Raw genomic sequence first — 121,896 nt, 5'->3', positions numbered from 1 at the left:
GCAGGGGCCTGGCCACTCTACCACACCATCCATCCTGCTACACAGGAGAAAAACCAGAGAACAGCCCAAATCCCCACGTTCCTGTTCTCAGAGCAGCTCGTTTCCTTTCTCCAAATTCCCTTTGAACATGGGAGGTTTTGATAAGCTAGAAATTCACCTGAGGCAACGACTACACTATCAGACTCTAAGATGAGGCAGGAGGAAGAACCACAAACATTTTTTTAACTTGTAAAAACATGGGGGCAAATCATTCCGCACCACTCAGGCACATCCGGTGTTATTCAGACAAACACTTATGAAAGGCTGGGGATGGAAGGATCGAGGTCTGGGAGAGCAGGACGGTGAGCCTTCAAAAATAGTGACAATGGCTGTCATTTTTCTAGTGCAGACCAACTGTCAGCCCAAGCGCTGCTCTTACCGGAAACAGCAGAGCCGGAGTGCCTGGGGTCGAGGCCCAGCTCTGCCACTTAGGAGTTGTGTAGCTTCAGACGAGTTCTGTAATGCCTCTCTGCCTCAGTTTCCTCATCTGTAAAATGCAGATCAGTAACAGCAGCCTCTCTCAAGATTGCTGTGTTAACACAGGTTAAACGCTGAGAATGGTGGTAAGCACTCCGTAAGTGTTAACGTATTACAAATGGTCGCAACTCTCTGGGGTAGGAATTATTACCCCAAATGTGCAGATGAACGAGTGTGGCTTGGGTGGGTCTGTAGTTTGCTGGGGAGCAGCAAAGCCAGGATCCCAAACCAGCCCGGCTCTAAAGCTCATGGTCTCTCTATTAAACCATGCTGACCTCTGGCTGAGAAAACGGCTTCACTTGGAGAAGAGAAATGGAAGGCAGTTCTTTGAAAGGCTTCCATAGAGACTCCAGCGGCTGGAACAAAAGTGCAGACTGGAGAGAAAGATTTTTACTGTGTCAATGAGATGAGCTGTTTCAAAAGTAGCAAATCCTCCAGCATGAGATGTTCAAGCAGACTTGTCAGGGATATTATAAATTAGCATGAATTATGAACGAGTTAAATATGAATTAAAGATGACTGAATTAATATCTTTAAATAAATCATTGGCAATATTTTGAGTTACAGTGAATTTGACGAAAAATATTATTCCCCCCCGCCAACTATACATGGACAGCAGGTTTTAAAAAAAATCACATCACAGCATAAATCCCAGCATCACAGGGACGTGCTAGTCTGCTTCTCAGGTTTCGTCAAGGCCTGAAATGCCCTGTGGAAAACAGACCCTGCCTCTCCATTCCGCTGCACTGAGATGGACGGAGAAAGGCCCGGGGAGGTGCCGTCACCCACACTTGCCCTTTGCCCCCAGTGAATGGAGGCGTAGCCCAGTCTCTCCTAAGACAAATGATGCCTGAAATAGGGAAACGGATGTGCAGAGGGCTGGCTGAGAGTGAGGAGTGGGCAGATCACCGCAGCTGAAGTCGTAACACGCGGCATCCAATGGGCAGATACAAACAGTGCAGAGCTAAAGAAAAGATCGATCTCCTGCCATGTGCTCCACTGTGTCTGGGATTAGGAACGATGTCTCTTTATTGACCTAATCCATATATCTAACAAAGAGAGCCACAAAACAACAGCCCATCAGTGACACCGCAGAGGCTGTGATCACCACGACGACGACGCTCCCGGCCATGTTGACCAGAAGGCCCAGGCCGCCTCCAACCAGGATCTGAGCCAGCTGCACCATGCAGGTGAGGGCGGCGCAGTCCACGCCCTGCCCTCTCACGCTGCCGTCCGGGCCCCCGCACCGGGCCTGCTGTCTCTGCAAGGGAAGCACAGGAACAGCGTTTGATCTGCACCAACTGTCCTTCAGGGCAGAAGGCAGCAAGCAAACTTCTATAAAAAGCCAGGTAATAAATACTTGCAGCTTGTTGATCTCAGCTGCAACTACACCACTCTGCAGCTGCAGTGCAAAAGCAGCCGCAGAACGTAAACCAGGTGGCCTTCCAACAGAATTCTAAGACACGGGTATTTGAATTTCATGTAAGTTTCCCCTGTCGCAAATATTATCCTTCTGCTGATGTTTTAAAACTCATTTTAAAATTGTCAGAGAATTCCTAGAATTCCTGTCGTGTCTGTACACGACAGACTGTACAGAAAAGCAGGTGTCAGACCACGTTCGGCCAAGAAGACAGTTTATCAACTCCTGATTCAAGCTCCACCCCCCTGCCTGCACCTTTCTTCCCCACCTGCCACAAAGTCTGAAATTCCACCGTTCACACCTATGGGAGTTCAATGGTTAAGAACGCAAAATTATCTCTTCAATAAATCAGTAAGTCAATAAATACCATGCGGTAGAAGCTCAGTACATCTCCCATTCCTTCTCTTCCCTAGTGGTTACAGTTCAAACATTTTCAGAAGGATGTTGAATCACAGATATGTGTAGGGGGAGCAACATAAAAAGCAATTCCACCTTTCAAAGTATGGTTGCTTCTTGCTTAGTAGATTCATATTTGATTAGTTTGATATTTGGTCGGAATTGGTTGACAACATTGCCATTTATTGGGTATCATATATGTGCTAGGCCTTGTGCAAGGCTCTTTCACATACCTTCCTTCATCTCACTCTTACCACCTCCCTCGATGCACATATCGTAATCATTAGTCCCGTGATAACAATACTACTACTACCTACCATTTTTTGAGTCTTTGCCAGGTGTCAGGTAGGCATTATGCTAAGCAGATTACCTACACTATCTGCTTTCATTTAATTTTCCGACAACTCTCTAAGGTGGGTGTATCATTCCCACTTCATTGATTAGAAAACTAAGGCTCTGAGAGTTTGAATGATAATTCCTATACTATTAAATGAGAAAAAAAATCATTGTGCAGGAACACGCACATTATCCTTTGAATAAGAAAGGGAAAGTAAGAAAACGGATCCATAATCGCTGGATTTTCATTAAAAGATACTGCAAAAATAGACAAAGACCTGATGAGAGTGGTTACATGTAGGAGCCCAGAGTGGGGAGGCGAGGGAGGGGATGCACACGTACATGTATATCACTGTGGCTGTTGAACGACATGATTGTATTACCCCATCTAAACATGAACTCATTTTGAGTGATATTTAATAAATAAATGAATAAGATCCCCAGTGTCACATAGCTGTCAAAAGGGGGGGGCAGGATTTGAATCCAGGGTTCTCTGAGTCCAAAGCCTCTGTGTTTGGGCCTAGTACCATCCAACTCCCTCTTGGAGGGATAGTTCTTTATGGTAGCTGTCTCTTTAGCAGCAAAGCACCTGCCATGCATTGAAACATTAGTGACCATGTCTGCTAGGGAAGAGGACAGCTACAACTCTTGTTTAAAAGGTTTTAACACCTGGTGCAACTCTCTCCTGCTGTGTTTACCAGATCAAATGATGAAAAAGAAGACCAGCGTTGCGGTCACATGGACGCGTGTTCAGCGTTTTTGCAGTTTCCTACTGTGATGGATTAAGCTAATAGCCACCTCTTTAACTTTTACAGTTAAAGAAATGTAAGCCTATTTTCAGGGGGAAAAGTTGCATATCTGGACAAGAAAACGTGGTAATCTTAAGAGCAGAAATACCAAACCTAGTGCTTTTTTAGGGCAGCATAGGGTCTTGCCCTCTGGCTTGAGCTCCTAGATGGAGATGGGGCGGGCCTCCCTTGAGGCAGCTGGTGAGATGACCACCTGCGACCAGCTTTCCTCCCTGCACACAGGGCATGACTTACCAAAACCCGGACTTCCAAGGAAAACGTCGCTCAACCAGTAACTCCCGGAAATTGCACCAGGCACCTCTGCAGTGGTTGAGGGCCTGGGCCCTCGTTGTGGCATCCAGAAACACTGCAGGTATGCTGGACATGTCATGAGCCCAGAGTTCCCCTTGCTTTGTCTCTGTGTGATTGTGGGCTGGTTTCTCAGCATTACCAACCTCACCTTTCCTAATCTGACTAATGGGAGTAATGGTACCTGCCCGACTGCTCCCAGGTGCACAGGGCTTCAGAGTAAGGAGGGGGTGGGCTGGGAAAGTGGTCAGGCCTTGGCTAGACCATCGTTACATCTGGCTGGACATCTTAGTGCTGCTGTTTCAAGAAGCCCTGTTCTCCAGCTCTGCTCTACACTTTCCTAGCAAGCTCCCCCAGCCTCGAGGTGAGTCCGGACGTCACTCGGTGCAGAGGTTCAACAACACACCTGCTCTTCCTGCTGCTCACGGTGGTATGCGGTGAGGAGGTTAAAAGGCACGGTGTACAGGGTGCTGGACATCACGCCAAACAAGGTGCACATGACCAGGCTGGAGTAGACATTCGGGAAGAGCCCGATGACGCCCGTCCCCAGGCCAAACAGCAAATACCCCATGAAGTAAAGACCCTTTAATCCGATGTAGGGAACCAAAGCTTTCTGAAAGTCTGTGTGTGGGGAGAAGAGAGGGAGAAATTACAGCTGGCAGTGCCTCACATCATCTCATAATTTCAGACAACCTTTCCTTTTGAAGATTCACTTTTTCTAGCCTTCCTTTAACACTGAGTCAGGAACAGAAGAACCTCCTTATCTGTGCTTGAAAACAGCTGGCTTTTGGAATAAGTTTTGAATCCTTTGTTTAAAGAAGAGCTGGAGATTGCCTTGCTGGGTTGATTTTCTTTTCTGCAGGGAAGGACCAGGCACTGTGTACTGGGGAGCTGAATAGCAACGGGATGCAAAAGAGGCGATTGAAAAGCCCGCCTTGGTTATGGGACCCTGGGGCAGCAAGCCATGGAAGAAAAGCGGGTATCTTTCCGATTCACAGAGATCTAGCCTAACAAGACCAAAATGACAATCCAGGTCTCTATTAGCCCCACAGCCCAAAGTCAGGTTGGAGGAAATTAACACAACCAGATTGCACAGAATGATCCAACTCATTCAGTTTCTTTGCCCCACCTAAATGTCATCTGCACAACCTGAGAAGGAAGTAAAGAACATACATCACCTGTAGATGCTCTCCCTGCCTTGCCAGCCCTTCCCAGGCTGGTCAGGGGGTCCTCCCCCTCGCTGGTGCCTTCACCCTCTATGGGCAAGTTCCACAACTTCTCAAAACCTCAGCTTCCTCATCAGAAAATGGAACTAATAAAACCCTTCTTGGTGGTTGTTATCAGGATCAAATGAAGTAAAATGTCTAGGAAATCACCCAGCCCGGTGCCAAGCACACAGAAGACATCCAGTTAATGGTGGCTATCATTACGTCAATAAATACAGAGTTGCTGAATATGGTTGACTCTTAACTGGGGTCCCCTCCCAGCGGGTAAACTTGGCTTGCTCATAAAGAACTCATGGTAGAGCTCATTTTTTAAAATTGGAAATTCAGCTTTAAAACATTTTACTATGTTTTCCACCACAGTAGGGAAAAATCCCTAAAAAAAACCTTTATCTTCCTCTTTTAATTGGTTTTTTTTTATTTTATATTGGAGTATAGTTGATTAACAATGTTGTGATAGTTTCAGGTGTACAGCATAGTGATTCAGTTATACATATACATGTATCCATTCTTTTTCAAATTATTTTCCCATTTAGGTTGTTACATAATACATGTCAATCCCAAACTCCCTAACTATCTCTCCCCCCTCCCCCTTCCCCCCCTGGCAACCATAAGTTCTTTCTCTAAGTCTGTGAGTCTGTTTCCCTTTTGTAAATAAGTTCATTTGTATCATTTTTTTTTTAGATTCCACATATAAGTGATATCATACGATATTTCTCTTTGTCTGACTTACTTCACTCAGTATGACAATCTCTAGGTACACCCATGTTGCTGCAAATGGCTTTTAATCCGTACTTTCCTTGTCTTTCCTCTGCCCCATTCTACTGGAACACATGGACCCAGGGTATACACAAATGATAGATACTAGAAATGTGCCTATTCAAGAGTGAAATTTTCCATATCTGTTCAAAAAATTATTGGATTTACATTGCATAGACAAGAAACCTAATATTTATTACATTTGTATCAATTATGGAATTCTGAAAATGTTAAATGGGCAACAGTGCTTCCTCTATTAAATTCATGCCATGCTTGGAGGGCTGTTGTCAAGGTTGAGAATAAAAGCAGCATAAATTTAGGTCAGTTTCTGTTTGCTTAATGATTACATTTATGCGGAAAACGTAATCTAAGTTGTCTCAGTACCTAAAAGATAACCACAGTATTCATTAGGGAAATGCTCTCACTACGTGTACAGGCCAGCCAGGAAGGAGGCAAAAGAGGATAGAGATATTTGGAAACATAACTAACTTCACTACAAAGATGGAAAGTCTAGCAAAGAATGCTTTATTCATAAAGAGAAAGCAATAAGTTTAAGGGCCAAGTTGACTTGTCCTCTGCTGGGTCTGACGCCAACTCATACTGTGCCTCTCCTTAGGATTGTACGGAAATGACTGATTTAAGCCCCAGCTATGGATAGTAGTGTATGATATGAACAATTGGCTATATTTCAGTACTCAGCGTGGCTATACTCATTGATCTAAGTGTGCCTGCTGTGCAAAGGAGCTTAAAAACAAGTCCCTTATCACCATTCCCCACGCCCCGCCCAGCAGCCAGATAACCCTGCTAAGCTCTGTCTGGAGAGAAATTCTGGGTCTGCACCTCATGTTATGTGATGAGTCCAGAACACAGGGTTATCTGGTGTGCTCTGGAATTGAGGGAAATGATTGATTCTGCCCAGAGTGGGTTGGAGTGCAGAGGGAAAGACTTGAAAGATTGCACAGAGAGAGACATATTGGAGTTGGGTCTGGGTGGGGAGGTAGAAACAGCAGTTCGGGTGGAAGAAACCAAAAGCAAATACACAGAGGTGAGAACGTCCGTGCAGTGGGTCACTGGAGGAGTTCCTGTGTGGGAGTGGCAAAGGTCCAAGTGTGAGCCCGGCCAAACTGTGAATCCCGGAGTGCCCAGATCAGGACTTTTACTCTATCTTATGGGCACGAGAGCCCCTGAAGATCCTTGGGTAGGGCTGGTTGGTATTTTATAAAGAAAATTTTAGTTCTAATTCACAGTGATAGGGATCCCATAGATTTATGCATTAATATAACTTTGGAAAATTATTCAAATAGTAGGTATTCTTTATACACAGGGATTTTAACTGGAAAGGCTCTAAAAAATAACATGCTTTTGAATTTTCAAATGCCATGAAATTCATACAGGAACTCAGACTAGATTAATGGAAGGGTCCCTAGAAGGGAATTTTTTGAGGAAAACAAGTTAAACTTGACACAAAATTCAAATACTAATGACTTTTAGAAAAATGTTTTCCTCTTACAAGAATGAGAATAGTGGTAAATATTCCCCCCACCTCTTGAAAGCACAAAGGGATTGAGATGGATAATTTATTAAATCCTTTCAGTCTAACACTCCCTGATTCTAGGTAGTTGAAATCGTCCTCCTGGAGTTTTCTTTTCTTTTCTTTCCTTTTAGTATATGTGCTGCCGAAGCAAGCGCCCTGGAGTTTCCTTAATTCGTACACTCTAAGCGGGGAAAAATGGGTTTGCTGAGGAAACGTAAGCTTTAAGCCACCACTACTTGGTTACCATAAATTTGAAAGTAATGAATTTTATGGTTTTATGATGACTGGGCTCATGAATACGCTTATATTAGGTCCCCTTTTCCCAACTGTGCTACACTTTGAAGAGATTTTTCTTGATCTCGAAGCAGGTTTCCCACTGTGCTATGGCTTAGCAAAGGGCTAAATGCCAGACTAGGGGTCATTACATATATTCAGCCTCCATCCCCACAAGAAGCACGGTTCAGTGACAGAATGATGCCCCTGAGAATGGTAACAGGGATTGTCCCCAATGCCTCCCCCCCAACCTCGGCCATACCCCTGTTGTCCCCTGGGCCTGTCCAAAGCCTGGAGCTCTGCCCTGGGGACCAGCTATTCTCCCCACAATGCCAGAGAAGCTCTCGGATTTCCACTCCAAAAGGGGGACCTGCATACGTTTTATAGGCCAGAGTTTTTACTTAATTCAATGTGTACAGCACTTGGAGACTCCCAAACAAATTAGCCAGCACAAAGCAAGCCTGTGTGATGCCCTAGAGTCGGAGTACATCCGTTTGGACTTATTTAAAACCAATCCCAGAAATCCCTTTGTTTACAGTGTCCTCACAGGTAATCTTAGCCAAGGGGGGTTAATAGACTCCAGACCCCATGGAAAGCTGGGGTCTGAGAAGGTAAGCTGTTGTTCTCAATCTGGAAGAGTGGCCCTGTTACATACCCGCCCATCTGAGCTTAAGTTATTTTATACGTTCATTTTGTCACCTAGCATATTAACCATCCCTCATTTTCTGTCAAGACTGATAAGCACATCTATGAAATGCTACCAGTGCCCTTATTCCAGCAGAACACAGACCTAGCGTTAATCAGTAATCTTGGCTGTGACTACCCCTCATCCATCCAATACTTCACCATATTGTTTACAAGATCTCCTGTTGCTTTCCAAAGGATTTTGATTAGGATCCCACTGACTGCAAGTACAAAGTAATCACTGAGGAAAATGATACCCAGAATTCACTAGGGAAAAGGCTACTTGATGCGGTCCTTTCTAAGGAAATAGTTTTTCCTGACCTCCATATATATTTATCAAGAATCTGGCATCTTAGAGAGCAAAAAAATATAGAAATACAGATGTATAAAATCCAAGATTCCGCCAGCCCGCAGAAGACATCCTTAGGAGGAGGAGACTCACAAGAATAAAGTGAGGAAAACACAGAGTTGATGCACAAACCCCAGCATCCAACCTCGACCCCTCTTTGGTAGATGAGGAACTCCGTGGAGTTGTGTGCGCTGTAGGGGTCCCCGTGGTACACGATCTGCAAGAGAGATTTGGGGCCACTGAGTTACCAGTGCAGGCTGGTAAGGACCCCTTCTCAAACGTTCTGCTTCTTCACCCCTTCCTGGGGCTCAGACCTCATTCTCCCATGAGCACGTCACCCTTTCATCCTTTCACACCTCCATTCGAGGACCCTCAGGAGGTCTTAATGCATAAAGTCTAAACAACATCCCCCTGGATTTTTAACACCCCTCCTTCTGCCTAACAGCTGGCTCTACCCGCCATAGGCAACCCGGCCACCCATATTCTGGTACAACCAACAGGCTTCTGACTCATCTCTACACATGCCATTCCTATGCCTGCCTAGAATGTTTTCTCCTTCACCCCTCCCTCTCCAACTCCTTCTCACCTTTCAAGATCCAAATCACACTGCACCTCCTTTATTAAGCCTGCTGTGACCGCTACAGTTCACCTTGATTTTTCTTCCTTATTTGTTGTATTTGATCAAGTACTGGTCCCATCGCATAGTGTCCTCTAGTTGTGTAGGGTGTAGTAACTTCCCTCTGGAATCTGTCTGTAAGCCAGCTCCTTGAAGGTACTCTTTCCTACACTCTTACTGTGCCCATCTTAGAGGCTGGCTCAGAAGCTCCACAGGTGCTGATGGAGGGACAGGTGTGTGAGATAATGAGCGTGTGCACAGACATGCCCCTTACCCGGCCCATGAAGTCTGTGAAGAAGAGCATGTTGGACAGGAAGGCGGTCCATCCGATGAGGTGGCTGATGCAAAGGCAGCGGTAGTGGGGAGGCATGCTCAACAGCACCCTCAGCAGTGACTTCATGGTCACTGCCCTCCGAGTCTGGAATAAAACAGCAAACAGGTGTGACGTTCAGTGTAGACACACAGCCAGCTGTGGGAGCAAAGCATACAGCCATGTTACATATCTGTCGGTAGACTATCACACAAGGTCGCACTTCCTGGGCATGGTGCCAAGGTTTCCACTGAGTGTTCTCATAAGAGGTGTTCTGTTAAGTACGTGCAGATACTTAGCAGTTTCAGGTCAGGAACAGGGCTTTGGGGATATGAGGGTGAAGGGACTGGAAATAAAGCTTGCGTTGAGCCAAGATGTAAGGCATATCTAGCTTCCTATCTTTGAACAACAGAACCACTGCTGAGGATGAAGCTCATAGATCTCAGCCAGCCCCTAGTATAATTCTTAGATTTCTTGACTTTTTTTTTTTTTTTTTTTTTTTTGGCTGCGTTGGGTCTTTGTTGCTGTGCGTGGGCTTTCTCTAGTTGCAGCGAGAGGGGGCTACTCTTCGTTGAGATGCGCAGGCTTCTCATTGCGGTGGCTTCTCTTGTTGCGAGCACGGGCTCTAGGCGCGCAGGCTTCAGTAGTTGTGGCTCATGGGCTCTAGAGAGCAGGCTCAGTAGTTGTGGCGCACGGGCTTAGTTGCTCTGTGGCATGTGGGATCTTCCCAGACCAGGGATCGAACCCATGTCCCCTGCATTGGCAGGTGGATTCTTAACCACTGTACCACCAGGGAAGCCTCTTTCTTGACTCTTAAAATGTAGTAGTCTGAATTCCAAGATGGCCTCTATGATCTCCATCCTCATGATTCTGTTCCGTTACATGGCAAAAGGATTTTGCAGATATAACTAAGGTTACTAATCAGTTGGCTTTGAGTTAATTAATAGGGAGATTACCTGGGTGACCCTTATCAAGTCACATCAGCCCTTTAAAAAACATAGAGTTTTCTCTATATTTCTCCCAGTTGGCTGGGAGCAGAAGGGGAAGCCAGAAAGTCTCAAAGCTCAAGAATTGCTGGCTTTGAAGGTGAAGGGGGCCACATGGAAAGGACCTGGGTGTGGCCTCTAGGAAATGAGAGTGATCCCTGGCCATCATCAGTTAACAAGAAAACGAGAACATCTGCAACCACAAGAAGCTGGATTCTACCTGCATGAGCTCAAAGCTGATTCTTCCCCATTGGAGCCTCCAGATGAGAAGGCAGCTTCACCAACACCTTGGTTTCTGCCTTTTGAGACCCTGAGCAGAGAATGCAGCTGAGCCCACCCAGACTTCTGACCTACAGAACTGTGAGATAATAAATGGGTACGGTTTTAAGCTGCTAAATTTGTGGTAGTTTGTTATGTAGCAACAGAAAACTACCACATAGAGCCAATCAGCTCCCTGCTCTGGGCCAGGTACCTCCTCCTAGTTTATTTCTCTGGATCCTGCCATCAGCCAACAGGTGTAGACGAGCCCTATGTCAAGTCAGAAGTGAGAACATTGTAGAACACACACACACACACACACACACACACACACACAATGACGACATATGCCCACAATTCTTTAATCTAGACTTAAATTACGTTAAAACCAGAGGCTATAATTTATGGGTATCAGTAGCCTTGAGAGAATGAAAAATTTTGAACCATTGACACAACTGTTTTGAAATACAAAAAAAGGAAAGAGCCTTTAATAGCTTGACATATGAGAGAAGAAAGAAACCTCAGGAATATGAAGCAATCACCTGCCCTGAAGACCCTGAGACAATAAACATTAACCATGATGGGGTAATGGGTGTTTCTTGTCAGATTTTTATTTATTCTGAGTCTTGACATAATGATATTGGGTCCTGGCTCGTTTATTTATAAGACAGTCTCCTGAGATTTTCTCTTTTAACTATAATAGCAAATTGTTTCATAGCTCTTAACCTTATATGATAATGCTTTTTATTCTTTGATGCAGAAAATTATATTTACTCATCGTAGGTTCGTTGTACAAGTTGATTTTTTTAATTCATCAGTTTTGTAGTATTTATGACTATGCCTCAACTGATTTTTTTTATACTTAATCAGTATTAAAAAGTATAGACATTACCTTGGAGTTAGGAAAAATAAACATTCTCTGCATGTAGAATATGGTATTTGTCAAAATAAATGGTGACCATAACAGAAATCCAATGAAGAACTATTACTTTTTTCCTTGACCACAGGAAGAAGCAATTAAAGGTATAGACTGGGAAACAACAGCCTGATTTTCACGCCTCAAAGTGATTTATCTTCACTTTCTTTCCTTTCTTTCCAAAAATTCAAAATTTTAAAAAGTGAATCTGACCAGCAAGTATTCAGTCTCATTCCAAACATTAATTTATGCTTCTGCCTTATACATAATTTTCAGCCTGCTTTCATTGTTAACCTAATTTTTTTTCTTCCAAAAATAAATATGAGCTTCAAAATCGTGCCTAGTCTTTCTGTAAAAGCTGTGAATGTAAATACTTAAAGTCCCTTTGGGTATTTTAACTCAGAATGAAAATGCAGCTGGCTTCTTATTCACTGACGCGTCAATTCCCTTTGTGAAGCCCTTGCAATGGTTCTGAGCCGCTGGGAAATGTTTTACTGCATACGTTATGCACCTTTGTCAACTGGACATTGGGTGGTGATGGATTTATAAGTGAAAAAGGCACAGAGCCATCAGGGGGAGAGAGAGAGCTGTACAAAAGTGCCACCAGAAGGAGACTAAATATTGAAGGGAGTAACTGATGGCATGGAGGAACTAGAGATGGATTTTATGGTATCCAGCTCGAACAATAAATGAAATAATTCAGGCCTCTTGCCATTAAAAAAAAAAATCCCAGTTCTCAAATTGCACAGCCACCCTCGTTTTGGAAAGTAATGACTTTGACAAACAAGATGGCCAGGGCCTTGGCCCTGACACCTTGGAGACACCCATTGCTCAGCTGGAAGCTCCCAAGATGCACTTTTGGAATAGAGGTGTCAGATGCTTGGCTTTGAGCCTAAGATATGTTTCTCTTTTTTTTTTTTTCTTATGTTGTTTTGCTTTTATTTTTTAAGTCACATAATAGAACCATTCAGAGCCTACAGTGTTGTGCGTGTGACACATACTAATACAAGTTAATTACATTTGATGCATGTCTTAATGGTGTGGAGGGTTTTATGCCTTTCAAAAGACTTCTACTCACTTGATTTCATTTGATCATCACAACAGCCTCGGGGTAGAATAAGACAGCCTCTGCTGGGTGACCCTTTGAGGGCAAGTCATAATCTATCAATAGGGCAAAGAGGCAGGCATAATCTATAATAGCTACTTATCTTTAGTAAACCCTGTCTTGTTTTGTTCCTTAAACCCTGACATTATTTTTCTTTATTTTCAAAGTAATACTTGTCTATTATAGAAATGTTGAATAGACTGAAGGGTTTAGAAAAGAAAATGAAAACCACCTGTTAGCCCATCACCCAGCGACAATAACTTCAATTAACATTTTGGGTATATATCCTTTCTATTTTTTCTCTGGATCTGCGTAGCTTTTCCCACAGTGGAGATCATTTTGTATATGTATGTGTGTTTTATCTGATATATTATGTCTTAAATAAATCTTCAAAAACACACAGATCCTTTAATGATCGAATGGGTTCCATCGTATGGCTCTTCCATGATTCCCGTGCTGCCTTGCAGAACTGCACAGCGAGGGGCTCCATCCTAACTGAGATCAGCAGGGAGTGTGAGTGTCCTCCTCCAGGTAGCCTGGAGCCGCAAAGGTTTAAGCAGGTCTCCGGAAACCTACATTCTCATCTTTTCTCTATTTACTGTGTGATCAAGATAAAATGAAGGCTTCATCCCAATAACCTCTTAGTTCCTCCAGTTCCCTACCCAGGGATGCTGCTGTCTGGAATACAAATTTATAATCCTAATCTAAGAAGTGAAGATACTTCTTGTGTCCTGAGGATGAGTCAAGGCTTCTCTTATGGCCTTACATTTTCAACTGGCTTCATCTTCCCTGGTTTGACGGTCTGAAAAGAGTAAGAGACAGGAGGACTAGAAGAAAATGCACACATTTTTCTATTAGGTGCAAAGTTTTAATTCCAAGGGATAATAGCTACTGGGGATTTGAGGATTCACAAGACTTTTCGCATCAAATAAGCAAACGAAACACAGACAAAGAATAATTTTTAAAAATCTGAACAAAAGACCAGAACAAGAATATTTTTCCTAAGGTAATAAAAAAGAAGTTGCATCTTTACCTGTTCAGCAGGATTTTTGTTTTTTTCTCCCTGCAGCGCCAGCTCTGGGTGTACATAACCATTTTTAACTTTCTCAATAGACCCATACTCATACGTTCTGTCTGATGACAATGCAAGGTCCTGAGGGGCTTGCTGTGGAGGAATGTCCTTGGCAACATCTCTAAGTGGGGCTTCAGGGATACTGAACAGATGGATAATAAAACACAAAGTGAGCACCGACGAGGAGAAGAAGAACATGACCTGGAATTCTGTGCCCAGCAGTCTTCCCAGTTCCAGGTGGGCCCAGTCGATGGCACCCAAAAGGTAACCCAGGGCACCTCCCAAACCTGCAAAGCAAGCAAGCAAGAGCTGTATTAGCATTATTTAGAAGCATCGTCTCTTTCCATTTCCTTCCGTGGGAAAGCTCCCTGAGGACAGCGTAGGCAGCCTGGTTATGATGGGAGGAGCTAAGACACCTTGGCCCGGAAGCATGGGTTCAAGGCCTGGCTCTAGCATGCACTTGCTGTGACCTTGGACTTCCTCACTTGTCATACGGGGATGATAATAAAAAAGCAACCTACTGGTAGGGTCACGACTGGAAAATGGACTAGTGCCAGACACGTAGTAAGCGCTTAGTAAATAGTACCACCATCTGAAGTCCTACAGCTTTCTAAACTGCACTCTCAACACTGCTTAAGAACTAAAAGTCCTGGCCCTAAAGGGCTCCAAAGAAAACCAGTTTCTGACTGCAATAAAATATAATTATGTATTGTTGTTGATCTATTAATAAGCTTCTTAGGGTGACACAAGTCTGCAGAGACCTAACAGCCTTAGAATCTGTCTTCTTTCATCTATGAAAAGCTAAAGGTGCGGGTGGAGGGATAAATTAGGAGTTTGGGATTAACAGATACACACTACCGTATATAAAACAGATAACAAAGACCTACTGTACAGCACAGGGAACTATATTCAATATCTTGCAATAACTTATAATGAAAAAGAATCTGAAAAAGTATATATACATATATGTATAACTGAATCACTTTGCTGTGCACCTGAAACATTGTAAATCAACTATACTTCAGTAAAATAAAATAAAAAACAAAAAAAAAGCTAAAGGTACTTGCTCCCAGTTGACAGCCGCAGAAAAATAAAAACAAAAGCTTAAATATGAATCTTTTTAAATCTTATCCTCTCACAGGACCTGGACCTGAAGTCTTTCTGGCGCCTTCTTTACCTGCTTACACTTAAAGACAGTGTGACCTGAGGGAGGAAGGACTTCTCAAAATCGATCCTGCCCTTATGGTCTAATATTTGAAATTCTACCATTAGTGATTCATTCTTTTGGGTTCCTGTTTTAAAAAGCAAGTGCTCCTGGTACGGACAAGACATTGCATGTCTCAGTGCCCAAATACTAAGTGCTCCTCAGATGGTCCTTCTGGCAGCAGGCACCAGTGACGTCTGAGAACACCGGGCTGCAGCGGGGGTGTACCATGGGGTGGGAGGTTGTCCAGGGAAGTGAGCAGATGAATGCTAAACACACCTTCTACCTGCATCACAAGCTTTCGTAGGGCTGATCCTCTGGCAAATACCTTTACATATCAACCTCCCATCATGCCTTACCAAAGACAAATATCTACCTAGTCAGATCAGCTTTCTGTTTGTTTGTTTTTATTTTTCTTGTGTGAGTGAAGGCTCCATTTTATTTCCCAGATAAAGACAACATCCCCACGAATCAGAGAATCAAGGAAGAAAACAGAGCTTAAGGAATTCTCTATCTCTAACCCTAAACATTTAAACTTACATGAACTCTGACCCCAGGAACACAGATCTGAACGCCAAATAATATGAATCCCAATTTATCCAGAATGGTGGAAGGATGGATGATTCTGGTGACTACACATTCTGTCTAGTTGCAATTTATCATAGAGGATATTTACAGATAAACAACTGTTTAACAATTGAATTCCAAAAAGACGGCATCATTATCATGCCCTGAGTGACAAAGCATTTTAAGGTGGAATTATGGGAAATGGTGGCCAATGGGGTGCAGTGAAAAAACATGTTCTCTGCCAGCAAGGAGTATGTGGCCTAGTTATGGGTGATGTGCATATATATAAACAGATCAGTGGCACATACAGTGACCTGTTTGGACGGTGGGCACCCTGGTAGGCTCCGAGAACGGAAGGCCCTTGAGGGGGTCACACTGTTGCTGATTCAGAGGGCAGCTCTGGCACATACAGTGCGTCTGGATCGCCATTAGACAATGATGCTCTTTATTCAATCATGGAGGTGCCGTGGATGTCAGAGGTCGTGTGCTGAGTCAAGCACTCAACCGAAAAGAACGTACTAAAAGCCCAGCACTATTTGAGGGTCTATCTAAACCAGGGTTTCTCAATCTCAGCACGAATGACATTTGGGGTTGGATAATTCTTTCTTGGAGGCTGTTCTGTGCATTGTAGGATATTTCGCAACATGTCTGGCCTCTCCCACTAGATGCCAGTACAACTTCTCCACTGGTTTTGACGACCACAAATGTCTCCTGACATTGCCCAATGTCCCTCACGGGGCTAAATGGGCCCCAGCTGAGAACCCCTGATCTTAATTAACCCTATAAAAAACTTACACATTCCGTTTTCAAAACTATCATTTGTAACTAGATCAATGGTTGTCATACTGCCATTAAGTTCTCCTATCATGTATGCCTCTTTCTTTCAAACTTATTGTTCCACTGAGCAGAGAAAATATAGAACAGAAGACCCCTACCCATTTGAAAGAATTGATGTGTGAAATAAATCCTCCACCGTGCAACAGAATGGTGGCTTTATTTTATGAATACAAACATGTGGATATAAACATAATGGATTTATATTAAATATTGACTCGAACACTTGGGTCCTACAATTGAAGGGTTTCCTAGTCTAGTTTTGCATCCACTAGTGTCGTGTACTTCAATAAATATTTATTGAGTACTAAATATATATAAAAAAACGCTACTAACTTCTGGGGATATAAACATAAATAAGCCACAGCAGCCCAATCGTCTCCTCCTCAGAAGACAGTTACAAACAGAAGAAGCAGATAAGTAAAGAGCTGCTTTAAAAAAAACTGTAATAAATGATGTGAGAACTGTTGGCTGGGTACTCAAACAGTAGAGAAGAGCTCTGAAGAGTATATTTATTATTACAGAATTCCTCTTAATCAGCAGTGAAGCTCATAAGAGTTCAATATATCAAGGAATCCAAAGATTTTAGAGGTAGAAGGATGTGTGTAGCTCGTCTTGAATTAGATAAGAAAACCGCAGGCTACAGTGGGTAAGTGACAGGAGACCACATAGAAGGAAGGGTTTGTAATCATGCTGATTTCAATTCCCACCTGTGTGTTTTCTAATCATGTGACCTTGGGCACTTCTCTGAAAATGGGGACAGTGATGCCTCCTTGTATGAGTCTTGTGAGGGTTAACATGATAATACGTGTAAAGCACCAGCACATACAGTGGCAGAACGAGGTCCCAAACCAAGTGCCCTGCTGACTTCCTACAGAAACCCTAATCCCAAAGCCTCATCCAGAAGCAGGAGAAGCTGACTGCTGCACAGAGGGTGACGATCTGCCTGGAGCTGGCCGAAAGGACTTTGTCATTCTAGGCCCAGTGACTAGAATCGGGGGCTCATTTGAGGGCTGAGACCTGGGCTAACCACTGACCTAGTGTGGCCTGTAGCAAGTATGGTGGAAAAAATATGTATCTCAAACCTGGAAAGAGAACTGTTTAAGAGCCTGATCTTTAAAAATATCGTTATAAAGCAGCACTTCTGAGACTTCAATGTGCACATGAGTCACACTGATGTCTTGTTAAACTACAGGTTGTCTTAGTCCGTTCGGGCTGCTGTAACAAACATACCATAAACTTGGCGGCTTATAAACACCAGACATGTCTTTCTCACAGTTCTGGAGGCTGGCAAGTCCAAGATCAAGGTGCCAGCAGATTTGGTGTCTGGTGAGGACCCACTTCCTCATTGACAGCCATCTTCTCACTGTAATCTCACTTGGCAGACATGGCAAGGGAACGTTCTTGGGCTACTTTTATGAGGGCACTAATTCCGTTCACGAGCCTTCATGACCTAATCACCTTCTAAAGGGCCCATCTCCTGCGAGCATCACATTAGGCATGAGGTTTTCAACATATGGACTCTGGGGGGCACAAACATTCAGTCTATAGCACAGGTTCTGATTTTAAACATGCAGGCATGGGCTGAGGCTCTGCATTCCTTTCACACTCCCCAGTGATACCACGGCTGCTAGTCCAAATATCACTGAGTACTCAGGTGACAGAGCAGTTTGCAAGCCACCTGCTCCACCCTCACCTGATATTCTGGGGAATGAGATTTTATTGTCATAGGATATTTGACCAACAAGCCACACTTGGTAAAGCACAGTGATGTGCAGTCCTGTAAAACTAAGGATAATTTGCAGATATTAATAGGTTTCTATGATTTGTAACCTGGTAGAACTACTACAGAGGAGTTATAGTTATATTGCCTTGTAGAAGGTTAATCAGATTTGCATCTAACCTAGTATTTTTTTTCTTTTGCTAAACACACACACATATACATTTATCCTGCAAGAACTTGGGGAAACTGTTCTTTATGTCTTCCCTGTCGGTTCCCTCACTAATCAGTTAAGTAAAACATGCCACAAGTATCTGAAAGTATTCCAATCCTCTCTTCTCTCGGGGAAGGGGGGAAAAAATAAGCAAAATGATTTTGTTTGTCCCAAAGCTACTGTGAGACCTAACTAAAAGTTAGAACATGCCTTGAAGGAATAGTAGGCCATTGGGGATATTATTTTAGTAGGCACCATATTAAAACTCTGTATGGAAACATTTAACTTTATCTATTCACACCTTCAGGTACGATGAGGGCCAGTGGAGGGCTGTGGGAACTTACTGAATGCTTTACTTTTTACTTCCTCTGCTTAAACTAAGAATTTTATCTTCAAAATAGTCTCCTGAACAAAGCCTAGTCGTCGCAGCTGCAACAGAGGTCAGCATCAACTCCCACGTCTACATCCAGGTTACATTTATCTCTGCTGCCAACACCAGCCTCCCTGGGGCTCCTGGAGTCAATCCCCAGGCTACTGGCCAAATCATAAGCTGGAGCTTCCAAAGGGCACCTGCTGCCATGTTAGATAACCAGCCTTTACGAGGAAGGGCCCACAAGTGGTCCAGCCTTCTTTATAAAGAAGGCTCCTCCTTCACAGAGCCAGGCCGTGATGTCAAACTCACACCAGAGCCAACTCCATGAGAGTGAATGGCTCGGCAGACAGATATTGTATTTCATAACTAATGATACAGGTTGAACAACGGTTCCTCCTGGAAGAAGTCCAAGCGTATAGAAATATGTATTATTTTTTCTTTTGTTCACAACTATAATAGGTAAAATAGGAAACTGGGAGAGTTTCAGCGCCAAGGAATCTAAAGAGAGTCTGTCTGAGTCAAACGCGGCACATACCACATGCCTGTAACTGCTTCCCTGCTTCAGGGGTGTGACTGAAAAACCTCCACGCTGATGGAGAAAGAGCTCGAGGTGAGAGAGCTAGCGGTGTGCTGCCAGCTTCCATACCCCAGAAGGTGACAGACGAAAGACCTCCACGTTCCCGGGAGGCCCATGAGAGAGTCGTTCTGATTCTTTTCTACGTGCTCAGAAAATAGCAATGAAAGTGTCAGACTAGGTTCCTACCTACACCAAACACATACACAGTAAATCCCAGAGCTAACATAAGTACCAGTTACTAGGTGTGTATGAGTGTGTGTGTGAGAGAGAGAAAGAGAGACCTTGACCCCATTTGTTTATCAATAGAAATTGATGGAGGAGTACTCTCACCAAGAACTGTGCTGGGCACTGGAGATACACAATGAACAACACAGACATGACCTGCCCTCCTGGAGGCTGAGTGTACAAGGAAAATCAACCAAAAAGAGGGAAGACACAAGCAGACCTGACACTCCTTTAGATGTACAAGGCAACTCGTCTCTTAAGAGATGTGAGATAATATATTTAAAGTACTGACAATGGTTTCTGTCCACCCACAACTACCCCGGTATTTCCCTGGGCCCTTCCTTCACATTCAAGCTGAGCCAGGATGCCTCATTGCTTGGGGGAAGGACATGAACGCAGAAAGCTGAGAAACAAGAATGTATCTCCTTGCTTCTGAGTTTCAAAGGCCCTTAGGCTCCAAAGGCATAGATGGTAGATTCAGTAGAAAATGTGACTTAAGAACAAGGCTTCCGCTAGGAAGCCGAGGCAGCACAGGCTTAGGAGTGAGAGTGAGTCCTTCCTTCATGATGGCGGGTCTGAATGTGCATCATGGCGTCCACCGCAGCCTAACCGCTGAGCCGCTCACGTGGGCCTCTTGGAGGAGGTTCTGTGAGCAGCCCCTCCAGGACCCCAGGAAGCTTCTCACGCTGGAATCCATCCTACATTCTGCTCAGCCTCAGCTACCAGCTCTGCTAGGCCCGGTGGATTGCTGTGTGATGTGGCCCCTTCTCCGAGAAACCTAGGCCTTGGTCACCGAGACCGTCTGGGGGCAAGAGCGCTGCACATGGCCATTTACCATCAAAATTGGGCAAGAGGGGACTTTGCTCCCCCATGTGGAGCAGCCCTCCCTCCTCCTGCGGACCAGAGTCAAGTGGCCCTGTCTGTGACCCAGGCATGAGAAACAAAGGGGCATCCAGAGATCTTAGGTCAATGGCACTTTTTGTTTGTTTGTTTGTTTGTTTTGCGGTACGCGGGCCTCTCACTGTTGTGGCCTCTCCCGTTGTGGAGCACAGGCTCCGGACGCGCAGGCTCAGTGGCCATGGCTCACGGGCCCAGCCACTCTGCGGCATGTGGGATCTTCCCGGACTGGGGCACGAACCCGCGTCCCCTGCATCGGCAGGCGGACTCTCAACCACTGCGCCACCAGGGAAGCCCAACGGCACCTTTTTGTGTCACCTGAAGGAAGCTTCGGGAAACAGAACTTCTGAACCCACAGAGCCCAGAGCACCAGGGCTGGAGAGGATGAAGTCACCAGTGGTCCAGGAAACGACAAGAGGCAGAGCTGCCCAGTTCTGTCCTGTGGTCCTGGACCCATGTATTCTACCTACAGCCACACAGCACCTCATAAAGGCCTTTGACCTGAGGGCTAACTGGAGCCAGGAGGGGTGCCCACCCTCTGCTTGTTCCAGTGGGGTGGTAAGGTGTGGGACGTGACTGGCAGACCCAAGCTTGTGTTCCCATCACTGGGGATGACATATGACGTGGACTCCTGTGCAGGGTCAGCGCTCCGAGTTCCTGAGGGGTGCAACTGAGGTCTGGGAGTACTGGCAACCACACCCAGGTACACGCTTCTCCTCTGGGGACAAGGGTCCAATGAAAGTAAGTTGCTTGCCGCTCTGCCCCTCACCCTGGTGTTCGGGCCACCCCTGAGTGGGCTGGAGTGCAGGCCCCATCTCCCTCACACTGAGCTGACCGATGGAGAACCGGGCTGGGAATTCTTCCTTCCCCATCACCTGGTCCCAAGGGGATGCCCCTGCAGCTCCAGGTGTGAGCCTGGGGACAGGCCTTGGGAAGCAGTGGTGGATGACACAGGGTCAGGACAAGCTGCTTGTCTGACCTGGAATGCTCCACGTCCATCCTTGAATGCACTGTTGCTGGACTAAACTGTCAACTGAAAGACAAACGCACAATGCAAGAGCTGTGAGATCTGTAGGAGCCTTGTGATCCGGCCTGCTGAGCAAGCAGAAGAACGAAGAAATGCTATGCTTCCTTGAAGGCCAGGTGGCTCCCAGAAGTCTGCAATCTGCCTTCACCCTCTAATCCCAAATCTTCCCGCTTCCCCTTTTCCCTTCGCACAAAAGAAGCTCAAATTCTACCCCGAATTAAGATGGTTCTCTAGGAACCATCTTCTTGGGTTGCTGGCTTCTGAATAAAGTCACTATTCCTTCCCCATCAAAAAATAAATAATTTTAAAAAATTAAAAAAAAACCCACAAGGCTTCCCAGGGCAGGCAGGGCATTCATGATGGGTGTGCCTATATTGGCAAATCCCTAAGGCAGTGGAGGCTGTGCTCCTTCCTCCTTGGGCTTAGTTGGGGTGGGAGGATGGGAGGTGGGGAACCTCCTCAGAACCTCCTTCCTCCAGGTAGCTTGGGGGATCCAAGAGCAGAAGGGACCAATACTTTATTTCCTGGGAAGACCCCAGGGGGATATTAAGACCTCAAGAAAGAAATGGCTACGCGGTGGATGGAGATAGATGAGCTCTGTTCTAGGTGCTTGGCATTTACGACTCATACAGTCCTCAGAACCCTCTGAGGAAGGTACTACCACTGATTCCTATTATTAGTGGTAGTTACGTTCTAGAAAGTCTCCACAAGCCCTGAATTCATGAATAGTAAACTACTGCTCTGAGGGGAAATACCGTGTTAAGTTCCATGTGAGCCTCTAGTCTCGTTTTCATCAACTGATCAACCTTGTTTTACGTGTGTTTCTGCTTAAAGATATCTTATTTAATATACAGTTGTTTCATTAACATGGAACCCATGGCTAACAGCACTATAACCTACACCTGAACAAAACTTATTAAACATATTTTCTCCATAAGACACATCACAACGTTCTTGTACTTATGAATCCGAGACAGTGCTTTCAGCACCGCATTTAGGGCCACTGTAAATAGTGAAATCACCAAAAAAAATGCAAAGAAAAAAATTGGCACTAAATATTCCAGTAAAGGGACATCTGTTTACAATGTGAGAATCAAAACAAGAAGTCAGAGTGTCACCTTGATCAACCACAGCTGGGAACAGGCACACTGGATGACTCAAAATTTTTCTCCTCCACTCTGCAGATGCCTGCAGTGATCTCAAACAAGCTACAAGTATTGATTGTGACGGCAAAAATAAATTTTAGTGAGCAGATGACTTCACAAATACAGAATCCATGAATAAGGAGGATCAACTGTATTTTTATCTCTATTTTAGAGACAAGGAAATCAGAGCACGGAGAGTTTGAAGGTCACAGAGCTCCCCTCATATGGGCAGGCGTGGGAAGAGCAGAATGGCATTGGGGGTGGAGAGAGCTGAGAATCCCCGGGTTCTGAAAGGGCCCTGCAGACAAGGATGAGAGCAAATGCAACTGTGACCAGTTGAGCCTGACCACTGAGACACCGGGGGACCAGGGACAGCCCAGTAAATGCCAGTGTGAACACATGATGCTAAAACCCAGATCCTCCCTGCCCTGAAACCTTTCTACTCTAAGCTCTCAGAATTTAGATGCAACCCTTGGGGAAAGGGGTGGGAGAATATTCCAAAGGGACTGACACTAAGTTTTCTCCATCCTGTGCCAATGGGGCTTAACACAGATGCAATTAAATTAAGTTTGGGGTTTGGGATTCACACCCATTTCAGACATGAAGATTCACCCAACATTTTCCATTACCGAGCATCGGTTATGCTGTAGGCTAAAAAATTTGCAGCAAGGCAATGCCAGAATCATATACTTCTTAATCAAACACACGCATGCAGAGAACTGGGGGAGTGTTTGCCGCAGAGGGTAAGAGCACTGAGACCGCATTTTGTGCTCCTGTGAAAGCTGCTGACATGTCTAATGCAATAATGGTTCCCATAAAAGCGTTCACCTTATCTCAACATTTTCTAAAGGCAAGTTTCTTGATTTGAGTCTATGACTACTGCTACCCTAATTCAGAGAAGGTTCTTGAAACTTCTCATTTTCTGACGTGACATGTAAAATCTGACTCCTGTTCTTGCTTAAAGATTAGAAATAGTCAAGTCACTGATGGGCCCGATTCTGGAGCCATTTGTGGCTTCCATGAGTTTTCTTTAAGTCTGCAGAACTAATATTTCAGTTCTGAGTTGCAGCAGCTCGGTTTACTGTAAGGTAAATTGTTGAGCACTTTGCAAAATGCTTTAACTCCTACTAATGGTGACCAAGCAGCATGGAGCACCTACGCTAGAGTGGAAAAGCTCAGGACTAGGTCATGAGCTGAATCAGGCAGCCCTTGTGGACACGGCAGGTCCTCTCGGTACCCCCATCCCAGCCCTTTCTCCAGCAGCCGCTGCAGCGACCAGTTCTAAGCTAGCCTTGGCCCTCTTTGCTCAGGTACCTTGCCTGAGGGAACCCACACTCAGGTGGGGCAGCACCCACACAAGGGAGGTTAAAACCCACGGGAGCACCCTTGGCCGGTGGAGACCGGAGCCAATGCATTCACCTCCCCAACTTGATCCTCCCAGCTGGAGAGTTCTGAGATGCACTTCATAAGGCTCCCTGGAGGGTCCTGGTGAGATAGAGGCAGCCACTGAGAACAAAGGCCAACTCTGTAATGCTTCCTGTATTGGCCTGTTCCACTCCCCCCCAGTTCTCTCACTCTCAATCTCTGGAATCCTTTCCCCAATAAACTATGTGCATACAGACCTTCCCTGGGGCTCAGCTTTGAGGTGAATCCAAACAAAAGCATGACCCAGGTCTCTGGTTGGCTGGCTGGCTGGCTGGTTGGCTTCTGCCCCTGGTCTAGTCTGCCACTACTCAGCTCTGTGACCTTGGGTTAGTCACTTACCTCTTGGCAACACAGCTTCCTCATAGGTAAAATGAGGATGTTAAAATAGAATATTGGTCTCATCAATATTTCTTCAGCCTATTCCCAGAACTATTCTAAGCACTGGTGATACAGTAACAAACAGGAAAGATAATATTCCTGTCTTCAGAGAGCTTATATGTTGGCTATAGAGGCAGACAATAAACAACAAACAAATGAACAAATAATATATTATCAGGTAATCAGGAACACATCACTGAGGAGCGGCTATGCCACCAGACTGTAACAAAGAGTGAAAGCAAACCAAGCTGGCCAATTGGTATCTGGGGAAAGATTTCTGGCAGACAACGCAGTCAGCGAAAAATGCCCTCAGGGGCTCCCGTCTCTAACCTGCCTTTGAGATTCTTTGAGAGGTAGGTGCTGAAATGGGAAAAGAAATGGCAGTTTGGAGACATTAACCGTTTTGCCCTAAGTTATTCACGTCACCCTCAAAGCTGAAGTTCCTGTATCCTGGCTTCTGCTCTGCCCACATCCTTTCCAAGCTGCCTGAGTGAGGCGATATGAAAGTTCACCAGGGGCAGAAACTTCAAAGGGAACCCAGCTGATGAAAGAAATCCACTCATGTAGCAATGAGGCCTAAAGGAGAAGTTAAAACTGACTCTAACATGAAACGTGGCTTCTTGCCACCTGTATAGCTTTGGTCAAAGGGGCCCATATCTGAAATTTATTTTTAGGACTCGTTTTGTTAGTTCTTAATTATTTCTAATCTGAGCATTTGTTTCACTAGCATTTTCATGCACACTTTGGAGTATTAAAGAAACAGAAAAATCAAAAGAGGCTAAGCCTAAGAAGTTACCTATTCTTCTTCCAAAGATGTACATGGGGCAAGTTTCTCACTGAGTCATTATATACAAATAAAACTTTCACAGGTCCGGCGGGAATGGAGGAAATCTAATACACATAAACATTTGGTGTTGAATCCTTTTAAATGGTTCCTTGCTCTGGACCCGGGACCACTTGCCAGGATATTAATAACTAGCATTGTGTAGAGATTCACACCGCTGTGAAGAAACAAAAGTTCAGAAATACTATGGCGACTCAGCAGAGGAGGAGCCAGGATGTGACCTGGGACGGCCTTCACCAGCATGTCTGGTCCCAGCCTCCTCTGGTGGGATGGAGCCCACTGCTAAGGAGAGCAAGGCCTTGGGTTAATCTAGCAACACAGGCTTGGTTAGAGGCATTCTGACACAAGGGAGGAATCTCCTTCTGGTGAGTGTGGGTTCCACAGCCTCAGAAGCACCCAAAGGTGAAGGCATGGGGTGAAGGCATGAGGGTGGATCCACTAAACACAGCATATCTACCACATTCGCCAGGGATGGAGGGCAGATAGAGTTACCCTTAAACATAAGAGACAGAGAAGCTGGAGGACTAAAATGTCCTTCTGGAAGCCAGCAGGGTCTTTTCTTAAAAAAAAAAATCAGAAATATGCTGGAAAATATTTTGGCAGTGAACCCTTTGACACTCACAAAGCATTTGGAATTGTTGGGCCTGGACTACAGCTCTGAAATAAATAAAAAAGAATTTCAATTTACTCGAGTGATTGGATTCCTCAATGATATCTTGCTGATGATGAAAATCAAAATGGGCCCTAAAACTGAACATGACTTTATTATAAAATGCTTGTTTCAAGCAGAATGTTATAGACATCTCTTTGCCAAGTTCATGTAAATTCGGGAGGTCTGGCAACGTATGCAAAGACTAAGCAAAGTGATAACGCACTGCTCATTATTTTTCTCTCCATTTTTTAACGTGGTCTACCATTCAGAGCAAGGACACCACAGTGGGGTCACACATCCATGTTTAACTCAACAGAATTCAACTACTCACACTTTAAAAAGAGGGAGAGAGGGCTTCCCTGGTGGCGCAGTGGTTCAGAGTCTGCCTGCCAATGCAGGGGACACGGGTTCGAGCCCCTGTCCAGGAAGATCCCACATGCCGCGGAGCAACTAGGCCCGTGAGCCACAACTACTGAGCCTGCGCGTCTGGAGCCTGTGCTCCGCAACAAGAGAGGCCGCGACAGTGAGAGGGCCGTGCACCGCGATGAAGAGTGGCCCCCGCTTGCCACAACTAGAGAAAGCCCTCGCACAGAAACGAAGACCCAACACAGCAAAAATAAATAAATAAATAAACCAGCTCCTTGTATGGTCCAGCCCTGCCTCAAAAAAAAAAAAATTAACTCAACTTCTAAAAGGTTCTGTCATCTTAAAAAAAAAAAAAAAAAAAGGGAGAGAAAGAGCAAGAAAGATAAAAAGAACATTTTAAATAATATGGGTTGTCCTATCTGCTATTCTGTTAATCGAGTCCATGTCCAGAAGTAAACACTAAAGAGGAGATGAATCTGCAGATATATTTATCTGTATCCATCACTATGCAGATCTATATACATAAAACAAGGTATACTGTATTTTATAAATGATCTGAGAGGTGTTTACAAATAATGTGGACTCTCTGTGATTATCACTTAAGCAGGGACTTTAGAATCTAAATTTTAAATAAGGTGAGACTTTCTGTTTTATAGGAGGAAGGTATTTTGTTTTTTTCTAGTAGAGGAAAGAACTTGCTTTGAGCCATCCGCACACCCTCGGGGGTCCCCCTATAGCCAGAGACAGTTGACTGAGGTCCAGAGTTCATGTTGGTCAAGAGACAAAGCAAGGTAACTAAATGAGCATATTCATCTGATCGCTGCGATTTGTAAAACTGCCCGAAATACAAGCAGTGTTATAAAACCTAGAGTCTCTTTTTAAATAGCTAACACTTCTGAGTGTCTGCTAATGGCAAGGCAATGAGTTGGAAGCCATGGGAGTTTGCAGGTGAATCTTCATGTTTTTACAAATCTTGTGGTTTACAAATCTTGTAGAAGAGATGGATAAATCCACAGTGAGTTATAATTCAGGAGAGAATGTGAATGTAACAAATGTGATCAGGTGAAACTGTGAATATGAGTATAACTTTAAAATGCAATTACCTCTTCATTATTCACTAAGAGGTTGGGATTTGGAAGCTCTGGCTGTCACTTTCTTACAATACTCTTGGTCTCTAATTGTTCTCATGAGGCTAATACTCAATTGTGTTTGTATTCTCTGTGGTAGCTACTAGTTTGGGCCTATTCAGTATTAATAATTAACCCTTCCTCCTGGCTAACAGAACCCCAATTTGATTCAGGGATATGCTCCCCACCCCCCAAAATACCCTCTCTTTTTTCCAACCTCCCAGGCCCCTCGGTGCTCATGTGACCTAATTCTGCCCCATGAGAAACAAGCAGAAGTCTGTGGGGTTCTAGGAAAGCTTTTGTTTTCTTCATTAAAAGACATATGTTGAAGCCCTAACCCCCAAAGTGACCATATTTGGAGACAGGGCCTTTAAGGAGATAATTAAGGTAAAATGAGGTCATAAGAGTGGGGCCTTAATCCATAGGACTGGGGTCCTGATAAGAGGAAGAAGAGGTGCCAGGAGTGCATGCACAGAGGAAAGGCCGTGTGAGACCACAGCGAGCAGATGGCCGGGAGCGAGCCAAGAAGAGAGATCTCACCAGAAACCAACCCTCCTGGCACCTTGATCTTGGCCTTCCAGCCTCTAGAACTGCGAGAACATAATTTCTGTACTTTAAGCCCCCCAGTCTGTGGTATTCAGTTATGGCAGCCCAAGCAGACCACACAGACCACAAGGGAAGTAAAATTCAGGATATGTGTATGGTGAACTGTAACCTCCACTGTCTCTTCCTGCTGGAATTATCCATTTCATTGATACCTGATGAACTTTTGTGCTTTGATTAGGCTGTGGGTGGAGCCTCTGACCAAATTAGAAATTAAGTTTGCCTGCAGTTTGGAAGAGAATGGAGGGGCCTTCTCTCTAGGAAGTGGGTAGAAGAAAGTTTCTAAGCAGCTTTGATTTCCAAAGGGAGAAGAGGGGGAAGGGAATTTCGGGGTGAGTAAAGCCCCAGAAGCTGGAAAGGGAAGGGCAGCCTCCTTGGTTTGTTCCATTAATACTCACTTTGAGTACCTACAATATGCCAGGCAGTGGTGGCGGCACAGGGATACAGCGAGTAAAACAGCCCTGGATTCTGCCCCTGGGAACACGCTGGGAAACTGCTCAGAGCGCAGAGCATGTGGCGGGAGTAATGGGACACAAAGCTTGACGGGTAGGGCGGGAACAGATTGTGGGGAGTTTGAACCCTGTCCAGGAATTTGATCTTGATTCAGTAGACAAATGGGGAGTGATGAAATAAAATTCATATTTTATGGCAAGACGAGAAAAATTTAAACATAAAATGTTCTCTCTGCCCGTTTGGGCCTCCATCCTGCCCTTCAGTGTGCATCGTGCATCTGTATTATACATTAACCAGACCGCTGTACGAGACACAGGAATACTTGCTCGATAAGGAGCAATTTTCTCCTGGCACCAGCAAGGTAACCCCTTAGGAAATAACATTCCTTTCTTAATCTTGTAAGTGGTCACGATGACCCACTACTCACCTTGTATGTGCAGATCTGGACTATGTAAACTGTCAATATGTCATCTGATGTATAATCCTTTGTCTCAAATCTAACTGTGTTTTGACCTCTAACGGGAGGAACAGTTTTCGAGCTCTCTGAGAGACTGTCTCCTGGTTTATAACCTTCAGGTTTGGCTTGACTAAAATTCTCTATTTCTTTCTTCGATTGACTGTCGATTAATTCATAATTTGTCAACAGGAGCCACTGCAGGTCACTGAACAGGAAAGTGCCCTGGTCACAGCTGTCTTTTAGGAATATGAAGTGGAAGCTACGTGTTGTTTCAGTTGGAATAGGAAGAAATTAGAGACTGGAAAATCAGGTAAAGGATAAGTACGAAAGATACAGTGAAAGCCTAAACCCAGGTCACGTTTGCTTGAGACCACTATACGCTAATATCAGTAGAAAACTTCAAGACATTTTATCGAACTCAATAGAAATACTACCATGCGTTAACCTTGGAAAAGTTCCCAAAATACAGGGCTCAGTCTTCTAACACAGAGGCAGCAAAGCAGAGATTGTTTGGCCAAGACTAACACTGATGTAAGCCGGGAAGAAGTGGCCATATTGCCCAAAGTACTTAGAGCAATAAGACTGTCAATGTGTCAGGTTCAAAAGCCAACAAGTCTCCCATGATGTTGCTGTAATTAATTTGCAGATTATGATAAAGCAGCAGGAACTGTGGGATTTCAGTCAGGAAGATGCAGTTTGAATCTCTATTCTGGGACCTTCTAGCTGTAGACAGGGGGCTCGGGGGCCCCACAGACGGGCTGGACTCTTGCTCTCTGTCTGCCCTGGAGCACGGAGGAAATACCCTCTGCTGGGCAGCCCCATCCTTCCAGGGCCCACCAACCAAATATTTGCTCTAACAACAAATTACTGAGCCAACGGCTTCCGTGCAGGTGCCACTCTGGGCTGCAGAGACACAAACTGGACAAAACTCAAGATTTTGCTTCTCATGGGACCTACCTGGCCATGGGAGGAGACAGAATATGTCAAAACATAAAATATATTGGCTGGGAGATGAAGACAATCAAATAGAGTCCCCACGAGTAGACACAGAAATGCTCCCAGGCCAGGATCATGCTGTCATCTTGTGCATGACACCCCAGTCCTAGAAAAGTCCTAACTGGAGCTCTATAAATTCATGCTGAACATCAGTAGCATTGCTCTAAATCAAGGACCCAACAGCAACAAAAGGAAACCGGCAATGGCCCCAAGAAATGGAGAGAGCCCCCCATATCCTCCTGGCATGGCCTTTTCCAAACCAGGAGGCTGAGGAAATGCCAACTCTTTATACAACTAAGAAACCTCTAAGACTTGGGGCTTTTTATTTGCTTGGTTTGTTTCTATTTTTGTTTTTAAATGTGATTCTTGGGATACTTGCCACAGAATCATCTGGGGTAGTCAGCAATAATGCAAATTTCTAGGCCTCACCTCAAACCTACTGAATCAAAATAACTGGAGGAGGGGCCCAAGAAGTTGCATTTTTAACAAGCTCCTAAGTAATGCTGATGCTACAAATTACTGATTCAAAAATAAAACAAAACAAAAAATAAAGTCAAGTCTACAAGGCCTCTTTTCATTTTAGTTGTAAAGGTCTCCACAAATGGCTCTTCAGAAAGCTCTTGTATAAACTTCCTTTGCAAAAACTCCACAGCCTGGTCACAAGAGAAACGCACTGGAAGACAGAGCCCGCGTGATGGGAGCAGTCCATCAACGGATCCATTCATTGAAAAAGTCTGAGTGCTGAGACACTGGATGGCTTCAGTGGAAGGGCCTCCCTATCTGGGGAGCTGAAGGATAGACTTTCTGGAATATTTCCCTACCTGTGAAGAGGGCATGGTAGTGGAGGCCCCTTTCCTTATCTCGATGGGTGCAGACATCAAATAAGTAGGCTTTGATAGGCCCATCAATGAAGTCAGCAGCAAAATCAAAGAGAACCACACCTATCATGGTGACGCTGATGGCCCAAATCAGCTTCTTCCTTGGGTCAGCAATCAAAGCTAAAAGAGAAACAAACATTGGTCTCCTAAATCCTGGTTTAGAATGATCCGCGTTTCTATTTCCACCCAGACTTCCTGTCATCGAATTATTTCCCTTTACTTTCATTTTGCTTTGCTTTTCCAAATAAGAAATAGCTCCATTATTTTCTCAAGTTTTAAAAATGATGCAGTCAATGTCCAGAAAAGGCAGCTCTCTAGAGACAGAAAGTAGACTGAGCAGTTGCCTAGGACTGTCAGGGAGAAGGAAATGGGGAGTGACTGCTAACGGTTACCAGGTTTCTTTCTGGTCGGGGGGACAAAAGTGTTGTGTAATTAGATAGTGATGGTGGTTATGCAACCTTGAGAACATATGAAAAAGCACTGAGTTGTACACTTTTAGATGGTGACTTTTATGGTATGTGAATCATCTCTTTAAATAAAGCTGTTTAAAAAATTATACATGCTGATTGTAAACCATTCCAACCATATAGAAAAGCTGGGGAGATGCTTCTAGATCCCAGCCCCTAGATCTGGTCATCCTTCAGACATCCCTTTACACACTACTGTAGAGAGGTGTGCACCTGTGCCCTTATGCAGTGCTTCTCAAACGTCAGTGTGCTTAACCACCACCTGGACGACTTGTTAAAACAGATTGTTGGGCTCCACCTTCTGTGAATCTCCTGTGAGTCATCAGTAGGTGGGAGGTGGGGCCTCTAACAGCCCCCCACTGAGGCTAATGCTGCAGGTTGGCCCCAGGGGCCGGTTCCATGGATGACAATTTTTCCACGACTGGGAGTGGGGGGTGGAGACAGTTCAGGCGGTAATGCCAGTGATGGGGAGGGATGGTTCGGGGGGTCACGGGAGCCACGGGGAGCGGCAGATGAAACTTCACTCACTGGCCCCCCTGCTCACCTCCTGCTGTGCGGCCCGGTTCTTGACAGGCCATGGACCAGTACCGGTCCATGGCCCGGGAGTTGGGGACGGGATCGTGTTGTACATGAGCATTTCAGGTGATGAAGAGCAACTTCACAGTGTTAACAGCTAAATAATATTCATCCTATGGCTATGCCACAGTTCACTGACTCACTCACAACTATTTCCCTTGCTTTCAGTTTATTTTTTAAACCTAGTATGTAATATATGCACCTGTTATTTTTAACATCTTTATGGGAGTATAACTGCTTTACAGTGTTGTGTTAGTTTCTGCTGTATAACAAAGTGAATCAGCTATATGCATATGTATAACCCCACATCCCCTCCCTCTTGTGTCTCCCTCCTACCCTCCCTATCCCACCCCTCTAGCTGGTCACAAAGCACCGAGCTGATCTCCCTGTATGTACCTGTTTTTAAAAATACAGTAAAAAAATAAGTGAAAAATAAGCCTACCCTCCCCCTCTCGCCCCAGCCCTTTAGTACTCCTTCCCTATTGGCAACAATTCTTTTCAGGTTTTTTGTAACTTCTTCCAGAAATACCCTACATTTATAGATTTATGCCCTCTTTTAAATATACACAAATGATAACTGATTATCCTGTCTCATTATCATCCTTTCTGCTAGCCTGAGAGTTAATGCTCAAAATATGTGTGCTATTTTTAAGTTTAACGATTCTTTTCTCAATGCAATATGTACTACCACCAATTACTGACTAATTGGTGGTGGCTGATTAATGGCTAGAAAAAGTGCTCACCGTCAGGTTTATGTCCACAATTTGCAGTGCAAAAATGTCCCCTTGAGCTACCAGGCTGATGCCCTGTACCTATTAAAAGACTCCACAGAAAGCTGTGAACATAATTAACTCTCATCTGGACACAAAGTTACATTTATTGTAAAAATTTATGGAGCCATTTGGCAGCTGGTTAATTTGAGAAAGTACTAAATAAGGTATAATGGGCACCAAAAAAAACCCATAATTGATAAACATGTAAAAATATGTAATTTAATAAAATAGGTAAAAATATAATCCTATTTTCAAATTCTCACAATTGAAAAATAATGTATCCTGATGTTTCTAAAAGTAAAGGTGCCTAACCACAGAATTTGGGTCACTCAAAGGTGAAAACTCAGTGTAACTTAGGAGAGAGAATCAGTTTTAACCGATTTCTGACTGTGGCGTAAAGAAATCTGCATTCTCCTTTCAGCGAGCTGTATAACAGGACCCTTCTCCCAGCCTGCCCACCTTGTGCTGCCCACTGACCTGATACGATAGCGTCCCCGTTAAGGTACATAGCCATGCCCAGGAGCATCACGATGCCCAGCGTGAGGATGTAGGGTCTCCGTCGTCCCCAACGGGCCCGGCAGTGGTCGCTGGCCAGTCCCACCACGGGCTGCAGCAGGAATCCCAGGACAGGGCTCAGGAGCCACACCATGCTGTAGAGACTCCTGGGCAGGCCCACGCTGAGCAGGACTGGGGTCACGTAGGCCGCCTCCACCGCGTAGCAAAACTCCCGGCCAAACATGGCCATGCTGTGCATGACCAGGCTCCCTGTGGGTCTTTTGGGCGGCTCCAGAGAGCCAAAGGGGCCCTCCTCAGCGAGGGATTTGTAGGTGTGGATGCCAGGCTGCCCACTGCTGTCGCCCATGGCCACTGGGTGAGGAACCTGCCTGCAAGCCCACCACCTCTTGCGTGGCCCTGGGGTTTGCGCTCCCAGCTGGATTTGAGGTGCAGCCTGGCTGAGCGGCCAACAGAGATGGTCAGGCTGGGGGAGGGGCTCAAATTCTTTCATGCCTCTAAGATCACAAGTTATGATGAGAAGGAAGGGGGGTGGGGCCTGGGAAGCGTGATGGAGATTAGCTGCTGTGAGCCCTCTGGCTCCTTAGAATATTTTTCTAAGAGTCTTCCTTTGTACTGTTCTCTCTGCCTCTCTCTCTCTCTTTCTCTCTCTCTCACACACACACACACACACACACAATCTGTGACACACAATCACCCACAGCTTTGAGACAATAAAGCCCTATAATCCAGATGTTAAGTATGAATGAGTCGATATCTTTTTTCTAAACTTTTTCTAGGTATAAATATTCTGTCCTCTCCTGAACACAAGTTTTCTACACACATACGTATAGTCAATTAACTAGACTTAAAACAGTGGGAGGTTGCCCCTTCCCCTAAATCGCTAGCTCTCTCACAGCACTGTGATAGTTTCCTTCATTGCACTTAACACACTTCAGATAGTTCGTGTTTATTCTCCTTCTCCTATGTTGGTCTTTGAGCCCCTTATGAGCAGTGATCTGGTCTGTTTTGCTCATTATGGCATCTAGCATGATACCTGGCACATAGTAGGTCCTCAATAAACATTTGCTACAGGAATTATAGAATGAATAAAGTGTATACACAACATTTTGTAATGCCAGTCAATTGCCTGTTTGCTCAGATCCATTCTCTCCCCCTCATACTATGCTCCATACCATAAGGGACTACATTTCCCAGGTTCCCTTGCTCTCTGGCTTCTAGGTAGATGTGTCCAATCAGAGGCACTGGTGGGAAGACTCGGGGCAGGAGGAAGTGATACTTCCTCCCCTCTCTTTCTCCATCCTGAGATGTCTCTGGCAGTGGCTGCATCTCCATTGCGGGTCCAGCTGCCAACCTTAGCTTCTGGGTCCCTATAACACTATCTTTCCCATCGATCCTGCAGCTATGGGAGTGAGCTTGGCTTCCTGTGGTTGCTCGTATCTGAGTTGCCTCACTGTCCCCTGGGCTTCTCATCTCTTCTATCACCAATGTAATTCTCCATAATAAATTTCCTCTGTTTTAAAGACTTCGAGTGGGTCATATTTTCCTTGTTGAACCTTGAATTCAAATGAAAATTTGAGTGGCAAGGGAAACATGATCTCATAGGAAAGGCCCTAAAAATGGTTTAACAGCAAGACTTGGAGTCAAAATATTAAAGTTTAAATTCTGGCTCTGCCTCCTTCTACCTGTGTTTTTCCCTGAGCAAATCACTTAAAGTGGTAATTCCCAAACTGTGTGCCAAGGTGCCCCAGGGCACCACAGTGAACTCAAAGGGGTATCTCAGGAGATTTAAAAATTTAAAGAGAGTAAACTCAGAGAAACTCAACATCTTTCAGATACTACATGAAGTAAGAATGAAATAGTTCATACTCACAACATAAGACTGTACTACAATCCTTTCAATGACTTTAGATTTTTGTGAGGCTGGGTTTTCCACAGCCATGATAAAAAGCAAGTATTGTGGGACTTCCCTGGTGGCACTGTGGTTAAGAATCCGCCTGTAGGGCTTCCCTGGTGGCGCAGTGGTTGAGGGTCCGCCTGCCAATGCAGGGGACATGGGTTCGTGCCCCAGTCTGGGAGGATCCCACATGCCGCGGAGCGGCTGGGCCCATGAGCCATGGCCACTGAGCCTGCGCGTCCAGAGCCTGTGCTCCACAACAGGAGAGGGCCACAACAGTGAGAGGCCCACGTACCTCAAAAAAAAAAAAAAAAAGAATCCGCCTGCCAATGCAGGAGGCAAGGGTTCGATACGATCCCTGGTCCGGGAAGATCCCGCATGCCGCGGAGCAACTAAGCCTGTGCACCACAACTCCTGAGCCTGTGCTCTAGAGCCCGCAAGCCACAACTACTGAAGCCCACGTGCCTAGAACCCATGCTCCATAACAAGAGAAACCACCTCAATGAGAAGCCCGCGCACCACAACAAAGAGTATTTCCTACTCACCACAGCTAAAGAAAGCCCGCACACAGCAATGAAGACCCAACGCAGCCAAAAGAAAAAAAAAAGCAAGTACTGTATGAATATCAATGTGGAACAGAAAACGAGGGTAGTGACATCCAATCTGATTCCAAGGCATGAGAAGCTGCAGTGTCCAACAGGTGCCTATGACCCATTAGTGACTAAAAATGAAATAAGGAGGGAGATCAAGATGGTGGAGTAGGAGGATGTGGAGCTTAACTCCCCCCACAAACACATCAGAAATACATCTACATGTGGAACAATGCTCACAGAAAAGCAACTGGAAACTGGCAGAAGATCTTCTATACAACCAAACCTGCAAGAAAGATCTCCACGTAACCAGGTAGAATGAAAAAAAAAAAAAAGGCACCAGAAAGGAAGGAGAGAGAAAGAATTCCTCAGACAAGGAAAAACTAAAAGAGTTAAGTAATACTAAACCTACCCTAAAAGAAATACTGGAAGGTCTTCTCTAAATAGAAAAGAAGCAAGTATCTATAGGAAAGGGGAAACACAATAGGAAAGGCAAATATATTAAAGGATTGAAGATCATTTTAAAAAGCCAGTATACAGATTAAAAAAAAATTTTTTAATTTTGTAAAAGCAATTATAACTACAATGAACAGCAAAAGGATAAACACGAAGATTAAAATAGGACATCAAAATCGTAAAATGTGGGGGAGTGGAGTAAAAAACTGTAGATCTTTTAGAATGTGTTTGCATTTGCATGACTATCAATTTAAAGCAAGTAGATATAGTTATGGGTCAATATACTTGAACTCCAGGGTAACCACCAATCAAAAACATAAAATCGATGCACAAAACCAAAAAGAAAGGAACTCAAGCATACTACAAAAGAAAACCATCAAACCACAAAAGGAGAAATAAAAAGAAATGAAGAATTCCGAAATCAATTGGAAAACAAAGTTTACAATGGCAATAAGTACATACCTATCAATAATTACTTTAAATGTCAATGAACTAAATGCTCTGATCAAAAGACAAAGTGGCAGACTAGATTAAAAAAAACAAAAGCCCACCATGTGCTGCCTGCAAGAGACTCATTTCAGGAAGAAAGACATAGACTGAAAATGAGGGCATAGAAAAAGATATTTCATGCAAATGTAAACGACAAGAAAGTGGGGTAGCAACACTCATATCAGACAAAATAGACTTTAAAACAAAGGCCACAAGGACAAAGAAGGACATTATATTATGATAAAGGGATCACTACAAGAAGAGGATATTATACTCATTAGCATATATACACCCAGTATAGGAGCATCTAAATATATAAAACAAATACTAACAGACATAAAGGGAGAAATTGACAGTAATACAATAATAGTAAGAGACTTTAACACCTCACTGACATCAAGGAACAGATCATCCAGACAGAAAATCAATAAGGCAACAGAGGTCTTAAATGACACAATAGACTAGTTGGGCTTAATACAGAAAAAAAAAAACAGAATACACATTCTTTTCAAGCGCACATGAAACATTCTCTAGGGTAGGTCACAAAACAAGCCTCAGCAAATTTAAGAGAACAGAAATTATTTCAAGCATCTTTTCTGACCACAACGGTATGAAACTAGAGATCAACCACTGAAAGAAAAACGAGAAAAGAATGATTACATGGAGACTACACAAGATGCTACTAAAAAGCCAATGAGTCAACAATGAAATCGAAGAAGAAATGAGAAAGTATCTCGAGACAAATGAAAATGAGAACACAACCTCACAAAATCTATGGGATGCAGCAAAAGCAGTTCTAAGAGGGAAGTTAACAGAGAGATACAGTCCTTTCTCAAGAAACAAGAAAAATCTCAAATAAACAACCTAACCTACCACCTAAAAGAATTAGAAAAAGAAGAACAAACAAAACCTAAAGTCAGCAGAAGGAAGGAAATAATAAAGATCAGAGAGGAAATAAATAAAATAGAGATTTAGAAAACAATAGAAACCAATTAAATAAGAAACCAATTAAATAAAAAAACAATTAAATAAAAACTAATTAAACCTAGAGGTGGTTCTTTGAAAGGGTAAACAAAATTGACAAACCAAGAAAAGAGAGAGGACCCAAATAAAATAAGAAATGAAAGAAGAGAAATTATAACTGATACTACAGAAATACAAAAACTTATAAGAGAATACTATGAACAGTTACATGCCAACAAATTGGACAACCTAGAAGAAATGGACAAGTTTCTAGAAACATACAGCCTACCAAAACTGAGCAAGAAGAAACAGATAATTTGAACATCACTAGAAGTAAAATAGAACATATAATTAAAAAACAAACAAACAAATAAAACTCCCTGCAAATAAAAGTCTAGCTGGACAGCTTCACTGGGAAATTCTACCAAACATACAAATAAGAACTTACACCTAATCTTCTCAAACTACTCCCCAAAATTAAAAAGGAAGGAACATTCCCAAAGTCATTCCAGGTAGTCACCATCACCCTGATACCAAAACCAGACAAAGACACTACCAAAAAAGAAAATTACAGGACAATACCTTTGATAAATATAGATGCAAAAATTCTCAATGAATATTGGCAAACCAAATCCAACAATACATAAAAAGGATCATACACCACGATCAAGTTGGATTCATTCCAGGACTGCAAAGATGGTTCAACAAACACAAATCAATGTGATATACCACATTAACAAAAGAAATGACAAAAACCACAGAATCATCTCAATAGACACAGAAAAAGCATTTGACAAAATTCAACATCCATTCATGATAAAAACTCTCACCAAAGTGGGTATAGAGGGAACATATCTCAACATAATAAAAGCACTTAAAACAAACCCACAGCCAACATAATACTCAACAGTGAAAAGCTGAAATTTCTTTCTCACTAAATTCAGGAACAAAACAAGGATGCGCACTCTCACCACTTGTATTCAACATAGTATTGGAAGTCCTAGCCACAGCAATCAGACAAGAAAACGAAACAAAAGGTATTCAATTTGGAAGGGAAGAGGTAAAACTGTCACTATTTGGAGATGACATGATACTCTATACAGAGAACCTTAAAGACTACACAGAAACTATTAGAACTAATTAATGAATTCAGCAAGGTAGCAGGATATAGATACAGAAATCTGTTGCATTTCTTTACAGTAACAATGAAATATCAGAAAGAGAAGTTAAAAAACAATCTTGTTTAAAATTGCATTTAAAAATACATAGGAAGGGCTTCCCTGGTGGCACAGTGGTTAAGAATCCGCCTGCCAATGCGAAAACACAGGTTCGAGCCCTGGTTCGGGAAGATCCCACATGCCACGGAGCAACTAAGCCTGTGCGCCACAACTACTGAGCCTGCGCTCTAGAGCCCACGAGCCACTACTACTGAGCCCACGTGCCACAACTACTGAAACCCGCATGCCTAGAGGCCATGCTCCGCAACAAGAGAAGCCACTGCAATGAGAAGACTGCGTGTCGCAACGAAGAGTAGCCCCTGCTCGCTGCAACTAGAGAAAGCCCGTGTGCAGCAACAAAGACCCAATGCAGCCAAAAATAAATTAATTAATTTTTTAAAAATACCTAGGAATAAACTTAACCAAGGAGATGAAAGACCTACATGCTGCAAACTATAAAACATTGATAAAGGAAACTGAAGATGATTCAAAGAAATGGAAAGTCCATGCTCTTGGATTAGAAGAATTAACATTGTTAAAGTGGTCATACTAACCAAAGTAATCTACAGATTTAATGTGATCCCTATCAAAATAGCCATAACATTTTTCACAGAACTAGAAAAAAAGAATTCTAAAATTTATATGGAACCACAAAAGACCCAAAATTGACAAAGCAATCCTGAGGAAAAAGAACAAAGCTGGAGGCATAACCCTTTCAGACTTCAGACAATACCACAAAGCTACAGTTCTTAAAACTTCACACTATTGGCACAAAAACAGACATGTAGATGGAATAGAATAGAGAGCCCAGAAACAAACCCACACACCTACAGTCAATTAATCTACGACAAACGAGGCAAAAATACACAACAGAGAAAAGACAGTCTCTTCAATAAGTGGTGTTGAGAAAGGTTGACAGCTACATGTAAATCAGTGAAATTAGAACACTCCCTCACACCATATACAAAAATAAACTCAAAATGGTTTAAAGACGTAAATATAAGATGTGACACCATAAAACTCCTAGAAGAGAACACAGGTAAAACATTCTCGGACATAAATCGTAGCAATATTTTCTTAGATCAGCCTCCCAAGGTAATAGAAACAAAAGCAAAAATAAACAAATGGGATCTAATCAAGCTTATGAGCTTTTGCACAGCAAAGGAAACCATTAACAAAATGAAAAGACAACCTGCGGAATGGGAAAAAATACTTGCAAATGATGCAACCAACAAGGGCTTAAGTTCCAAAATATACAAACAGCTCATACTATTCAACAGCACAAAAACAAACAACCCAATCAAAAATAAGCAGAAGACCTAATAGACATCTCTCCAAAGAAGACATACAGATAGCCAAAAGGCACATGAAAAGATGCTCAACATCACTAATTATTACTGAAATGGAAATTAAAACCACAATGAGGTATCACTTCACACCAGTCAGAATGGGTATTATCAAAAAGTCTTCAAATAATACTGAAGACAGTGTGGAGAAAAGGGAACCCTCCTACTGTTGGTGGCAACTTATACTGGTGCAGCCACTATGGAGGGTATGGAGGTTCCTTAAAAACCTAAAAATAGTGCTACCATGTGATCCAGCAATCCCACTTGAGTACGTATCCAGAAAACACGAAAACTCTAATTCAAAAAGATACATGCACCCCAATGTTCATAGCATTATTTACAATAGCCAAGACATGGAAACAACCCAAGTGCCCATCAGCAGACAATTAGCTTAAGGAGATGTGGTATACATATACAATGGAATACTACTCAGCCACAAGCGAATGAAATGTTGTCATTTGCAGCAATATGGATGGACCTAGAGATTATACTTAGTGAAGTAAGTCAGACAGAGAAAGACAATTATATGGTATCACTTATACATGCAATCTAAAAAATAATACAAATGAATCTATGTATAAAACAGAAGCAGACTCATAGAAAACAGATTTATGATTACCAAAGGGGGAAGGGGTGGGGGAAGGATAAATTAGGAGTATGGGATTAACAGATACAAACTACTATATATAAAATCAACAAGGATTTACTGCATAGCACAGGGAACTGTATTCAATATCTTGTAATAACCTATAATGGAAAATAGTCTGAAAAGTATATATACATAACTGAATCACTTTGCTGTATACTAAACACAATATTGTAAATCAACTATACTTCAATTTTAAAAAAGAATGAAATAAAAATATCTTCAATGTACATGTATTATATTTTTCAAACAGCTAATAAGTTGTCAGGACATAAATACTTCAGTTGTTGGGACCTGATTATTTATAAGTGGAATAGTTAGGTATTTCTTCTGACCTAGGGGCACCATGGAAAAATTACTAAGACACTAAGGGAGATGTGAACTAAGATGGTTTAGGACCATCTGAGGCTTGTGTCCACATCTACAAAATGGAGGAACCTGCCCTACCTTCCCCTTGTGATCACTGAAGAGCAACTGAGATACTGTATGTCACAGATGTAACATCTGTCCTCCACTCCCCCATCCTGATGGAACCTGGACTAGCTTCAGGAATCCACCCCTCCCTCAAATACCCACGTGCTTCCAGGAAGTTGAGTCCAGGGGAGCTCCAGGAGCAGGTTGGCTTTATCTAAGGACCAGCCTATCCTCTCTGCCAAAGACTGGTGCAGGACTGGCTTGTGACTTATCTAGATCCAAGGAGACACAAGACAAGGTTTGCTGAGGGCTCCTGAGACGCTCTCTTCTTCTGGATGTTGCTGTGTGTGGAAATGAGATCCAGAACTTGCTACATGATGGGGAAAAAAATGAAGGTGAAAAGCTGGGTAGGGAAGTTGAATAGTAGTCCAGGGAAGAGGTAACAGGGGTCTGGATGAAAGCAGCAATGGGAGATGGGCAGAAGGATGGATATGGGAGCTCTGAAGGTGGAACTGACAGCACTTCACTGTTGAGTTTCATTCCTTTAATAAATATTCACAAAGTTTCCAGTCATGGGCCAGGCACTACTCTAGGAACTGGGGACTTAGCAATGAAACCCAGGAATGAAACCTACAAAGTCCTTCATAAAGCTTCCGCTCTAGCCTGCACTGGTTAAGGAATGAGGGCTGGGGTCAATCAGCATGTCAGCAGTGATACACAGTGTGAAGGAAAATGAAATAGGGTGAGGGGAGAGCGAGTGACAAGGCAGCTGCCATCCTGGACAGGGGTCAGGAAAGGACTCTCCATAAGGGACATGTGAACAGTGGCCAAATGAGGTGAGGCGTAAGCCGTGGGGGCCTACTGGGGGCAGAGGGAGACAGCAGAGGAGTGGAAGCTGGAGACTGGTAAGAGGAGGAAAAGTCTAGTTAACACTTTCAAATGCATGACGGTGGAGTTTACTGATCAAGAGACACATTTGGATGATACCAACAGGCAGCTACACACAGGAGCGGGTCTCGATGGAGAGGTGGCAACTATCTGAAGGAAATCTCAGGACATTTTCTAAAATTCCAGTTCCAAGACACTGGCTGAATGATTTCCTTACCAAATAAAAAGGATCAGATTTTTCTATCTAAGGACATTCATTCTGGTTAATAGTAGAGACTAAAATATTTCAAGGAGTAACAAAAGGCGATTTTAGATTTAGATTTAGATTTAGATTTAGATTTAGATTCTATTTAAAGAGGTTTCTTGAAAGTTTTTCACAAACTTAAAAGCATGAGTGAACTTTGGGGGGAAAAAAGCTTTATTTAATAAAAAGCATTATATTAATTCACTTAAAGTATATTATAAATATATAAATATTTTAAATCAACAAATATAACCAATCAAGTAAATTGGAAGGCAGAAAAACTGCCACAATTTAGTATAGGCAAACTAAAAATATTCCTAAATCAAAAGCCATGATGTTAACCGTTTTCAGAATTCAATCATCACTTTATAATCAGCCTTGTTTCCTGATCAGAATAGTTGGACCACTGTGATATTGTTTTTTCATGTTTCCATGCATACAATTTTTTGCGTTATTCTATACTGTAAATGCAATATTCAAATTTATTTGAGTTGTGGGGCTTAGAAGTTAGAGATTAGCTCTTGGTTTATTACTTTCAATAATTTTATCTGACTTAAGCTGACTGATCTCTTCCTGGCTGAAGCCAAACTCTTTGAGTATCTCTTCAGTGTGTTCTCCTACAAAAGGATCCCTTTTGGACGAAGGGACAGCTGGGGTGTTGGACAGCTGGGGTGCAGGGCGGGGACTCACACCCTGCTCACTATCAATTATAAATGAGCCCCGATCTTTGTGGTGACCACAATGGGTAACCTCTTCAAAAGTCAAAACAGGAGTCACGCAGGCATCTGTGCCGTCAAAGATCTGACACCACTCTGCCTTTGTCTTCTTTGCAAATATATCTGCAAATTTCTTCTTCATTTCTGGCCAATCAGTTATGCTCATCTGACTGGGAAGTTCATCAGACTTTAGCCCAAGTCCTGAGAGAAAAACACAATTTCTTAAATTAGTATGCTTTGGGTAGAGTAAATATAATCAGTGAAAATGAGTTTTGAACTCACTATAGTCACCCAAAACAGGATGTTCTACAGGGTTTCTCAAATGAGTCAAAAGAAGAAATTCAAACTCAACTTGAAGTTGGAGCCAAAGGCTGGAGAAGGTAGTAGGGGTAACAGGATTCAAAACAGACTTTCCAAGTCTTTACCAAGATTTTATTATTTACATTTCAACCAAAATAGTCTATTTTTAATAGTCTAGTTTCCAGAAACTGACTTGTTCCTTCTGAGTAGGTTTTTAAAAAGAAATTTCCTCATGATGTTACTATCTGTCATATTGAATTAAAATAACTCCATGTGCTTCCCTGGTGGTGCAGTGGTTAAGAATCCGCCTGCCAATGCAGAGCACACAGGTTCGATCCCTGGTCCAGGAAGATCCCGCATGCCGCAACTACTGAAGCCCGCGCACCTAGAGCCCGTGCTCCGCAACAAGAGAAGCGACCGCAATGAGAAGCCCGCACACGGCAACAAAGAGTAGCCCCTGCTCACTGCAACTAGAGAAAAGCCCACCCGCAGCAACAAAGACCCAACGCGCAGCAACAAAGACTCAACGCAGACATAAATAAATAAATAAAATAAGTAAGTTTATATTAAAAAAAAACCATATTTCATATAGTGCTCCCAAACCCTACAAAAGCTAAAATCTAAACACTTTATACAAGACTACAGGCAGACCTCGTTTTATTGTCCTTCACTTCATTGCATTTCACAGACACTGCATCTTTACAAATGGAAGGTTTGTGCCAACCCTGGGTGGAGCAAGTCTATGGGCGCCATTTTTCCCAACAGCATTTGCTCACTTCGTGTCTCTGTGTCACATTTTGGTAATTCTTGCAATATTTCAAATCCTCCACCAGCAAAAAGATTACAACTCATGCAAAGCTCAGATGATGGTTAGCATTTTTTGGCAGTAAAGTATTTTTTAATTAAGGTATGTACGTTGTTTTTTTAGACAATGCTACTGCATACTTAATAGACTACAGTATCATGTAAACATAGCTTTTATGTGTACTGGGAAACCAACACATTCATGTGATTTGCTTTTTTCAGATAGTCCCTTTATTGCAGTGGTCTGAAACCCAACCCACAAAGTCTGTGAGGTATGCCTGTACCCCTGTTTTCAAGGAAGAAGTATAAAGATAAATGATTAAATTCAAGATTGCAATTTTATAAATAATGTTCATTTCTCTTTATTTTCGTCAAATAAAAGAGCTCTAGGAGGGCAGTGATATTTGACTCATTACTCTCTTACAACCCTGCTGTGACCTAGGAACAAAGAACTTGTAAAGTAACCAAAGACACATGCAAATTGTTCCTATAGCAAACAGGACAGAAAATTTTCAGCCAGCCAATTAACAGGGGGCACAGAGACTTTTTTGCTCTCTCAAGTATGAAGAACCTTGAAGGGCCCATCAACACAAGGGACAGAGAGGATGAAAGCATCCACCAGGGGATATCACAGGAAGGATGGCTTCTCTGCCCCATGACCTGACCTGTGCTTCCTTTATTGACTACAAGCACCTACCCCTGTAGATACAACCAAACTCCAGTGCTGATTAAATTATACCCAAGGGGACACTTTGTTGGGGTTTGGTGTAACTGTCATTTTTATTCCCTCTTGTAGAAGAGGGTTTCTAAATTTAAATTACGCATAATATTTTGCATAAGTTTGGCCAAGTTAATCAAGTAATTCTCACTTTTATCATCCTTTTCTCATCTACCATGTTGAAAAACAATGACCAATTGTAAGCTGCTCTGAAGATGCAAAAGTGCCTATGGAGGTAAGAAGACATGAATACTGCAGGCTCTTCTTAGTGTTTTGAGGGATATGAAGAGAATTCACATAGTTCTGAACAGCTGTGGAAAAACACCTGTGGGATATACAAGTACATTTTTCTCTGTAGCCACATGTCCCATTCAAAGCCAGGAAAGATATGGAGCCACAGTTTCAGGTTTATCACTAAAATCTATAAGGAAATGTTTCTAAGGGCATCTTTCACTTTGCTTTCTCTTTCCTGATAGCCCCGAACTCTGGGATTAAAAAACACATAAAACGAGCAGTTGGCCAAAAGCATTTAAGTAGACCACAGCTACTGCTGGAAACATATTTGCACGCTTTTTTAAACAGTTTTTTAAAAACAAAAAATCAGAATGTGATCAGAATCATAAACTAAGTAAAACTGGAGTCAACAGTTCTCCAACAAACACTATACTTGAGATTACACAGATCATACTTTGTATACTGGAAAATACTAGAAATCAAAAGACCCCAGGCTCTACCCCTAACTCTGACACACCAGCTCTTCCATCGTCCTATCACCCTTTCTCAGCCCACAATTTCCCAGCAAGCTCAGGACCCCTCATCAAGGCCCCAGAACGAACTACCAGTGGTTTAGGGTGGGCTGCTTCCTGTGCTGCTGACAGCCTATGCGTAACTCTGAGTCCATTTCCCCATAGAGCACAATTATCGATTGTGGCTAGCTTTTATAGTACAATCAATATTCAATTTCTGCTATTATAAGTCAAACAGACTTTCAGAGACTGACCTGGGGATTCAGACACCATTTAAAACTTGGGAAAATATGTTTTGATTTCCAAAAAACTACCTTATACGTACATGTATACACACACACACACACAATTATACAAAATATTTATTGTTTTAAGTACACGTCATAAACTTTCTACTCTGTAACACAATATTAGGCACATATTAAGCAGTCAAAAATGTATGCTGCAAGTATGCAATGACATATGTACAAAGATTAATGCTTATTAATAAACAATAAACATTATGTGTTATAATGTAAACCTGGAAAGAACGTAAATTAACTTGAATAAGGAAGTGGTTAAATAAATTTTAGTACAGGTATACCACGGAATATGATGTGGCTGCTATATAAAGAGGGTGAGGCTGAAGATCTTTGGTACTGACAAAAAAGGATGTCTTTGCTATATTTTTGCATAAAAATAGTTACTAATTATAAATTTATATAATTAAATAGATTATATATAAATTGTAAAAAAATTTTAATTGTGTTTGCATGTGCATGGGGAAAGTTCTTCAAGGCCACATCCCAAACTTTCCCAAAGCGGAAGGACAAGGGAGAATTTTTACCTCTTACTTTACAAATTCTGTATTGTTTACATTTTTTTCGTTAAAAAAATACATTATTTTGAATTTTTTTCATTTTTTTTAAATTGTGGTAAAATACACAAAATTTACCATTTTAGTCACTATTAAGAATACAGGGGCTTCCCTGGTGGCGCAGTGGTTGAGAGTCCACCTACCAATGCAGGGGACACGGGTTCGTGCCCCGGTCTGGGAAGATCCCACATGCCGCGGAGCGGCTGGGCCCATGAGCCATGGCCGCTGAGCCTATGCGTCCGGAGCCTGTGCTCCGCCACAGGAGAGGTCACAACAGTGAGAGGCCCACGTACCGCAAAAAAAAAAAAAAAAAAAAAAATCTCTATTGCTTATCTGATTTACTACAAGAGTCTCAAGAGGTCATGAAATTCTCAGTACTTTCAGACTTCTTTGCCCTGGAAAGCAGCAGCGGCATAGCACAGAGGAGTCGGAGCCTTACAAAAACCTTGTGTATTTATGTTCAGATACTGAGAGCTAAATAAAGGTATGTTCTCAAAGATCTCAGTATATAAGGTGAAATAAATAAATTAATACTACCTCAAAAAATCATTACAGATATGGGGGTTTGTCCAGTTAGGCCTGAGAGAGAAGTAATGTGTATGGGACAAGTACAAGTACTATTTTTGCAAATCAATATTGTAGAAGAAAGAAGATGCTGAGGCATTTCCGAAAGCACAAGCCACCTGCCAGCTAAGGATCCTTAGTGAACTTTAAAGGGAGAGAGGACATGAAAGATACCACAAAAGGCCGCGACTGCAAAACAACTGGAGGGGTTACAGAGTTTAGACTCAGAAAGAGGAAACCCGGGAGAAGATTATCACAAGGCAAGGGCTGGAGCAGTCTGCCTGCTATAAAATGAGGCCGAGTGTGGATGGTAGACATGATCATTCTAAACATGTATGTTTTTAAGAAAACAACAGAATACACCACAGAGAGGAGTTAAATTCTGAAAAGACAGAGCAAAGACCTTCAAAACTTGGCTCCTGTATGAAAGCAACAAGAACACTAGCACAAATTGTCAGAATCAACATTTTCGTAACTCTAGACATTAACTAAAAGCTTGCAACAATCTAAGGAGCATATTTAAGAAAAAAAATGACTGAACTCAGTAAGACCAGTGAGCTTTGTGGTGTTATAACTTAGGCTAATTTCATCCCTCTCTCCCCAGCTCTGTGATGGCCTTGAAAACCAACAGGCTCTCAACAATGGTAGTCATGAAAATCAGTAGGTTAACAGCCAAGGAAGAGGAGGCAAAATGAGTTTGAAGCTCCCACAAAATCCTATCCCCAGAGAAGCGCCAATGTTTGGCCTGTCTGACAGCTCCCTGAAAATCCCCACCCTCAGGGCTTGTCTTTAGTTGATCTGACTCAGAGCTTACACTGCCCTATTCCTGAGACATTTGTCAAAAAAAAAAAAAAAAAGTCAGTTGCAACTGTCATTTAGAATTGCCTGTGCATGGTGATAATAAAATTTCACTAAAGACTAGTTAATTTTATTATTATATTTAAATTCCCTATAGATAAAAACACAAGGTTTTTGTAAGGCACAGACTCCACTATGTTATGTACCTCCTGCTTCCTAGGGCCCTGAACCCCAGAGTGGGAGTGTTGTTCCCACCACTCAGCCCCTCGTATAGCACTGTTCTGTCCAGAATTTTGAACTGACCTCTAGTCTTAGTCTTAATTTCTGGACGGAAAGGCATCCTCTATGATCTAGATAAACCATTTTGTTCTATGGTTTCTCTAACTTATAGTTAGGTTGGTGAAGTTAATATAGTTGATCACAGAATGCTTTCTGAGGCTAGCAAAAACAGTCATTTCAGTGATATACAAATAACTCTGAGTAGCACTGCGCATCTGAAAAGCTACCAAACACGGGGATAAAACTCCAAACTTAAAGCTGAAAGATAAATGTGCTGCAACCAGCCTGTCACACTGCTTCAGAGTACATTCTAAAACTTCTTAGATACTAAATTATCTGTAAACTTTAAATTCACATTTCACGGGAACAAAGTAACTTCAATCCAATTATCAATTAGGGAAGAGGGGATCCCAAATTTTCCTGCTAACTTGTGGCAACATGTCAATAAGACAAGAATCTGCAAGAAAGGTACACTGCAGAAGCATCAAGTGATGGTAACATATTCCAACAAACTCTCATTCACCAAAGTCTCTCTGTGCTCTGGTGACCCCGTCACTGAAGTACCATGAGGGACATCTATCAAGGAACAAAAACTGGTAGAACCAGTAGATCATTTCTAGGGAAGAAAAGGATGTGGGCACACATGGGCAAGATAAATATCTAATACTACGGAGTATGAAATGTGATAAAAACACTGAACTACCACAAAAAGGATTATTATTTTTTTAATCTGAGCTATTTTACAGACTTGTAAATTTACTTGTCAATTTAAAAGATGGGGGAAGTGCCCCACAATATAATGATGGCTATAATTAGGTAAATTATAAGGTGGATATATAATAAAAGACATCATGAACTTCAAAAGACTCCAAAATAGTCCAAAAAACATCCACAGAAAAGAGGTACTCACCCCTGAGCAGCAGCTCATAGAACTGGGGCTCTAATGCGCCAACAGCCATGAACCCGCCGTCCGCCGTCCTGTAGGTTGCGTAGAAAGGCGCTCCACCATCTAACATGTTCTGTCCACGAGGCTGTCCCCACAGTCCTGTTTGTTGGGTTTTCCACAGAAAAGAACTGAGATATGCTGTTCCTTCCACCTTTGAAGAAACAGAATACAGTATAAACCCAGGCAATTCAACTATAAAAAGCATGATCGATTTCTACTTGAGTTTTTAAAAAATATTTGTATAAAAATGTTTATCTTAGTATATAGGAAGATTATATCTAATTATACAACTTCTTTGATATTTCAAGAAAGTGAGTTAGAGCAGGTTTATGACAGAGTGAGTTTCTGCACTATTCAGATCAGGGAATACTGTTCAGAAAAGACTTAAAGGAATTACTTTTGTTCTTCCTTTCAAATAAGATTGGCAGAATGTTGATAATTTTTGAAGCTAAGTGAGGGTACATGGAAGTTCATTATACATTCTCTTTACTTTTATATATGTTAACAACTGTCAGGATAAAAAAGTTGAAAACAAAGCAAAAAGGTTTTTTTAAAAATCTATCATCTGATCTCAATACCTACAAACACATACACACAGATATATGAAGCATATCACATTTTAAAGGTAAATCACATGACAGTTAACTTTAGTTTGTTCTAGTTTGACTCCAAGCCCAAGAAAACAAATTTGAGTATTTACTATATCTTAACTTTAATAATCACTAGAAAGTTACAAAATAAACATAACAGTATGGGTGGCAGGTATATGGGTTTTCAGAGTACAGACAAACTAGTTTGGGAATGCCAACTTCCCACTAGTCCTGAAGTAACGGGAATGGACTCACAAACTCAGGTATGATTATCCCAAGGCTGGATGCACTGGGCTATCTAAAGAAGACTACTTCCCTATCCTTATGGCTCTATGATCCTAATGATTCTGGCACCACAGGGAGAAGGCCATCAAAGCATCCTTGTCTCTGAGGTTACCAACGGAGGGGCCCCATTCCAACTGTGAGCATGGGACTTCTCACAGATTCTGGCTGTAATAAAACAAACACAAAATATACCTTTAGATACATCCCAGTTTTCCCATTTAACCTGAGGAAGCTCATGCACACTTCAATTCATGGTTCTGACATTTGTTGTCACCAAGTAGTGGAGTTTGTATAAGTGGCCTGTGGTGGTGCTTTTTTTGAAATGGGGTTACAGAGATCTTAGAGTGTCCCCACATTTAGACATACACACACAAACACACATATAGACACACACATATATATACATATACATATATAATCCCTTTTACACACTGGATGTAGTGATGAGTCTATTGAAAAAAGATGTCCTAACAGTGTTACGGGGCTGGTCTGGCTCACTCAGGATACAAACAGGCTCTAATTTAATTCCACCTTTACTTGGTGTCATAGGAGGATAGAGGACAAGAGACACAGCAGTTATAATCCTCATCTCACCATGAGGCTGCCCAGCACATACTTCTCTTCTCCCCTCACGCACATGTAGTGTGTGCTGCCACAGACCAGAGGCTTTGACGCACCGCAGCCTCAATTTCCCAACCTTTTATATTGTTCTCATCACGTAGGCCAATGGCCTGCATGCCAACACACAGCCCCCAGGTAAGATGAGCACTCCCAGATCAGGAGTAAACACCGTAAAACGGACTGCACATTCCACAGTTACCTTAACTCTAGTTTCTAAGGCAACAGTCTGATGAAGAGACAACTCCAGGTCATCACAGGCAGGCCTGGATCAAGGATTCTGCTGCTAAAGTCATTTGGAAACTACTGGCCCAAAAGAATAAGGTATCTGGGGACTTCCCTGGTGGTCCAGTGGTTAAGACTCCATGCTTCCAACGCAAGGGGCAAGGGTTCGATCCCTGATCGGAGAACTAAGATCCCACATGCTGTGCGGCACAGCCAAGAAAATTAAAAAAAAAAAATTAAAGAATAAGGTATCTATTTCCCCCAATCACCCTCTTCCTTCAGCAATCCTCCCCAGGGTTCCAGGGCCACCATCCACCGGGTCTTCCAAGCCAGAGATGGGGGAGCCATTCTTGATTCCTCCCTCTCCCTTCATTGCCAATATCTCACCAAATCCCAGCAATTTTACATCTCAAATGTAAATCCTTAAATCCAGACCCATTCTACCATTAACCATTTTAGTTCTCGCCTTTTCTCTCTCCATCCAATCCATTCTCCACCCTACCGCCAAAGATCTGTCCAAACGCAAAGGTATAGTGACACTGGACTGGGCTCTCATCAACTAGCTGTGAGAACTGGGGCAAATTTCTGTGCTTTAGTTTCCTCTTCATTAAAATAACAATGTATTCCAAGTGAAATTGCTGTTTGGGGGATCAGGAGAAATCACACAGGAAAAGTGCCTAGGATAACATGAGGCACGTGTATGAGGGTAAAAACGCCGTAGCATCCTGACACTTGAGTCTCCCCTACACAATGCAGCAGGAAGGTCTAGACTGGCCCATTTTACTTGAGCATCATTAAGAATCTTCTCTACCTGCTAAGGGAGACTTCCTGAGCCCAGTTTTGAATGAAGATTTCTTGAAAACCATATCCTAAGCACAAGAGACAGCACGGGGAGAATTGTTGAAACACAACATAGAAATCAGGTGAGTCATGAAACGTTTAGAAGATTGACTCCACAAACAGATGATCAAAATATGACATTCTGACACATGTTCAAGATATGAAGCTATTTTAAAGAAAAGGCCATCCTTGGTAACTTGGATTCAAATTTCAAATCTCATTTATCTCGTCTTGTTCAGAAGAGGATGTGAGGCAGCCATATATCGACCTCAGGAACAACTAGTAGGCTTATCATTTCCCCCAATCAACACTTACCATGTTTGCATCAATGACCTGACCTTTGCCAGAGCGTGTGCGTTCAAACAGTGCCATCAGGATGCCCAGTGCGCACATGAGGCCACCCCCACCGAAATCGGCCAGGAGATTCAGCGGGGCATATGGAGCCTCACCACTTCTGCCAATTCTTGATAAAACACCTACACCATTAAAAACAATCGGGGAACACTAACTGTAAACTTAATGCCTCTTTTAAATAAATACATGAACATCTTAGGGGGAAAACCAATCTCTCTAGTTACTGTTGTAAGTGAAAACTAATACCTAATGCTTTTCTAAACCTAAACCTGTTCAGCATTGGTTGAGAGTCTGCCTGCCGATGCAGGGGACATGGGTTCGTGCCCCCGTCCGGGAAGATCCCACATGCCGCGGAGTGGCTGGGTCCGTGAGCCATGGCTGCTGAGCCTGCGCGTCCGGAGCCTGTGCTCCGCAACGGGAGAGGCCACAACAGTGAGAGGCCCGCATACTGCAAAAAAAAAAGAGAAGGCTTTCCCTCTAACAACGTTCCTTGTTTGATTTTTTTGTTTTCTCTAAAACTTTATTCCGACTAACATTTTCAGAATTCTGTTGCTAAGTTTTTATTCACTGGGTTTTGGGGGGGAAATGGTTGCTATCCACTTAGCACTTTATGGCTTAACAACAGTATAATGCACTTCCATTCTTATTAGAAAGAGATGCAAGAAAATAAACACAAGAGAAAGAAAAGGAATTAAATTTTTAAGTAGATGAGAAAAGCCAACTCTACACTCACTCTTTTCCTCAACCTTTAAATGTGTACACACAGAAAATTTCAGACTTCCTTGACTCAGCAATGCAGTTCTTAGAAATCTAGAATTAGACCATTCTAAGATGTGTTCTTTTTATTTTTAATTTATTTTTGGCTGAGTTGGATCTTCGTTGCTGCATGTGGGCTTTCTCTAGTTGCAGTGAGCGGGGGCTACTCTTCGTTGTGGTGCACGGGCTCTTGGCGTGTGGGCTTCAGTAGTTGTGGAGCGTGGGCTCAGTAGTTGTGGCTCGTGGGCTGTAGAGCGCAGGCTCAGTAGTTGTGGTGCACAAGCTTAGTTGCTCTGCAGCATGTGGGATCTTCCCAGACCAGAGATCGAACCCGTGTCCCCTGCATTGGCAGGCAGATTCTTAACCACGGCGCCACCAGGGAAGCCCTAAGATATGTTCTTACAGGCAAAAACTCTAGTAAGGTGATATTATGACCTGAAAACCATGGGCTTTTTCTAGTATTCACAGAATTTCTAAAATCATGACTCAGTCAATGATTCTCAATAAAGTGAGGGACGAGGGGTATCAAAATCAAACTATATCTTTGCAAAATATAGAGCAACCCTTTCTACTACCAACAAGTCTCTTAATTCCTAGCAGGGGCTTGCTGGAGAATTAACTTCACAAATGTAGTCAGTAAATGTCATTAGTGAACACATTACCCCTTCAATGTGTTAAGGCAGGGGGAGGATGAGAATGACTGTTCCAAGACAAACCAACCCTTTTTAAACAACCACATGCTCTTTATTGATTCCAGCAAATATTTAAATCTTCACTTTAAAAAAATTCTTTTTAATAAGTGTAACTGTAGATCTTGACTGGGAACAAAATAAAAAGTGTAGAGAAATTATTGTTTTCAACATACCTGACAAAGCCAAGTAGTTGATGTCATGTCCTGCTACCCTAGAGAATCTTCCTGATTGGCCAAATCCACTCAACCTGGCGTAGATAAGCTTTGGATTCTCCCTCTGCAGAATCTCTGGGCCGAGCTGGAGTTTTTCCATCACACCTTGAGAAAAGTTACAATTTTTTTTTTTAAGAGAGCATGAATTGAGGATGGGTATAATCCCTTCTTTGTGGCAAACATAAAAGAGCACTCTTGCAAGGAAAACTAGTAACATTTGTTGCGGGTTTATAGGGTATTGCCAGTAATTAAGGACCCAGAGAGTGAAGCCCCCATTTCTGGAATGTGTGGCTTCCCCCCGACCCCCAGAATGCTATTTCCCTCCAGCACTGCCCTGCATCCCTTCAGGCATACCCAAGCATCTTCAATCCTCAGAGTGGACATTTCATCCCTTTATTCAGGCCCTTTATAGTTCCCCAAATTCTCTCCTTAGTAATTTATTAGAAATGGTCTGTTCTTTTGGAAGTTACTCCGCGTTTTTGACCAAAAATTCACTTTTGGAAGCTGCTATTCCTTTCAGGACCTTTTCTATGTCTATATCCGCATCAGTGCCTGCTATACTTATTTATGTATGTATATATTCCATCTTCCCTATCAGCTCAGAAGCTCCTCTGGCAGGATCCATGCCTCACCTCTTTCCACAGGCTTATAACGTGCCTCTGCCTCCATAAAGCTGTGATAAGTTACAAAAGAACTCTATTCCTAGAGTGGTGGTTGCCAAGGGGTAGGGGGCTGGAAGAGGGATGGATCGTGAGTTTCGGATTAGCAGATGAAAACTGGTATATACAGAATGGATAAACAACAAGGTCCTACGTATAGCACAGGCAACTATATTCAATATCCTGTGATAAACCTTAATGGAAAAGAATATGAAAAAGAATGTATAAATATGTATAACTGAGTCACTTTGCTGTACAGCAATTAACACATTGTAAATCAAGTATACTTCAATAAAAAATAAAAAAATAAAATAAAAAGAACTTTATTCCTCTACCTAGATAAACATCAGACAAAATCCCCTCCCCTGGCAGCTACGTCTGTATTCACAGCTGTACCCTCCTCCTAATTCCAAGATTGTGGACAAGTTATTTAACCATGCTGAACCTCCTTCAACTTCAAATACGGTATTATTAAATTATGACATAATCCTAATTACTAAATTATTATTGTTATAATCCTCAAATCTGAGGGTAAATGAATTGACACATTTAAATATGCCTGGTGCCCACAGACATTCAATTCATCCACCAAACATTTACTGCCTTCTGCTATATACCAGGCAAAGCTCTGTATTTGTACTTGAGCAAGATGACGGTGGCAGTTGTCTAAGAATAGATCGGAGTGGTGCTACACCCAAACATCAGCTTTAAAAAACGCTGCCAAGGAAGCTGCAGCAGGTATGAAGAGAAAGAATCCTGAGTCATAGGAAGGAGGAAGAATGATGGGATTGGTGATAACTGAAAGCTGGCAGGGGGAAAGGAAGATTTGGAGTCCTGGTTGAAGTACAAGTTTCTGATTCAGGCAACTGGGTGGACATTGGTTCCATTCACTGAAATAAAACACAAAGAGGAGATGCCATTTTAGTAGGGAAGATGATGAGCTCAGTTTGGAATACGTGGAAGCTGCAGTGCCCGGGGGAAGGCCAAGTAGAAATGGACAGGAGCTGGGTATTCCGGAAGTCTGTGGCTCTAAAAGGGGGTACAGTTATAGGTTTGGCCAACATCTGCCTGTAAAAAGTAAAAATAATAGGAATAGATAAGGTGGCTCCAAGAAGCAGAGTGTAAAGGAAATTGAGCAGAAGCTGGAACTTGGGAACACCAGCATTTAAGGCAGGGAGTTGTCCTGGGTCCGTGGATGGCTTTATGAGGTACACCAAGCTCCAAACGGTAACAAAATGACTATGTACCTATATGCAGCTTTCCGGGGAGAGAATCTATGGCTTTCGATCGTTTCTCATAGGGTTCACGATCCTCAAGTAATTAAGAATGGCAACTATAATAGGATGACTCAAAAAAACAGAAACTGGGAAGGAGTCAGAGAGAGGTATGAGAAGAGCAAAGGCAACAACAGTATCTCGGAATCCAAGTATGGAAGACCGTCTCAGTGGGCGAACGATCAGCAACAATATCAAATGCAACAGAAAGGTCTAGACAGACAGGGACGGAAAGGGTTCGGGTGGCAACAGGGAAAAGGTGTGCCGTGCCAACCCCAAATGCCCGGCGGCCTCCCTTCTTCGGGGAGCGTCCCTCGTCCGGTCTCGCGTAGCGTCGGGATCTGGGGCTCACCAGGGCGGAAGGACTCCAGCATCACATCCGCCCGGGCACACAGCGACCGCAACACCGCCGCTCCCCGCGGCTGCTTCAGGTCCACGGCCAGCGAGCGCTTGCCCCTGCCCATCCGGCTCAGGTCGCCGCGGGTGCCCGGCCGGTCCACACGCACCACCTGCGCCCCGAAGTCCGCCAGAACCATACCGCAGAACGGGCCCGGGGCAAGGCCGGCCAGTTCCACTACCGAGACGCCCTGCAAAGCCATGGGCACCCGCATATCCTTCCGAAGGCGTAAGAAACGGAACGGCCCCAACGTCGGCCACTCGGGCCTAGGGCCCCCCCTCTGTCGCACTCTCCCTCCGTCCCTCGGGGCCCCGCCCTCGTGGCCTCTCCCTTGTGCGCCTGCGTGCGGCCGCGGAGTCTGCGCATTGGGCGTTTCCTGGCCCCGCCTCCCCGGGTCCGGGGCCGTTAGTGGGCCGGCGGAGAGTTCACTTTTTGTAACTGCGGAATCCTAAATCGTGACCGGGCTTGACCTGGGGACCCCGTGGCTGGTCACCGACTTCTCAGGACGCTTTTACTCTCGATGTTGCGATCCCAGCTGTTGTGCGCTTTGGGTTCGTAAACCTCTCCGGCCCTGGAGAAATTAAAAGTACATAAATATTTAAGAACAATGCTAAAGTATTTTTTTCGGTGGGCTGCAGACTGCCTTCTTACTTCTTTCTTAGCCACCCGATGATTCACCCACAGATGGCTTGCGTATAGTGGAATATCAAAAGAACATCTGAGAGGGCGGTGCTCATCAGAGGCAAATCAGAGAGGTTTAAAAATATTTAGTTTGTCACCTGCCGTTTCTACAGACAATTACGGCTTGGAGTTTTAGATTTTAATGCACATTTTTAAAAAGTACAATAAAATAATTCCAAATAGGCCTACTCCTTTCAGTTAGGGGTGCTCCAGGAGCTAAGGAGAGACTTTTATAGAGTAAAGGCAAAGCAAGGAAATTATTCATTGGCTATAACGTTAAAGCCTAGTTGGCTGTTTGGGTTTGGTTCTTACCTTTGATTTCCGAAATTTGAGGCATTTACAGAGACTGCCAAGGGCATTAGAGCCACATCAGTCTAATGGCTTCCTTGTTTAATTAATTTAACACCTTTTTGTCCCCCTGTACCCCATGTTCCAACCTTTGCTCAAGCATACGTTTCCTTACCCCCATCCTCTTGTTTTATTTTTATTTTGAGAAACTTAAAGAAAGCGAAAATTACAAAAAAGGCTATAGTAGACATCCACTAATATTTTTTCACAGTGGCTCCCAGTCTATTTTTCTAAAAAGTAAACAGTACAGATACAGCTGGTGCTAACACCCAGGATCAGATTCACGTGAATCAGATATCTTACCAGCATCAAGCTTTACTAATATGGTCAAAGATGCAGATCATGGAGATGATAAATGGAATATCTCCTGCCTTACAGGTAGACAAAGGATGTCGTAGTCATCAATGATTACAGCCACTGCCAGATCTGGTGGCCCTGAGGGAACTCAGGAAGGGAAGAATACCTGCCATCTAGCAGCCATCAGGCTGCAGCCACTCTCTATGGTGAGCCCCAAGGAAACTCAGGATGTAAAAACACCGGATACTGGCCCCAGATAGCTGAGGTGCATTTCAAAGGAATGATTTCAGTGAGCCCAGACTCTTGCATCTTCCCATACAGAGAAAAGCGCTAAATTCCTTAACTCCGGATATCTGGTTTTCTTTAATTAACAGTAATCTTTTGATGTTCCGACTACCTGCCCCTTGTTGCAAAACTGCTATATATCCTAGCTCTCCTCTCACCTCCTCAGAACTCCTGAGCAGTTCTCTCAGGATTACTTGAGATGCTGCCTCCCAGGCTTGAAGTCCTAAAAATTCCTGACAAATGAAACGTAACTCTCAACTTTTAGGTTGTGAATACTTTTTTAGTCAGCAGAGACATGATCAGACAAAGCAGAGGTCTGGGAAATGTCACTTGACACTACAGGCCCTTCCTTCCTTCATTGGACACATACCCCCTGTTACAAGCTATATTGTGTCCCTTTAACATTCATATATTCAAGTCCTAATCCTAGTACGCAGAATGTGACTGTATTTGTGTTGCAGCAAAAATAGAAATGAAGTTTTCCTTTTCCTGAGAGCAAGGAAAACAAAGGGAACAGTGAACAAGCTAGAGAAGAAATGTAACCTGGCCTGAAAGAGTTAATCACTCCTAGTTTTATTTTAACCATCACTCTTCTGTAGTATCTGTAACTAGATTTGTACTTCACAAAATTAACCTCACTCCCTGACACTATGTAAATTACATTCTGCACCTATCACCCCTAACTGGGTGAGTTACATCCTGTGCCTGTCACTCCCTAACCTTATTACATCCCAGGGCTTACATTCCCTATGCCCCTTGTAACAAATCACCCCCTGTAGCTTTTGCATTTCAGAGAGAAGGTTGCTGGCCCATAAACCAGAGACAAATGAACCCAATTACCGGAATGCCGGACCCCAATTACTGGGCTGCCTGACTGTCAGCTGTGACTGTTTTGAAATAATGCAAAGGAAAAAAAATGCAAGACCTTCACTACTTTGATCCTTATCACATACCCCCGGACTGCGAGCCCCACGTATAAAATCTTCTCCGATTCCCCAAGGAGGAGGGAACAGTTCTGGAGGCACTAGCCTGCTGTGTCTTCCCGTCTGCCTGACAGAAAAATAAAGCCATCTCTCTCATCCTTCAAAATCTCTGTCTCTGTATTTCTGTTTGGCATCGGTGCACAGAGAAGCCGAGATTTCGGCAACATTTGGAGATAGGGCCTGTAGCGGTAATTAAGATAAAATGAGGTCATATGGGTGGGTCCTAATCCAGTATGACTGGTGACCAAGGGACAATCTTGTGAGGACAGAGCAGAAGGCAGCCATCTGCAAGCCAAAAAGAGAAGCTTCAAAAGAAACCACACCTGTTGACCCTATGATCTTGGACTTTTAGCCTCCAGAACTGTGAGAAAATCAATTTCTGTTGTTTAAGCCATCCAGTCTGTAGTATTTTGTTATGGCAGCCCTAGCAAACTAATACACCCTCTGACCCATGATTATAGATGAGGTCTCTAATGAGGTTCTCATGTCACCAAACAGACTATACCCCAGAGAGTTACTTAGCTATGGAACCATGCTTCCTAAATTCTGGATTTATTTAGCATAATTAATCCTGTGGCCAGGGATGATGCCGAAAGCTCAGCTTCTCTGTACACTGGTGCCAAATCAAATCTCGGAGACAGAGTTTTGGGTGAAGTAGAAAAGGATAGCTGTATTACTTTGCCAGGCAAAGGGGGACACAGTGGGCTCCTGCCCCCCAAAATTATGTGTCCCAACCCAGGAGGATTTGATAAGGAGTTTTATAACAATGCTTCCCAAGGGTGGCGTTGCTGGGAGCCCCTATGGGGCTCCCAGGCATGGAGGCCTTTTTGTCCCCCATTTCTTGTAGGCAAGACTCCAGCCTCCATGACCTTCCCTGAGTTCCAAAGGGCAGATTCGAACAGTTGCTAATCAAGGGAGGAGCAGCCAGGAAACCACTTGAGGCGAGATTAAAGGGACCAGAGAAGCTCATCTAGATGAGGAGACCCACCACCTGAGACCCTGTACACACCCTAATCTTGTCAGCAACCCCACCCTTTTGAAACTCTGCAGAAGAAAGAAGAATGCAGGACTGTTACTGTGTTGATCCTTATCATATACCCCTGCCCAGGAGCCCCGACTATAAGACCTCTCCCTATTCCCAAGGGAGTGGGGCACAGATCTTGAGGCACTAGCCTACTGTGTTCCCTCTTTCTTTTCCTCCATAACTCTATCTCCATATTTCTGTTCAACATCGTTGCACAGAGAGCCAAGATTTTGGCATCAGGAGTAGTCCCCTGTATATAATTCCATAAGGGCTCAATCCTAGCCCGCTTCTAGGGGCCACCAGCCTACAGAGAGCAATTGGCAAGACCTTGTCCCATTTTAGATGTGTTTTCTGGCAGAGCTTTTTTAGGGGAACCACTAAGAAAGCTAACCACCTGCCCTGGCCAGGCAAGATAGTAGCCACCTGCATGAGTTATCTTACAAAAGGAGGTCCTGGGAAGGAATGTGGAACTAATAAGCTACCACCAACCAGAAGAATTTGGGAAAGTTCAAAAGGAGAGAGGAGTCGCCAGTCCACATGTCCTACCAACCTCCCAGAATCCTTCTTGCTGGAATCCATCTTGGCTGAGTGATGTATGCGCCACCAGAAAGGACCCTGAGTCAGAATGATTGGTCAGAGACAACCTGGAAACCAATCCCATCACCGTAAAACCCGAGACTGCGAGCCTCGTGGCAGAGCAGTTCTCCTGGGTTCCCTCACCCTGCTGCGCTCTGCCCTTCCCAATAAAGTCTCTTGCTTTGTTAGCGCGTGTCTCCTCGGACAATTCATTTCTGAGTGTTAGACAAGAGCCCACTCCCGGGCCCTGGAAGGGGTCCCCCTTCCTACAAAAAATGGCCACTCTGGCAGGATCTCTTCTTCTGGACAACTGACATCCTGACCACTCGGAGGACTCAGGGACCAGTTTGCCTGCTGACGGACCAGACTCAGAGGCCGCAACCAGGACCGTTTTATCCTTGGTCTCCTCCTGACTCAGAGGACTGCAGAGAGCCCTGACAAGGAACTCTGGGTAAGGAACTTTATTGACCTCTTTCCCCTTCCTTCTCCCTTTCCTCTTTTCAACCCCTCCTATCCTCCCCTTTTTTCTTCTGTCCTGGTCCTGGACGCAGGAGTCTGGTTGAAGGGCCCCAGCCTGACCTGAGGGATGGAGCCTGATCACCTCTGGTGGGCAGAGAACTCGAATTCTGTTCTGGTATCTGGTTTCTAGTTTCTAATAGGGCTGAGTTCCCATCCTCCCTTCCTAGAAGACTGGGGGAAAGTCCCGTAACACCTGGGTGTCTGCAGGTGACAGGTGCCTTTGATGTGCACCGTAGCTATCTGGGGCCAGGATCCTGTTTTTCTCCATCCCGAGTCCCCTCACAGCTCACAGCTGCAGTAGCTGATGGCCTGATGGCTGCAATATCCTTTGTTTACTGATGTGGCAAGTGATATTCTGATATTCTTCATCCACACATCCATGCACTTCCCCCTTTTTACTTATCTTCCTTCACTGAGTTGAAAACTCATGGAAGGTAAGACTTGTACTTTAAATGCTGAGTCACTCCTGGAATACCACAGCACCTTTGCACAGAGTAGATGTTTATCAATTCCAGCCAGACCCTTTGTAGTTTACATTTGATCATTCTATCCCCTCTTTGAATATTATTGACTTCGGCTTTTACTCACAATATGCTCAATAAAATTCCTTCAGTATAAGTTATTCGTTGTCCAAGGTTCAAACGTAGCCTTTTCTACACTGGAAAATCACCCAACCTAATCACTATGTGAAGCGATTCTACCCTGTACTGCATTTCTGCAGCAGGCATACACCCATGTGTTTCATTTGTAGAGTTTGCCTTCATTGGGGGTTTAGAATTTTAAAGTTGGTTGCTTAGATGATATATTTAAATTTCCCATGACACCTACCTACTATCTCCTTTTCAGAGCCTCAGTTTTAGGAAGACTCGTAAAATCAGTCTTCCAGATATAACTCTGGTCGTTGGTGAAATTATGAATCTATGATAATTACCTTGGCCTTCTCCCACCATCCATATTACCCACTCTTCTTCACACCTGGGACTTATTTGCCAGCCCAAAGTGCTTTCTACCTGCCTGCAACCAGATCTTGGGTGTCTCTACCAAGGTGAAAACTGGAATTTAGGCATCAACATAGAAAGACTTCAAGTGTGTGATGAAGGTCCCTTCCCCTCAGGGATGCTGATTTCATCACAGGACCCTCTAAACATCGGAGTCTTAAAGACCCAGAGGGTTGAAGTTAGAACAATAGAATAACTGAAAAGTAGAGTTTTCTGTAGACGGTGACCCTGTTCTGTGCCCACACCACCGATTGTATGGCTGTTTACATCATCTGCATGAAAATATTTTAACTTTGTGTTAACAAACCATAGTGACTTATAATTGTATGACTATTCAACTTTATTAAAAACATTCTAGAAACATTTCACAAAAGTGGGTTTATTTCCATATAATGCTTATTACAGTTGTCTTGCTTCAGTTTTATCTAAAGCCAGGCCAATATCTTACTCTAAGTCACTTTATTAGTAATGCATGCTCTTTAGATATGAAGTCCTTTTGGGCAACATGCAATATTCAGTTATCTATTGGCAATGCACTTCTAGGAAAGTTATGACATTTGGTAAGAGTAAACTTCAACCCCATGACCCTATACCGAGGTGGGGTGGGGGAGGGAGAATAGACACAAAACCACAAAAACATTACCAGTCAAGCACATTATAGCTAACATCCATTCACTTTAAAATAGCATTGTATATGGATTCAGGAAGAGTTCCAAAATATTTGTAGATCAAAAGGAAAGGGTCAAAGACTGGCATGAATGTGGAACACATTATTAGCTAAAAGGGCAGCTCTAATTCATTATCTCTGCTTCTAGCTATAGGGGGTAATCAATACAAGATACAAGTAAACACATAGTTCAAAAGCCTTTGTGGAAATTCAAACTGTAACAGAAATTAGGGCTCATTACTTCTAAGGGAACTCATTATGTAATATTTGTTAGATGGACATCTCTGTAGTGCATTTTAAATATGATTCAACGTCAAGGTAAACGCATATTCCAATGATTCTTTGCTTAAAGTAAACCAATTGGGGTACTGTCATCAGAACTTACGGCACGTTCTCATGAGTATCTTTTTGGTGGCAAACTTAATCCTTTGAGAATTGATTTTTGGGGAGGTATAGGCAAAAGTCAAGTGGCACAGCTGCTCTGTGAATATTGATTAAATATGGTAATCAAAGAAGTCACATAATTTTTTTTTAAATATACAGATTTTTTTATTTTTTTGCTGCGCAATGCAGCTTGCGGGATCTTAGTTCCGTGACCAAGGGATTGAATCCGGGCCGTGGCAGTGAAAGCACCGAATCCTAACCACTGGGCCACCAGGCAATTCCCATATAATTTTTTATTTTTTAAAAAGATTAAGCAATTTTATTATATGTCTCCTAAGTGAAATACCCTTATATTTTGTATACATTAGTTTGGCTGTATATGTTTGGGTTTACAGCTCCTTAAACATGCCATGTCAGTGTGTGTATAGTATACTAGGGTAATTTCTAAGCTGATAGAAAAGTGGGTGATTATATCCGTACTGTATGGACCTACACTCACTGCAGGCCAAAGTCAACAAAGCTCTGCTGTAATGTAAGAGATGCAAAGGAGAAGAGTCAATCTGATAATCCAGATCTGGTTAGCCCAATTCTGGATCACAGGAAAATTCTATTTCCAAAAATATAAGCCATTAGAAGTCAAGATTTAATTATAGCATTATCCTTATAAAAAAAAGGAGTCGTCAATTATTTTTGAGAATTGTGAATACTTCTGCTATCTTAAAGCTATCTGGAATTACTAAAAAATATCTATACTTTATCCATGAATATTGACCCACTGGATCAAAGTGTTACTTCCCAGTCTAGACTTTACAAATATTTCTGGTACCTTCATCCAGGCAAGTGCCCCCTATTCTTTCCTTGGCCCCATCATAATCACTGCATCCTGTTCTCTGAAACGTTGTAAAGAATGAGGAACCCAGGGCTTCCCTGGTGGCGCAGTGGTTGAGAGTCCGCCTGCCGATGCAGGGGACGCGGGTTCGTGCCCCGGTCCGGGAAGATCCCACATGCCGTGGAGCGGCTGGGCCCGTGAGCCATGGCCGCTGAGCCTGCGCATCCGGAGCCTGTGCTCCGCAATGGGAGAGACCACAACAGTGAGAGGCCCGCGTACCAAAAAAATAATAATAAATAAAAGAATGAGGAACCCAGACCCTCAGGGGTTCCTGAATGTTGCTATTAGAGCCGCCAATACTCTTTGCAAATGACTTCTCTGATGGGAACAATTATTTCCAACCTGTATCAAGAAGGGAACTCTCTTTTAGGTGCCTAGGAAAGAGTGATAAAGGTTGCTGGGTGTATTAGTCAAGGTCACTTGGGAAGACTGTTTTGTGGTTTATTCTTCTGAGCTCCTGAGTCATCCCACATTACTGATGTACCTGTAGTATGATCAGCAATGTAACCAATAAAAACATTTTTTTAATACAACATGTAGAACCGTCAAATCTAAAGTCCCTCATCATGACAATACCAGCTCAGCTATAAGTCTTCCCAAAAGTGGAGCTGGTCTATTCATACTTTTACTTAGTTTCAAAGAGCAGGAAGCCTGCAAAGGTGGAGAAGCGCTGGTGGTCCCCGTGAAGAGCGCCATTGCCCATTCTCAGCCAAACCTCATCCCCTTTGGCCAGTTTCAGCACTGCATGGTTGCTGGATGTATCTGATTTCCCCTTTGTTTCATAACTAGAAAGAAAAAAAGGCACCAACTACTTAGTCTTTGCAGTAAACAGCCAGCTCTTTACCAAAATCCGTCCTCCCTTCTCTTCCGGAGTCTCATACAATTACGTATAGTCCTGGGATTAAATTCTCTAAATGCCATGTGAACAGACATGACATGTGCCACTTATATATAGGATTCACCAATACAGCTCTCACAAACAGCCCCCCTGCTCCTTCCTCATTATGACTGTGTGGAATGCTAATGACAATGACCAGCGTGACCTTGGAAGCCATCTGTTGAAGCCCGAGTGTTTGAAGACTGTGCCATGAGAAGACAAGGAATTTCTATCATGTTCAAGCCCTTGGACCAATGTTATAGCAGTTCAGTCCACCTTAACTAATTTAGAATTTGGTTCTAAAAAAGGGTGCTGCCATAACGCAAACTAAAACATGTTTCATCGGCTCACGGTCAGGCAGAGAGGGGTGAGGAAACAGATATCATGGGCTTGAAAGTTGGAGATCCCTGTCATGCTAGAACAAAACATTTAGGAAAACGTGATGACTTGGAATAGAAGGCCTGATGCATAAAAGTGTCCACAAGCTTGTTGTTCTTTCCTCCTTCTGACTGTGGCAATGACAATGATGTGAGAATTTGGGAGTCAGTTTTATAGATGGCAGAAATGCTTTCACCAGCCCACATCCCTCAAAAACCTGGTGGAGCAACCCTCCTTCCAAACTCCACACGATTCCCTCCTCCACCCTTTCCACCCCATCCTTCCCCAACCTGAAACCAGGCAAGAAAAATTGAGTTCTAGTGTGTTCGAGCCACAATATTCTGGATCTCTTTGTTGCAGCATTTCACCTACCTAACTCATCTTTTTCTCTTTTGGCTTTTCAAAGCCTCTTACTAGAGGCCAGGGTCCAAAAGAAAAAAATATGGCAATCCCCACAAGTCATCAAAAATAACCGAGAAAAGATAACAACCACGAAGTTTTTCACAGAGTTTCACAATACCCATTTATTTAATTATGGGAAAGGTGTTGGCCTCTCTTCCCTACATCTTAAGCTTATATCAGAGCAAATTGCAATATTTCTTTTTTAAATGAACTTTTTTCCAAGGTGCCTAAGGGCCAGGTTGCTAAGGTAAACATCAGAGCCACAACACTGCCTAAAGAAGGAAACCAACTCGCAACTCTTGAACCGCCAGCTCCAGGGATGATAGAGAAGGCCATCAAAAGGGCTAAACTCTAGGCAAAGGGGGCGGAGAGTAGGAAAGGAGAAGAAAAGGCTGAGAGGGAAGGAAAGAAAGAATGAGTTGAGAAAAGAATACAAAATACAAATGACTAATTATGGGGAGTGTTGCTAGTAATTAGTTCAAGACCTCTTATCAACCTGCTTATGATCAAGTTTATCAGATTTACTGCTTCCCAAACAGTAAAGATAACCTGGCCATATATTGTACATGGGAGGGCTCAACGACAACAAGGTTTATGCCAGTCTCTGCTGATTCCTATATACCCGCTGGCATTGGCCATCCTTTGAGCGAACAATGGCAACATGGATACCTATGATAGAAAAGGCCACTCACCTGTACATGCTGAAGACCGTGTTGCCATTGTGCATGAGGTACACATACACTTCCTCAACGTCCTCATGCTTCATCATGCTGAAGGTGAAGAAATACACACCTGAAAGAGGCCGATATTTATCCACATTTATATTAACTATTGTACATTGAGGACTGGGAGATAGCGGGGAGATATGTCACATGACATCACACTTCTTTTGTTGCTATTCTACGTGGTATGTAGGTTCTTCTTGGCCTTTATTTCTATGAGTGTCCCTTTACCTGCTCTCACCTTCAAACTGCTTTACATATTATTGAGACTTTCTCAGTGCGTAGACCATGTTTCCCTAACAAGAATACAAAGTCTTTAAAGGCAGGATTTGGCTGTATCTCATGGCCTCTCCTTGCCCCTAACAAAGCGCAAAGTATATAAACCCATCCCTAGGTTTAGATTAACCATCATTCACACCTTCCTCAGGACACATATGGACAAAGTAGAGAGCCCTGCATGGAGGCACCCGTGGTCTTCTGCGGCCTAACAAAATGACCCAACAGCTTCCCTGGTGGCGCAGTGGTTGAGAGTCCGCCTGCCGATGGGGGGACGCGGGTTCATGCCCCGGTCCGGGAAGATCCCACATGCCGCTGAGCGGCTGGGCCCGTGAGCCATGGCCGCTGAGCCTGCGCGTCCGGAGCCTGTGCTCCACAGCGGGAGAGGCCACAACAGTGAGAGGCCCGCGTACCGCAAAAAAAAAAAAAAAAAAAGACCCAAGTGCAACACTGTCATTAGCCAAAGATAAGAAAGTACTGTAGCACAGTGAAATGTTCATCAGTTCTAACAGCTCCAGCAATTTCTCATGTTATTCATTGTAAGTAGGTGAAATTATGTAAAATAAATAAAAAGATTCAACTTTGACTCAGAAGCATGACCTTGCTACTAAAAATATGAATCCTTTTCATTAAAATAACACCAACATATTTTAAAATATGTTAGTTTTCTTTTAAGAGTCTAGGGCTCCTAATTGAAAGTAACAATATACCTGATACACTTTAAATGCCAGTGTAGAAAATACCTTCACTGAAAGATTAAGAAGAATCCAACAGTAGAGAGATGAGCGAAAAGGAAAGTCTTCCTAACTCTAAACGATCTTGGTTTTGAGAGTGCATTTTAGAAAGATGAATGAATATAAATCATCCAACTCTTATTGATTTCCATGCTACATTTTTAAACTAATGGCCTTGTCTTAATCCATTTGAGCTGCTATAACAAAATACAACAGACTGAGTAGCTCATAAGTAACAAAAATTTATTTCTCACAGCTCTGGAGACTGGAATTCCAAGACCCGGTGAGGGCCCTCTTCCAGGTCACAGACTTCTGGTTGTGTCCTCACATGGCAGAATGGGCTAGGGAGCTCTGTGGGACCTCTTCTATGAGGGTACTAATCCCATTCATGGGAGTTCATGTGATCTAATCACCTAATTCCATCACTTTGGGCATCAGGCTTTCAACATGTGAGTTTCAGGGGGACACAGTCAGACCATAGTAGACTTTGTAAAAGAAAAACCCAGAAACATCTAAAAAAAAAAAAAAAAGCACCACATAGTTCTATGCTGTTTTCCAAAGACGCAATCAAAAAATAGAAGCTCTAAGGCTACCATGTTGATCCATCTGCCTCGGAGTCAAGCTGAACCAAATAAAGATGTATGATCGGGCTTCCCTGGTGGCGCAGCGGTTGAGAGTCCGCCTGCCGATACAGGGGACGCGGGTTCGTGCCCTGGTCCAGGAGGATCCCACATGCTGCGGAGCGGCTGGGCCCGTGAGCCATGGCAGCTGAGCCTGCGCGTCCAGAGCCTGTGCTCCGCAACGGGAGAGGCCACAACAGTGAGAGGCCCGCGTACCGCAAAAAAAAAAAAAAAAGATCTATGATTATGCTTAATTTAGTGCCAGGCTTGCATATTCAATGTGCTGAGAATAAAAGATACAATATAAAAATAAGTCATGTTCATTCATATGCCTAAAGATTGGTCCACAGATGAAAAGTAAAGGCAGATAGAAATTAGAGACTCAAAGAAAGTAATTTATATGTGTGCAGTTTTTCACATTTTACAAAACTTCTTATTACATGCACACACAACAATTTTCAATGCCTCAAGAAGATAAAGTGGGAATCAAAATGACAGAAAAAGGGACTTCCCTGGTGGTGCAGTGGTGAAGAATCAACCTGCTAATGCAGGGGACACAGGTTCGAGCCCTGGTCCGGGAAGATCCCACATGCCACAGAGCAACTAAGCCACAACTACTGAAGCCTGCCCGCCCAGAGCCCGTGGTCCGCAAGAAGAGTAGCCACCACAATGAGAAGCCCACATGCCGCAACTATAGAAAGCCTGTGTACAGCAATGTAGACCCATGCAGCCAAAAATAAAATAGAATAATAATAATAACAAAATGACAGAAAAAGATATTACTTTTCCTGGAAAAAATGATGACTATTATTAAACATAGTTGCAGAAGCATTTTAGAAAGACTAAGAAACCAAATGGTGAATAACTGAAATGACTATAGAGTTGGAAATATAATACAAAAGTGAATCTATATTATATCCACACATGGCTTTGCTCTGCAAGGGAAGGTACTAAAACCAGAGGTAATACATTTGAACTCTGTTTTTCAGGTCTTTGTGCTGCATAATTGTAAAATTCAGCCTTCTCTATCCCATCACTCTCAGAGTTAAGAAGTATGAAAAGGTCATTTTATAATCTATTGGACGAGGTTTAAACAGTAAAGTGGGAGTCAAATGATGGTTGTTATTGTCTGAATTATGTCCAGCTCAAGAGAATTCTAAAACACAACTAAATCCTTGAGCTTCAATTATAAAGCCATTGAAAGCAATGGAAGCATTCATTGGGCATATCTACGTACCTATGTAATTTGTGGCACAGACAGTGTTTAACAAAATAGTTATAGGAAAATTATAACATAAGCCTTCAGAGCAGAAAATCACATAAGAAGATTTAAAGCTGATTGAAGCAGGATGAAAGATTGCTTCTATCACTTCGTATGTCAGTTCATTTCTGACTTCAGCTGGGTAGAAAAATAAATCAAGGCACACATTAAAAGCATTTGTGACAGGACTTCCCTGGTGGCACAGTGGTTAAGAATCTGCCTGCCAATGCAGGGGACACGGATTTGAGCCCTGGTCTGGGAAGATCCCACATGACGCGGAGCAGCTAAGCCCATGTGCCACAACTACTGAGCCTGCACTCTAGAGCCCACAAGCCACAACTACTGAGCCCACGTGCCACAGCCACTGAAACCTGCACACCTAGAGCCCGTGATCTGCAGCAAAGAGAAGCCACCGCAATGAGAAGCCCGTGCACTGCAATGAAGAGTAGCCCCCGCTCGCCGCAACTAGAGAAAGCCCACACGCAGCAACGAAGACCCAACACAACGAATAAATTTGAAAAAAAGAAAGCATTTGTGACAAATCTAACATGGCCACTGCACCCATCCGAATTTTCTTTTTTTTCCTTCTCAATACCATATACAGAGACAAGGAAAATTGACAACAAACACCAAAAAAGTATCCATTCTCTGCAAAACTAGGAGACTGAAAAAAAAATCAATAAACTTAACATATCAGTTAAGTGCTGTCACAGGTCACTGACCGCAGGCAGAGTCACGGGGAGTCAACATGGAGGGCAAGGCGTTTTGAGGAAGCAAGTGGCAGCAGATCTCAAACGGTGCCCAGAAAAATGCACTCCCTGATGCAGAAGGGCCACTGTGAAATACAGATGCTGAAAAGAAGCTCCTGTGAGCAGGGCTGAGATAAAGCAAAAGTTATGTTTGGGCAGAAGGTTGCTAGATAAAGTACAGAAGGTGTGGAAAGCCATCCTGCAGTGGCGGATCTCAGAATCTGCCAGCAAATATAAGTCTCCTAAAGGCGAAGGAACCGGCCAATGCAAGGCTGGTTTTAGAAGTTTTCCTAGACCCAGTGCAGTCTGGGGAGACGAGAAGTGTGGCCACACAGAGCGGCTGTAGTTAGAGGAAGTGGCGGGGCTTCCCTGGCGGTCCAGTGGTTAGGACTCTGTGCTTCCACTGCAGGAGCGCAGGTTCGATCCCTGGTAGGGCAAGTAAGATCTGGCAAGCCCTGCGGGGCAGTCAAAAAAGAAGTGTAGAGTGCTGGCTTCGGCAGCACATATACTAAAATTGTAACGATACAGAGATCAGCATGGCCCGTGTGCGAGGATGACATGCAAATTTGTGAAGCATTCCATATTTAAAAAAAAAAGAAAAGGAAGAAAGAAAACAAAGAAATGGGGAGTCCTCTGGCAGCAAGGTAGGAACCACCAAGCCACCAAGCCCGGAAGTGTGCTGGGGTCCCTCCCCTTCCCCAAGAAACCACTGCATAGAGCTGATCTAGGAAAATTCTTCAACCATCGGTTCATTTTAGAAAGTAGAAAAGAACAAAAATTACTCACCAAGAAGAAATTTTATCATGTGGTAGATGAAAAATGTAAGCAAAGATTCCATCATGGATTTGAAATATATTGATGAAGCAAATCCCTCTATGAAAGAACATTGTAAAACAGAATGCAGAAATCCACGACAAGAAATCCAGACAAGAGGAGGAACTGAGCGCCAGGACATCATGACTAATGTAAAACACAGAAAACATAAAAAAAAAAAAAAAGGATCACAGAAACAAGATGGAAGAAATTGGAAGAAGCAAAAAGGATAATTAACCCCGAGAAGATGCAATTTTAAGCATATGCAGGATAGAAACGGAAAAAGCAAACAACATGAAATGGAAGTAAAGAGCACCAAAAGATTAGAGAAAATAATGCATACAGAAGACAGACTAAGAAAAGTCAAAAACAAAACAAAGAAAGTATACTTGGAGTTCTTGAAAAAGTTAACCAGTGGTGTACTAAGGTACAGGGGGAGGGAGCCAGGGGGTTGCTTGCGAGCCGTCCACCCCACAGGGGAGGAGTATTTTATCTCTGACATGTTTAGAACTGCTGGTCTATGATGCTAATAAAAAAAATCTAGCTAACTTTAATTGGCTTTATTACAGTTTTTAAATATTCTATAGACAATATATCCCGTTTGCCTAATTTCCTAACACAAGTCAGACTGCTCCCAATGCCACCTCACCTTAGTACAACGAGAAGAAAAAACTTTATTTATGTTTTAAAATATAATTCAGAGAAGATTTCCCAGACAAAAAGAAGGCTTACACACACATATTGAAAGGACACAGCAGGAAAATTTGACCCAGAATGATTAACACTTCTTCTAGAAAACTCACTGGACTTTGAAGATAGAGAAAGAATTCTTTGGGAAGTCAAGCAGAAAGATTGTCACTTATAAGACGAAAAAACTCAGACTTATGTCAGAGTTCTCCAGACCAAATGCCAGAAAACAGGACCAAAAAAAAAGTAAGCCAAGGTTTTTATTTGCAGCCAAGGTTATAACAGTTTAGAGCATGTAAAGTCTCAGGGAGTACTGATGGCATAAGCTTTCTTGAGAAAACTGAAGGATAAAGTTTAGCTAATAAAGAGCTATCTGGGAGACTTTGGCAACATGACTAGTGGTGAACACTGAATATATTTAACTGCAAGGTAAGTCCAAATCATAGGAGGGGTAATGTTGACAAACTAAAATGTAATTTTTTTATACCTTGACAGTGTATAAATGGTTCAACCACCAAAAGTTAAAAATTAAGAAAGAGAGAAGGTGGGAGACATAATAAGCTCATTGATTGGCTTATTTGTAATATTTGAGATAGATAGATAGATAGATAGATAGATAGAAAACACTATCCAAAAGAAAGCTGGGGAAGCTATAATATACTAAACATAGGAGACTTCAGAAATATTATCAAGGATAAAGAGAAACATTATATAATGACAAAGGGTCAATTCACCAATAGTCTAAATGTCTTTTAACTCATGAGTGGATAAACAAACTGATACATCCATTCAACGGAATACTACATAGCCAGAAAATATTGATTCATACATAGACATGTGTAAACGTTAAATGAATTTTGCTAAGAGACATATTGTATATATTGTAAGATCCATTTATATGACATTTTGGAATTCTAAGGTTGGAAAACCAATCAGTCATTGTCAGGGGTTGGATTACACAGGGGTTGACTACCAAGGGATGGCACAAGGGAATTTGGGGGATGAAAGAACTGTTCCATTTGATACTATGGTGGTGGAGATATATCTCTATGCACTCGTCAAAACCCATAGAGCTGTACACAACAAAGAATAAATTTTGCTCCTTGCAGAGTTTTAAAAACTCAACTAGAATATGAGAAACTCAAGATGAGATTATGACAAATGAATCTAACTGTATTACAAATGAACGAAGTAACGGAACTGAAGGGCATGGGGGAACAAGATGATCTAAGGGCTTTTAAAGACAGTGTTTTGACTGGACGGTAAAAATAAAAAAATTGGACACAAACATTACACCCTAGTTGGTAACTTTGTTTCTCATGGCACACGGGTTTGCAATTTTTTAACTGCTTTCTTTGTATACTAAGGTTCAACAAATAAGTAAGTATATTATAGATTAAGAGAGCCAGGGTTCACATTGTCAAAGAAAGAAGTTACAAATAAATAAAGAGGATGCTAGGATGAACTCAGTGGTGCTGGATTTGAGTCAGATGTATCAGAATGAACTCATGTTTTTTCGTTTGTTTTTTAACACACAATATAGATAGATTGTATCAGAATGAACTCTTTCTTTTTGTTTGTTTTTTAACACAAAACATAGATAGATAGATAGATAGATCGTAGGAAAATAAATACAGATATGTATGCATGCATGATTAGTATACATGTGTATTTCCTAACTCTGTCCATTGACAGGACCCAGAAGCAGTGACCTGCTAATAGCGATGAGTACATTTAGCACCCAAGTTTTAGTTTCTAAATACTAGCTCTCCCAAGACTCCTTGGGAAAATGGGTATTTCCAGAGCTAGGACAGGGGAAAATGCAATATGAGCTTGAAGCAGCTTGTGAACTAGAAAGTAAGAAAGTGGTTGGGGACTGAATAATGGCCCCCATGTATGCTCATGTCCTAAAATCCCCAAGATCCGTGACTGTTACCTTATATGGCAAAAGAGATTTTGCAAGGGTGATTAAATTCAAGGTTTTGAGATGGGGAGATTATCCTGGATTATCCAGGTGGGCCCAGGGTAATCACTCTGTCCCTATAAAAGACCAAGCAGGCCAGAATCTGAGAAGACAAAGTGATGTGACAGTGGAAGCAGAGATTGAGGTGATGTGGCCAATAGGCAGGGAATGGTGACAGCCTCTAAAAGTTGGAAGAGGCAAGGCCCTAGGGCTCTCCAGAGGAAACAGCACTGCCCATACCTGGACTTTAGCCCGGTGAGACTGATTTTGAAGTACTGACCTCCAGAACTGTTACAGAATAATTTTGCGTTGTTTTAAGCCTAGTTTGTAGTAATTTGTTACAGCAGCAATAGGAAATGAATACAGAAGTACTCAAGAAAAAAATTTTTTAATGGTTTTAAAAAAGGATACGACCTTCCTTGGGGTGGTGGCAAAGGAGAGGGGATGAACTCAGTTATGACACATTTCAACAGTGAGAGTAAGGGCTTTTCAAGGCAGAGGTAACTATGCCCGTAACTTTATTTGGTTAGTTTGAATGAGTTAATAATCTAAGTAGCCCACGGTCGTCATCATTTTTAAAAATGTCTCTGTCTTTTCATATATATATATGTTTTAACCAGAATCACAAAGAACTCTTAATTCCCTTAGGGTCTTTCTTTCTTTGTTCCCTCCCCCTTCCTTCCCTCCCTCCCTCCCTCCCCCACTTCCTTCCTTCTTTCTCTTGGTTGCTTAATTGATTAATCCAGTCATTTATTTTTACCTCTCACCTGATACTGGGGCCCCAAATCTACCGGTCATGACATCGAAGAAATTTCCGATGTTGGTTTCGACACTGCTGAAGATAATCCCACTGTTCTGATTGCTGAAGTGAGTTGCCAGAGAAGCCATGAACGCAATCTAAGCAAAGAGTCGGTGGTTAATTAAAAGGCAATTTATCTTAGAGAAATAAGGTTTTGATACAAGTAAGTTTATTTCACCAATATTTGTAACAGCAAGATTGGAAATAATTTAAACATTAATCTATAGAGAAAAATTAAATCATGGTGATTTCTAACATTTTTATGCTATGCATCATTAAAAGTATATATCAACAGTTCTGAGCATGTGTTTCAATGAACATTAGACTTTAAAGTGCTTTCTGAGATATTAAAATTCTATTATCAAATAATACTGGAAAATTTGGTTGAAATCTTCTACATATAGCTATTAAATGTCCATTAGCATATACTAAAGGATCCGAAAAGTCCTGCAGCCAACTTTTTAACTTTGTTTGCTCTGTGTTATTTTCTCCAAAAAGACACCTGTGATATTATGATTTATAATAAATATATATTTAGTATTCGCCCCCAGTTCTGGCAGAGAACTCCTAAAATCCTCAGAATTTCCTAAGTGTTGAGGGCAATCAAGGTGTCTTTTGTTACCTTAATGAGGTAACTTTGGAAAAACCCCTGGGAGGGTCTGGTTGCCTGTGGAGCCAACCACGTGATTAGAGAGCGTTGAACTCTCAGTCCTCCCACATCCCCCCATTCCCAGCCCCTGCCCCCAAACCTCCGCAGAGGAGAGATAGGGGCTGGACAGAGAATCAGACACCAATGGCAAGTGATTTAATTACTCTTGCCTAAGTAATGAAGCCTCCATAAAAACCCAAAGGACTGGGCTCCCCTGGTAGCGCAGTGGTTGAGAGTCCACCTGCCGATGTAGAGGACACGGGTTCGTGCCCTGGTCCGGGAAGATCTCACATGTCACGGAGCGGCTAGGCCCGTGAGCCATGGCCAATGAGCCTGCGCGTCCGGAACCTGTGCTCCGCGACGGGAGAGGCCGCGGAAATGAGAGGCCCGCGTACCGCAAAAAAAAGAAAAAAAAAAAGAAAACCCAAACGACAAGTTTTGGAGAGTTTCCCAGTTGGTGAACGCATGGAGATTTGGGGAGAGTGGCTCTCTCAGATGGGGAGTGGAAGCTCAGACCCCTTTCCCCACACCTTGCCCTATGCATCTCTTCCATCTGGTTGCTCTTCAGTTACATCCTTTTATAATAAATTGGTGAGCAAGTAAGTAAAATGTTTCTCTGAGTGCTTCTGTGAGCCGCTTTAGTAAATTAATCAAACCCGAGGCGGGGGGGGGGGGTCATTGGAAGACAGAAGCACAGGTGATAACCTGAACTTGGATTGGCGCCTAAAGTGGGGGAAGGGTGGGGCAGTCTCGAAGGACTGAGCTCTTAAGTGTCAGAAGTGAGCTGAATTGTAGGACATCCAGCTGGTATCAGAGGATTGCTTGGTGGTATGGGAATAGCCCACACTCGGAAATTGTACCACCATTGGAGAGTCACATTTTTTTTTTTTTAACATCTTTATTGGGGTATAATTGCTTTACAATGGTGTGTTAGTTTCTGCTTTATAACAAAGTGAATCAGTTATACATACACATATGTTCCCATATCTCTTCCCTCTTGCGTCTCCCTCCCTCCCACCCTCCCTATCCCACCCCTCCAGGCTGTCACAAAGCACCGAGCCAATATCCCTGTGCCATGCGGCTGCTTCCCACTAGCTATCTACCTTACTACGTTTGTTAGTGTGTATATGTCCATGGAGACTCACATTTGAAAGTCAATGCCAGTCCCCTGTCCAAATGAGTCATTGAAACTGAGTGTGAATTAGATCAATAAATTCTTTAACTTGCTGGGATTATCCATCTTGAATGAGTGGAAGTTTTAAGGGAGACGGGTGAGAGAGGAGAGAGCAAATAATTTGAAGTTCTGAAAGACTTGGGGTGTGGACAGGGAGGCAGGCCTGGGAGAATCAACACAGAAAGGATTGGGGCAGTCACAGGACAGTGTGAGGGCACTGGGCACAGAAGGATGAAGAAGGGGTGACACCGGAGGACGAGATTTAGGAATGGGGATGAAGGAGCCGAAGTCACTCTCCATTACAATCTGCCCAGGACCAATCTTGTCTCCACTTTTATTTGTTTTTTGTTTTTTTGCGGTACGCGGGCCTCTCACTGTTGTGGCCCCTCCCGTTGCGGAGCACAGGCTCCGGACGCGCAGGCTCAGCGGCCATGGCTCACGGGCCCAGCCGCTCCGCGGCATGTGGGATCTTCCCGGACCGGGGCACGAACCCGTCTCCCCTGCATCGGCAGGCCGACTCTCAACCACTGCGCCACCAGGGAAGCCCCTTGTCTCCACTTTAATGCCTCCTTCAAAACATGTGAAGGTAGTTCTCCCTAATGACCGTAATGTGGTTTTAGGGTTAAAAAGCTGATGGAGCAAATGTAATAATTGCCCAGGTGTTCTCCATTAAACTGGCTACTACAAGGCCCCTTAACTAGCATATAACCATTCACAGATTTGGGTTAGTTTCTAGCTTTGAGAACCATCCATCTTATTAGGTACCTATAACTTGGGCGATGGCATCTGTCTCCTTTTCTTTGTAAATTTATACTGGCACACAGACCGCAGGTTGCTAAAATTATTGAACAGCAGTCATTAAAAAGTTACGAAAAAAAAAAGACGTTACGAAACCAAAAAAGCAGGTTGAGTAACACACAGGATCTCTTAGCTTACCCTTAAAATAACTTGATTCCCCCCAAAATGATGGAATTTATCCAAGGTCAAACAACTACCACATATGCCCAAATAAAGGGTAAAGTTTCCCCCACTGATATTTCAAATAGAGTGGCTGTACCTTATAGTTCTTCGAAAGTTTCTCGTGTTATAGTATTGTCCATGAAAATATTAATCAGTAATCAAAGACAGAAATTGGAAAATTTTATTAGAGCCAACCTGAGGATTATAACCCAGGGGACAGTCTTTCAGAAAGCTCTGAGGACCGTTCTGAAGAGGTGTGGGGATAGGGGGAGAAACCAGTATCTACGTGATTTGGGTGAAGGGGTCCGTGCAATCAAGCACACATCTTGGTAGAAGGTTACTGCTCTTCACAAGGAACAGATATCTTAGTTAATGGTTTCAGTGCTTTTCTAAGTAATGGTAAGATGCAAGAAACTGGGTTCATAAATTTCTCTCTGGAAAAGATCTACCTGTCTGAGGGCCAGTGCTGTCAGTTTTCCCAGAGCACAGAATGTCTCATCCTGATCTCCGCCCTGAATTCCTTTCACAGTGTATTGTAGGTCAGCGACTGCAGTGGTAATGATTTGGTTCTTATAGAACTGGATGGTGGGCAACATTCTTTATTTTACAATCCTCTCCCTTCTGTTCTTAATTTCAACCAAGGTTTGGGAGGCATTTTGTGACCAATTGTCCCACTGCACTAGGAATGCTCATTCCCAGGTCAGGAGAGGATTTCTTTGACGGGACACTTCATGTGCTATTACTGGACCAGACTCAGTTAACAGTAGCCAAAAGCCTGTGGACCACCTGTCTTACTAGTCTGTTACGGTCCAGGAAACGGCTCCCTCTTGTTGCTTCTTCCCATACCCCGAGTTACACTATTACAATCATTGATCTTACAGGACTATATATTTGGTCAATTGTTTCAAGTCCCCTAGTCATCATTATTTTTATTGGAAGCTCACTCACACACTGGTAATGAAAGAAAAAATAATCTTAAAATAGGCAGAACACAAGTAATATAGCTAGTAACATTAATAAGGTTGTAAGTAAGTAATGTTATCTTCTAAGGAGTTACGCGTCTGGCGTCAAAAGAAGAGAAATTGATCTTTATGGTGGAGCAGTTATTTCTGCCATTGGGGAGGTCCGGTTAATACATAATGCAGATGCACAATGCACACTAGAGGGGAGGGAGGAGGCCAAAATGGGCAGAGAAAAAATTACGTTTCAATTTTTCTTGTCTTGCCTTAAAATATGAATTTGATTCCATCAGTATGTTCTCTCAGTTACTTAATTTTAATCACTAATTGCTGTTTCAGGAACACATACCAGCCAGAAACAAGCAATAAAAAAATGCTAGTTGTCGATGTTGATAGGAGTCCCTTAGAAGAATCCATCTTAAAAATATTAGCCAAATAAATAAATAAATAACCCAGACTTAGTCATTTTCTTGGTGTGACCTAACCTCACATTTGCAAGTTTTAGGTATTACTGACAACAAGAATTTTGAAGATTACTTAAAAGAGAAATAAAGAACAAATAAATGGGGGACTTTCCTGGTGGCTCAGTGGTTAAGAATCTGCATGCCAGTGCAGGGGACACGGCTTCAATCCCTGGTCCGGGAAGATCCCACATGCCACAGGGCAACAAAGCCCGTGCGCCACAACTACTGAGCCTGTGCTCTAGAGCTTGAGAGCCACGACTACTGAAGCCCGTGCACCGAGAGCCTGTGCTCCACAACAAGAGAAGCCTGCGCAGCACAGCAAAGAGTAGCCCCCGCTCTCTGCAACTAGAGAAAGCCCACGCACAGCAATGAAGACCCAACGCAGCCAAAAATAAATAAATAAATTTATATATAAAAAAAGAACAGATTAATGGGTAGTGGACTTGAGATAAAATGTCCAATGATAGCCTCATAAATGAATTTAGAAAACTTTAAGCTGAAATGAATATGGTCTCATGACTCAAAATAAAATGCCTCCAGTAATAAAGATACTGATGAGAAAACCTTTAATAAAAATTAATGCCACGAAATCTGATTTGATAGAATTACTTGTATATTAATATCCATATATGTAATTTAAATATGCAAATGTAACAAAATTGATAAATAAATGGAATGGTCAAATATCTACTTAATAATATTTTATGCATCTAAAAGTTTACATATTCGAGTCGCCAAAAACCTTGTTATTGAACATGTCTCCTCATTTGGAAAATGGAGATTAGCTGATGTTCAGGGCTGCTTTGTAATTTGGTCCAATGAGGGTGTTGAATTTCACCCTTCATACATTTCTCCCTAAGAATGATTTCAAAGCACTTTGACAGCATAGGTCTTCTGCAAACACCCTGTGGTGGAGATGAACAAATTGAGACAGGTTTACTCAACACTGAGGATGAAGAAGCACTCAAGCCTTCTGATTCCTGGACCCTGAGTGAGGGTCATCTGGAGACACGCCAAGATGATTTACCTGCAGTTCTGGTGGGATCCCCGGGTAGCCCTTCTCTCCTTTGGGGCCATGCTGCCCACGCTCCCCTCGTGGCCCCAGATCACCTTTGTCTCCTTTCTCTCCTTTGGCCCCTTCGTGGCCAGTGGCTCCATTATTGCCATTGTTTCCATGGTTTCCTTGAACAACCAGACATCATCACATGAGAAAGCCCAGTCACTCATACTCACCATCTATTTTTATACAAATGCAGCTCCTTTCTTCAAAAATGACAAACTTAATTGTAAAAGGGGACCATCTGAAACAAGCTCAAACACAGCCATGGTGACATCATCAGATGGGATCGCTTTTAAATGGGACACTGAAAACAGCCTTAGATACTCTTAAGGCTCCAGGCTCCAAAGCCTGTTTTACCTATAAAGCAGGACTTGAATGAAAAATTGCATAGAGACATTATAAAGCATCCTTTATAAGAGCAAAGATTTGAAACCACCTAAATGTCCATCAATACTGAAAGGGTGGGCTTCCCTGGTGGCGCAGTGGTTGGGAATCCGCCTGCCAATGCAGGGCACATGGGTTCAAGCCCTGGTCTGGGAAGATCCCACATGCCGCGGAGCAATTAAGCCCATGCGCCACAACTACTGAGCCTGTGCTCTAGAGCCCGCGAGCCACAACTATTGAGCTCAGGTACTGCAACTACTGAAGCCCGCGCATCTAGAGCCTGTGCTCCGCAACAAAAGAAGCCACCGCAACGAGAAGCCCATGCACCACAACGAAGAGCAGCCCCCACTCCCCGCAACTAGAGAAAGCCTGCATGCAGCAACGAAGACCCAACACTGCCAAAAATAAATAAATAAAATAAATTAAAAAAAAAATACTGAAAGGGTTAAATTAAAAAATGGTACATCCCAGTAAATGATGTTATATAGTCACAAAAAAAGAATGCTGAAGAAAAATATTTAATAGCATGATTTTTAGATAAAAAAGGTTATGAATCAATCAATAGTGATAGCATGATACTATGTATATGTGTATATATATGTATATAATATAAAATATGTACATGTTTTATCCAAAGGGGAAAAAGACTAGAAAAAATTACATAAAAATATTTTGCAGTGGTTTATTTTTTTCTAAGTGGATGAAGCACAAATGATTTTTGTGTCATTCTATACACTTTTCTGCATTTTTGAAATTTTCTACAAAGAACACGAACTACTTTTATAACTGGAGGAAAAGTAAAATCATTGATAAAAAATTTTAACAGTAATCTTGAAAGCAAGACTTGGATAATGATTTCAACTCTTCACTTTACTTTGCTAAGAGATAACTTCTACACCTCTCCCTTTATTTTTATATTTATTGAATTCCAGGCCCTTTTGTTATTTATTTTGTGTGCCACCTTTGGTCAGGTTTCATACCGAGCTTGCAATTCTTCCAGATTAATGAACTTTGACTGGGTTTACAAGTTAATGTGCTCATGACAAAACTGTTCCTGATGGGAAGCACGTAGCCAAGGCCAGCCTGTCCTGTGACCTCAGAAGAGTTTAGACGTAAGAAGATTTTAGAGGGATCTGAAAGTCGCCTACCCGTAATCACTGTACGGGTTGCCTGCTGCCCTTGATGTTCAGTGACATAGATTCCAAGCTACTGATCATAAAATCTAACAGAGCACTTTCTTATTCTAAATTTGGTTTCATTTGACAAGCCACTCAAAAGTATTAAGAAAAATTAAACCTTATTTGTTAAATATTAACATCAATGGAGTAACTCAGAGAAGAGCAAGCAGACATTTGCCAAACCCTGAGAAAATGTTCTATATCCCCAGGAATTGACCTGGAGACAAGAAAGTCAGTTAAACCCCCAGATAGATTTGGAGGTCCTGGGACAGAAGGCACCTGGGCTGCCCTTTCCTTGGCTGACCCAGGAGACTAGCAAGTTCCCCAAATGATCCATGTCTGGGGTGCCACTCAGTAGTAGAGATGGCTGAACAGTGGGTCTAGAGGGACCCAGTGGAGCTCTACAGCGTGCCTCGTGCCACCATATGGTGCTGGAGCCCAAAAATGTCCCCATGAGTCCAAGAGAGGCATGAAGGTCAACTGAGAGACAGCAGAGCATGGAAGGGCCTGGGGATTAAGGGAAGAAAAACTCAGCTAGACCTAGAATCAGGCAGAAAGATGTGTAGCTCAGTAAAAGAGACTGTGAAGATGACTAAAACCCAGACCAGCAAGCTTTCCTCCGCACTCTCACTTCCCAAATCCCCTGAAGCCTAGATCTGGTGCGCTTTATGGAGCACACGGTGGCAGAAACACTGCAACAAGAGTATAAACCTGTTCAGCTCCAGTGGTTCCCGACTCCACGCTGGGGAAGGGCCTCCTGGCCGGTAAGCTGGGGCCCCAGCATGCCTAATGCCTATGGGATTCTGCAAGCAGTATGGATAATAAACACTATAGTTTACACAGTTCCACCTCATTAACTCAATAAGCCCAGTTCCCCACCCAACTCTCTTTTGGATTTTCCATGCATAAGCTTTGGATCACACACAAGTGATCCCAACTCACTGAGCTTCACCCCTGGCTCCTGTTTTGGCACAGTCTGCAATTAGACTGGAAACAACGCATCTCTCTCATCCTTACCTGGAATGCCAGGGAGGCCAGGAGGTCCAGGGGGGCCTTGGTAGCCTCGAAAGCTGTAGTCTCCATGACAACACTTGCTGCAGTCTGGGGGCAGTCCTCCAGTTTGCGGAGACTTTGAAAAAATACAAAGAGAAGCTTCAGAGCAACGTACATATGAGTAATTAGAACTTTTGAGCTTCCTCTGGCCACAGCCCCTAGGTAAGCTTAATTCCAAACAGCCTATGACAACATCAGAAAAGAAAGTGTGGGGTGACTTATGTCATCTTATGTCAATGGCAAAGGAGTCAGGGAGTAGCTAAGTTGAGGTGATGATCAGAAAGGCAAAGGAAACAGGAGAGTCACTAGAAGAACAGCCTCTTTGGAAAGTGGGAGTGGGAGTGGAGGATTGGGGCTGTGTTTCTGGGAAGTATGTTCCTGCTGCTACAGGAAGAGAAAGCTCCCTTTCTCTTCCAACTGCCAGTAGTCTCAGATGTAGCTAGATTGAGTAGATGACCCTCGAATGATAAAAATTACCAACCTCAAATATAGTTATTAAGTCTATCTATATTCATGATACTGGGTAAAGAGTTCTTAGAAATTCTGAATTGTATCACAACACACAAAAATTGCCTTAGAAAATAAAGGAAAGAAAGTATTCATTAGTCCAATAAATTCTTATTAATTATCTACATCCTGAAACAACTTTAACTCCCTTTTTTTAAACTTCCACCTTTAACATGCTGTTCTGTTTCATATTCCATTTGAAAATTTAAAGTGATTAACGCATTATTTGAACCAGATTTCATGAGTACTTAATGGATATTAAATGTATTCAAATATGACACTGAGTTCAACGCTTCTTTATTCAATGATAAATTTCTAAAAAACTTGTGCTTACTGTCAAGGAGCTAGAGATTTGGCAGAAGTTGAATGGCAGAAGAGTTAGAGTTGCTCATAAAATTTGGAGTCTCTTCTAAATTGGCAACATTTTTTTTTTAATTATTTATTTATTTATTTACTTTTGGCTGTGTTGGGTCTTCGTTGCTGTGCACGGGCTTTCTCTAGTTGTGGCGAGCGGGGGCTGCTCTTCCTTGCGGTACACGGGCTTCTTATTGCGATGGCTTCTCTTGTTGTGGAGCACCGGCTCTAGGACTGCGGGCTTCAGTAGTTGTGGCTCACGGGCTTAGTTGCTCCCGTGGCATGTGGGATCTTCCCAGACCAGGGATTGAACCCGTGTCCCCTGCATTGGCAGGTGGATTCTTAACCACTGCACCACCAGGGAAGTCCCTTAAACTGGCAACTTTTAATGATGGCTTACGAAAGACTCGTGAAAACTTTCCTCGACACCAATTATAATTCAAAAGTTTTTTGAAAACAGCATACTGTTGCTAAGGGATTCACTTTTTAAAAGGAAAGGATGGGGTGAGAGAGGAAGGACGAGAGAGAGAGAGAGAGAGAGAGAGAGAGAGAGAGAGAGAGAGAGAAAGGGAGAAAGGGAGGGAGGAAGAAGTCATTCAAAATTGAAGTTTTCTCTATCATTAGAAATCCAAGCAGAACAATGTATCAAGGCTTCACACAGCTGCACCTCTAGACTTTTATAGCACAGGAAACTCTACTCAATACTCTGTCATGGCCATGGAAAGGAATCTAAAAAAGAGTGGATATATGTATATGTACAACTGATTCACTTTGCTGTACAGCAGAAACGAACACAACATTATAAATCAACTACACTCCAATAAAAATTATTTAAACAATTAAATTAAATTAAAACAAACAAACCAATAAATAAGCTTGGGCTTTTTTCCTTACTCTCATTCCTTTTTCCTACAGATTCCCACCTATAGCTATTAAGAAAAAAATGCAGAACAGCATCTGTAGTCCAAGCAATTGCCTGCAATGGCTCAGAGCTCAATCTCAAGTTTTCAGTAGCTAGGATTTGGAGCAATCTCCTAGTCTAGTCTTCTGTCCCCCAGACCCAACCTTGCACAGGTATGGGAGTCTATGAAAACCTTTTATAAAACTGGCAGAGGCAAAGAAAATCAGTGAAAGCAATTGGTCTGAGACAAGGGATTTCAGACACTTGGAAAGTCAGACACCACAGCACCACCCCACCTTCTAATCCAAAGATGTAACCTGAGAAGTAGGTATTCTGTAATTTCCTGGTATGGTTTTGCTAATATGAAATACAGCTGTTTAAGCTCCAAGAGATCCTGAGCTCTGCCAATAAGAAATTTTAGGGAAGGAGAAGGGTGGGGAGGGAGGGAAAGTACTGAAGTGGAACCATTGGTTTAAAAATAGAATTGAAAAACTGAGATGCTAAGAATGTCAGAAAAAGAAGTGGACTGGAGCCAGAACTCCCATCATAGGTCTGTGTGACTTTTGTGAAGTCATTTTCCCCCAGGCATCATTTTTCTTGTCCACTAAATTAGAGGATAGGGTAAAGATGGTCATGAATTTTCTTTCCAGCTCTATAATGCAAACAAGGATACTGAAGTCTTTTCCAAAGCCTCAGATGGTGACTTAGAAAGATGTTGTTTTGAAATCTAGTGTCTGGGTATGGGGTGTTAGCGCCAGGAGATGGGGTGCATACCCAACCACTTTGAGAGCATAGCGCTGCCGCCAAAACAGGGAGAGACTTTTGGTCATTAAGTGGGCCCCTTCCTGAGAACTGTCCTGTGACATTTCACAACATGGTCCTCCTTCTGGCCTGGTCTTTCAGAGTTCAGTCAAATGGAACCATGTTCATGAGCCTTAGAACAAGTTGGACAGGATGTGTTCATTGAGAAGTTTTCTCCCAGGTAAGGGAAAACGACATTCTAGGTAGTTCTCTATATTACCCTCTCAAGTTTGTCAACTCCTTTCCCCAAATTAGGTCAAATTTGAACACCAAGTTCATGCAAATGGACAGCATGGGAGGAAGAAAGTCCCTAAGACAAGTTCCATCCATTTTGTAGATGGAGGCCTAGGGGCAGCTACTGAGAATGAAGCTCTACTATTGGGAAATGACTTCAGGAAAGACAGTCCACAGCTCCTTCCTTAACTTAAGGAAGAGGGAAGAGAAAGAAGGTGAAGGGAAGTGGAAAAGGGAGAGATAGGTGTCCAGGAAGAGAGGGGAGCTGGATAAAGGTGAACAATAAAGAGCTACAGAGAAGAAAATGTCAGGAAAAGAGAGCGCAGGTCTGCTCAGCCCACCTCTACACATCTCCGCACAAACGCTATGGCCAGAGTCATCTTTCTAGAACACACACTTGATCACCTCACTTCCCTGCTATGCACAAACAAACCTTTGCTGGCAAAATAAGGTCTAAGCTTCTTCACCGGCCAACGGAATCCATCAGGTGGCACTAAAATCACTGGTGTCTTCCTCCTATAGCCCAGCTCTCCAGCCACACCCACTCCTCAAGCCCCTCTCAAGGCTCTTGCTGTGGCGCATGTTTGTTTATTTTATTTTTTCCGGGGATGCCAACGCTTTCGTCTCATCATTTGAGATCTGACTCAGCAGCCACCACTATTCTGACCCTTTTCCCCCAATAGTCTTTTGTGCCATTACTTTGTTTATCACATGGTACTTAATTACCTGTTGATTTATCCCCACTAGAGCCCTTCAGCATTGTTCAGAGAGAGAAGCTTGGGTGTATTTATCCCCATCCTAAAGCATGACTCACACTAGAAGCACACAGGTTAATCGGTAAAGGGATGAATGAGGGAAAAGGAGGATTAAAAGAAAAGAAGCAGTGTGGGAAGTGAGGCAAGAGGGAGGAACACAGAGCAGTCCTAAATTCAATGTGGGTCTCCGTATCCACTGGCAGAGAGCTGTACTGAAACCTCTAGAATACCAGTGGCTAAATCTCCTCACTATCTCCTGTTGGGGGCTGGTTTGGAAATCCTTCAGGAACCCAAGGGAGTTGGAAAGCCCCCCGGCTTAAAAAAAAGAAAACCTAGAAAGTGGCTTCTTTTCCCCTCATCTGATTTCAACATGCTAGATGCCTAGAGGCACTAGAAGGTGGGGTGGAATAGAAATGTAATTTGGATTTCAGTCAAGAATTGATGACCGATGACAGCCTACATCTGCCTTCTGCTGCCTCTGGGGGCTCACATGTCATGACCAGGAAGGATCCAGCAAAGAGCCCATTTTGTCCAGATCAAGGCTTGGACAAAAGCACAGATATCTTTACCACTGAGAAAAACAATGAGTAGTACTCACTCTTCAGCCAAAAGATTGTCAAATGAAAGAACAATCTCTAAAAGTGGCTTTCAAAAAGCAGGATTGGATTTAGAGGTTATCATTTCTTCCACGGCTCTGCAAAGGAGCAATGTTTTCTTGACCAGGCCCCACAGAATAGTTCGGGCAACTGCATTTGTGGTCAAGTTAGAAGTCCCAGGTTTGTCGCAGATCTACAGATGCTTCTGCCTGTGATCTTGGTCTGATCACACTACCAGTCTCAATGCAAACTTTCAATCTGTGGTCAGAGGGGTTTAGATTTCAGCTGCATGGACTTTGTCAGGGCCTATTCAACACATAGAAGCAGTCAATTCTTGTAGTAAAACTTATTTGTTCAAAGATCATATAATTCAGGGGGCTTCCCTGGTGGCGCAGTGGTTAAGAATCCTCCTGCCAATGCAGGGGACACGGGTTTGAGCCCTGGTCCAGGAAGATCCCACAGGTCGCAGAGCAACTAAGCCTGTGTGCCACAACTACTGAGCCTGCGCTCTAGAGCCCAAGAGCGACAACTACTGAGTCCGCACGCCTAGAGCCGGTACTCCGCAACAAGAGAAGCCACAGCAATGAGAAGCCTGCGCACTGCAACAAAGAGTAGCCCCTGCTCGCCATAACTAGAGAAAGCCCACGTGCAGCAATGAAGACCCAATGCAGACAAAAATAAATAAATAAAATAAATTTTTAAAAATGTTTAATAAAAAAACGAAGATCATATAATTCAGAATAACTCTCCTTGCCCCTCATCTGATTTCAACGTGCTTGATACCTAGAAGACAAATCAAAATCTGCTTCTTCCTTATGTTGTACACTTGAAGCTAACATAATGTTATATGTCAATTATACCACAATTAAAATTTTTTCATTTAAAAAAATAATGAAGACATACTTGAAAACCTGTTTCTTCCTGTTCTTAATGTTTTCGATTAAAATGAGTTTCATCAATTTGCCATTCACTACACTGAAACCTTAACTCACTCCCGTACTACCCTGAAAGAGTTAAAGATGTTTCCTTAGATGCTGTGCTTATACTCAGCATCTTACACAAGTCCTCTGTGATTATCAGGCATTAACTCATACAACAGAATCAAGTCTGCATTTTAAACACAGTGTGCTTTTGTTTTAACTCTTTGGTCCTTTTTTAAACAGAGTGAACGTAGAGACTTAGCAACTTAGAGGGCTATAAATCCAATTACCAAGCCTGGCATGAAATGTCACAGTAAACTCACAAATCAAGTGAAAAACTCAAAGGGCAGCTTCTCTCTGCTGGGAAGAATTAACGAAGTCCAACTTACGATCTGCAGATGATTATCTCTAATGATCTATCTGCAAAGGTCAGATCTGCAAAGGTCAGCTCTCCTCCTTTCCGCATCAACAGAGCAAGAAAGAAACCAAATCACGGCAGAGCAGGGCTGGCTGTCCCTGTTCCCCTTTCTGATGGGACAGCCGTGGCCTCTCTTTATCTCAGTCCATCAGTGCTACCTCTGCTGATTTTCTAACACAGACCAGCCTCGTCCCCAGTATCCCACAGCAACCCAGAGACAGAGACCCACAAGCAGCTCAGCCAACTTCTGGAAAGCATCGATCCTAAGAATCATAGCTGGAAAAAGAGCAAAAACAACAAAACTCATTAAGCTTTGACAGTAATCCTTAAAAGAGAATTCCGAGTACCTGGCCCCAGAATGGGGTGATCTGGGCTAGGTCATCTACCTCGGGGTGCGGTAGCTCATCTGGTCTCAGGGGTTTTAGGTCTGTAGAAGTGTTATTATCCACAGTCCCAGTTTTAGGATGGCTCCGCTCTCTCACTTTCTCCCTCTTGGAGCCGCTACGGCCAGTCTGCTGATGGCTTTGCACTATTCTCGCCACCACTTTATTAGCTCTTCCGCTCACCTCCATGTATTCATCTTGACACAGGCAAAAAGGGAGGAAAAGCAAAGCCAGCAGGTGCCAACAGACGAGCTGCCCTCCGAGCATGATTCCCAACAGAGCCACAGAGCCTCCCGGAGAAGACGGCTAGGGCTCCAGCTGCCGTGGTCTCTTCGGGCAAGTGCCAGGGCTGCAGATGAGACTTGCAGCCGGCCAGGCGGTTTTATACTTCGGTATGTAATAAATAAGGCTGCAGGCCAGAGGAAGAGCGGTGCTCCTCCGTGGGCGGAACGGCCCCCATTCATTACTTTCCCACATCACAGGCAAAACGATTTGTGTGACAGCTCCCAGTTGGTGGGTTCATAAATGTCACACCTTGGCACGTTTTTTGTTAAAGCGTGAAGAAAACATGCACAACCAGCTGGAAACAGGCAGCATGTGTCCAGTGGTTTGCTTTTGCTATTAGACATGGAAAGGCTGTGCCTTTGCAGTCTAAGATGCCGTTTGGAAAAACCTCCTCCCGGACTTGCCAGGAAATTCGGGCTTAATTGCATCAATTCCGTCTGAAATGGCAGTGGGAACGTGTTCAGGGCCATCAAGAGAGCTCTGCACTCTTATTGCACAGCTAATATTTCCCCACTGTAGCCGCCCCTTAAAGGTACTCATTTCTGCCTCTGGCACTGGCAACAGAAGGCAGTTGGGTGACTCCAGAACACTGAGCTGGATTCAGGGGCAGAGTCTCTGGGTTTAACAAAAGCATTTCCCCATCCTAGGTTTCATTTCCTTTTCCCTGGAGTTCCCAAAAGCCAAAATTAGATCAAAGTGGACCAAGTCGCTTTATTGCCAGATGAAGATACGACATCCTGCTTCATATTAAAAGAAGGTTGTCTGTCTCTGGCTCCTATTCCTTCTCACATATTCTTGTTTAAATTGAAGAAACTGAGGGACTTCCCTGGTGGTGCAGTGGTTAAGAATCCACCTGCCGATGCAGGGGACACGGGTTCGAGCCCTGACCCGGGAAGATCCCACATGCCGCGGAGCAACTAAGCCCGTGCGCCACAACTACTGAAGCCTGCACTCTAGAGTCTGTGAGCCACAACTACTGAAGCCCACATGCCACAACTACTGAAGCCCCTGCGCCTAGAGCCTGTGCTCCGCAACAAGAGAAGCCACCAAAGTGAGAAGACGGTGCACTGCAACAGAGTAGCCCCTGCTCCCCGCAGCTAGAGAAGGCCCGTTGCACAGCAACGAAGACCCAACACAGCCAAAAATAAATAAATAAATTTATATATTAAAAAAGATGAATCAGGTTTTTAAAAACATAAGTGAAAAATAAATAAAATTAAAGAATTGGAAAGCATCAAACCAAACAACCTCCCTCAAGTAGATCAGGATGGAGAGAACTATCATTTCCTTTAGGATACTTGCTATATTCTTAAGAATTCAGCCAAAGAGAAAATGGACATTCCTAACCTCTTAGTGACAATAAAGAGAACTCATATAGCTTTGCCATTAAAAATTGCTTCTAGGGCTTCCCTGGTGGCGCAGTGGTTGAGAGTCCACCTGCCGATGCAGGGGACACAGGTTCGTGCCCCGGTCCGGGAAGATCCCACGTGCTGCGGAGTGGCTGGTCCCGTGAGCCATGGGCGCTGAACCTGCACGTCCGGAGCCTGGGCTCCGCAACGGGAGAGGCCACAACAGTGAGAGGCCCGCGTACCGAAAAAAAAAAAATTGCTTCTATTTCCATATCATTTTATTTAATATTACTCACTCACTCACATAACAAAAAGTCACTACCCTCCTCCATGAGGACTGAAGACACCCTGGGACTTAAAAGGCAGTGAGTGACCAGTATGTGATGTTCAGAGGACAAGGGTGGCAGTGTAAGAAGCCGAAGCTGGGGAAGCCAGGCCTGGGGCTGAGGCGACAGAGCAGCTGGAGAGAGGAAGGTGGCGAGAGGGCTGCTTACAGCTGCTCTCCTCACTCAGCAAAGGGGCCTGGGAACCAAAAGCCAACTCTCGATGCAAGATTCATCACTCCTGCCACTGCCAGAGCAGCTGCCTCTAGACCTCACACTTATACGTAAAAGGACTTGGTGTGGAGGATGGCGTGAGAGAGTGATTCAGTAAAATAAAAGCTCTTCAGTTCACAAATGCAGGGGCCTCGGGAGCCATGCTTCTTCTAAGCAGGCAGCTCCCACCTAGCAGGGTGTAAGGAGCTCTGCCATCCCCATTTCATAAGTCTACCCTTAGGTGTCCAGGATTTCCCCACTGGAGGATTTTTTGAGTTCTGTGATGAGCACTCTTGGGCAGATATCCCTGAGGAAGGTAGCGCATCAAGCGGTTATCTGGCATCAATTCTTACTGAGGACTTTTGAACAGACCTGGGGCAGGAGACTGAGGAAGGACAGCTCTTAGGTATCCTTGGACAAGCAAGTAGATGGGATATTGCTGTGGCTCCATCATCAGGGAAGCCTGGAAAATATTTTACAGGAGACCACAAAGCAAGAAACGTCTCTGAAATCTAGGTCACCTCATTCACGAGTTTTCTAAGAGCTGTTTCTGGCTGATCCCACCACCTGGACCATATGGATAAGTAACTCCAAGTCAACCTCTTCTGACTTCCAACTGTATTGAGAATTTCCATTGGTGTTTTCCACCCTTTCATTTATTCTAGTGGTTCTCAATCCTGTCTGCATAATAAAATAAACCAGGGAGCTTCTAAATATATCAGTGCCTGAATCCCATCCAAGACCAATTGATTCAGAATCGCTAGTGGGGCCTGGGCACTAAGAGTTTTTGAAAAGTCCCTGAGATGATTCTAATGTGCAGTCAGAGTTAGGAATCACTGACCCATCCTTTCCTTGACTCAGTAGGAATAAATAACAATAATATCTCTCATTTGTTGAGCACTTACCATACGTCAGCCAAGTACTTCTTTGCTTTAGCTCACTGACTTCTCTCAGTAAACCTATTGTTCTCGTCTTATAGATGAGGAAACAGAGGCTCAGAGAAGTAAAGTAACTTGCCTGGTATTGTACCACTGGAAAGGGGTTATTAAGATATGACTCCATCTGTCTTCCTCCCTTCTACAGCAAAGCAGAGGACCAATGTCAAGCTGACTGCAGAGAGAAGGCCAGCTCCACAGTGGCCAGGACAAGAATCTGGAGTCCGAGTGTTATGTATGGAATTGTAGCACCCAAAAAGGCATTGAGGTCCTAACCCCCAGTACCTATGAGCATGACTTTATTTGGAAATAGTCTTTTCAGACAATCAAGTTAAGATGAGGTCATTAGGGTAGACCCTACCCAGATATGACTCTGTCCTTATAAAGGGGAAAAAACTAGACATAGAAACAGACACAGACACAGGGAGAACACCATGTAAAGATGAAAGCAGAGATAGGGTGATGCACTTAAAACTCAAGAAACGCCAAAGATTGCCAGCCAACCACCAGAAGCTAGAAGAAGGGCATGGACGAGATTCTCCCACACAGCCCTCAGAAGGAACCAACCCAGCTGACACCTCCATCTCAGACTTCTAGCCTCAAGAACTATGAGACGATAAATTCCTTTGTTTAAGCCACCCAATTTGTGGTAGTTTGTTGCGGCAGCCCCAGCAAACTAATACAGAAAGCATGTAAGGAAACCTTAAAAAACTCCAGACCTCATCATCTTACAGACAGGGAGATGGCAGTCTAAAAAGATTTAGCGAATTGCTCAAGTTCATGGACAGAGAATAGCAAACCTGGCCCAGAGAAGAGTCCCCAGCCCCTTAGTTTGTGTTCTCTGGCATCTTCCCATGAAATGCACTTTAAACCTTGGCTTATTACTAAATCTTACTTGGGGTTATCATTTCATAATGCTCTGGCAATGTCCCTTGCTCGAAGATGTGAATAAGCTCTGTGGAGACCTAAACGGGAAGGAAACCCAAAAAAGAGAGGATATACGTATATGTATAGCTGATTCACTTTGCTGTACAGCAGAAATTAACACAACATTGTAAAGCAACTATACTCCAATAAAACTTAATTTAAAAAATGATTCTCTCTTAAACTTTTGAAAAAAAAGGATAGAATCAGAGTTGGGCATAATTTCTTTTCTTTTTTTGGTAGGGGGGAAGGTGGGCATAATTTCTTAATTGTAGGCTGAGGGTTGAGAACATCTACACGCAGCAAACTCATGGAAGGTACCAGAGCCCCAGTTCTGCACAGCTGTCTCTGGCTATGAGAGCCCACAGCAAATGACTGGGGACATCTGGCTGCTATGATGTACCGGGACTGCCACTGAATCTTGCTTGCTTGATTGGCTGCTAGGCTACAGCCAGGACGTTGGCACAGATACCACCATGAACCACAGAGGTGCAGACACTGCGAATACGTATGAAAAGTCAGCTCCGTAGATCTGCCCTGCAAGCGAGAGGCAAATATTTGTTTAGCTTCACAGAGGAGGCTGTTATGTGATGTGTAGGTGCCCTGTGGCCTCCCCCAGGGCGCTCCACTGTGCCCTTGGTCAAAAGGAGATCAGCTCTGGTGTGGCAATGGACAGTCAAGAACTGTGTGCGACAGAACGTGTCTTTATGTCAGTGCCAACTGAAAGGGTAGCTGAGGAAGGCATGTGTTTGCGTCATTTCCAGAAAGGAGCAGCTGGAGTGTGACCCACCTCTCTCCTACCCCTTCCCACGGAAAAATTCTCCCAACACTCAGCTCAGCGAATTCTGAGATTCTAAACTCAAGGCTTGATCCCTTTCATTGAAACTTAAAATGCAAATAAAATTAAAATACTTCCTGAGATGAGATAGTTTAGCTATACTGGTCATTTATATCTTGATGTTGAAGACCTTTTCAGATTATTTTCAGAGAAGTTTTGTTTGAGAAGAATTTACAAAAAGGAATATAGTGTGTTCAGAAAGGGTCCATTGTCTCTCAATATTAGCTGGTGCTGGGACTTCCCTGGTGGTCCAGTGGTTGAGAATCCACCTTCCAATGCAGGGGACGCAGGTTTGATCCCTGGTCGGGGAACTAGGATCCCACATGCCACAGGGCAACTAAGCCTGTGTGCTCTAGCGTCCACACACCACAACTAGAGAGCCCTCGAGCTGCAACTACTGAGCCCACGCTCTCTGGAGCCTGCGCACCACAGTTAGAGAGAGGCCCACAGGCCACAAAGAGGAGGCTGCGCACTGCAACAAAAGATCCTGCATGCTGCAACTAAGACCAGGTGCAGCCAAAATAGATAGATAGATACATACATACATACATACATAGATACATACATAGATAGATAGATATTCGCTGGTGCCATATTAAGAAAAATAGGTTTGTGCTTTGCACCGACGTGAGGCAAAGTCAGGGGAGGAATTGGTCGGCTAATCAGGGTGTCATCATCTTGGTGAAATTACACATTTTAGGGTCTGACCCTCCTTAGGCAAGTGCAGGAGACCCATTGCCAGTGTCCCAGGAATGGATGTGTCTTGATGGCCAAAGGAAGGCTGTCAGAGACTGATGTTTTTTTGTTTTGTCTTCTTTTGTTTTTTGGCCACACTGCATGGCTTGCAGGATCTTAGTTCCCCAACCAGCGATTGAACCCTGGTCCTCAGCAGTGAAAGCACTGAGTCCTAACCACTGGACCACCAGGGGATTCCCCAGAGACTAATGTTTAAAAATCAACATTGGGCTTCCCTGGTGGCGCAGTGGTTGAGAGTCCGCCTGCCGATGCAGGGGACGTGGGTTCGTGCCCTGGTCTGGGAAGATCCCACCTGCCATGGAGCGGCTGGGCCTGTGAGCCATGGGCGCTGAGCCTGCGCGTCCAGAGCCTGTGCTCTGCAACGGGAGAGGCCACGACAGTGAGAGGCCTGCGTACCGCAAAAAAATAAAATAAATAAATAAAATAAATAAATAAATAAATAAATAAATAAAATAAATAAATTTTAAAAATTAAAAAAAATAAAAACCAGCATTCAAACATTCTCACTTGAAGAATGAAGACTATAACTCTCAAATGGACTATACATGTACATGTTTGCTGGGCAACAAATGTTCACTGTAGGAAATCTACAAAAGAAGCCAAATTCTAATCTGAGAGGTGTGTGATAAGCATGAAATCGTGTGTGTGTGTGTGTGTGTGTGTGTGTGTGTGTGTGAAATGAAATTTGTTATTTAATATTAATGGCTGGTATCATCATGCATTTGTGTCAGTAGTTAGGGTCCAAACAGAAAATCAGAAACCATGCCGGATACTTAAACAGAGAGAATTTAATACAAGGAATGGGTTAAACACAGAGATAGTAATGACAGGAAGCAACCATCTCTTAAGGCTGGGAGAACAAAGGGAAGAGGGTGATGGTACCAGAATTCAGAAGCTAGAGGAAAGGTCCCTGCAGAGCTGGAACTCAGATGTCTGAGGAGGGGTCACCGCCCAGCTAAAACTGGTACCTTTATCAGGGTACAATGAGGTTCATTCTGGGAATATAGAAAGATGCTGGACTGGAGCCAACTATAGCTACCAGGGTGAAGGGCCATTGCTCAGATGACACAAAAACAGCAAGCAAAAGGAGAGAGTAAATGTCTTTGGGATACTCCTCCTTCCAGCACCTTCTTCCAGCACCTCCTACTGGTTGACAAAGGAGAAGAGTAATCTGCAGAGTCACAGTCCCAGCATCACAGGACAGATTATTTGAAACTGGGTTGGAGCCAAGAGACAGCTGCATGGCTTGAACAGAGGAGCTGCACCAGCGCCGTCTCTAAGAATGGTCCTGCTACAGGAGCAGAAGTCAAGTTACTGATGCAGCACTTGAGACCCATCACTCAGGCGGATCTGATTCTCCCTTTGTGAATTTTATTCAGACCATCTCATTTTTCCTAATAATTTCCTTCTGCAGGCAGAGACAATCAAAAGCTTTCTTATTTCCCCTGGAGGCTGCACCCAGAACACCTGGATTGGGTTAGGGTATTCATAAACGACCTTTGGACTCTTTCTCTTTCAGAGAATGGTAGACACTGACATAATGACTTCCCCCAGGACTGGTCAGCCCAAAGTCGTTTTCCTCATTCAGAAACTGGGGTTTCACTTCTGCCGATGGAGGCCAAATGAGCTTGATCCAGATGCTGAAGAAGCCTGAGGCAGAAGCAGCTGACACTCAGGAACTCCATTTCCCAGCAAGGACCAAGCCATGCCATCCTCCTGGTAATTTGAGGCAAAGTACAGAGTCACATAATCCAGGTGAGACAAGTGTTGTTTTCTCAGAGATCTTGCTGGGCTAAAGCAAGATCCTAACAAATGGAATATACATATATATATATACATATATATATATTCATATATACATACATATGTATACATACATATGGAGACAGATTTGGATGCATATACACATAAAGAGAGATTTAGTTTAAGGAATTGCCTCATGCAACCGTGGAGGCTGCCAAGTCTGAGACCTACAAGACACACCAGCAGTCTGGAAACTCTAGCAAGAGTCCATGTTGTAGTCTTGAGTCCAAAGGCAGTGTGGAGGCAGGATTCTTTCCTTCTTGTGGACCTCAGTCTTTTCTCTTAAGGCCTTCGGCTGATTGGATGAGGTCCGCCTGCATTATGGAGGGCAATCTGCTTTACTCAAAGTCTACGGATTTCTGTGTTAATCACATCTTTAAAAACACCCTCACAGCAACATCTAGACTGGTATTTGACCAAACAGCTGGGCACCAGAACCTAGCCAAGTTGACGTGTAAAGTTAATAGGTGTCACTGTAGAAAGTGAATAGATATCTCAGGAGAGCTGAGTACATTTGGTAACCACAAAGAATAATCCAATAATACTTGAGAGTCTGGAAGAGAATTTCCCCATCCTGAAATATTCGAGGGAGGATTAGCGCTAGGGGACAGGCCTGTGGAGATCCCTCACTCTCCCTACCTTCAGTGTCTCTAAGCTCAGCCTTCCTTAGGCTTCCATAGATGTCCCTGCCCCCACCCAATCCTTCCTTCCGTTGCCCATCAGTCCTTATATGTTCCTCTCTCCTGGTCACTATCTCCTTGCCTGAAAAGCCTCTCTGATGCCAGAGTCCCTCTTCACAATGTTTTGTCAGGCTTATTCAGGTGACACCGCAATGGGTTCTCTTGCTGTTATAATAAATGTCTGAACACTCATTTCACACTTAGCATCATCTGCATGGCAGACACTGTTTTGTTTAGGGACCGACAACTAGTCTCTTTCTTCCTTGTAACAAAATCTTGATTTTGTTCTTCTTTCTGAGGAAGCAAGTCTAAGCCACAGGGAGTAAATCAGGATTGGTGTCATCTTTTTGCCAGTAATTATCTGGGGTGTTGACTTTGACATAATCCAGTGGGAAAGGAATCTGCTAGGGTACTTAGGGGAAGGACTCAAGACTCTTCACTCTTAAAAAGGGACACGCAAGATGGAAATGTACATTTTCTGTCTCTTCCTCCACTTAATCTTATCATGTTTACAGATGAAGTGGAACACTACTGACAACCCCGAGGACGGCAGAAGGGAAAGATATAAAGAACCTGATCCTTGAGGGCATCCAGGAGCCCTTGATTCTAATCTCCAAGCCACTCAACTGTCTTGCTCTGTGAGAGAATACATTATGTATTGTTTATGCCTTTGAAAAACGATACTGGCATTATTGTGTTACTACTTAATAATCTCGGCACATTTGCCTTTTTTCAACTAGATTGAAGATCCTTGAGGGAAATAATAATACCATGTTTATTATTGTATTTACAGCTTTCACATAGTAAACACTCCATAAAAGCCTTTAACTGATAGAATAAATAAATGGAAAATATAACCCAAATTAACAGATTACGTATGGGTTGATTAGTTAAAGCTCCCCTGAGCTCAAAAAAGAAGCCAAGGGATTTAGAGGCTGGAGAATTCTGCCCCCGTTTGTGTGTCCCTCAGTACTTCCTGAAGAGGCAGTGTACCCCCTCCTCACATCAGTCCCTTTTTTCCTCTCCAAAGCCTTTTATGACTTTTCACAGCAGAAACGGTGCCCTGTATTGCCATTTCATTGTTCTCTTCCTAGACATTTCCCACCTTCCTTTGCAGTTCAACTGGGACCAAGTGACTGGATTCTGGTCAGTGGACATGGGTGAGGTGAACCACTTCTGAACTTGGCCTTGAAGACCTTCAGTGAGATTATCCTACTTTTCTTCTTCCACACTGACCTTGGAGGCCATGTGTTCCATATGGGGGCTGTGATGGCGAGCCTCTGTCAGTCTGGGTCCCTCAGTGACTGGGTGGAGGAGAACCCTGCTGACCCTTATAAATCATATACTCCAAGTAAGTGATGCACTTCGTTGTGTTAAACCACTGTGCCTTGAGGATGAATTTATTTTACAGGCAGTCTTTATCCTACCTCACCTAATAGGCATCCTTAACTAGATCAGTTCCTTCTCTCTTATGTTCTTGGAGCACTAAAATCTCTTCTTTGTAGTACTTTCCCAGTTAATGTCTGTGTTTGTTTGTTGTATTCTTTTTTTATTGAAGTATAGTTGATTTACAATGTTGTGTTAGTTTCAGGTATACAGCAAAGTGATATGTACATATATACCATATCTTCTTTATCCATTCATCTGTCGTTAGACATTTAGGCTGCTTTCATGGCTATTGTAAATAGTGCTGCCATGAAATGGACACTGGTGTGCATGTATATTTTCGAATTAGAGTTTTTCTCTTCCAGATATATGCCCAGGAGTGGGATTGCTGGATCATATGGTAACTCTATTTTTAGTTTTTTAAGGAACCTCCATACTGTTCTCCATAGTGGCTGCACCAATTTACATTCCCACCAACAGTGTAGGAGCGTTCCATTTCCTCTACACCCTCTCCAGCATTTATCCTTTGTAGACTTTTTGATGATGTTGTATTCTTTTATTAATGTTGTTCTCTTCACTAGACTGTGTATTCCATGTGAGATCATTTGTTTTCTAGTATATTTTTAGTATCTAACATTGTTCCAGGAATATAAGTGCCTATAAATATTTGCTAACGATGGACAGATGGATGAGCGAATGGATGGATGATCGATGGATGGATGGACGGTCGGCGAGTGAATGGGTGGATGACGGATGGATGAGAGATGGATAGATGGGTGGGTGGTTGTATGAATGAAAGGATGGACAGGTGGATATTTGTTTTGGCTTCAGAGTCAACTTGAGTTTGATTCCCAGCTCCCAACTTTCTAGCTGTGTTTCCTTAGCCATTCTAAGTCTCAGGTTCCCAATTAGTAAAATAAGACTCATGATATTTGTCTCCCATGGTGCTGGTGAAGATTAAAAGACATGGTTCTGCAGTGAGGTACTGTCTTCCCAGCACAGGGCCTGGCACCCACTAACTATCATTGTAGCTCAAAAATAGAAAAAAAGGGGTGGAGCTGGAGGAAACGATTAGAAAGAAGACATTTGGTCAATATAAACTTTTATTATACTTCCTGCTAGTAAGTAAGCAATTAAAAAGAGCATTTGAGTCATTAAACCTATTAAGAGGTTTCAGATCAATAAAAACAATTTGTTTCTTTTGTGTCTTTTTTTAAGTGCTGGGAGAAATTTTTCCTCCATTGAATTCAGCTCGTTGGTGTCCAAGAAATAGTTTGGGATCCCCGTGTAATCTATAATATAAGATATTTCATTAACTTCTTTTATTTCTCAAAGATGCATTTGAGAAAATAAGGACAGATTTCTTTTCTATGCAGAAACAGAGACAAACCTCCAGAAGGAATAAAGCTCTACAGATACATGAATAACTCATAGAAAACTTTCAAACCACCTTGAAAATTAATCATTTGGTTCAGCAAGTAATAGGGCTGCCCTGTCTTGCCTGCTTTCGTGGTTTGCCACAGTTCGTTCCAGGATCTTCTGGAGGTATTAAAGAGCAAAATGTTTCCACATGAGTCATGCTGATTCCAGACACTCCACCCCAACCACAGAGGGGAATAGATCTGGGGTTGGCGTCCCAAATACATTTCTTTATTCCGAGCCTTAAAGTAGGCCATACAGGAAAGGCATTCTTGGATTCTAAACCAAGAGTCTACCCAGCCGTGTCCGCTGATGAGTTTCCTCAACCCATTGGTTCCTGTCTGCTGGTGTGACGTGGTGCTCTCATCTTGCAAAGTCATTTGTCCCTCTAGGCTGCCGAACTTCCAATGAAGCCAGTTGAATGCTCACGCCCTGTGACTGCATCCTTGGCTGGCCCCACTGAGGATGAATTTGGGTGCAAAATCATCCAGTTTTTATGCACCTAGCTGGGATGTGCATTCATGGAGAGGTCACGTGTTTTATGAGCAACAAGATCATCCTGGCCAAGGATCTTAAGAAGAGCAGAGCCAGCTACAGCTCATTTCATCTAATTCCCCCACCCTGTTAGGTCCGAGCAGATAACGGCCTGGGAAACGAGAAGCAATGTGCCCAAGGTAACGGAGCTAGTTAGTGGCAGTGTTAGAACAAAAACATGGGTCTGCTGACTTCTAGACTGGTGACTTTCGGGCTTCATCATGAACGGTGTGGTATGTTTCTAGCACAGTGAAATGCTGCTCTTCAACATTTAGGTATTGAAGGAAGATTAAATAAGGTCTTTGCTTGGCTGGATCTCACTCAGGCTTCTGAGGGAGACTCCACACCCGCCACCTCCTTTCAGGCCTCCCTGATGAGACAGAATGGCAGCGGAGAGAGCGCTCGGCCAGGTATAGGAAGACTTGGCTTTGGGCCTGTTCTCCATTACTAACCAGCCTGTGGTCTTCAGCACTTGGCCTCCCCATGTTGCCTCCAGAAGCAGCCTTGGAGTCCCCAGAGCAGGGCCCCTGGGGAGGGAGGACATACAGCTGCTTCCATCTTCTCTCCCTGTTTTGTTCCTGTCCTCTAGCAACACAGATCCCAGGCCACTGAAATAGTGCAGGCCCATTGGGTTAACCTTCAACATGGCGAAAGTTTAGCTGGGAAGGTTGGACATCTAGGTAAGGAGTGAAAAATAAGAAGAAAATATATTTCTGTACTTCATTTCCCAGAGATTCAGATGTTCCGTTCTAGGGGTCAGCAATCTTTTCTGTGAAGGGTCGTGTAGTAAATATTTTAGGGTTTGCTGGCTGTTACAATCTCTATCTCAACGACTCAGCTCTGTCATTGCAGCTTGAAAGCAGTCAGAGACAATACAGGAATGAATCAACATGGCTATGTTCTGGTAAAACTATTTCCAAAAACAGATGGAAGCCCTGAGGTCACAGATCCCTGGTCTATTCTAAGCCTGATCTCTCCAGGGTCTTCTTGACTGAATTAAGGAACAGATTGCTCTGTAACTTACAAGGAATATTATCAGTACATGGAAAGATACAGTAAAAAAAAAAAAAAAAGACAACAAATGATGCTTCTATAAAAGAGCTGTGGGAATCTGAATTTTTCACCTGCTTCATAACCTTCCTATTTGTCGTCTTTTTTTTTTTCCTTTTTGTCTTCATCTATATCTTCATGATATTTTTATCATCTCCTCTTCCTCTTCTCTCTCTTCCTCCTCCTTTTTGATCACCACTGTCACCGTTCCCCACCATTCAGAGACCAAAAAGCATGTGTATCAATCAGGGATGTGGATGGAAGCGATGGAAACCATCACAGGGTGTCTTAGGCAGAAAAGGCTCACATTGGAAAGTTGTGAGATGCTCATACAACTGACTGACAGCTAGAGGACCAGACCTGGAAAACATGTTAGAAAGGTAGTATAGAGGGTCCTATACAGGAAGTTAATTGATTATTTTGCAGGAAGAAACATAAGGCTGTAGTGTCATTGTCCTGGGGTCCGATACTGTGTGCTCCTGAATACCCATGAAGCCACTATGATTAAATATTAACTGACCCTTTGTTCTTTGTCACTTACTCCAAATCTAAGTCCTGCCTGATTCTAAACAACACACATACCCACTCCGTGGCTAGCAGAGGGTAGGTAGGACAGGATACCTCTATACTTCAAGGGTTACAGTGGACAGTAGAGCATTCAGCCCCACCAGCACTACACACAGTGAGGACTTCTTCCCATATGGACAGGGTAGAGACATGGGATAGCCAATACAATGACAAAAGTCAACTAGCACAAATGAGGAATTCAAAGCCAGAGTTGACTCCTGGGTGAAATACCCAATTCACATCTGTGGACTGACATACGAGGGGTGGATTCTAAACTGACCAGAGTACAGTTCCATGTGTTCTGTCTGTGGGCTCAGGCATGAGGGGGAGGTATGGATTTTCAACATAATCAGACTCACATTCCCCTGCTGTAGAAGGATTTTCAGTTCATGGCAGGAAGCTTAAGGCTGCAGATTAATCACTGACATGGATTTATACCCCTGTTGCTGCTGGGTGGTCCACATCTGTTTTCTAAGTCCACAGGGCCTTTACCAATAAATCGAAGCTCCAGAGACAGACACAACGCTCCAGCAGTTATGCCCATGAAAATCTCATACTTTCCAATGTGCAGTGGGAAATCTGCATACTTGCATCTGTCTTTAACGCTGAAACACGCAGCAGCTGGGAGACAGCTGCTCAGCCTTGGGGTAATAGAGTTCATTGCCCCCTGACAGCCACTCCACATATCTTGTCAAATGGTCCTGGTTCTAGGTAATAAGCTACTCTGGGGATGTATCACCTAACTTGGTCATTGTCACTAGAATTTCCGGGACCGCTCTTCTCCAATTTAAGGGCAGCATTCATCAATTTTACCCTGAAATGCATGATTTAACACTTGTTCCCAAAAAATTTCATTCGTTTACCAGAAAAGATTCTCTGCTTTGATTGAAAATTACACAAGGCTTTGATGAGTTCCAATCCATTACTCTGGATTGTGGTTTCACAATAGACAACACACCGGAAAGGGAGAGAAAATGGGGACTGAATGAATACAGAATCAACAAAGTACAATTTGTAGGTGTTCATGATGTTACAGCCTCTTTGTCCTTCTCTTAGAGCAGCTTGTGCGTATTTATCACACTCATGGTTTTACCTGTCCTGGAACACACACATTTATATCCAATATTTACACAGAAGTCCTAGTTCACCTTTTTACAACTTTTGACTTCATTCTGGATTGTAGAATTTTGCTTAGTAATTTTTATCATGACTTTTATATTCTAGTGAACCAGTCCAGGTAATTGATGCATTTTTATGAATTGGGATATAATATAGATAAAAAAGAAACAATGAAAAAATGCAAATTTGGGACTTCCCTGGTGGTCCAGTGGTAAAGAATCCCTCTTACAACAAAGGGATGCGGGTTCGATACCTGGTCATGGAATTAAGATCCCACATGCCCCGGGGCAACTAAGCCCATGTGCCACAACTACTAAGCTTGTGAGCCTCAACTAGAGAGCCCCGTATGCTGCAAACTACAGAGACCACATGCTCTGGACCTCACGCCCCACAACTAGAGAGAAGCCTGTGTGCCGCAACAAAGACCTCACATGTCACAGCTAAGACCTAACGCAGCCAAAAGTTAATAAAATAAATAAATAATAAATCTTTTAAAAATGCAAGTTTAACAAGCTCCAGCAACAACCTACTAATGCCATCAGCAGACTCCAGCCTCATCTTTAACTGAAACTGAACAGACCAAGATCAACCTTGGGTTCCCTTACAAAGTATAACACTTATTAAAAATGCTGTGGTATTTCTGGGCTAATACTCCATCTTACATTTCAAAATCTGTAAAATTTTTGTACACCAACTTATTTTTTTCTGAAACGGCCACACCACCTGGTAACCATGTGATGGAGATGTGACAAGCGGTGGTCCAAAGACCACACTTTGGAAAGTACTTGGCCTTCTTGTTGATGAAATAAAATTTATATTTGAAGGCAGGAGAAGAAAAAATTAAACATAAAATTCTCTCTGAGTTTGTTTGGGCCTCTTCCCTTCATCCCTAATGTGCAGTATGCATCTGCATTACATTAACCAGAGCTCCTCATAGATGGTAGTGCCTGCTTGACCATAAAGATCAATTTTTATTTTCTTCTGATGTTAGCAATGTGACTTCTTAAAAGAATAGTTCTTTCCCAGCTCTGTATGGGAGTCATGGTGACTTGCTGCTAGTTTGTTCCGTGCTTACATGGACTATGCATCCTTGGTGAACTTTAGGTAAACCATCAGTATGTCATTTTAATTACGATCATTTATCTCAAAAATGTATATGCCTGGGCCTTTGACTTCTAACAGGCGGAACAGTTCTCAGAGCTTTCTGAGAGTCTGTTTCCCAGGTCATAATCCTCAATTTGGCTTGAATAAAATTCCCTCTCTTTCTTCTTAATTTGATAGTTAATTGAACTTTCATCAACAATGTCAAATGATAAGTAGAACAGGTGGCACAGAAATATTTAGAGCCTAAAATCGCTGACTTTTGGGTTGAAAGGAAATATGGGAATCATCCACAACACTGTTGAAGGTCACGGGCCATGTGAATGGCTAATTTTATGTATCAACTTGCCTGCACCACGGTTCCCAGATACTTGGCCAAACATTATTCTGGAGTGTGCTTTTAAATCAGATTAACATTTAAATCAGTGGACTTTGAGTAAAGCATGTGGTTCTCTATAATGTGAGTGGGCCTCGTGCAATCAGTTGAAGGCCTTGAAAGAACAAAGAATGACCCCCCGAATCCCCCTAAGCAAGAAGGAATGCTGGCAACACATGGCCCCTGGACTTGAACCACATTGACTCTTCCCTAGGTCTCTAGCCTGACTACCTACTGTACAGAGTTTGGACATGTCAATTTTCATAATTGCATAGCCAATTCCTTAAAATAAATCTCTGTTTCTCTCTCCATATATTGGTCCTGTCTCTCTGGACGACCCTAACACAACCACTAAGGGTGAATGTGTGAAACTGAATCAAGCAGGGGAGAAAGGTGACAATGAACTTGTAATAATAAGAGTTTTAGGTGTGGCTGGACTTCTTCAGGAAATAGTTTGCAGGGGGACAGATGATGTACAGAACATTTATCTTCATGCTCCATGTCATGAGGACAGAAATGTGCAGCCGTCTCCTAAGCCATTTATTCCCAGCTTACTTTTGCCAGTTGACAGATCTTCCCTATAATCCTCTCTCCCATAATACATTCTTCGGGAACACGTGCCCTTCAACAATTCTAGAACACTTATAAATGTGCTTTCTAAATCTTTTAGCAGCTATCCTTTGCTAAATGCCTTTTTTTTTTTTTTTTTTTTTTTTTTTGATGACTAGGGAAAGTTTCTCTGGATCCAGGAAACTTGTCTTTATAGCAATGCGGAAGGCTGGGAACCTGAGGCATATGCTTCATGCTGACCAGTTTTATTCAAGGATAATGAGGCTTCCCTGTCTGTGAAGTAAGCTGGGAGATACCTTGAGTTCCTAGAATCCACGGTTCCTCTAACAGAGCCAGGTGAACACTTTTCTTCCCATTGTAAACATGCCAGTGGATACTTTCAGTAAATGGCCTTTGGATGAAGCCCTAAGCTGTTTTTCTGGGCAGGAGGCAGGCCTCCCTTCACTCCTCAGATGCCTGGGCTCCAACCTGGACCATTTTGATGAGAAGGAAGCAGATTGCCTCTGGCTTATCTGCTAAGACGGCTCAGTCTACTGAGCAGACAGAGCATGTCTGCGAGTTTCCAGACACTCTTACAGAACAAAGAACAGTGTCAGTGACAGGGAACTTCCTCTGGAAAGTTTCAACCTGATGTATTGTCCCATCATATTTATTCCCCCTCTCTGGATGTCATATGAGGCTTCTCTTCACTTCAGACCTAATTCCCCCACCCCCTTACCCTTGCCCATCTTCTCTGAAGTTGCCGTAAACACCGTGAGCTCTTCTTGAATTCTGATTCTGTTGTCATCAATTGAAAGTTGCTGATGTGGGGTGGAGGGTGGGAGTAGAGCAAAATGGTGGCGGGGCTGGAGAGAGAGAGAAGCAAGGAGTAAGACAGAGACCAGCTTAACTTCTTTCCTACTAGAGCTCCTGCCAAAGTCTATATACTTACCCATACTTTGTTTCCACGGTTCATTGAGCAGCTACTCTGTACACATCCAAACACCCCAGGGGGCTGAGAAAAATGTCATTCTCATCAAAATATGATAGCCTTCAACCCAGGCAAAAGCCTAAGTCAGACATGATGGGCTGACAAGGGCGGCTTGGCCGGCTCTCAGTGCATACCAGAGCACACAGAAGATGGAAATGTCACCAGCTAGCTAGCTCTGCGTTTCCCCCTTTCTCTAGCAGTGGGTCTAGTTCAAAGCCTTAGACAATGTGTTAAGTTGCAGAAAGTAGACTTTCAAAGCCCACTGTTGGAATCACAAATGTCCTAACATGCTGTCTGCTACGAGACACAGTCAACTGCCTTGTCTATTTCAACCAGTAAATCTAAAAGAAGACGCTTAAGGCACACATAGGAGCCCCCTCTCTCTCTCTTAGGGGTGGAAGATGGGTATAATTTACTCTCCTTCCTTACTGGTCCCAGCAATATTTTCTGTTCATAACAGCATTGTCACATTGCCTTGCAGCATATATATTTACTATTCTGAACTCCTAAGCTCATTTAGGTAAGGAAATGCACACAACCTATTTTGTTTCCCTAGAATCTACCCTATCACTCTAATTTAGGTTACAATAGTGACTGTGCATTACTCTTTTTTTGTTTTTTTTTGCGGTACGCGGGCCCCTCACTGTTGTGGCCTCTCCCGTTGCGGCCTCTCAACCACTGCGCCACCAGGGAAGCCCTGTGCATCACTCTTTAAATGAACAAATAATTATTGGCACAAAGTAGGCTTTCCATAAATATACTTTGAATAACTGAAAAATTAATAAATGATCACATCTTCAGCACTGACAGGCGCAAAGGTCCCCAATGATAATTCCTCCAAATCTTCACGATGGAATCAAAGTGCTCGGCGTTGACCAAAACATAGTCTCTCCTCTCCAGGGACTCACAGTCAGAGGAGGAGGCCATCAGGAGATCAAAGAATTACAGCCACATAAAAAGTTACGGCTGGGCTTCCCTGGTGGTGGAGTGGTTGAGAGTCCGCCTGCCGATGCAGGGGACACGGGTTCGTGCCCCTAGTCCGGGAAGATCCCACATGCCGCGGAGCGGCTGGGCCCGTGAGCCATGGCCGCTGAGCCTGCGCGTCTGGAGCCTGTGCTCCGCAACGGGAGAGGCCACGACAGTGAGAGGCCCACGTACCGCAAAAAAAAAAAAAAAAAAAAAAAAAAAAAAAGTTACGGTGAAGGTTTGAACCAGGCGCAGGAAAGCAGAGGGGAAGCTGGAGATGCCAGGTACTTCCCCGCCTCTTAACAGCCCTATTGGTCTGCCTGAGCCATCACAACAAGGTACCACAGGCTGGGCGGCTTAAACAACAGAAATTTATTTTCTCACAATTCTGGAGGCTGGAAGTCTGAGATCAAGGAGCCAGCAGGTTTGGTTATCCCTGAGGCCTCTCTCCTTGGCTTGCAATGGCCGCCTTCTTGATGTGTCCTTACATGGTCATCTGTGTGCATCCAAATATCCTCTTCTTAGAAGGACACCAGTCAGACTGGATTACGACCCACAGTAAAGGCCAAGTTTTAATTCAGTTCCCTCTTAAAAGGCCCTTTCTCCATATATTGTCACATTCTGAGTTACTGGGGGCTAGAGCTTCCACATGTGAACTTTGGGGGAACACAGTTCAGCTCATAATAAGAATGATGACCCACAAGGAGCCTGGACCACACGTCAGGCACCAGGATTCCTGCATCCAAAATATGACGAATCCACCACAACCACCACAGGACCTGGGCTCTGTCCTCTGTCTCCCCCAGGGCCTCTGAGGGCATTACTACATGATGGGGACTAGCTGCCTTCCTCAGTGCCTGATGGAAGGGTTAGTCATGTCCTTAAGTGACACCCTTCAGAAGATGCAATCAGCCTATAGAATGTGACTATTTATACCAGCTTGACCACAGAGGCCTTTCATGCAAATATTTCCTCATTTATTTATTTATTTATTTTTAACATCTTTATTGGAGTATAATTGCTTTACAATGTTGTGTTAGTTGCTGCTGTATAACATACTGAATCAGCTATACGTATACATATATCCCCATATCCCCTCCCTCCTGAGTCTCCCTCCCACCCTCCCTATCCACCCCTCTAGGTGGACAAAAAGCACCGAGCTGATCTCCCTGTGCTATGTGGCTGCTTCCCACTAGCTATCTATTTTACATTTGGTAGTGTATATATGTCCATGCCACTCTCTCACTTCGTCCCAGCTTACCCTTCCCCCTCCCTGTGTCCTCAAATCCATTCTCTACGTCTGCATCTTTATTCCCACCCTGCCCCTAGGTTCTTCAGAAACTTTTTTTTTTTTTTAGATTCCATATATATATGTTAGCATACAGTATTTGTTTTTCTCTTTCTGACTTACTTCACTCTATATGACAGACTCTAGGTCCATCCACCTCACTACAAATAACTCAATTTCATTTCTTTTTATGGCTGAGTAATATTCCATTGTATATATGTGCCACATCTTCTTTATCCATTCATCTGTCGATGGACACCTAGGTTGCTTCCATGTCCTGGCTATTGTAAATAGTGCTGCATTGAACATTGTGGTACGTGACTCTTTTTGAATTATGGTTTTCTCAGGGTATATGCCTAGTAGTGGGAATGCTGGGTCGTATGCTAGTTCTATTGTTAGTTTTTTAAGGAACCTCCATACTGTTCTCCATAGTGGCTGTATCAATTTGCATTCCCACCAACAGTGCAAGAGGGTTCCTTTTTCACCACACCCTCTTCAGCATTTATTGTTTGTAGATTTTTTGATGATGGCCATTCTGACCAGTGTGAGGTGATACTTCATTGTAGTTTTGAATTGCATTTCTCTAATGATTAGTGATGTTGAGCATTCTTTCATGTGTTTGTTGGCAGTCTGTATATCTTCTTTGGAGAAATGTCTATTTAGGTCTTCCACCCATGTTTTGATTACATTGTTTGTTTTTTTGATATTGAGCTGCATGAGCTGCTTGTATATTTTGGAGATTAATCCTTTGTCAGTTGCTTTGTTTGCAAATATTTTCTCCCATTCTGAGGGTTATCTTTTCATCTTGTTTATGGTTTCCTTTGCTGTGCAAATGCTTTTTAAGTTTCATTACGTCCCATTTGTTTATTTTTGTTTTTATTTCCATTTCTCTAGAAGGTGGGTCAAAAAGGATCTTGCTGTGATTTATGTCAAAGAGTGTCCTGCCTATGTTTTCCTCTAAGAGTTTTATAGTGTCTGGCCATACATTTAGGTCTTTAATCCATTTTGAGTTTATTTTTCTGTATGGTGTTAGGGAGTGTTCTAATTTCATTCTTTTACATGTAGCTGTCCAGTTTTCCCAGCACCATTTATTGAAGAGGCTGTCTTTTCTCCATTGTATATCCTTGACTCCATTATCAAAGATAAGGTGAACATCTGTGCATGGGTTTATCTCTGGGCTTTCTATCCTGTTCCATTGATCTATATCTCTGTTTTTGTGCCAGTACCATACTGTCTTGATTACTGTAGCTTTGTAGTATAGTCTGAAGTCAGGGACCTGATTCCTCCAGCTAAATTTTTCTTTCTCAAGATTGCTTTAGCTATTTGGGGTCTTTTGTGTTTCCATACAAATTGTGAAATTTTTTGTTCTAATTCTGTGGAAAATGCCACTGGTAGTTTGATAGGGATTGCATTGACTCTGTAGATTGCTTTGGGTAGTATAGTCATTTTCACAATGTTGATTCTTCCAATCCAATAACATGTTATTTCTCTCCATCTGTTTGTATTGTCTTAAATTTCTTTCTTCAGTGTCTTATAGTTTTTTGCATACAGGTCTTTTGTCTCCTTAGGTAGGTTTATTCCTAGGTATTTTATTCTTTTTGTTGCACTGGTAAATGGGAGTGTTTCCTTAATTTCTCTTTCAGATTTGTCATCATTAATATATAGGAATGCAAGAGGTTTCTGTGCATTAATTTTGCATCCTGCTACTTTACCAAATTCATTGATTAGCTCTAGTAGTTTTCTGGTAGCATCTTTGGGATTCTCTATGTATAGTATCATGTCATCTGCAAACAGTGACAGCTTTGCTTCTTCTTTTCCGATTTGGATTCTTTTTATTTCTTTTTCTTCTCTGACTGCTATGGCTAAAAGTTCCAAAACTATGTTGAATAATAGTGGCGAGAGTGGACATCCTTGTCTTGCTCCTGATTTTAGAGGAAATGGTTTCAGTTTTTCACCACTGAAAACAATGTTAGCTGTGGGTTTGTCATATATGGCCTTTATTATGTTGAAGTAAGTTCCCTCTATGCCTACTTTCTGGAGAGGTTTTTTCATAAATTGGTGTTGAAATTTGTCGAAAGCTTTTTCTGCATCTATTGAGATTATCATATGGTTTTTACCTTTCAGTTTTTTAATATGGTGTATCACATTGATTGATTTGCATATATTGAAGAATCCTTGCATTCCTGGAATAAACTCCATTTGATAACTGTGTATGTCCCTTTTAATGTGCTGTTGGATTCTGTTTGTTAGTATTTTGTTGAGGATTTTTGCATCTAGGTTCATCAGTGATATTGGCCTGTAGTTTTCTTTCCTTGTGACATCTTTGTCTGGTTTTGGTATCAGAGTGATGGTGGCCTCGTAGCATGAGTTTGGAAGTGTTCCTCCCTCTGCTATATTTTGGAAGAGTTTGAGAAGGATAGGTGTTAGTTCTTCTCTAAATGTTTGATAGAATTCGCCTGTGAAGCCTTCTGGTCCTGGGCTTCTGTTTGTTGGAAGATTTTTAATCACAGTCTCAATTTCAGTGCTTGTGATTGGTCTGTGTATATTTTCTATTTCTTCCTGGTTCAGTCTCAGAATGTTGTGCTTTTCTAAGAATTTGTCCATTTCTTCCAGGTTGTCCATTTTATTCGCATATTGTTGCTGGTAGCAATCCCTCATGATCCTTCGTATTTCTGCCATGTCAGTTGTTACTTCTCCTTTTTCATTTCTAATTCTGTTGATTTGAGTCTTCTCCCTTTTTTGCTTGATGAGTCTGACTAGTGGTTTATCAATTTTGTTTATCATCTCAAGGAACCAACTTTTAGTTTTAGAGGTCTATGCTATTGTTTCCTTCATTTCTTTTCATTTATTTCTGATCTGATCTTTGCGATTTCTTTCCTTCTGCTAACTTTGGGGTTTTTTTGTTCTTTCTCTGATTGCTCTAGGTATAACATTAGGTTGTTTATTTGAGATGTTTCTTGTTTCTTGAGGTAGGATTGTATTGCTATAAACTTCTCTCTTAGAACTGCTTTTGCTGCAGCCCATAGGTTTTGGGTCGTCGTGTTTTCATTGTCATTTGTTTCTAGGTATTTTTTTATTTCCTCTTTGATTTCTTCAGTCACCTGCTGGTTATTTAGTATCGTATTGTTTAGCATCCATGTGTTTGTACTTTTTACAGTTTTCTACCTGTGATTGATGCCTAGTCTTATAGCATTGTTGCTGGAAAAGATACTTGATAAGATTTCAATTTTCTTAAATTTACCAGTGCTTGATTTGTGACCCAAGATATGATCTATCCTGGAGAATGTTCCATGAGCACTTGAGAAGAAAGTGAATTCTGTTGTTTTTTGATGGAATGTCCTATAAATATCAATTAAGTCCATCTTGTTTAATGTATCATTTAAAGCTTGTGTTTCCTTATTTATTTTTATTTTGGATGATCTGTCCATTAGAGAACGTGGGGTATTAAAGTCCCCTACTATGATTGTGTTAATGTCGATTTCCCCCTTTATGGCCGTTAGCATTTGCCTTAAGTATTGAGTTGCTCCAATGTTGGGTGCACAAATATTGACAATTGTTATATCTTATTCTTGGATTGGTCCCTTGATCATTATGTAGTGTCCTTCTTTGTTTCTTGTAAAAGTCTTTGTTTTAAAGTCTATTGTGTCTGATATGAGAATTGCTACTCCAGCTTTCTTTTGATTTCCATTTGCATGGAATATCATTTTCCATCCCCTCACTTTCAGTCGGTATGTGTCCCTAGGTCTGAAGTGGGTCTCTTGTAGACAGCCTATGTGGATCTTGTTTTTGTATCCATTCAGCCAGTCTATGTCTTTTGGTTGGAGCATTTAATCCATTTACATTTAAGGTAATTATTGATATGTATGTTATTACTACCATTTTCTTAATTGTTTTGGGTTTGTTTTTGTAGGTCTTTTCCTTCTCTTGTGTTTCCTGCTAGAGAGGTTCCCTTAGCTTTTGTTGTTAAGCTGGTTTGGTGGTTCTGAATTCTCACTTTTGCTTGTCTGTAAAGGTTTTAATTTCTCCATTGAATCTGAATGTTATCCTTGCTGGGTAGAGTAATCTTGGTTGTAGGTTTTTCCCTTTCATCACTTTAAATATATCCTGCCACTCCCTTCTGGCTTGCAGAGTTTCTGATGAAAGATCAGCTGTTAACCTTATGGGGATTCCCTTGTATGTTATTTGTTGCTTTTCCCTTGCTGCTTTTCATATTTTTTCTTTGTATTTAATATTTGATAGTTTGAATAATATGTGTCTTGGTGTGTTTCTCCTGGGATTTATCCTGTATGAGACTCTCTGGGCTTCCTGGACTTGATTGACTATTTCATTTCCCATGTTAGGGAAGTTTTCAACTATAATCTCTTCAAATATTTTCTCAGCCCCTTTCTTTTTCTCTTCTTCTGGAACCCCTATAATTTGAATGTTGGCACGTTTAATGTTGTCCCTGAGGTCTCTGGGACTGTCCTGAATTCTTTTCATTCTTTTTTCTTTATTCTGCTCTGCTGTAGTTATTTCCAATATTTTATCTTCCAGGTCACTTATCTGTTCTTCTGCCTCAGTTATTCTGCTATTGATTCCTTCTAGATAATTTTTAATTTCATTTATTGCATTGTTCATCATTGTTTGTTTGCTCTTCGGTTCTTCTAGTTCCTTGTTAAACGTTTCTTATATTTTGTCCATTCTATTTCCAAGATTTTGGATTATCTTTACTATCATTACTCTGAATTCTTTTTCACATAGGCTGCCTATTTCTTCTTCAATTGTTAGGTCTGGTGGGTTTTTACTTTGATCCTTCATTTGCTGCGTATTTCTCTGTTTTCCCATTTTGCTTAACTTACTGTGTTTGGGGTCTCCTTTTCACAGCCTGCAGGTTCGTAGTTCCCGTTTTTTTTTTTGGTGTCTGCTCCCAGTGGGTAAGGTTGGTTCAGTGGCTTGTGAAGGCTTCCTGGTGGAGGGGACTGGTACCTGTGTTCTGGTGGGTGGGGCTGGATCTTGTCTTTCTGGTGGGTAGGGCCATGTCCGGTTGTGTGTTTTGGGGTGTCTGTAAACTTAGTATGATTTTAGGTAGCTTGTCTGCGTATGGGTGGGATTGTGTTCCTGTCTTGCTAATTGATTGGCATGGGGCATCCAGCACTGGAACTTGCTGGCTGTAGGGTGGAGCTGGGTCTTAGAGTTGAGATGGAGATCTCTGGGAGAGCTCTCACTGATTGATATTACATGGGGCCAGGAGGTCTCTGGTGGTCCAATGTCCTGAACTCGACTCTCCCACCTCTGAGGCTCAGGACAGACACTAGGCCAGAACACCAAGACCCTGTCAGCCACATGGCGCAGAAGAAAAGGGAGAAAAAAAGAAAGAAAGAAAAATTTTTTTAATAAATAAAATCATAAAAATAAAAAATTATTCAAATAAAAAAGTAATTAAAATAAAGAGCAACCAAACCAATAAACAAATCCACCAATGATCAGAAGCACTAAAAACTATAGTAAGCTAAATATAAAAATCAGAAACAAGTCAGCTGCAGACAGCAAACCCCAAGTCTACAGTTGCTCCCAAAGTCCACCGCCTCGATTTTGGGTTGATTTGTTCTCTGTTCAGGTGTTCCACACATGCAGGGTACCTCAAGGTGATTGTGGAGATTTAATCCGCTGCTCCTGAGGCTGCACAGAGAAATTTCCTTTTCTCTTCTTTGTTCACACAGCTCCTGGGGTTCAGGTTTGGATTCGGCCCTGCCTCTGCATGTAGGTCACCCTCAGCCTTCTGCTCCCGCCCAGACAGGATGGGTTTAAAGCAGAGGTTGATTAGGGGGCTCTGGCTCACTCAGGCTGGGGGTAGTGAGGGGTACAGAATGTGCAGCGAGCCTGCAGCGGTAGAGGCCAGTGTGACGTTGCACCAGCCTGAGGCGCGCCGTGCATTCTCCCGGGGAAGTTGTCCCTGGATCACGGGACCCTGGCAGTGGCGGGCTGCACAGGCTCCCCGGAAGGGGTGTGGATAGTGACCTGTGCTCTCACACAGGCTTCGTGGTGGCTGCGGTAGCAGCCTTAGCGTCTCATGCTCGTCTCTGGTGTCCGCGCTGGTAGCCGCAGCTCGCACCTGTCTCTGGAGCTCGTTTAGGCGGTGCTCTGAATCCCCTCTCCTCACGTACCCTGAAACAATGGTCTCTTGCCTCTTAGGCAGGTCCAGACTTTTTCCCGGACTCCCTCCCGGCTAGCTATGGCGCACTAGCCCCCTTCAGGCTGTGTTCACACAGCCAACCTCAGTCCTCTCCCTGGGATCTGACCTCCAAAGCCCGAGCCTCAGCTCCCAGCCCCGCCCGCCCCGGCGGGTGAGCAGACAAGCCTCTCGGGCTGGTGAGTGCCGGTCGGCACAGATCCTCTGTGCGGGAATCTCTCCGCTTTGCCCTCCGCACCCCTGTTGCTGTGCTCTCCTCCGTAGCTCCGAAGCTTCCCCCCCACCCACCACCCGTCTCCACCAGTGAAGGGGCTTCCTAGTGTGTGGAAACTTTCCCTCCTTCACAGCTCCCTCCCACTGGTGCAGGTCCCGTCCCTATTCTTTTGTCTCTGTTTTTTCTTTTTTCTTTTGCCCTACCCAGGTACGTGGGAGATTTCTTGCCTTTTGGGAGGTCTGAGGTCTTCTGCCAGCGTTCAGTAGGTGTTCTGTAGGAGTTGTTCCACGTGTAGATGTATTTCTGATGTATCTGTGGGGAGGAAGGTGATCTCCATGTCTTACTCCTCTGCCATCTTGAAGGTCCCCCCTATTTCCTCATATAAATGACATCACTGTCTGGTTCTGTGGGGCTGGCCTTGAGCAAACTTATAGAGCCAATAACGTGCTTCTCCACATTTGCCTCAGCCTTCAGTGGACCCTTCTTCTCCCCTAGTCTCCAGAAAGTTCTGGTGTTTCCACACAGCCCCTTTCTCTATCTGAGAGAAGAGGCCCACCATGTTTGCTGACAACCCAGGCACTGAGGTGTTAACCTTCCCACAATGGTTACATTTTTCAAAAGGAAAGGACAGGGCGATTTTTAACTCAAAAGAATACATGACTGTGATGCTTTTCACTAATTTCACCAAGGGCTTTTCCTAAACTTTAAATATTCAAATAACTCCTTTTTGAAATGCCTCAAGAGTCTTTCCTTCTTTAATTGCTAATTAGTCGCTCTCATCAGAGGTGCTCGTCATTGGTTTTGCTGGGATACAAGAGGTTCCCTAATAGCATTTCATGGACTTCATGAAACCCTGGACCTTTTACAGTATTTGTGACGTTACTTTGAGATCAGCTTGCCTGGCATTTGCCTTCTGTCGCAGTAGCTAAAACTCTGGGAGAGGCTGAAAGACAGAGTTGTGAGGAGATTGGCGGTGACAGATGCTAGCGTTAAGTGAGGAGGGAGTAACAAGTGGGGGTGAGGTTTCCATATGGTTACTTCATTAGTGACCTTGAGCTCCTTGTTTGGGGGCTTAAATAATGAATGTTTGGATAGTAACGCCTCTCTGCATTTCCTTCACACCTTCCTGGCCATATACGCAGCTTACTAGAGACCACTTTCCTCAGCTTGCAGGTAGGAGGACTCAGAAGGAAAAGTGAAAATAATTTTAGGTTTAGATCTATGGCAGACTGCTGGTTTCACTACAGTATCTGTTCTCCTCTACTTCCTTAGTAATAAGAACATGTACAGGGCATAATGGCCACTTAGAATAGGGATTACATTTCCCAGGTTCCCTTGGAGTTAGGCGTAGCCATACGAGTAACTTTTGGCCAGTGAGATAAGAGGTCTTACGTGTGACGTCTCCGTCTTTCCTCCTTCCTGCTGATGGGAATGTGGATGTAATAGCTGGAACTCAAGCATCTATTTTGTACCATGAGGTGGAAGCCATACGGGGAAAGTGCCTCAATTAGCTAAAAAGAACCTTGGCCCAAGATTATTGTGGAGCTAATGTACCAGCTGTTGGGTACTTAATTCTGGACTTCATTGTTATGAGAGAAATGAACTTCAGTCTTGTTTAAACCCCTTTACCCCTTTAAAGGTTAAATTTTCTGTCACCTGGAGTTGAACCTAATTCTAACTGATACAAGATTTTTCCAGGTACATTATTCCCCTCAATCCTCAATTCTATGTTCTTGTGCACAGGGAGAGCTAAGTGCCATTTCCAAACTAAGATTACAGCTGTGGTCCTTGTTTCTTCCTTAAGAGTTGACCTCAGGATGGAGGAAATCTGGAATATGTGAGGTATAACTCAGGTAGAACAAAACAAACAGATTTATTGTAATGTTATCTACAGCTAAAATAAGAACAATATGAAATTGAATGACCAGAAAATTAAGGCAATTAACATTTATAAAGCAACTAACTATATGCACATATGATATAAAGCACTGGGGCAGGTGGAACAGTCCCCAAAGATGTTCATGCCATATCCCTGGAACTTGGGCAGACACTACATTCTGTGGAAAAAGAACTTTGTAGGTATGACTTAGATTACAGACGTAGACTAGGGAGGATCTTAGAGTTGGTTGGAGGCACAAGAGATGCAGCAGGAGGGGAAGCTGGAGAAATTCCAAGTGTGACAAGGCCTTGACACACTTTTGCTGGCTTGAAGATGGAGGGGCCAACCGACCAAGGAATGTAGGCGACCTTAAGGAGCTGAGAAAGGCTCCCAGCTAAGAGACGTTCCTGGCTGACCACCAGCAAGAAAAGGGAGTGAGTGAGTAAATGATGATGTGGCCATGACTATTAAAAATGAAAAGCTTTTTACTGACATGGAAGATTCTCACAATATATTAAGCGTCAAGAAAAGTCCAGTGAAAAAACTGCTTATACAATAAACATATATGTGTCTACAGTGCAAAATTTTTCGAAGTCACAAAACTCACCTGCAAAACCTATTTTTTATATTTGTTCCAAACCTAAACTCAGTTTGTATCTTGAGCTGCCATTCGCTTTGGAAGTAATATTTCCAGTACACGACATTTGATTAAGTTAGTAATAATTCAATCACTTCATGTATGAAAAATTTCAGTTTCAGGAAATTCTTGGGAGAAAGGTTATACCTGAAAGCTATAGCTAAAGTACACCCTTAGGGACACAGGAAACATTTGGTTTTTCTGTGCCCCTGGGGCCAGGGCAGCCGCTCAGGGGATTCTCTTGGGCTCAGATGCCAGTACGTACCTGGCAGCCATTTCTATTTTCGCCACAGATTCTTCTCTTTTGGTGTGTCCTTCCATGTGGTTTACCCTGAACGTCGGACAGAGTGTTTCTCTATTTTCAGAAGGAGTGAAGGAAGGAAGGAAGGTTGAGTGGAAGACTTTGGGGTTGCAGTACTTCCAGGGAAGTTTGGCAAGGCCAATGCGGAGTCCTCGAACCAATGTCACCCATCCCAGAAACGGGTCTTCCTGCTGTCCCTGCCACACTGGGTCATCTCTGGGAGCAACCCATGAAAAGGCTGGTCTCCATGGGAACCTGATGATGTATTTCAAGCATGGCAGCTTGATGTTAGTCATTTATGAGATAAATAATGAGATCCAAATGTTCATTGCAGCTCTATTTACAATAGGCAGGAGATGGAAGCAACCTAAGTGTCCATCGTAGGATGAATGGATAAAGAAGATGTGGCACATATATACAATGGAATATTACTCAGCCATAAAAAGAAATGAAATTGAATTATTTGTAGTGAGGTGGATGGACCTAGAGTGTCATACAGAGTGAAGTAAGTCAGAAAAAGAAAGACAAATACCGTATGCTAACACATATATATGGAATATTATCATGAAGAACCTAGGGGTAAGACAGGAATAAAGATGCAGACCTACTAGAGAATGGACTTGAGGACACAAGGAGGGAGAAGGGTAAGCTGTGACAAAGTGAGAGAGTGGCATGGACATATATACACTACCAAACGTAAAATAGCTAGCTAGTGGGAAGCAGCTGCGTAGCACAGGGAGATCAGCTTGGTGCTCTGTGACCACCTAGAGGGGTGGGATAGGGAGGGTGGGAGGGAGGGAGATGCAAGAGGGAAGAGATATGGGAACATATGTATATGTATAACTGATTCACTTTGTTATAAAGCAGAAACTAACACACCATTGTAAAGCAATTATACTCCAGTAAAGATGTTAAAAAATAATAATAATAATAATGAGATCCAAAATATTTCCAAAGCCTTGTATCATCCAGATTGAAAGGTCAGAATTGTTTTAAATTAATTAATTAATTTATTTATTTTTGGCTGCGTTGGGCCTTCTTGCTGGGCGCAGGCTTTCTCTAGTTGCGAAGAGCGGGGGCTACTCTTCGTTGCGGTGCGCCGGCTTCTCATTGTTGCGGCTTTTCTTGTCGTGGAGCATGGGCTCTAGGCACGTGGGCTTCATTAGTTGCGGCACATGGGCTCAGTAGTTGTGGGTCGTAGGCTCTAGAGCGCAGGCTCCGTAGTTGTGGCACGTGGGCTTAGTTGCTCCGTGGCATGTGGGATCTTCCCGGACCAGGGCTCGAACCCGTGTCCCCTGCATTGGGGGGCCGATTCTTAACCACTGCACCACAAGGGGAGTCCCTGAAAGGTCAGAATTCTTTTAAAAAGCCGTTTATAGCTAAAGCATCATAAGGAGCTGAAAATATATTTGATTGCTGGAAATTCTTCATTTGTTCCTTTGGTCAGAAAGTCATTCTCCTTTTCCAGGCTCCAGCTGACATTATCCCTGCACTCAAGGAGTGTACACTTAGGTGGAGAGATAGCTATTAATCATCAGCACGAGTACAATTGCAAATATATTTATACAATCAAGTGTGTATGCATACACATTTTTAAGATAATTGGGGCCATGTTTTAGTCATTTTCTATACATTCTTTTATTGAATTCTTTAAATTGGGGTGCATTTATGTCTCTATAACTAAGAGTTCTTGCAGTGATGACAATCAAATGCCTCTGTGTCTATGGAAGTCATTTAAAACATGTCTACTGCACAGCCCAGGGGTCCCCTTTCTTGTGATGGCCACCTGGAAGATGCTGGTACATGGCTGAGTTCCGTGATAGCAATGAACAGGATCAGAATATGCTGTTCCAAATATGCCACATTGGCTTAAGGATTATTTTGAGCTGAAGGCAATTGACCAAACTTTAGTTAGGCGCCTCTGAGCCCTCTCCTCTGCTAACCTCGACTTTTGGACGTGTGTGTTGTCTCTATATTGTCCAGTTAACAATACCGTAGGTCAGTTTAGCTAGAATCCCCACATTCGATATCTGATCACCCTCAACAGATATCTAATCAGGTTCCTCAGCCTCCACCACTGTCCAGGTGATGTCTGATGACTCTGGCTTGCCTGCAGCAAGAATTGCACCCCCCATGTTTCCTCTTAGTAATTTTCCTTCCACTGACCCCCACCCTGCTCCTTGGCTCTAAATCTCTTCTTGCCCCTGCTATATTTGAAACTGAGCCCAGTTCTATATTGAGGTCTCTTTTTCCCTATTGCAATAGTCCTGAGAAAAACCTGTTTTTATCACTTTACCATCCAGTTCTGATATTTCTATAATGAGACACAGAAATGCTCTCTATTTGTCTAAAAGCAGGGCATAAATTTCCCCTTGTGGAGGGATCCCTCCCCCTTCCCCTCTCTCATACCAGGAAGGGCAGAACAAATCTGAATCACCATTAATCCCCAGAGAAGACTCTAGACTCTTATCAGTCCAGAGACACAGGAGAGGAATCTGCATCACAAATCTTACTAATCAACCCTTATCTTCCATTACTTTCCTCCGTGTATTTACTTTTCCACAATTTACTGCCTCTAAAAGTTCAAACTCCTTTTCCTGTCTGTCACGTGTCCACAATTTTATCTTTTTGGTAAAAATGGTCTATAAGCTCTCAGGCCTAACCTCCTCTGAGGGTCTTTATTTCTTTTATATGAAGGCTTCCACGCACACATAAAAAAATTAACGTCAAATAAAATGTGTATGCCTTTTCTCCTGTTAATCTGCCTTTTGTCAGTTTAATTTCTAGGGCTCCAGAGGCAGAGCCTAACGGGGCAGCAAAATTTTCTTTTTCCTCCTGTACAGCTTAACAAGGGTGAAAATCTCATGGAATGAGGAAGAGAAAATGCTCTGAAAGGGAGTGTCATTTCTGGCATCAGGATCATCTGTGAGAAGAGAGAGTTTTGCTGTGTTGCGACCTAATGGTTATTTTCAAACTGGACTCTTTCTTAAATAGACTCTGACAGTTGAACGTGAGAATTGTCCTTAAATGTATACTTTTTTTTCTTTTTTTTTTCTTTGTTTTTGGTACGCGGGCCTCTCACTGCTGTGGCCTCGCCCGTTGCGGAGCAAAGGCTCCGGACGCACAGGCTCAGCGGCCATGGGTCACGGGCCTAACCGCTCCGCGGCATGTGGAATCTTCCCAGACCGGGTCACGAACCCGTGTCCCCTGCATCGGCAGGCGGACTCTCAACCACTGCGCCACCAGGGAAGCCCCAAATGTATACTATTGATGTTGGTTGAACTTTGGGTTGATCTGCCCATAAGACCCTGGAAACAGTTGGCCGCTGATTGGTTGGTTTGAAAGTTTCTTTGACTGCCGTTTAGTAAGATGGGTCTGCCACAAAATACACAGCCCCAGCATCCATTTGTCTCTACTTATTTAGGTGATGGCTATTCCCAGAGTCATCACGGAACAACTCTGTAGAATGTTTTATTTATCTGGATCCTCCCGGGTTGAGTCCCTATGGGTTAAGGGTCCTGCCTCCTGCATCCTCCCTGGATTCCCACTGCCCGGTCACCACCACCAGGATTAGAGAAAGCCAAGCCCCACCACTTTCCTGGGACAAGGAGGTGCTCTTATCTACCCCCTTTGTCGCTTGCAGGCTTTGTTATGGGGGAAGCACATTCATTGCAGTTTGTGAGGGAAGGCTCTATGCAAACAGGCTTTCTGGCTCTCTGACCACAGCCATGAAGTTAGCTTTCAAATGAGATTCCCAGCTGCTCCCTCTGACTTGACCCTAGGCCACATGGCAACTGGCTAACCCAGTATCAGAGCCAAGCCACTCTCAGCGGCTCATGTGTGAATCTTATTCTCCTGGGATTATAGGGACATCTGCAAGGTTCATTTTACTCTGCAGAGTAAGGAAAAGAAAAATGCCACATACTGGCTTGTTGGTTAGAAAGGAAAGACTTTCCCTGGAGCTGGGCCGTTTGCTTCTAAATAGCAATGTAAATGAAGTCATTCTGCAGCTGGGGCATCTGAAGCCACTGGGCCCAGGCTCGGTGACAAGGATGTCTGGCCAGGTCCTATCCTGGCAGATGGGAAGATTTAAGGGCAAGCATGCCGAGTCGTTGGTGTCTGTTCTGAGACCCCTCCACTCAAAAAAGTGGGATTGGGACTTCCCTGGCAGTCCAGTGGTTAAGACTCTCCGCTTCCACTGCAGGGGGCACGGGTTTGATCCCTGGTCGGGGAACTAAGATCCCACATGCCGCGCAGCATGGCCAAAGTAAATAATTAATTAATTAAAAAAAAATTTTAAAACACACCTACATTTTAAAAAAAAAGTGGGATTAAAGTAAAGCAGGAGACATGTGAAGGTCCGAAGAACTCCCAGACAGTCAGCACTGTAAAACCCTGAAACAGACAGCGAGTTGGGAAGACCCCTCTACATCCTCAAGAACATCCCACTCTGTTCTCCATCCAGAGGCAACACACTCCCCTAAGACATTCATCTCTACATCACAGCCTTCTTCTTGGTTCTCTGGGAGACTTTCATTTGGGGTTTCTGAATTTTATGATATGTGCCCATTCTCCAGAAAATTATGGCAAACATAATAAACAGGTTTGAACTGTCTAGAGATGGAAGCTAGCCTGTGGAAGGTGGTTGCAGTCATCTGGCGGATAAAACTGCCAGTGAAGGATTTGCTTCTCATTGACGCAGAGTCTGAAATGAAGGCTCTCTCCTGGTATATACTGAAGAATGCGTCCTGTACAATTATAAATACACCTGAATTGTGTCTCAAGAAAAGATAGGTTGAAGTCTTACCTCCCTGTACCTCTGAATGGGATGTAATTTGGAAATAGGGTCTTTGCAGATGTCGAGGAAAATTTAATTAATAATCAAAAAAGACACGGAGGGCTTCCCTGGTGGCGCAGTGGTTGAGAGTCCGCCTGCCGATGCAGGGGACACGGGTTCGTGCCCCGGTCTAGGAAGATCCCACATGCCACAGAGCGGCTGGGCCCGTGAGCCATGGCCGCTGAGCCTGCGCGTCCGGAGCCTGTGCTCCACAACGGGAGAGGCTACAACAGTGAGAGGCCCGCGTACCGCAAAAAAAAAAAAAAAAAAAAAAAATTTAAAAAATTTTTAAAAATATAAAAATAAATTTAAAAAAAGAAATGGAGAATGTTATTCGAGCCAACCTGAGGATCCTAACCCAGGAGACAGTCTTTCAGAAAGCTCTGAGGACTGTTCCAAAGAGATAAGGCGGGGGAGGCCAAGTATGTATGTGATTTTGGTGAAGGGGTCCATGCAATCAAGCACACACGTTGGTAGAAGGTTACTGCTCTTCACAAGGAATAAATATCTTAGTTAATGGTTTCAGGGCTTTTCTAAGTACGGGAAAATGCAGGAAACTAGGTTCATAAAACTCTCCTGAAAAAATCTAACTGTCTGAGGGCCAGTGCTGTCAGTTTTCCCCGAGGAGAAAGTGCCTCGCACTGATCTTCACCGTAAATCCCTTTCAGGGTGTATTGTAGGTCAGCGACTGCAGTGGCTAATTCTTATAGAACTGGATGGTGGGTAACATCCCTTATTTTACAATCCCCTCCCTTGCGGTCATAATTTTGACCAAGGTTTGGGAAGCATTTTGTGACCAATTGTC

The 121,896-nt window shown here is 43.1% G+C and overlaps 3 protein-coding genes across 6 annotated transcripts; all 3 read right to left on the bottom strand.

Annotated features, from left to right (window-relative positions):
- Nucleotides 1-833: 833 nt before the first annotated feature.
- On the bottom strand, nt 834-37,567 carry SLC45A2 (solute carrier family 45 member 2). Of its 2 annotated transcripts, none has more exons than XM_082836328.1 (7): nt 33,106-37,567; nt 30,756-30,932; nt 13,812-14,137; nt 9,478-9,621; nt 8,681-8,804; nt 4,172-4,386; nt 834-1,777 (listed from the first exon to the last, which is right to left on the bottom strand). In XM_082836328.1, the coding sequence occupies exons 1-7, from the start codon at nt 33,632-33,634 to the stop codon at nt 1,553-1,555; spliced, it is 1,740 nt and encodes a 579-aa protein (XP_082692454.1). In that variant the 5' UTR covers nt 33,635-37,567; the 3' UTR covers nt 834-1,552. The 2 variants fall into 2 exon arrangements, with proteins under 2 accessions (XP_082692454.1, XP_082692455.1); XM_082836329.1 differs by having other exon boundaries at nt 8,720-8,804.
- A 4,955-nt stretch (nt 37,568-42,522) lies between these two features.
- On the bottom strand, nt 42,523-56,238 carry AMACR (alpha-methylacyl-CoA racemase). 2 transcript variants are annotated; one of them, XM_082835256.1, is made up of 5 exons: nt 55,798-56,238; nt 53,552-53,695; nt 51,892-52,052; nt 48,983-49,169; nt 42,523-43,208 (listed from the first exon to the last, which is right to left on the bottom strand). In XM_082835256.1, exons 1-5 carry the CDS (start codon nt 56,132-56,134, stop codon nt 42,799-42,801), a joined length of 1,239 nt encoding a protein of 412 aa, XP_082691382.1. In that variant the 5' UTR covers nt 56,135-56,238; the 3' UTR covers nt 42,523-42,798. The 2 variants fall into 2 exon arrangements, with proteins under 2 accessions (XP_082691382.1, XP_082691383.1); XM_082835257.1 differs by having other exon boundaries at nt 55,876-56,236.
- Nucleotides 56,239-64,196: 7,958 nt separating this feature from the next.
- On the bottom strand, nt 64,197-87,869 carry C1QTNF3 (C1q and TNF related 3; the record flags this gene model as incomplete). 2 transcript variants are annotated; one of them, XM_082836336.1, is made up of 6 exons in its annotated part: nt 64,197-64,356; nt 65,921-66,020; nt 73,821-73,950; nt 79,086-79,240; nt 81,698-81,809; nt 87,567-87,869. In XM_082836336.1, the coding sequence occupies 6 exons, from the start codon at nt 87,867-87,869 to the stop codon at nt 64,197-64,199; spliced, it is 960 nt and encodes a 319-aa protein (XP_082692462.1). The 2 variants fall into 2 exon arrangements, with proteins under 2 accessions (XP_082692462.1, XP_082692463.1); XM_082836337.1 differs by having other exon boundaries at nt 87,786-87,869.
- Between the last annotated feature and the right edge of the window lie 34,027 nt (nt 87,870-121,896).

This window comes from Leucopleurus acutus, assembly GCF_964270905.1.
Source record: "Leucopleurus acutus genome assembly, chromosome: 3".
Taxonomy (NCBI): Eukaryota; Metazoa; Chordata; class Mammalia; order Artiodactyla; family Delphinidae; genus Leucopleurus; species Leucopleurus acutus.
This window is presented reverse-complemented; position numbering and strand designations above follow the sequence as displayed.

What these genes read in the sequence shown, in the direction of transcription:
- AMACR (XM_082835256.1), bottom strand. Translation starts at nt 56,134, where the DNA reads ATGCGGGTGCCCATGGCTTTGCAGGGCGTCTCGGTAGTGGAACTGGCC. An exon ending in GAGGCCGCCGGGCATTTGGG is followed by an intron (nt 53,696 to 55,797) that starts GTTGGCACGGCA and finishes ACTTTTCTCAAG; the next exon opens with GTGTGATGGAAAAACTCCAG. An exon ending in CTATGAGCTGCTGCTCAGGG is followed by an intron (nt 43,209 to 48,982) that starts GTGAGTACCTCT and finishes TTTTTCTCTCAG; the next exon opens with GACTTGGGCTAAAGTCTGAT.
- SLC45A2 (XM_082836328.1), bottom strand. Translation starts at nt 33,634, where the DNA reads ATGAAAGAATTTGAGCCCCTCCCCCAGCCTGACCATCTCTGTTGGCCG. An exon ending in ACAAAAATCCTGCTGAACAG is followed by an intron (nt 9,622 to 13,811) that starts GTAAAGATGCAA and finishes GTTTTATTCCAG; the next exon opens with ACTCGGAGGGCAGTGACCAT. An exon ending in TCACAGACTTCATGGGCCGG is followed by an intron (nt 8,805 to 9,477) that starts GTAAGGGGCATG and finishes TCTCTCTTGCAG; the next exon opens with ATCGTGTACCACGGGGACCC.